The 144,179-nt window shown below is 46.9% G+C and overlaps 1 protein-coding gene and 1 pseudogene across 3 annotated transcripts; one reads left to right on the plus strand and one right to left on the minus strand.

Moving 5' to 3' along the window:
• Positions 1–6,488: 6,488 nt before the first annotated feature.
• Positions 6,489–78,235, minus strand: LOC126518106 (uncharacterized). Of its 3 annotated transcripts, XM_055064721.2 has the most exons (4): positions 78,030–78,235; positions 15,301–15,386; positions 12,347–12,572; positions 6,489–6,617 (listed from the first exon to the last, which is right to left on the minus strand). In XM_055064721.2, exons 1-4 carry the CDS (start codon positions 78,120–78,122, stop codon positions 6,600–6,602), a joined length of 423 nt encoding a protein of 140 aa, XP_054920696.1. In that variant the 5' UTR covers positions 78,123–78,235; the 3' UTR covers positions 6,489–6,599. The 3 variants fall into 3 exon arrangements, 1 of the variants encoding a protein (XP_054920696.1); XR_008609792.2 differs by lacking the exons at positions 6,489–6,617; positions 12,347–12,572; positions 15,301–15,386 and adding exons at positions 66,886–67,079; positions 69,566–69,644; XR_008609791.2 differs by lacking the exons at positions 6,489–6,617; positions 12,347–12,572; positions 15,301–15,386 and adding exons at positions 66,886–67,079; positions 69,566–69,652.
• On the plus strand, positions 34,083–54,566 carry LOC140214394 (uncharacterized; annotated as a pseudogene).
• Positions 78,236–144,179: the final 65,944 nt, after the last annotated feature.

The following is a 144,179-nucleotide window of genomic DNA, read 5'->3' on the forward strand; positions in this document are numbered from 1 at the left end:
GTATGTGAACTGCTTCACGCGCCGCAGTTTCGTTGCATTATAATTTCTTTGCCTACTGCCTTCCAAAAGGTGTTTTAGGCTTGCCTGACGCTCACGGTCTCTCAGCTTCGTGTGTGTTCGTTGTTATCACTTCCGCGACAACGATGAGTTGAGTGCAATGGCGGTGCTTGAAATCGCGGGAAAACAGTTACGTACGACGCCGAAGCTGACAGACGATTCACGATGTCAGCCCAGGTATCTGGAATTGTTTTCGCGTTGCGTGTCCATGACGTTTGTGTTTCAATGCGCGAAATGCGCCTTTTATAGTCACGTGAGCATGCTGACAGCGTACAACGTACGCTGTGGTGTTTTAAACGTGCCGCCTTGCAATGCCAGAAGCAACCACTGCTCGAGGAAAGGAGTCTGCGCTGGTCGCACATGAATGCCATATTTGGATTTTCTTGTGATGCTGTGTTGCCAGTGAGGCAGACCGGAGTGCAACGTTTTTCATGCATGTGTGTACTAGCTTCCTCGCCCACAATAAATGCTAGAGTATACTGTTAAAAAAATTCTACTTAGCCAGCTGCACCTGATGGTTGCCGCGAATTTCTATTTTAACCCCTTTGTTATTGCTTCAACGTGCTGCTCTAAGCATGTGCGAACACTGACTCAGAAGCATACCTGCTGGATGCGATTGTGCGAATTTGTTTGACAGAGCAGCGATATAACTTTGTTTTATGATCGAGAGGCAATCAATGTGTGCCGAACAAGCAATGTGGTCAAAAAACAAATGTATGTCTCCGCACTTTTTCATGTAACATGGTTTGTTACGTGTCATGTTCAGGCGAAATGAAAATTTTTGTTTTATGCAAGGACTATATGTGCATTAATAAATGTTTTTTTTTTATGCAGCGACTAAATATGCATTCGTAGCTATACCGTGGGGCTATGTGGACTTATCCCATCGGAACATCATAGATTGCGATGGAACAATGTTCCCCGTTAGCGTGTCCTTAGCGCTTTTTCAATCGGTTTTCTTGTACACGGACAGAAAGTACGGAATACAGGATCCCCGTGGTTCTGCTTTCCTTGATATTAAGTAGTGTTGTCTTTGGCAGCCTGTAACTTTCCACGAACATCTCATGCTTCTCGGAAGCCTATGTACGCACTTGATCATTCAATCAAATCAAAATCAAAACCGCTTTATTTCAGGGTATTTCCTGCGGAGACAGAGACTAAAGGCTGAAATAGCCTGACTGGGCCCCTGCCCCCGTTCAGTTCATACAGCATTTACGCGTACAATAACATATACAGTAACGTGCACATTATATTAAAATTACAGTTGCACTCAATGTACAGCCGATGAAGGAAAGAAAGTGACTTCTAATACATCAGATAATAAGTATGAAATGCATACATGTGTACATAGATCACGCAGATAGACATACATATAGAAAAGGTCACACAGGATTCATGTGTTATATAGCTAGTAGACCCTTTATCCTGTTGCAGATATGTAGATAACGACTATATACCAGTACATTGTGCTTACAAAACAGAAAAAAAAAAGAAAATCAGGAATGTCATGGTCATAGTAGAAAGTAATGTAAAACAGTCTACAATACACATCCTGTTCTGACAAGGAACGTTTTGTACATTCTTTTAAGTTTACCACGGCTGTCTGCCCAATTTATTATGTCTTTCTGTTTATTTACAATTTGTATAGCATGATACGTTACCGATTGTTTCCCGTAATTTGTCCTAATCTTCGGAAGCGTCCTCCTATGCTGCCTAAACCCGTACTTATGTTCAACTACCATATCACTGTCCTTGTATATGTTTGTTGTGTGCATGTGTTGCACTAATTTATAGAGATAAATTTGATTGGTCATAAGCATGTTGTGTTTCAGAAATAACTCCCTGGTAGGTAAGTCAAGCATATCTCCTGCATAATTTTCAAATATACGTAGCACGCGCTTTTGTAGTACCGTTAATCTATTATAGTTGCGCTGAGTGGTGGTGCCCCATACTAGCGAACAGCAGGCAATCTTAGAATACACTAGAGTGTAATAAAGAGTTTTTTTTAGCCGAAGAGGTATTAATGTAGAAATCTTTCTAATACATCCTATTGATCGAGCTATATCGACTACCAAATGGTCGACGTGACATGACCATACCAAAGACTCTTGGAACCAAACACCTAGGAATTTTTGCTCAGGTGTTTGCTGAATAATCTCGGTTCTACACATAATATGCATGTCATATTTGTCGCGTTTATTTGGAGGGGAAAAATGATGTATTTAGTTTTAGAGGCATTTAATTGTAGACAATTATCATTTAGCCATTTGGATAGGTTTTGTAGATAATGATTAGTCTTTTCTTGCAGTTCACGTTTTGTCCGTGAAGTAAAAAATACGTTAGTATCGTCCGCAAACATTACTATATCAAGGGTGTTGTCAATCTGAGTTATGTCATTAATGTATAACAAAAACAGGGTAGGACCTAATACTGATCCTTGGGGTACTCCATTTGTTACATTTAACGACGTCGAGGAATAATTATTAACATCTGTAAATTGGAAGCGTTTCTCAAGGTAGCTGGTTATTAATTTCAATGACATGGCACGTATTCCATAACACTGCAGTTTTAGAAGTAGAATATCATGATTCACCGAATCAAATGCTTTCCGCAAACCTAGAAAGAGACCTAAAGTAAAATCCTTATTTTCAATACCTTGAATAATTTTCTCCTTTGCACGGTCATTGCAGGCGGTCATCGTGCTTTGAAGCACAATGACCGCCTCTTCATTACCCTTTTTTATAGAAATACCTGCTGACGGCACCGTGCTCGCCAACTAAGTTGTAAGGCTCACACGCTGGAAGAACTCGAGATGGTTATAGCGCTGGAAACACCTTCATCCAAATTTCTATTCACTTCAAATGCTTCGGATCCGTGTATGCATCCAAAAGGCGTCAACGAAGCACTTCATTCTTATATCTGCTTCAAGCTCACAAGTATGCTACAAAGCGGCCACTGCAGACGTACATTCAATTGAAAAAGTTTAGAAAAACATACGCGGTGCTCAGCTTGAAATTGCGAAATTTAAATGCGATTACTTCAAAAGTGTTCACTTTCTCTGCTTAGGCCAATGATGCTGGCTACTGCATCCTTTTTTATTTGGGAAGCTTCCTTTGTAGCGGTGTCAGTTTTTCAAAAAAAATATTACCCCCTACTGTCTTTTGCTCGATAGCTTCACCTTTGCCTTCCATTGCTCTTTCATCTTCTGAGTGGCAAAATTAATCATGTTTTGCGGTACGCTGTGGGGGCGTGAGGGCAACCTGCGAATGCTGTCAGAGTAAGTAAGAGATGTCAGAGTAAGTAATTTCCTGCAGCCCCAGTGACTCAGCCACAGAGCTTTTACTACGGCCAGCAAATTCTCATTTGTTGTTACTTGAATGCCGTGAACCTCTAGGTTCGGTCGGCTACTATATTGCTAGGCTTGATTCAGCTTTTTCTTCAACCGCGGTACTCCTTCCTAAGATTTTCCGCTTCGATTTCGGTCGCTATTTTCTGAAGAATACTTAATGGCTGGTCTTTCTTGTACAACCACGTTAGAAGCTCATCATATTTATCAGAGTGTTAGCAGAGAACTCTCAATGATATCAATCGTTTCTTTTCTTTACAGCGACGCTGTTAGCCTCTAGTTGGCAGGAATTTGTCGTATCCGTCAACCAAAAAGAAAGTCCATATCTCCTTTGGAATTAGGCATACAACACCCAGCTCAGTATTCGTTTCAATAAAGAAGCGAAAAACAAGCGTGAAATCTGCATAATGGCGCCTCTGAACAATGCGAGGCACGTTCCTTCTCCCCGCGTCTGTTTTCCGATAAAAAATTACGGTTGCATAAACTGCTCCGTTGAAAGGGGCGCATTTTGCCCCAAAGCCGAAGCGTAGATTGCGATAGCAAATTAGTGGACATCTGTACGAAGTAAGCATAGTACTTTTTTCGGCCGTAGAAACTTATAAACATAGGCATACTAACTAAATGAACAAGCATGGTGTTACGCGCGCACAAGCAAACATGAAAACATTTCGCTCGAGTACCGCGCAAAGTCGCTGCCGAAACGCTGGAGTGAGGAAGCGCGGCTGCAGCAGCGAGAGAATCGACCTTCGTGCTGTCTTTCCTATCAACGCGAACACAGCAGCGAAAACACAGCTCACGGGCGGACTCTGTCCACGTCGCAGTTCACCTTTAAGATACAGCGGCCCAGGCGGACGTGTGCCGCCGCCTGGGCCTCCCGGAGTAGAACGCCCCCTCCCCTCCCCCCCGAGCTTTGCGCGCGACGGAACACGGCAGGCTTGTTCCCCGCTTTCCTAGATTAATTGCGTGCCGTCTTCCGTCGCGCGCAAGGCTCCAGGGGGAGGGGAGAGAGGGGGCGTTCTACTCCGGGCTGCCCGGGACACCTGGAATAGAACGCCCCCTCCCTCCCCTCCCCCTGGAGCCTAGCGCGCGACGGAAGACTGCACGCTTCTTCCCCGCTTTCCTAGATTGCGTGCGCGAAATTGAACTGCCATTGCCGGCTCACCCTCTCACGCTTTCACTCGCACATACTGCATACGGCGCGCCGCGAAGATTTTATCGCTCTTTGACCGTGGCACCTCACGTTTACGGCGACAGCAGAAATGCGCCTTGGGTGTCCATTAAATGGTTATCGCAATAAAAAAAGCGGATCTTCTGTACCTACTATAGAAACGAGTAGCTTTTTTTTAAAAATCGTTCGCCCGTTTTCGAGGTCGACGTCAGACAATTGGGTGGACAGTGGGGCTAGTTTCGGTACTGGCTATAAAGCGTCGCCATGACACTGGTAGCCAATGAAAAATTCAATACCTTTTGCATGTGTGGCTTAATCTTTTCAACCTACATAACAATAAAGTGAAGCGATGCAACTATGTGTCAAAATAAAATATGTTTTTGGCTGTATTCTTTTTCGGCGATACGACTACGTCAAGGACTTCCTAACCGACAGAACGGCAACGGTAGGGCCGGTGGAGTTGAGAAGCGACACCTTCTCCACACCGTGTAAAGGCACACCCCAAGGCTCCGTGATATCGCGCGTGCTATTTAATGTGGCGATGGTCGGCCTGGCATCCAACATCCAACACGCTATGTACGCGGACGACGTCACGGTTTGGGTTACGCAAGGTGTACTGGGAGAAAAACAAGAGAAGCTACAAGAGGCTGCGCGCCGAGTCGAAAAGTACACCAGGGAGAGGGGACTGGTATGCTCGACAGAAAAGTCCGAACTACGGAGGTAGGTAGACAACCCACCCAAGCAACACTGGAAGTAACGCTTGACAGTCAAAACATCCCGGAAAAGAACATGATCAGAATCCTGGGCATGTGGCTACAGGACAGCAGAAAATGCAGCCACACCATCCGCCTGCTGAGCAAAGCTACGGAGCAGGTGGGCCGGATGATCAACAGGGTCTTCCAAAAAAGATACGGCATGAAAGAGGAATACAGACTCAAACTCGTTGGCAGCCTGGTCGTCAGCCGAGTCATCTACTCGCTACCGTACCACGTGATGACCAAAGGAGAGAGGAAACAGGTGGACACGATAGTCGGGAAAGCCTACAAGACGGCTCTCCATCTTCCAAAAAACACGTCAAACAAAAAACTGCTCCCCCCCTCCCCCCACCTGGGCATCAGCAACACTTTCAGCGAACTGGTGGAAGCCCTGCTCGAAACGCAAAAAGCGAGACTCAAAAGCACCCCTGCAGCGAGAGCGCTCCTGACTAGGCTGGGACGGGACACGAGCGGACACGTAGATAGATACGCAGACGTGCCCGACTGCCTAAGAAAAACAATAAGCGTTAGGCCAGCACCTAACAACATGGACCCCAATCTCCACGAGAGCAGAAGGCAGGCGCGAGCCGAAGACGTGGAAAAGACACTAGCGCGACTAGACAACACCATATACACGGATGCTGCCACGTACCCGCGAGAAGGGAAGCGCACGGCCACGGCGTTGGTGGTGGACGGCGACGGTAATCTGATCACATGTGCGATGGCAAAGGCAGCCGGCACAGCGGAGGCAGAAGAAATTGCCGTGGCGCTGGCGGCAGTAGAAGGATATAGGACAGGCAGGCCTCTAAACATATTAACAGACTCGAAGGAAGCGTGAAGAAATTACACGAGGGGCAGGATTAGCAAAGCCGCCCTCAGAATTCTTGGCGCAGCCAACTTCGCCGAGAGGAGCGTCACGCACAAGTTGTGTGCATATAACAACGCCGTCTACATTCAAGTGAAATGGGGCCACGTTAACTACCCGCAGAGTTCAGCTTACCTGAAGGTGAATGCCTGTGATTTTCCTCTCCCTTGCCACCACCGCTGGACAGAACTAACAAAACACAAATCGCATACAGAAATGTGTATACACCGCTGAGTGAAGGCAATGCCTTTCTTTTACTGGGAGCTTCTCCCGCTACGATGTAGGAACGCAAGTCAATAACGGCGATAATACTTTATTGAAACAGGAGTATTCGTTTATTTGAGGAAACAGATTTTGCTAATTACGGGAGCCCTGGAAACGAGTGAATGCAGAGAGTAAACTCGTCTTCTACGTGTATGGTACGTCCTGCGACAAGAAAGAAGGAAAAGGATCATAAGTTACCGGCGAGAACATACGAAACTGTTTAGACTTGCACAAAGTACTAGCTTGCACTGCCTGAGTAAAAACTTGACTCGTACTAACCATATCGCAAGGTAGCTTAACCGGGAGTTAGTAAGGCTAGTGCATGGATTTCCATAAACTTTGTCCTTTCGGATTCAGACTGCTTTGTGACTTTGCAAATGCACGATTTAAACAAAAATATTGGGTTATATGCAGACGATTGGCTATAGAGTTGCGCGCGTACGCCTACATATATTGCCCTCGTGCAATCAAACAAATTATTGTAATAAAGCGCGGTTAGTTACCCAGCAATGACTTGACCCAGCAAACGCTTGTACTTGTTCGACTTGTAGATAACCATTCCTTCAGGGATGGATCCCAAAGCAAGCAGGGCTGCAATTTTGTAGCGATGCATTCGTTCGATTCTATGCCATTCTTGTAACCAACGCGGGCAGAGCATCATTCTCATCACTCACGAAGCGCAAAAATGAATAGCGTCGGAAAGGGCGCCGCTACAAAATCTTAGCCCTAGGTTGATTTCTTTGACCACCTGAATTGTTGGGTGCAGGGACATAGAAGGCATGCTGAGCCAACCGGGAATTCGATTCAGGCTCCATGCGGTTACGTTGCTAAGTTCAGAGAATATGGATTCTTTGCTCTTTGGGTAAACTTAGTTTTTATTTTGACGTCACTTTTATTTTTTCGTTTCGTGATTTATCGATTGACATTAACAATCTCCTACTACCCGGTTCTCGACTTCACCACATGGGAAGCACCCCTTTCGGAAAGACGAATCTCGCTAGAGTTATCACCATTTATTTATGTTTCCTTCTTTTCACTTGATCAATGTCCCAGAATAGGTACGTCCCATTGAGAAAGGAGATACCACAGATGTTCAAAAATAAAACAATCTTTTTTTTCGTGAGGGGCGTTGTAGCTGTTTTCGTCGTCACTGATGTCGTTGTTGACAAAATCATGGGGTCCGGAGACAACAGACCATCGCAGGCCCAGATGTCCAAATCATCAAAGAAAAACTACAGCCACTAAAATATGTCGGAAGTTGTTTAAATCTGGGCGAGTTAGCGGCGGTCCCGTCTAGAAACAGCGCGAGAAGCGTGCAGTTGCAGAAGAAAGATACGGCAGTGCTATCAACCGAATTTATACAATTATTTTTCTTGTTGGTATATTGAACTACCGGTTCCTGGCCGACCCCCAGAGTGGGTATGTGTCACTAACATCTGGGCTCTACATGTACATCTATATGGATGATACAAGACTAAATACATATGTTTCAGCGGCTTGAACCTCGGGGCCTTCCAGGAATTCCCGTAGCCCCGGCCATTGTTACATATACGTGCGCAATCTCCAGAATTACGACCTTTGCCAAAAATTAGAGGCCACACCGCACTTTCACCGCGTGTGTCGTTTGGCGAGGCTGTGTGATGCGGGGCTCTTTAATGTCGATGCCTCAGAATGGCAGGTGCGATAATTCTTTGCATTTGCCTGGGCACCGGCACTTTTGCCATAGCACGAAAACTCCGTCGAGCAACATCTAGTCGTAATAGCCGTCGTAGGTAATGCAATTGGAGCGCTTTTGACAAAGACTACGATGGACCTTCCTTCCTTCCTATACTTCACTACGGAGACCCGTAACTTCATTGCAGCTATATTTATTGTTTTAGTGTGTGTTTATAAAGATCATGCCTGCCCGATTTATGCAACCTACAATATGGGCATGTCATAGATAGTGTAAGCTGTTAGGCGGCCCCTTCCCCAAGTTGCCGCAATATTGCCCAGTCTCCCCCGACATACGTGGAACTGCATGGAGTTCTGCATACACACCACATGTTGACCCTTTGTTCTTTGGGTTTAGGCTTCGGTGCCGCAGCCGTAAGGCGTATAGGCTGTTGACTCTATTGTATCTGGTCAGCCCATAAAGAAACCATGATGCTTGCTATAGCCTTATCAAGGACAGATGCTGCGAGGGGTCTTCGTTTACTTGATCAAACCAAGACTGAAACCTTGTGGAACACCCCCATTTTCCCGCACTGCCATCTCCCCTGGCTAGATCCTACATTGAAGCTGCAGATTCCATCGAACTTCTCCCGCCGTGATTACGCCGGCACCTTACTGTGCCGCCTCTGGTTAGGGGTGGCTTTTACGAAAGCCTACTCATTTCTTATTGCAATGTCCGACACACCGATCTGTGACTCGTGCAACTGTGAGGAGACGAACGAGCATGTGTTGTGTTGTTGTTATCTTTATAACAACGAACACGACGTTCTTCGGAGGATGTTACACCGATCAGATAAGAGACCATTTTGAGAGACGAAGATTCTCGGGCCATAGCTCCACGCGTCGCATGTTTACAAAGCGACGCGGGCGCTGCTACGTTTCCTGATCTGGGTAGAAACTGGGTAGAAAACTGGTTGACCTCCCTACCTTTCTTTCCTTCATTTTCCTCCTCCCCCTCTGTTGGGTAGCTCTGTGAGGCACGTAGGTGCTGTTGCGGAGGGACATGAAATGCAGACGGCAGGCTTTCTTCATTCTATAGCCATGCGACGAAACTAAGGACGTGCTTACGCATTCCCATTTCATACATCTGTCGGAGCGTTTGCATGAACCTGGCACATAGCGGGTCCTATCGAGTTGTCGGACTGAGCTTTGCATCTCGCGTTGATGTACATACAAACCGGTCGAGCTGAGCTAGCGTCTAGTCCAACGGCGACCATTAGGCTGCACGGGTTAGGATGACTCATCCTGACCCTTGACGCTTCCGCGTTCACGTGGGGGTTGTCATGTAGGACTCATCCTGTCCTACATGACATCCATGACATGGATGGATGGGTGGATGGATGGATGGATGGATGGATGGATGGATGGATGGATGGATGGATGGATGGATGGATGGATGGATGGATGGATGGATGGATGGATGGATGGACGGACGGACGGACGGACGGATGCTATGAACGTCCCCTTTGGAACGCGCCGGTAGGTTGTGCCACCAAGCAGTTCTTACCATATTGCCTAATGCCGCACCTATGTAAAAAATAATACAAAATAAAAGAAAAAAAAACACGACAAATTCCCATCATCAATCTTTTTGAACTCCTATTCGGAACTTTATTTTTGTACGCCTCAGTTGTTTGTCGTTTCCCTACATATCGTCCAACAATCTTCATATCGCCTCTTATTACTCCTTACTGCGGACATGTTTACTTTTCCCCTGCCGTCGCTCAACCCAAGGGCTTCAAGGAGGCCACGGGTGCCTAAATCGACCGCTGGGCAGATACCTTCTAATAAGACATGCTCCATCGTTTGCATTTCGTTTTTTCCTCTTCAGTAGTTCGTCATGGCAAGTTTCTTTTCCATTGCCGCCACCCATGAGATTATTTCAGCCTCTCTGACTTTCCGCTTGACGTTCTTTGTTGCTGTTTTCTCAACCTACACACCGCATACTTGCTGGTAAGCTTCCTAGGTCTTTTCCTCCACTGTGAATCAATGTTTTTCCTGAACAATTACCTCAACACTTTCCCAGCCCATTTACTTTCCTCCATATTCCTCAGTCGTTCTTTATGATCAATTTTACTACGAGCTTCCCTCACTGCAAAACTTGTCTAGCCCATATAACCCTGCACAGTTTCACTTGCAGTCTTCCCGTGGGCGCCCATTGTGAGGCGTCTCGCTGACATTTGGTTATCATCGAGTCCTTACTGTACCCCCGACTTCAAGCGAACAACAGCATTTCCAAATGTGAGTACTGAAACCGTTACAACTTTCCAAGTACCCCAGAGCACCTCGTACCTTTTGTATCCCCATAGTGCCCTGCGTTTTATTATGGCCGCATTTCTCTTCCCTTTGACGCTTAATGTTTTTTCCTGTGTTTCCATATATCTATTGCCTTCGTTCATCCATTTAGCAAAGTATATATATTCTTTTACCCGAGGTATTTCTTGGCCCTGAATTGACACAGTCTGTTCACTGTTTTCATTGAATACTATCACGCCATATTTATTACCACCAAAAAAATTGTTAGCTAGACATACAGTCTCGTACGCATAAAACAAACCTGGAAGCTGCTGCTCTACAACTCTACCCGCCTGTTTGAATGACGTCATAAACCCGACATTACTTCCCTCTGGCGCCCTTTCCATCCTTACCATGCACATACATCATAAACAGCAGTGGGAATAAAGGTCACACCTACCACAGTCCTTTATCGATATCCTCGCTCCTAATCTTCTCCCATTCAATAAAAATGGTATATTCTATGTAAATCTCTCTTAACCCTTCGAGAACATACAAAATGTTGCTGTGAACGTTGTGATATGCTCTTCGAATGTCTAATAAAAGCCACATGTAAAGCACTCCTTTCTACTCCGCATATTTCAATACACTGCGAAGGACAAACAATTGATCGTCCAGACGCCTATAGATTTTGTAGCCATTCTGAAGTTCTCCCAATATGCCATTATTCTCCGCCTTTGCAGGCAGCTTTCATTCAATCGCCTGCATCGCTAAAGTGTATATTACCGATTTCAACGTTCTATATGAGTGAATTCTACCTTTAATATCAGTGAATCTTTAACACGAGCGAATTCTCTCTAATGCAGCGCGGCGACGCCGCCATGCAGAAAATTTGAAAACTAGACACCGTTCTAATTACTGCTATTGAATATCCAACCACTTTGGTGGTATGGCGGGCTGCCGGGCATGCTTGGAGCCCTTCAGACCATGCTGCAGCTCGTAATTAACGCAACTGCGCACCTGCGTCTTACATATATATATATCGTGACGTGATGCCTAACGATATAAACTGGCGCCAAGTGTCACGTGACGCCCTCTTCGAAATGAGTGCGCTTTGCAATTTTTTTGCTTAAGTTACCGCGTGAAATGCCCAGGCACTTTTCTTTCTTTCCTTTTGTTCTTCCTACGAGGTGTCGCGCAGACCACAGCAGGTATCAGTGATGGCGCCTTTTTTATAATGCTAACCAGTACAAGCGCAGTAACTTCGGCACGAGGAAGCAAAGAAAGAAAGAATGAAAGAAGAAAAGGAAGACAGAAACGAAGGAAGAAACGAAGAAAAAAAATTGGGCAAGAAGAAAAGGAAGAACGAAGAAAGAAAGAAAGAAGAAAAGGAAGAAAGAAAGAAACAAAGAAAAGAAAGAAAAAGAAAGAAAGAAAGAAAGAAAGAAAGAAAGAAAGAAAGAAAGAAAGAAAGAAAGAAAGAAAGAAAGAAAGAAAGAAAGAAAGAAAGAAAGAAAGAAAGAAAGAAAGAAAGAAAGAAAGAAAGAAAGAAAGAAAGAAAGAAAGAAAGAAAGTACAAATGAAAAAGTTTGCTACAAAAATTACTAGCCGGAACCCGGGGGCCGATGTTTTCAGAAGTTGCATGGAGTACATGTTGCATGCATGCAGCCGCAAAAGGATTTCCGCGAAATTTTCTTTTGACTTCAGATCGGTTTGGGAATCGGAAATTCATCATTAATCAAAGAATATGTATTGTGTCATAAGTACAACAATTTGCTGCTATTATTCGCGCGCGTCGACATACACATTGCCTTAGTTCTCATTAAAAATGATAGCAATAAAACACTGCAAGTCACGCCACAGTAACGCCCGAAGCTTCGAACACTAAGATGGTTGAAATCAATGTTCTCACCACATCGAAACTTACTAGAAAAACAACTTACCACATCGAAATTTATGATGTTGAGTGCTTCTGAGAAGTTTGCGTTAATGTAGTTCGGTTTCTCGGATTCTTGCGCAGCAATTGTCTTGTCGAAATCGCAGCTTACGATGTACTTCGTAAATGAGATGCGAATTGTGTAATGCAGTAGCGTACCTTTGGGAAGCTTTTCATGGCTAAAATGATGGGAAGTTTTTGAACCATTCGCGTGTGTCAATTCGATCCAGTTTCTGCGTTAAAAAAAGGGAAAGACAGAATAAGAAGTAAGCGTTGGATCTGACCCAGCAAAGTGTACTGCCGTCTATTATTTCATATTTCATTGCGTATATTACTTCGGTACGAAATTGAGACCCATAGTTAATACAAAAGTAGCAATGGAAACGTGGACGTGCTTGTGTAAACGCAAGAACAACGAAGCGTTGTCGAAGAGATGAGGTTAAATTCGCCAACAACACGTTCGAAAGTTATTGATCGATAGAAAACGCTTTCTTTCGACGCGAAATTTGTACGAGATGAAAGGGTAGGTCTAATTGTCCTGCCGCCCTCTGGTTTCCTCCGCTACCAGGGCCCGACTGATGATCTGTTGCAGCCGGTCAGGGTCGTATTTGCTCCGGAGGATGGTCTCACTTGCTGGAAAGTGGGGAGAAGGTTCTACCGTAGCCCATGTTTGGTGGTACTTGTCCGTGAACTCTCCGCGTTGAGAGCGTTGCGGTCTGTAATTGAAGGGCGGAACTTTCTTCGACGGGCATACTGGTTTCTGTGCTCCTTGCGCATAGCGGCGACGTTAAGGAGAACGTCCACTGCGGTGTCAAGCACTAGCTTCTCGAGAGAGACAGAACTGTGCGACGACTATCTGTCTCGCGTGTGTATCTCTCTCAACAAGGAAAAAGAAAAGGAACAAAAAGAGACAGAACCACCTTGGGTAACTAGGTTTGTGCCACTGGGAATTTACCACTCTACAATAACGAAAAAAAGGTCCGTTAAATTTATCTGGTGCTTAGCGGAAACGGGCCCGCGTCACAACGGTCCCTCAAGGGCAGCAATATCCGGCGCATTAGCAAGCTGCACCCCGAATGAACTAGGTATGTGGCGCTCTTCAGTCAACCTATCACCAACTTGGGTTACTGAGTATGTGCCACTAATTTTGCGGCAAGTGAGGGAACAGTTCACATTCTTCCCACGTAGCAGCGCGGCACTCCTCTCGTCTCGTACGCAGCTCGCTGACTTCACGGCAGTGCTGGTAGATTTTGCAGCCTGTCCAGAAATGAGGGTGAGTAAAGAGTCCAGTTCCCACTTCACGCGTTTCCAAGGGTTCACGCGCAGCAGCGCGCCATGCATTTCGAGGGCACACGAAGATTTCGCGGCCGCTCTGCTAGATGGCGCTGGGTGTCGTTAGGGAAACGTGAAGGAGGTGTCCCACTGCAGTACACGTCGCATAACTACCTCGTTCGACGGTGGCAATGCGTTTTGTCGAGATATAAACCCAATGCTAACGCATTACCGCCGACAATCATTGTGTTATTACACTACTACCACTACTTTTCCACATAGTCCCCTCACCGATTCAGGCATTTGTCCAATCGCGGCACCAAATTTGTGGTGCCGCTGTAGTAGAATCCGTCCGGCTGACTGTGGAACCACCGTCGAACTGCTGTCTTGGCTTCATCGTTGCACGTGAATCGCTGCCCTGCCAGGAACTTCTTCAGCTGACCGAAAACATAGAAATCACTAGGGGCGAGGTCCTGACTGCATATGGTGGGCGGTCCAGACTCTCCCATTGAAATTACCTGAGCTTGTCGGCGGTTCTAATTGCCACGCATCGTTCCTCGTACGCTGTGGACGTGTGAAGCACAGCCGCCATTTTGAACAACTGACAGCAGCGGCAACGATGCCAGGCAGCGGCGCTACTCCCTTTGCCATTGTTTAACGACTGGTACCAACTCTTGCCGACGTTCCGCGACAGAACATCTTTCTTTGAAGGTTAACGATACAACCCTGCAGGATGAGCAAATTTCTGTATCCTCGAAGAAGGCCGCCCATATCGAAATACGCCGGTAACGCTTACGGGCAGTTGCACCCACGTTCCGCGAACTTGGCCACACAGATTAATTCCATTCCTTAATATGCCAGTCACTACTTTTGCAGCCTGCCACTGCATACGCCTTCAATCCACGCGATTCAATCCAGCATGATGGGAGCGCAGCGCGTTAGCGACAACTCAGCTGCATTTCCGACAGCTGATGACACAGGAGCAACGTGGAAGCGGCGTCGTAGTGGCAGGCTGCCGCTGAGGCGACGTGTGGCGTGGGCGAAAGCGCCATCTCGTTTCTCTAGAGCAAACTGCTCTGCGAAAAGCGTCAATGCGGTCCAATCAAACCACGGCGCTCATTCGCAAATTCGGCGCACGATTTTCTCTAAAACCCCGAAGTTTTTTTTACACGGCCACTGACGCCTAAGACACGCTAATCCTTATTTTTCATCATTTATTATGCTCTTAAATGGCCATTGTGCGGCACGAGGGGGGGGGGGGGGATATGGGAAATGTTCATTCATCAGTACAGCAAGCTTTGAATAACATGATACATTTGAAAACAAGTTCTGACACGGAAAAAAAATAGGGAACAGTACAAAATAAATACACGCGTAGGCAAACAGCACAATAAATGATATAGGTATCAGGTGTTAGTACACTGCGTATTTGCTTAGCAAGTCTTAAGCTTTTTTATCTTTTGACCAGGAAAACGTGACGGCTCCTGAAAAGTGGCGACGGAGACAACCAACTGAAACGTTAGCCTTGCAAAAAAGAAAATTACAATTAAAATAAATCAATAAATTTCAAAGTTAGTAAACTCGCTGCTTTTGAGAGTTGAGAAACAGTGAGTACGATTTTGTTTCACCATGTCTTCTTACTAATATATGACGAGAGAGTTGGACTAGTACAGTTAAGCTATTACTCACTCCTTAGTATTGTTCACCAGAGCGCATGTGTAAACACCTATGGTTCCCACTGGCATCCACAGATTCAATAAACAACACCGTCTTCCCTGTAACAAACCGGTTAGACATGTTTAAAAAATGTCTGTTTGCATCTTTCGTATTGTCATTGTATAAGCTTCTAAGAGTTACATTAGATGTCGTAACTCCTTTTTTTTTTTTTTTATTGAGAAGGTCACTGTTTCTTGTGCAAATTTTGCTTGTAGTGTGTACAAAAGACTCATAAATTATTAGTAAACTTTAACAAATCTATAATAACACAACATCCGTCCAAACGTTCCAAGATTTACGACGTGATAGTAGGCTATAGGCAATCTTTTTTTAAACGGAGAGCGCTTCGCTTAGACGGCTCTATAAACCACGCCACCTTCCAAGATGCGTCCTCCGCTGGGCAGCGAATATATATATAATATATATGTATACATATTTGCTATCTGCTAAAGGTAGACAGCTCTGTACCTTTCTCGTGTGCTCGCTGTGCCTGTTGTTTCGCATGCAGCCGCCAAATATTAGAAGACGACGCACCATCTATAATAGCTCGGGTAGACAATCTCGTCCTGTGACTCAGCTAGCATGGAGACGCCCGCGTACTATGCATCAGGTGCACGTTAAGGAACCCCAGGTGCTCAAGTGAACCCCGAGACCCCCCCATGCCCTCGCTACGGCGTGCTTCGTAATCATATCGTCGTTTTGGCTAGTAAAACTCGTGAACTATTTTTTTTCTGGCACCGCGCAGCGCAACTTATTCTCGCTTTTCGTATCTGCACGCACCAGCGTCTCTTGGAGTGTCCGGTACACTGCTTAGGTACTATTCGGTTCTACTCGCGTTTGATCTGTTTCCTTTTTAACCTGTAACGGTTATACTGTTGTGTTTCTTGAAAAACAAAGCTTCAAGTGGGGCGCAAAGAAAAAGCTCAGATTGGGTCGCGATCGTCCCACAGAAAATGTACACGACGACACCGCGATAAAGACACCCGCCTCTGTGGCCCCGTGCCTATGGCGTTAAGCTTCTGAGCTCGATGACGTTGGTTTGATACGGGCCATGGCGGCCCCATTTTGAGGGGAGTGAAATACGAAAAAAGACGTTCGTGTACCTAGATTTCAGTGGAATTAAAAAGAACCTAAAGTGCCTGCCCCAATGCCACCCCCCCCCCCCCCAAAAAAAAAAAATCTGTAGTCTCCCACGACGGCGCGCCTCAACATCACGTTCTGTTTTTTTGCACGTAAAGCTCCAGAAGTTATTTTTTTAGTTTTGTTTTGTTCCTGTCTTCTTTCTTTTTTACCTCGATTGAAACACGAGTGTTCAAGCTGCGTGCACGCTTCTGGCGCAAGTAGCCAACAAGTCTCGTACCCAACAAGTCTCGTACCCAACAAGTCTCGTACCCAACAGGTCTCGTACCCAACAGGTCTCTTACCCAACAGGTCTCTTACCCAACAGGTCTCGTACCCAGTATGTCTCCTACCCCGCACGTCTCGAACGCAGCTCCTACCGCTGGGTGACGCTGGTGCCACCCGCAGCCGACCGCTCCACTACACTATCGACGAGTGTGATTCACGTCGTACGAGAGAATATGAAAAAAAAAATTCAGTTTACCACAACTTAGTGCTGGTCTCGGGAAGCCTGAATCATGGTACCCAAGCAAGCTATTAAAGCTTGTACGCCGGTGCTTCAGACATCGTCTGTAACTCGTTTCTTCATTTTTTTTATTCTCCCTACCCTATAGAAAACAATCACTGCCAGCAGGGTTGACTTCTGACACGCGTCGGCACACGCGAATCGGTCGTTGTTCGTAATTCCAAGCTGACCTTTGGACGGTAATTTCGACTATATTCTAATAATGAGAGCGATAGAGAGAGAGAGAGAGACGAAGAGGAAAGGTAGGGAGGTTAACCAACGACGTGCCCGGTTGACTACGTTACACTGGAGGAGGATAGCCAATTTCTAGAAACCCTAGCAACAATACCCCGCAAGCGCCGGGGTGTGTAACCCCGTCACGGTTTGAGAACTTCCCGAAGACGGCGACCGTGTGGCTCCAAAGAAAACAGCTGTCACCTCGTAATGTGCTTGACTGGCCAATTGATATTCCCTACTATCTTCAACGTTGGCAGGCATTTCAGCCTTTAGCAAACGCGAAATCGATGCACCATTCCGGCTCCGCATGGGCGCTGTTCTATTCAAATTATCAAAGCTTTCAAGAGCATTACGGATATTTTCGTACAGTTTGCGGGATACTTAACGATACGGTAGTATTTAATAGATCAACAGTTGCATACGCAGGAATTTGACGTCACGCAGAGAATATCATTTGGAAAGGTGCTCCTTACCTCTATGTATAGAGATACGAGGGCACTTAACCAGACGGTATATAAAGAAACAAGTAAAATTTCGTAAGGTCTCCATTCTTATTTGCCAGTGTACCAACGGCGCCAGCGTCTTATGATACCGTGAAATTCCAAATCCGAGTGGGTCATTAAAGCAAGCCAAGCGCGTCAGAGCTGTGGGAACTGCATATACTTGAGCTTGGTTATTCCTTACGAACACAACGGTAAAGTTGCAAAGTAACAGAGCCCAGCAAGCTATCTCTCGCTAGTTGCGCTAAACCATTTCATGATTCATCTGCAGGTATACTTGCCTTCAAATTAATGGCTATATGCCAAGCAAATCAGACATATTAATAATACTTCAGAAACGAGTAGTCCGGTTAAATAAGAAATTTCATCGTGGAAGTCACGCAGCACTTTTATAAGAGTGGTCTTTGAAGATGTATCACTTATTCGATCCTAAAATAATGTCGTACATAAGGGGAAAAAACGGGGAAGGCGGGAGATGGAAATTCAAGATGATAAGCAAAACGAGGACAAGGTAAAAGCAGGAGCTAAAGTTTCGACAAGAGGATTTGTCTTATTCAAGGAGACATGTTTCTGTCGGAAAAGTATATATAGGTAGGGTACTTCTAAAGAGGAGAGGGAGTAAGGCGGGTGCGTGAGGCAACGACCTAAGGTGTATTAGCAGCGAGGGTGTACAACTGAGAATAAAGGGGTTGCTATGCGCACGGCCGGTTACAGGGCCGTGTGTCAGCCAGCGTGTCAACGGTCATGATCTGCTTCGCTGGATACCGTACATACGGTATGAATTTATGAGATAAGAGTAGGCATACTTTCGTACATATGCCCTTCCGGGAGCACGCAATAAAATCTTAGACACGTTCGCTTCAACATTAAAAATGTCACAGCTTCACCAGAAAGGCAAACCATCGCCTGCTATAGCAAGTTGCCAGATAGCAACACGAAATAAAGATAGAAGTTTTAGCGGTAGTATAAACTTGGAAACATTCGCTTACGAACTGAATTATCAAGCATAGTGTCAGCGCGCACACGTAAACGTGAGCACGTCACACTCGATGAGCGCAGACACTCGCTGTCAAAACGCTGGTGTGAGCAAGCGTGGCAGCAGCAGCGAGCGAAGTCCCCTTCGTGCGGTCGGTCGCTTCAGGCCCGGAGCGGCCAGAACACAACGCGCGCAATGAGGCATCTGCAGATCCCTTTCAGCATAGGGCGCGCGCCACCGCACGCGGCCGCGCAATGTAGCCACTTGTTGGAGGAGTCGAAGCCGCGCCGCCCCCCTTGCTTCTGCGCCGCATCCCCGCTTTCCTCAATGTATGACGCTCCAGATTGAGCATTGACCGTTAGTTTCCCTACCGTGCTTACACTTACGTACACATACAGCATATGACACGCGGCGACGGTCTCATCACTCTCGGGCTTTACACGGAACCTCACAGCGACGGCGACGACAAAAATGCCCCTGGAGGGTCCACATAATTGCTATCGCATAAAAGTAAATATTCTTGGCACTTTACGTGTAAAATCCAGAATGTGATTACGACGTGGAAATTTGGGCGAGTTGGATGATTAAGAGGCGCGCTTTCGCGAGGACTCCATGTTAATTTTGACCACGTGGAGTTCGTCAATGTGCACACAATGCACAATGTACGGGCTTTCTTGTTGTCCACCTATAGAAGCTATAGAAGATTTCACCAGAGAGGAGAAACGAAACAGCATAAGTTTCAAACGCCAAAGTGTTATGACGAGCACTAGACTTTCATAGAAATTGTGAAGCAAAGCAAATCGTTTCTCGGTCCGACCAAAAAACAAACCAGAAATGTCGGCATACAGATAAGACGTTATATTTGCGTCCCAGCGTAGCCTACGTGCCATTTTGTTTTTAATTTGTGTTTGCATTAGTGAGTGTGTCATTTGCTATAATATATATATATATATATATATATATATATATATATATATATATATATATACATGCGCGCCCTATCCATCTGAGTAGTGTATGCATCACAAAGCCATTGTCAGGCAGAGATTGTCTAACTTGTAGCCCTGTCATCCAAGGCCAAGCGGCATCTGAAGCAGTGTTGGAAATAAATAAGAAAAAAACTTCCCTGCATCGCAATGTTTCTGCGTAGACGGTGTGCTGAAGTGCTTAATTGTAATGTCATTCTTGAGTGGCATGACAGCCTTTCTCTAATTCAGGCTGTCTTTCGTGATTTCATCTGAGCCGCCTTTTGTTACACCTATATTTCTTTCGGTCGCTTGTACCATTTGGCAATGTTGCGCAAGGTATTGGTTTATGACACAATGCCAACTTACACAATAACTTACCCAGAGATTAGCCGCCCGCGGAACATTCTCACTAGCGATGCTCATCCCCAGAAGCAGTTGCCCATCGGCTTTGATATGGAAATTCCATATGGGGTCTGGGAAATGGGAAAGAAAGTTAGTATTGGCAATAGAGACCCATCTCAAGAGGATCAGCATGCTCGCGGCTAACATGTTTTATGCTAGGCAAGAGCCTGTTATGGAATAGCGTGTTAGCAAAGATATATATATAAATATATATATATATATATATATATATATATATATATATATATATATATATATATATATATAGTTATGTATAATCTTCGCGAAAACCCTACTCAATTACACGCTGTTGCCCAGCATATAACAAGCTTGCCTGGAGCATTCTGATTCTCTTGTCAGTAATACCATCGAGTTACGAATCAGTGTTATGTATGCTCTAGGCGTATTCGCGCTGTGACTTTGGTACTGTCGCCAGAGTGCCGTCACGGTATCGATTGGTGCTTGCGAATAACCATCAAACCGGCTATCCCGTTTAACCGGAGGGCAGTCAATCCAGCATCGAAAACTGGTTATCCGGTTGTCCGAATTCCAAGAAACGGATACTTAGAAAATACGGTTTAAATACCTGGTTAGCCGGCTGTTCCAATATTCGTATACAGCAATTCCCAAAGAAAAATTTAAAAAGAAAGAAAGGTAAGCAGGCTAACAAGAGCAGATATCGGTTTTGCATGAGCGGTAGCAAAATTAATTGCAAATATATAAGAACAAGTAAGAGACGGAGAGGCAAGTTCGCCACAAATACAGAAGAACAAGTTGTCCGGCTATCTGAATATCCGGACACTATTAAGCGAAAAAAAAAACCGATAGAATAACCGATCACTTCGGTTATGCGGTTTTACCAGCTTATGCATAGGCTGGTCTGAACAGATCGGACCTGGTAACCGCAACCTTAAATCCATCTAATCGTTTGTTTGGGCGCTGGCAAAGGGCGACGGTTTTTCCTTCGGTCTCACTGGCCATACCGTGGGCCGCGCACCAGACCATGCGACTGTCCTCACACGCATTCAGTGTACCATTAAACCAGTCTGTCTTTCATTGTTTCGCCTTGGGGTTTTCTTTCTTTTGCCCTTCATTTTGTCAAAAAGAAGAAAAATGCTGAGCACGAACAGGCTTTCCTTAAAAAGGTCGAGCATTCTATATACCGACGATGCGGAAGGTTGAGTTTGGAATTTGGGTGTGAACTTTTGTTCAAATCCCACAGGCATTGGCCTACATAATTGGTCGGTGTTTCGATGCACGCTATATATTTAGGGTTTTGAACGATGCCAGGTGAATTTTTTTGTTGCAACACCTGAATATTTCTACTAAGGTGCCGGATGTCGTTTGCAATAATCGCTATCTGATACACAGTTTAATTTTTCCAGGGTTAACCGGTCAGTGTTCGGCAAGAACTGATTCCATGCCCAATTTTTGCTGCATTTGTATGGAAAATATGGAGGCCCATATAAGGCCATCCAAAATTCAGAGGTTGACGCCACTGATAGGGGGACCTCCACAATCGTTATCGCTCAACGACGCCGTGCGCCGGCGTGCTCGGTATGGAATATCAGTCAAGGAACAGGCTGCAACGCAACCTGTGTCGGAGTCCCAGGTTTTCGCTCTGAAGCTACTTATCAGTTATTTTGAAGTAAGGGTCACCTTAAGTATAAAGCAGTCGAATACAATCCTTTCCCGTGGCTTTTTCAGCCAGTTATCCGTATTTTCTCATGTCGCTTTTTCCTCGCTCCACGCTTGAGGTCTGCTAAGAGTGTGTGCGGCTAAGGCCCCTTAGAGATGGGGATCATGTGTGGCTGCAACGATGGAAGCTAGCGACGTGGTCCAGCAACGCCTCTGGCGTGAGAGCTTTAAATTGACTGTGTGACCGGACCGTCGGTGATCATTCATCACTTATACCACCCATCAATCCGACCCCTAAGATCGGTGACAGCCGAACGATTACAAACGCAAAAAACTCACACTACAAAAATTCTGTGGACCTGCCCTTCAACATTGCAAGAAGGCCGAGCCGCCTGGAATCCACTCACAAAATTTAACAAAAATAAATTATGGGGTTTCACGCGACAAACCCACTTTCTGATTTTGAGGCCCGCCGTAGTGGCGAACTCCGGAAATTTCGACCACCTGGGGTTCTTTAACGTGCACCTAAAATCTGAGTGCAAGGGTGTTTTTCGCATTTCGCTCCCATTGAAATGCGGCCGCCATGGCCGGGATTTTATCCCGCGACCTCGTGCTCAGCAGCCCAACACCATAGCTACTGAGCTACCTCGGCGGGTAGTCCACTCACAGCTTAACGACAGCGGTCTGGGGTGCTTAACGTAAAGCTTTTCCCGACTTTTCTATTCCATTTCTGCAATCAGTCCTCCACGACTGGAAAAAAATTTTTGTGGCCACACCCATTTTGCCTGTCTATCATACGACGCCATGAAACCGTGATAGCTCCCCATGGAATATGATGTGCACTCATTATATCTAATTAGACTGAAGGAGCAAAAATAATTATTTCTGATTCGGCGACTTTTCTCCATTGGCTCTCTGCTGTTGGGGATGCGGGTATGAGCCATGGTATGAGCTCACGTGTCTCACATGTGCTCCTCAATTTCTCGGCAAAAGGCCCGGTAATTCACCCCAGCTCATGCAAGTTCTGACACAACGGAATCTGTGAAGTTACAAGGACCGTGTGGATACCAAGATTTGATGTGGGAAACCATTTTAATCCGATTTCATCATCATCATCATCAGCCTGGTTATGCCCACTGCAGGGCAAAGGCCTCTCCTATACTTGTCCAACTACCCCGCTCATGTACTAATTGTGGCCACGTTGTCGCTGCAAACTTCTTAATCTCATCCGCCCACCTAAGTTTCTGCCGCCCTCTGCTACGCTTTCCTTCCCTTGGAATCCATTCCGTAACTCTTAATGACCATCGGTTATCTTCCCTCCTGATTACATGTCCTGCCCATGCCCATTTCTTTTTCTTGATTTCAACTAAGATATCATTACCTCTTGTTTGTTCCCTCACCCAATCTGCTCTTTTCTTATCCCTTAACGTTATACCAACCATTCTTCTTTCCATAGCTCGTTGCGTCGTCCTCAATTTAAGTAGAACTCTTTTCGTAAGCCTCCAGGTTTCTGCCCCGTACGTGAGTACTGGTAAGACACTGCTGTTATAAACTTTTCTCTTGAGGGATAATGGCAACTGCTGTTCATGATCTGAGAACGCCTGCCAAACGCACCCCAGCCCATTCTTATTCTTCTGATTATTTCAGTCTCAGGCTCCGGATCCGCAGTCACTACCTGTCCTAAGTATATGTATTCCCTTACCACTTCTAGTGCCTCACTACCTATTGTAAACTGCTGTTCCCTTCCGAGACTGTTAAACATTATTTTAGTTTTCTGCAGATTAACTTTTAGACCTACCCTTCGGCTTTGCCTCTCCAGGTCAGTGAGCAAGCATTGCAGTTGGTCCCCTGAGTTACTAAGCAAGGCAATATCATCAGCGAATCGCAAATTACTAAGGTATTCTCCATTAACTCTTATCCCCAATTCTTCCCAATCCAGGTCTCTGAATACCTCCTGTAAACACGCTGTGAATAGCATCGGAGAGATCGTATTTCCCTGCCTGACGCCTTTGTTTATTGGGATTTTGTTGCTTTCATTATGGAGGACTACGGTGGCTGTGGAGCCGCTATAGATATCTTTCAGTATTTTTACATACGGCTCATCTACACCCTGATTCCGCAATGCCTCCATGACTGCTGAGGTTTCGACTGAATCAAACGCTTTCTCGTAATCAATGAAAGCTATATATAAAGGCTGGTTATATTCCGCACATTTTTCTATCACCTGATTGATAGTGTGAATATGGTCTATTGTTGAGTAGCCTTTACGGAATCCTGCCTGGTCCTTTGGTTGACGGAAGTCTAAGGTGTTCCTGATTCTATTTGCAATTACCTTAGTAAATACTTTATAGGCAACGGACAGTAAACTGATCGGTCTATAATTTTTCAAGTCTTTGGCGTCCCCTTTCTTATGGATTAGGATTATGTCCGATTTAGGAGGATTTTTTCTACGAGCACAGTGTCGCTGCCAGCTAAGCCTAAAGAAAGCAGGGCCTAGCGGCCGTGCTTAGGCGTGCTCCGGCGGGGCCATCGACCTTGCCGGGGACATAGAGGCGAAGTGCGTCAAGAAAATGGCGTCCGCTGTGGGTTTGTAAGTGGAGGGTGAAGAGGCAATGCCGGAGGACGCTTCCGAGAAGTTTGGCTGGCGCGTCGCCGGGGAGAAGAAGACCCAGGAGCAAGAGAGCAAGCTAAGCCTAACGCCCGTTGACGGGGGGCCGGCGACCGCCGGGCATCGTCACCCGCAGCGGAAAAATTTCAAGAGCAAGCTACTCAAGGCAGCGACTATGCCGATGTTGCCGAGGCAAGATATCAAGATCGTATGCGTCCGAGCTGAAGTGCGAAGTTTGGGGAACTATCTAGATTCAATATCGGCAGAGCCATCGTCGCAGCGGCGGACGTGAGGGGCGATGAGGTGACGCAAGATGTTGTTTGCCCGACCAAACAGCAAATCATAGTCGTTAACACTACGCCTAAGCGAGAGAACGCAGACCGCTACTCGGCAGTCAGAAGCCTCACTATCAACGGCACGGCCCACGAAGTCAGCGCCTACGAGACCGCCCCACACGGGACCGTTAAGGGCGTAATCAGGGGTGTCCCGATGACGGACACTATTCAAGAAATCAACGACTACATCGTTCAAGAGTATAATCCCACTGCTATGCAAGCCAACCGCATCGGCAAGACGAGGACGACGAGGACGGCACCAGGTCCCGAACTACATCAGATATGGCAGCCTGGTGGTCGAGTGTTCGCTGTATCGCAAGTAGATCGATATGTGCTACCGGTGTGATTGCCTCGGTCACCGGATGGACGTTTGTCCTAACCCCGAAGACAAGATGTGCCATGGTTGCGGCATGAAGAGTCCCGAAAAAAGCCACGTTAGCAGTAAGCCCCAGTGCAGCCTCTGCGGGGGCAACCATCTCACCGCGGACAAGGAGTGTACAGCGAGATTCGAGACGCCATACGTCATTCGTAAACGGCGCTGGGAACGTCACCAACGAGAACAGTAGCAGCAGAAGGGGCAGCAGCGGAGGGGGCTAGCGTGGCAGCAGACAGCGTGGCAGCCGCCGGGTGGGCGTCGCAGCCGCTCCCAGACAAGGCGAGGGAGAAGCACGAGCGATACCAGGTCACCATCGGCAGCTGAGGCTCGCAGGCGCGAATCTCGTTCGAGGTCCAAGTCGAAGACCCCGCGGTGCAACGGCGCCGAGAAACAGGTGGGCTGGGCAGCGGAGTCTCCCGTCGCTCTTGACAATAGGAATTTCCCTCCCCTCCGTTCCTCCCGCCCTTCCAAAGAGAACGAGTGTAGACACTGCTTAGAACACAAGGAGATGATAGAGAGGCAGAACAATCAAATCAATAGCCAAAACAATCAGAGAAAAGCAATGATGGAGCGTATCGAGACGCTCAGTAGAACAAAGAACACTGATAATGATGTCAGTGTAGTTAAAGGGAAAGTACCCAAGAGAGAGACCACCAGCTCTGCTCTGGTGGCGACGAAGCTGATCCCGCCACCGGCGCTGATCACGTCACTGGCGTTCACGCAGTCAATAACGCAAGCTCCACACACAGAAACGGCAGTTGTTGCCATGGAGGAAGTGAAGGCCGAGGCCGCAGTTCCTCCGACAATGGAGTCGGTCATGAACATGCTTACGCAAATCTCCAGCCAAGTTTCTCAAATGTCTGCGCAAGTGAACAGTCTAAAAGTAAGAATGGATAATGTGGATGCCAAATGCACCCAACTCTCCGTTAGAGCCACGACGTTGGAGACGAAAAATAAGCATCTCACCGTTGCCAAGATGAAGGCATCGCGACGTTATCTACGAGTCAGGCCGCGAAACGTTTGTTCCGTGCGTAAATCTACCGCTCAAGAAGTAGGAAATGACAAAGACTAAAGGAAAGCAGAAAGACTGCGACGTTATTTCAATGGAACTGTAGGGGTATTAGAAACAAGATAGGGGAGTTAAAACTATACGTTGATAAATTGGACCAGAAACCGGATATCATAGCGTTACAAGTGACCAACGGCCGGGCCAAGCTCGCGGGATACATTACCTATGCGGGCTCTATCGAAAGGGATAATGCGATCTTGGTCCGCAGCAACATGACGGCTACACAGCACGTGACCGCTCATCGAGGCTGCGAACATACGCCCATCGAAATTCACAGCAGAAGAGTGGGGGGTGACAAGAACATTGTCGTCTTGAATGCTTATTGCCGACCGTCCCGCAGGGTCATTGACTTTGAAGGCACCATATTGGACTGCATTAAAGAAACAGGAACAAGACCGATTTTAGTGCTAGGAGAAAACAACGCCGCCCACACGATGTGGGGTGTCAAATTTTCGTCCAAAAGAGGAAACCAATTGGTAAAAGCTATAGAGGATCACGACATGCAGGTGTTTAACGAACCGGGCGTACCGACCAGGACAGGCACTAGCACGGTCAGAGACACCACTCCTGATCTGACGCTAGTTCCGGGGAACCATGACATAACTTGACGTAACACGGGGGAAAATTTTGGCTCGGATCACGATATGATTTGTTTAACCCTTTGGGAGACCGACATCAAGGCGAAACTGGGTGAAGCCAACATTACAGACTGGGACCGGTTACGTAGAAGCGCAGACAGTGAAGGCGAGGACGAGGACCAAGACACCAAAATGTATGAGGCGTGGGCCAAAAGGCAAGGCGAATTTCTAATGAAATTACCGCAGCAGATTACTACGACCACGCAAATTCCCTTCGTAGACAGCAGGCTTAGCCTCGTGTGGGCGGCCATGCACGGTCTTCCTCGAGGGTGGAAGAGGCAAAGGCATAACAAGAAGCTTCGCAGACGTATACAGGCGCTCAACAAGTAGGTGATCGAGTATGCGGACGAACTATGCAGGGAAAATTGAATGAAGATGTGTGGCGACCTGCAAGGCACACTGTCTACGGGAGAAGACTTGGAAGCTGTTGCGGTACCTCATAGATCCGTTAAAAAGCAAGAGCGCATGCGCTCGAGACCTCATACGAACGATCAACAGTTACGATGAGGACGGAGAGAAGCTCATTCGTGAACTCACAAGTAAATACCTCAACACCGAGAAGAGCGGTAACCCAACTCACGAATATGAAGGGGATAGCAACGTCGAGACGGAGGAAGCCTTCACCGAACTGGAGCTGGTTGCGGCCATCGATGAAAATAATCAAAGCAGCGCACCGGGAATTGACATCGTTACATACAAGATGCTAAAAATATGAGCGACAAAAGCAGAGCTGAACTCCTAACCCTCGCCAACGCGTCCTGGGAGAAGGGTTCGTTAACAATAGAATGGAAAGAAGCGGAGGTGCATTTCATTCCCAAGCCGGGGAAACCACCCCACGTCGACAATGTGCGCCCCATCTCCCTCACGTCGTGTGTGCGAAGGTGTTCGAGCGTATGGTTTTCAAGATACTGCAGAGACATTTGAACGTCACTGATCAGATGTCACCGACCATGTAAGGATTCCGGAGGCACCTGAGCACGCAAGACGTCTTGGTGCAACTAAACGAGCTGGTCATCAAGCAAGCGGAGACTCCTACGCTATGAGCTATTCTGGCGCTCTACCTGAAGGGGGCTTTCGATAACGTCACACACGAAAGTATTCTCCGCTACCTGCGGCAAAAGGGGTGCGGAAAGCGAAAGTTGAAATATGAGCAGCATTTCGTAAGCAATAGAACGGCAACGATCAAAATTGGAGAGGAGAAGTCGAAACCTATAGCCCTGGGAGATAGAAGCACCACGCAAGAATCGGTTCTTTCGCAGCTTCTCCTCAACCTGGCGCTCTCCCTCCCCGGCTTTGCTTCATTCCATAGAGGGCATAGATCACGCTCTCTATGCAGATGATATCACAGTGTGGACGTCGAGGGCAGGGTCGGAGAGTTGGATGGAGGAGACCCTTAAGAGAGTAGCAAAGACCGTGCACGAGTTCGCTAAATCGTGCTTCCTCAGTTGCTCGCCACAGACGTCAGAATTACTCGTCATCAAACCAAGCAGGAAGAAAGGAGACCAAGAGAACGTCCGCATCACCATCGATAGGACCACCATAACGCCCACCACGCAAGCACGTATCCTCGGTGTCATCTTCCAGAACAATGGCAAGGCGGGGGCCTCGATCGACAAAATCGATGTTTCAACGGACCAAATTTCGAACATGATCAGAAGAGCCACAAAACACAAACGGGATTGAAGGAGGACGATGTACTGACGCTCGTCCAGGCCTTCGTGACGTCGCGCACCGTTTACGCGGCGCCGTACCTCAAGTTACTTAAGAAAGACAGCGACCAGTTGAACGTCATTATACGCAAGGCAACCAAGATGGCGTTGGGCATGCCAAAGCATTCTTCGACCAGCAAGCTTCTCGGCATGGCCAAGCAAAGCGTCGTTGAAGAGTTATAGAAGCTCATCTGTCTAATCAAAGAGTTGGACACAGTCAACGTCGGCGGGATGTCGCGTTCTTGCCAAATTGGGCTGGCAAGTGGCAGAGTGGCAGGAAACGGGGCCGTTACCCAGGTTATGGGCGCATAAAATCGACATTAAGCCACTTCCCCGAAACATGAGGTCGGGTCTTAATGACGGCCGCAGGGCGCCTCGTATAGCGGCCTTCACGGACACTTTAGGCCAAATAGTAGAAGAGGAAGAGGGGGTCACTCTCTTCACAGACGCTTCGTTACCCAAGTTTTCATCGAAAGCCAAGCTGGCAGTTACGACGCGGGATGTGCTCGTAACCAGTGCCTCCATCAAGACATTTTTTCCGGAGGTGGCAGAAGAGGCCACGATAGCGCTAGCACTCGCGCAGCCCAAGGTGGGAAGAATTGCAACTGACTCGCAAAAGGCGTATAACAGCTACAGAAAGGGGTGGGTGTCTCTTGCGGCACTAGATATTCTCAAGAGTAAACGTGGCGTATCTGAAAGGAAAGTTGAGTTGATATGGACACCAGCTCACTCTGGGCTGGAGGGCAACGAACTTGCCCACGAGTTCGCCTGAGATATGGAACACCGGGTAGGGTAAGGTGAGCCATTGTCCATAATTAGTTATAGGGATATTACGAATCATTACAAGACGGAGAGGCGCCGTTACCCCGATCCTCCCAAATCGCTTAGCAGAAACAGCAAGCGATCTACAGGCAGATACTCGCAGGAACCTTCCCGCACCCTTACCTTCAAAACATGTACCCTGAAAGGTACGAGAAGGAATGTAATTTCTTCAAAACTCAGTTAGGCACGCTCCGACACGTCATTGGAGTATGCGATTTCATCAAGGCGATCCCCCCCCCCCCTCTTACCTGCCCCACTACCCTACCCCATCCCTCATCCACCCTTACCGAGCGTGGGAGACCTTGCTAATCAGCTCCGCCCTAGAAGACCTGCTCGTCCTGATCTCCAGGGGCCAGGCGGCTAGGGAAGCATATGGGTCCCGTGAACAGGAAACCACTTCCATCGACGGCGTCTAAGATGTCGAGCTCGGCACAATAAAGTTGGTTCTCTCTCTCTCTCTCCCTCTGCTGTCGGTCAGAAGTTCGCGGGCTGCGCCCACTTCGCCTGACTGTCACGCCAAATCGAAAAAAAACTGTGAAATCTCACAGTATTTAAATGACGTTGGCGCATTAAAGATGCGATAATATGCTGAACAAGGCTGAATTTTTTCCTGAATGGCGGGGGACTGCCCCGTTCTGAAAGGAATGGAAGACGACTGCGAGCCAATCTCTCAGGCACTGGCTACGCATAGCTGCTGAAGAGCATGGATTTATTTGTGTATTATAAAACTTTATTCCTGTATGCATTCTTGTATTCCGCTACGGTAGTGCTGCAGGCTCTTGGGGGCGTCTTTCGGCCCCGATCAAATACGCATGTTTCCTTCGTTTCAAAGACAGCCAGCTGATTGAAAGGTTTCCCGCGCGCGTCAAGCGCCTCCTTCTCGCTCTCTTTTGTCGTGGCAGCTCCGCGCCTTGGGGTCGCTGTGTTAGACTGCGTCATCTCAGGGATCGGCCCACATTCCTCAGTACTTCGCTCGGAGTGCTTTACTAACACCATCTTGATAGCGTGCGACGTTGTACCGCTTCGCAACCAGCCCTGATTTATGGTGCTTCAACATTTCTTCGCCAGAGTACAGATGTCATCCTCGTTTTAACGTAGACCACATGACCTAGACGGACGCGCGTAACAATGGTGAAAAAGTTCGTCGCAGATCACGTTAAAATCAGCGTTTCTTTCGATAACCCCCGCTTACTGCGTATGCAAAACCTAACGAGCGGTATCTCGTTTCATTGGCGTCAAACAACCGCGGTAGAAGTCATGCCATCGCGGCCGTACGATCATCTTCACCGTCGTCGTCTTTCTTCTGAGGTTACACACGCCTAAACTTGATGCAATAATCAGGAAAACCACGAAGCAGGCCTTGGGTATTCCTATAAATTCATCCACGACAAAATTACTTAAAATGGGAGTCCGCAACACAATAGCCGAACTCGTAGAAGCCCACCTATCCAATCAAAGGGTACGCCTTAGCCAGACCAAGGCAGGGAGAAGCGTCCTCCACAAGATTGGATGCTAAGAGTCGCACTACACCCGCCACGACTAATTACTCGAAAAGTTGAGTGAGAAGCTGGAATGCAAACCACTACCACGCAACATGAACCCCACAAGGCATACCGGACGACGCGATGCCCGGGCAAGAGCCATCTCAAGGGCTCTGGAGGAAGACAACACTGTTCTATACACAGACGCCTCTCTATCCAAACGCTCCACGAGGGCAACAGTCGTGGTCACCTGCTGGTCATCAGTCTACGCGTCGTGGTCATCAAAGCTGGTCACCTGCGCATCAATCTACACTCCGTCTTCAGAGGAAGCAGAAGAAGCGGCGATCGCTCTCGTACTCCTGCAACCTAACGTCACCAAGATCGTCACAGACTCAAGCTGCATACAAGAACTGCAGATCTAGCTTGGTGTCCCTTGCGGCACTAAAATCCTTGAAGCTACGCCTCCTAAACAAGCAATCGAATTAGTTTGGCTCCCGGCTCAGTCTTCAATTGAGGGCAATGAATATGCTCATCAACAGGCCCGAGCGCTAAACTCCCGGGCCAACGAGGAGGAGGCAAGGGGATGGCAACCCATCACAAATTACATATAGTCAAATATTACAGGGACGGCAGGAAGACATTCCCGCACCCCCACCACTCCTTGACCGGAGCCGAACAAATTATATACAAGCAAATCCAGGCAGGATCCTTTCCCCATGGGGAAAGGATCCGGCCTGGATTTGCCTGTATATTGCCTGTATATCTTGTTCTGGAGGCAGGGGTGCACCCCTGCCTCCAGAACAAAATATACCCAGAGATATACAAGAGCACAGGTCCTCACTGCAATGCATTAGGCACCCTTTGGCACGTCATAGGACAGTGCAATTTTTCCATAGACCACCCCCCCACCTATACGCATAACTAACCGCCTGCTATCCCCACCCTTTACGAGCGATGGGAGATCATGCTGTCCAGGCCCGCCCTGGAAGAGCAGCTCTGACTGATCCACAGGGGCCAGGCGGCCTGGAAGCTTATGGAGCCCGCGAAGAGGCAGCCACCCCATCAGACGATTAACGCGTTCCATTTCATAATGAACCAGTAAAGTTGTCTCTTTCTCTCTCTCTCTATGCAAAACGTGAAAGGATCCTCCTTAGCCGGCTACTGCGATATGTTTCTGCGATATGCTACTGCGATATGCTGCGTAACATCAATTCTTGGAGTGCGTGAGATTTGCGAGCTTTTTGTTTTGATCCGTTTTGGTGCAGGTACCCTAGAACATCGTCAGAACGATTACTTACCTATGGCGTTTGTTACGTCGAGCTTGTAGAAACCCTCTTCATTCACGAATACCTGAAAAAGACGAATGATAACGAAAAGTACAATATTTCCGAAAATAAAGTGTCAGAGCCTTTGAAGCACTTTCAATGCATATCTTCCGCTTGAAACAGGTATGAATGAGGTCCCCTAACATTTCATCTCTTCAAGAGCTATCGCAGAAAGCGGCATGGTTCAGTGTGACCGAAAAGCGCTATTGGATCTTTGCCAGCTCCCGGCGCACAAGCCTTACGATGATTCATGCATGGCATTTGCCTTCCTGTGTAAATATGACAGAGCTGGGGACAAATTGCAACCACCTGGGACTTTTATGTCGTGTACAAAAAGCTCGTTATGGGAACGTTTATTTTTCTTTTTTTTTCTTTTATTCTTTTTTTAATTCATGGCCAGCCGAATGCGGTCATCTCGACCGGAAGTTGAACGCACGAGCTTCTTTCAGGGAAATAAATTATTTGATTTGATTTCATTTTATTCTACTAAGAAGCAGCACGTTATAGAGAGAAGCTATTGCGTCTGGGTAAAGATATTGCTATGGGACAGCCGCCACAGTGTAGCTGCACTGTGTAGGAAGAAGACGACGTGTGCCCGCTTAATATAGCATCGTCATTCTGGCCTTCCGTCACCTTCCCTGTAAATAAATTGCATATAGCATTGGGCTTCAGCTACACGTAACATTAATTTGGTGGAGGTGGACGTTCCCCGTACCCGTCATGGAGCTTCGCAGCGGTCGCAACGGCGACATTGCAAGTTCGGCTCCTGCTGGCGGCACTTCATCTACGCAACCGTCCCCCACTGCAGCCCCGACCTATGTCACCGTTTCCCCCCCTCGGAATCCTGGTGTTTTCAACGGAGCCGCTTATATGAACGTGTCAGCACCAGTCACAGGTGGGATCCGACTATTATGCTTGCGAACGTTCTTTTCTACCTCGACGGAGCTCCGCTTGCATGGTTCCAGGCTCACGAAAAGCAGATCTCGAGCTGCGAACTCTTCAAAGAGAAGCTCCGCGACCTTTCTGGCAATCCGTTCGGTCGCCAAGTCAATGCCAAGAAAGCCCTTGCCACACGTGTACAGACGTCGACCGAGTTCTAGGTGTCGTACATTCTCGACGTCTTGGCCCTTTGTGCCAAGGCTGACCCGACCATGTCTGATGACGATAAGGTTAATCACGTCCTCAAAGGCATTGCTGACGACGCCTTCGATTTACTGGTGTTTACGAACGTCTCCAGCTTCGATAGATACGATTCTCGAGGAGTGCCGCCGTCTCGAGCGTGCTAAAAGCCGCCGGGTATCCCAGCACATCGCGCGACTTCCCAACACAGCTGCTACGTCATCCTGTCACGAGCTCTTCCACCAGCCGTCGCGATGTGACAACTTGACCCGCATCATTCGTCGTGAGGTCGAAGCGGCACAACCGGCGGCCCCTTCATTCCCGTCACCTGATCATTCTCCGGTGACAATCTCCTTGATCCAGGCCGTCGTCCGTCAAGAGTTGGCCAACGTCGGCCTGCAATCCATTCGTTCCATACGCTCGGAACCTCTTTCTGCTCGCACATCCCCACCACGTTCTTCTTACTCCTCTTATGGACAGCGCAACCCCTCCAAATGGCGAACCGTGGACGACAAGCCAACATTTTTTAACTGCCGATGCATTGGACATGTCGCTCGCCACTGCCGCAGCTGCTGGACTTCACCGACGCGCTATTCTCCTGGGGCCGAATCTTATAACGGTTCGGAATACGAACCGTTCGCTTCGCCGCTTACGTCACTAGATGTGCCACTCCCAAGCCGGCGCTGGAAGAAGGGGAGGACGCGACCAATAGATGAGAGGGTGCCACCTCTGAAGTGCACGTCATTATATGACGAGGTAATCGAGGAATTGCAGAATGTTTCTGCCCCGCAAGGGCACCTTGAGACTCAAGGTGATGGTGCTTGGCGCCACCACGGACCCTTAGCCCCCATACCGAAGCTGTAATCCACACCGTGGCGAGAGGTTGTAAGGTGAAGGGTAGAAACCATTAACGGTGGCGGTCGGGGCCATGGTCAAGCCCAGGCCGACGGGCTCCCCGTCTGTTTACCAGGTGGGGGGCTCCGGGACCTTCTTGTGTCTATAAGGGTGAAACACAGGTGACACAATAGGAACCCTTAATCCATACATGCCGCATGGATTCTCAATTTCCCCCTCTAAAAAAAAATGATCGGAACCGGAAACGGTACCGCACCGAAGGAATCAAAGTTCCAACTCAGAAATGTGCAGAAAGTTTTCCACAGTTCCTGGTAGTTCACGCTGTTGAGCAAAAGGTTCCAGTGGCCACTCTATCAGTGTTTGTACTACAAAAGTGGCTAGTAGCTAACATAGGCGAAGAATATGAAGCAAAAAAACTGTCCTCAGGAGATCTGCTTGTAGAAGTCAAATCCAAAAAGCAGAGTGATACGTTAATCGCACAAAAGAAGCTTGCTGACCTTAACATTACTGTAACACCTCACAGAAGCCTGAACAGCGTTCAGGGAGTAATTTCTGAGCGGCTGCTAATGACAGAAAACGAAAATGAGCTCCTCGAGAATTTGCGAGACCAAGGAGTAACGTCCCTGCGCCGCATAAATATAAAGCGCAATGGCGAAGAAAAAACAACACCTCACATCGTGCTAACATTCGGCAGCACTCGCTTGCCCGAGTCTGTCCGGGTTGCATTCATCAGGTGCCCAGTGCGCCCATACATCCCTAACCCTAGGAGATGTTTCAAATGCGAAAGGTGTGGCCATGGCAGCAACACATGTAGAGGCAAGGAGACCTGTGCGAAATGCGCCGAAACCGAACACAATACTGACAACTGCCAAGCAAGTGAAACAAAGTGTGCAAATTGCAACGGTCCACATGCAGCGTACTCACGAACCTGTGAAGTATTCATAAAAGAAAAACAAATAATCAATCTGAAAGTACGAGAAAACATATCTTACCCTGAGGCAAGGAAAAAGTTCAGTCAAGAGACATCCACGTCATATGTTGACGCCGTGCGCCGGGGGGCCGAGCGGCGTCTGGTGACAGTGGGCACACAGTACACCATTGTTGATGTGTGCCTGCCCCGTCTTCCACCCGAACGGCACTCCGGTGTCGGCACCATTGACATCCCGGAGGTTCACCTGACGGCGGCCTCTGGCACAACCAAAGTTAGTGGGAGTGGCGACACACCACTCCAACTTCAGGCCACTGCCCAGGCAGGGCCATCCACAACTCTGACAGGTGCAGCCAAGGCTGCCATACTATCACAGAGAAAAGGCTCGCTGGCCCCTGAGCCGGTAGGCCGCAGGGCTTCCCCCCATAGGGAGAAGCCACAAACCCGTACCCCCGCGGGTTCCCCGCGGAAACCCATCACCTCGCTGGAGGCGATGGATATAAGCAGTAGCCCGCCTCCGCAGCAGCGGCGGCGCAACTCCCTTGATCACAAAAAGGGAAGAAAAACTCCAATAACGGGCCCCACAAAACCGGCAGCATAGGTTTTTGAAATACTTTCGTCAAATTTATTAGGTATGGCGTTCCTAATTCACTGGAACTGTCGAGGCATATTAAAAAACTACGGAGACATAAAAGATATCCTTGCTGTATATTCCCCGGTTGTTTTGTGTCTCCAGGAGACAAACTTGGGATCAAAACATAAAAATATTTTAAGTAAATACAAAGTCTTTCGTCACGACCGAGAGCAAGCAAATAGGCTCTCTGGAGGTACTGCCATAGTTGTTCAAAGTAGTGTGGCTACTCGTGAAGTCAAGCTTGAGACTGCACTTGAAGCCGTTGCAGTATCTGTAGTACACTTTAAAACAATTACAGTATGCTCCATATATATCCAACCAAACCTGATAGTAACGCTCCATGACTTAGAAGAGCTTTTAAAACAATTACCAGAGCCATATCTGTTAGTCGGCGATTTTAATGCTCACTCCAATTTGTGGGGAAGCGAACAAACGGACACTAGAGGCCGTATTTTAGAAGATTTTATTCTCTGCAATAATATATGCCTGCTCAACAGGGGCAAACACACATACTGCTCTCCAAGCTCCGGAAAATGGAGCTGCATAGATTTGTCTCTTACATCGCCTTCTGTTTTTAATGCTTTTAAATGGGATGTCTTGGACAACCCGTATGGTAGCGATCATTTACCTGTTTTTATCAACCTAACATCATCTCCGCAAATCATTCCTACAAAACCACGACGCTGGATGCTCCATTTGGCCGACTGGGCGCTGTTTCGAGAAAGTGCCAGCTTAGAAAAAATAGATCCACATCATTTAGGTATAGATGAACTTAACGAAATTGTCACAAACTGCATTATTTCTGCCGCGCTCCTGGCCATACCTCAATCTTCTGGAGTGGTGAAACAAAACCACAAAACCTGGTATACAAAAGAATGTAGGTTAGCAAAAAAGAAACAGAACAAAGCATGGGGAAACTTTCGAAGGTACCCCACGCAGAAAAATCTCATAGACTTTAAAAAGGCAAGAGCACAAGCCCGATATATCCGCCGTAGAACCAAAAAGACTTCGTGGCAAAATTACGTGACTTCCATAAATAGCTCAACCACATCAAAAGAAATGTGGGAGAAGGTACGTAAGCTAGATGGTAAATACTCCCCTTTCACAATTCCCCTTCTAACAGCCCTTGGTGCACAGACAAATATCGAAGAACAGGCAGACATTTTAGGTGAATATTTTTCGGCAGTTACCAGCTCATAAAACTACACAGAATCATTTCTTACGTACAAAAACAGAGCCGAGAAACAAAGACTCCCTACAAGTGGATATACAAATGAACCATATAATAAATTATTCACAGTTCAAGAAATCAACACAGTCTTATCCGCTGGTAAACAGACTGCACCCGGCCCTGACGGAATACACTATCAAATGCTGTCCCACCTCTCTGAACCTGCCGTAGAGGCACTCTTAAGTTTTTTTAATAAGGTTTGGGTATCGGGTAAACTACCCGAAGCCTGGAAGAAGGCCATCATCGTTCCATTTTTAAAGTCCGAAAAACCACCAACCTCTCCCAGTAGTTACAGGCCCATAGCGCTCACCAGCTGCCTCGCAAAATCCTTTGAAAGTATCGTGAATATGAGACTAACCTTTGTGCTAGAAGCCCGTGAGCTACTCGATGTCCATCAGTGCGGTTTCAAAAAGGCATGCTCCACAACAGACCACCTGGTTCGTCTTGAAAATACTATTCGTGAAGCCTTTATACACAAACAACACTGTCTTGCTGTATTTTTCGATCTAGAGAAAGCTTATGACACAACCTGGAGGTACGGAATTCTTCACGATTTGGCTGAACTTGGTATTCGGGGCAGGATGCTGAACTGCCTAAAAGACTTCCTGTCAAACCGTTCATTCCATGTACGCCTCGGTTCAACCCTGTCGAGAATTTTCATTCAAGAAAATGGAGTGCCCCAAGGGAGGGTTTTAAGCACGACCCTCTTTGTTGTTAAAATGAATTCAATCGGTAAAATAATTCCAAGGTCAATTATGTATTCAATCTATGTCGACGATCTTCAGATAGCTTGCACGTCCTCAAACATAGCAACATGCGAAAGACAAGTGCAGTTAACAATAAATAAACTTTCAAAGTGGGCTGACCAAAATGGTTTCCGGTTCTCCCCACAGAAAACAGTGGCCATCCTTTTCTCACTAAAACGTGGCCTACAGACAGATCCTCTACTACACCTGAACGAAGCAGAATTGCCGGTAAAAAATGAACACAAATTTCTGGGCATAACTTTTGACAGAAAACTGACCTTCTTGCCACACATAAAGAACCTGAAGAAGAAAACCTCCCAATCATTAAACATATTAAAGGTGCTTTCACATAAACGCTGGGGGGCTGATAGGACCTGCCTTTTACACATCTACCGCAGTATAGTTCGCTCTTGCCTCGATTATGGTTGCATAGTATACAACTCAGCTCGACAGTCCTACCTGAAACAATTAGATCCAGTTCATAACTCAGGTCTGCGCCTTGCAAGTGGGGCATACAGGACATCACCCATAAATAGCCTATATGTCGAATGTAACGAACCAGCCCTCGCAGATAGAAGAGCCATGCTCACATGCACATATGTCCTAAAAACCCGTTCACTACCAAAACATCTCTGCTACTCCATAGTTACGAAGTGCCCGTCTAAGCAGCTTTTTAACAACAAACCGAATGCGACGAGACCCCTTATTCTCAGATTTGAAGAAATTTGCCAGAAATTAGGTATTCTAGACACACTGCCTGATGTTGCCCAGAGACCCGAACCACTACCACCTAGGCACACCTTTCCCAGTGTAGGTGACTACACACTGACACATTTTCATAAAAAGCAAACTCCACGTGAACATATAATACAAGAATTTTTGGCGCTAGACGAAAAGTACAAAGGACACACAGCATTTTATACTGACGGTTCTAAAACATCACTTTACGTCGGAAGTGCTGTAGTGCAAGATAAATGGGAAAAGGTAGTCAGGTTGCCTCAGTGCACGTCAATTTTCTCAGCCGAATGTCATGCCATTTCGGTGGCTGTATCAAAAATAGTCGAGATGAACATTCAAAACAGCATTATATACACGGACTCGCTGAGTGCAATAACAGCACTGAAAGCCAGAAACGTAAGGGAACCTTTAACAGGAAATATAATTCATAACATAATAACCGCTCAAACACAAGGACACGAAATTAAGCTCTGTTGGATACCAAGCCATCACGGAATTAGAGGCAACGAGAGAGCTGACGCGTGCGCCGCTCAAGCCTGCTATAAGGAGGTCAGTACTGTAAGTATACCCTATACAGATTGCATGAAGTTAGTGAAAAACAAGCTGAAAGAAAAAAGGCAGTGTACATGGAATAGCGAAGAAAATAACAAACTACATTTAGTAAAACCTATTCTAGGAGAATGGCGATCATGCAGGCATCAGGAATGTTTTATAGAAGTAATTTTATGCCGCCTGCGCATCGGACACACACACCTAACACATAACTTTCTACTGACAAAACAAGAGAAACCCTTATGTGAGAAATGTGGAGATGAACTCACTGTAAATCACATTTTATTCTCGTGCACACAACTCGAACGGCTAAGGAAAAGATATTTTACTGTATTTTACAATGAATGCATTCCCTTTCATCCCAGTCTGCTTTTAGGAGATAACCCACTTGTAGAAACTTTATCTGTTTTTAGTTTTTTGAAAGACGCAGCGATCCTAAACGAAATATAATATATCCCAGAACTACTAATTCTAAAAATTATTACCTAGTTTTTTCACGCATCTTATGATGCACCTCACCCATTTTCTCAGTCCTGAGAAGAAGGCTGAGGTCTTCATTTGGTCTGTTGGGCTCCTCAGAGTCCTTGTCCGGACAAGGACTTTCGCTGAGGATACCCAATTTTAGAAATAAATTATACCATGTGTTTGGCGCATGATAGCCTCAGTTGCTTATGCGCCATAAAACCCAATACAATACAATACAATGTAGAATGTTTCTGCTTGCTAAATAAATGTAAAATATAAATTAAATATTATACGCCATGTTCTGAAGTATAAACGTGTGGTGCCGGGCGTTTACGCAATGCAGAAGTAATTTATTATGTCATTCTTTTTTATTCTCAGCCGACAGGCGGTATCGCAAGCGTAAATAAGTTGGCAGAGCGCAGCGCTATGTCGTCTGCTACCAGGAGCTCGCACGATGCACGCAACAGGAACGCACTGCCGGCACTTCTCAAGTAGCGAGCGCGACAAAACCGTGAACTGGTTCTTAGGGACACCTTTACTAGCCGACTATATCAATTTTCCATCTTTTTTCGCCCTTCGTCATCGGCTCGGACATGACAAGCTCGCCGCCGCGCTGCCGCTGTCCCTGCGATAAGCCCCACGGCACGTCGCGTGATAAAAGCAATAGAACTTGAAATCGAACATTACGATACACGGGCCCTGCATTGCCTGCGCGAAGTCAAATCGAAGAGTGTGGTGCTGACGGTGCGCGCTGTGCCCTAAAATTAAGTAACAAAGTGCGGCACTCCCGAACCAGAGAAAAAAAAAGGCAGCCAAATAAGAGATCTCCACAATATCTTCCCGTCCTGACTGTATAGTTTTATCAGCCGAACGAAGGAAGTGCTGAACCAGCCTAGGTTGAACCCTTCTGACTGCTGAACGGCGATCTGCGAGCTATTCACGCTGGCGATAGCACTGAGAATTCGATCTCACCATGCAAATATCTCCTTGGCATTGACTTTGAAGCTGAGGTCACGGGAAAGCTGACCCAGCCCTTCAACCGGCCAACACAGTAATTGCGAGAGCAACTTTGTGGACAGTGTCGGCAGCAGAGATTTAGGTCATTCCGGTGAATGCTTCACGTCCGTCCTACCTCTGGGAGCTGCAGGCCGTTGGCGATGAACCGCAGCGCGCAATATTCTTTCCTCTGCGTGGAATGGCCACTCGTACGCTTGCACCTGAGTCCCCTCCATTTGATAGCGTAGCCTGCAAAAGGTTTACTTAGAAAGCCAGCAAGGGCGGTGCAACTCATTATCCGTCACTTCTTCGAACGCGTATCGCGCTTCCCGCCGTGGTCGACACCGAAAGAGGAACGCCAAGCAGACGACGAAGGCAAGTAATAGCCTCCGAAGCAACCAACGCACGCGCGCGCAACGCCCGCGTGTCTCCGGGGTCGCGCGACCGGCGCGCGACCGGCGCGCGCGGCCAGGGTCACAAGCCAAAGCCAAGCCACAGCAACGGAACCCAAAGCGGACTACCCCTTCGCCGGTTCCTACGGCCGGTTCGCTTTGAAGATGATTGACAGATGCGTGACGTATTCAAAAATTGTGATACCGCCCCGCTGCCTCTGACGACCTGTGACGTAATCAAAATTTTGGCCAATCAGGGGAGGCCAAAGGAACGGTTCCCCAACCGAACCGTTAGAAGATTCGGCCCCTGATTACCACTCTCGCCCCTGTGGCCCGTCCTTTTCCTTCGCCTCTTCTATGCCCGCTCCATCATCTGACCCTGCGACACCTTTGACACGACCCTGCTACTCCCACTCGCCTTCTCCCTCCCGTCGTCATTCTTGTTCGCCCCCGTCACGCCGTGCTCCTTTTCCGACCTACTCGCCGCACCTCCGACCGGAAAACTAGACAGTGCAGCTTCTGGAGGTGAAGCTGCAATGACAACATTGGCACAAAATACTCGCTTCACCTTACCCACGAACAAGAATCTTTTGGACATTCTCGTAGACAACATCCCTGTGTGCGCATTGATTGACACCGGGGCGCATGTGTCCATTATGAGTGCTGCTCTTCGCCGTCGCCTCAAGAAAGTTCTGATGCCCGCCCCGAACCGAGTTGCACAAGTCGCTGACGGAGGGACTGTCGCTATTGTTGGCATGTGCTCTGCCCGACTCACCATTTGCTGAGAGACACACCGTCGTTTTCTTCACCGTCATTGAGCATTGCCCTCACGAACTCATTCCCGGTCTGGATTTCCTTGCCAATCATTCTGCCCTCATTGACTGTTCGGCCGGCTCACTTCGCCTTGACTTGCCTCTTCTTGCCGACCCTGTGGACGCGCCTCCAAACCGTTTGAGCTGCATGGATTTTATTCACCTACCGCCTCACTCTGTGACACAGGTCGACTTGTTGTCCTGACCAGCTGTACCTGACAGTAATTACGTGGTCGCACCAATTCCGGCAGTTATACTTACACATGGTGTTACCGTGCCGCACACTGTGGTGACAATTACTGGCAACCGCACCTGCCTTCCCCTTGTCAATTTCGGCTAACCGCGCAAGTTCTGCCTCAGGGGATTTCATTTGCTATAATTAGTGCTTTGCAGGATGATGAGATCGAGCCATTCACAGTGGAAGATCGTGACAGGTCAGCCAATACCGCGACGTCATCGCACGGTACTGACGCCGACATTGAGAAGATGGTTTCCTCTGACCTTACACCTGCTTAAGCTGAAGCTCTTTGCCGCATTCTTGAAGGCTATCGCGATATTTTTGACTTTCACAATCGACCCTTAGGTCAAACGTCCGTCGTGACCCATCGCATAAACACTGGCGATGCGAACCCTATTCACCGACGTCCATATCGTGTTTCTGCGTCCAAACTAGCTGTTACCCAACAGGAAGTGAAAAAAATGCTTGCAAAGGACATTATCGAGCCTTCCTGTAATTCCTGGGCTTCTCCCGTCGTACTTGTCAAAAAGAAGGATGGAATGTGGCGTTGTTGTGTAGATTAGCCACCTGAACGAAATCACAAAAAGGACCTGTACCCTTTGCCACGTATTGATGACGCTCTAGACTGTTTGTACGGTGCCACCTATTTTTCTTCTATCGACTTACTGTCCGGCTACTGGCAGATATCCGTCGACGACATGGACCGAGAGAAGACTGCATTTGTTACCCCTGACGGTCTTTATCAGTTCAAGGTGATGCCTTTCGGTCTCGGTAACGCACCCGCCACCTTCGAACTAATGATGGACTCTTTGCTTCAGGGGTTCAAGTGGTCCACCTGTTTGTGCTATCTGGATGACGTCATCGTTCATTCGCCCACATTTGACACGCATCTAGACCGGGTTTCAGCGATTCTTGACCTGTTCCGCCGCGCCGGTCTCCAGCTGAACTCGACAAAATGTCACTTCACTCGCCTCCAAATCATCGTCCTTGGACACCTCGTGGACGCCAGAGACGTGCGACCTGATCCGGACAAAATTCGCGCCGTTACGAACTTTCCTGTCCCGAAGTCTACCAAGGACGTTCGTAGTTTCGTAGGGCGGCGCTCTTATTTTCGACGCTTTTTGAAGGATTTCGCGACCATCGCACGTCCCCTTACCTACTTCTTGAAGAAAGACGCCCCATTTTCTTGGAGACCTGACCACGTCACACCCTTTTCGCAGCTCACTACTCTCCTTACCACGCCTCCAATTTTGGCCCACTTTGACCCGTCTGCCTCAACGGAAGTTCGAACTGATGCCAGTGGTCATGGCATAGGAGCATTGTTCGCACAACGCCAGCGTGGACATGATCGTGTTATAGCCTATGCTAGCCGACTTCTATCACCCGCCGAGCGCAATCACACAATCACAGAGCGCGAGTGCCTCGCTCTTGTGTGGGCTGTTGCGAAGATTCGTCCATACTTGTACGGACGTCCCTTCTGTGTCATCACTGATCACCACGCGCACTGCTGGCTATCCTCGCTTAAGGACCCCACGGGACGAATCGCTCGCTGGGCATTACGCCTGCAAGAATATACCTTCTCCGTGGTATATAAAACGGGACGCTTGCACCAGGATGCCGATTATTTGTCCCGCAACCCCGTCGACGAACCGGCTGATACGGATGCTATCGCTTGCGTTTTCTCTGTGTCCCAGTTGCTTAAAATCGGCAACCAGCAACGCCGCGATCCTTCATTACGAGCCCTCATCGGCCGTCTGAACTCAACGCCTGGTGACGCCTCTCTCCGGATGTTTCTCCTTAAAGAGGGACATTATACCACCACAATTTCAATCCACAGGGCCTTGACCTTCTGCTCGTCATTCCATAGCACCTGCGTTCGACTGTCCTCCACCAACTTCACGACGCTCCCTTGGCTGGACACTTGGGCGTCTCGCGCACATACGACTGTGTACGCCGTCGATTCTTTTGGCCAACCCGCCGTGGTTGCTCAGTGGCTATGGTGTTGGGCTGCTGAGCACGAGGTCGCGGGATCGAATCCCGGCCACGGCGGCCGCATTTCGATGGAGGCTAAATGCGAAAACACCCGTGTACTTAGATTTCGGTGCACGTTAAAGAACCCCAGGTGGTCGAAATTTCCGGGGTCCTCCACTACGGCGTGCCTCATAATCAGAAAGTGGGTTTGGCACGTAAAACCCCATAATGTAATTTTTTTGGCCGGGTCTAGCCCATTTAGTGCGGCGCTGCGTTGCCGCTTGTGAGCCCTGTCAGCGCCGGAGGAGCCCTCCGCACCTCCAGCTGCATGTCTCCAGCCGATCGACATCCCACCCGAATGCTTTTTCCGTGTTGGTCTAGACCTTCTTGGACCATTTTCTCTCTCGGGCTCCGGAAATAAATGGGTCACCGTCGCTACTGATCATGCTACGCGGTACGCTATCATCAGAGCCCTCCCGACAAGTTGCGCTACTGACGTTGCTGATTTTCTCTTCTATTACATCATTTTAGTGCACGGTGCTCCGCGCCAATTACTCACTGACCACGGCCGCAGCTTTCTGTCGGCAGTCGTCGAGGACATCCTCCGCTCCTGCTCGACAAAGCACAAATTCAGCACGTCCTACCACCCACAGACCAACGGCCTCACGGAGAGCCTCAACCGGACCATCACCGACATGCTTTCGAAGTACGTTGCGACCGACCACCACGACTTGGATCTTCACTTACAATATGTGGCGTTCGCGTATAATTCATCGCGTCATGCCACCTCCAGCTATCCACCATTCTATCTCCTATATGGCCGAGAACCCGCGTTGCCCTCAGACACTTTGTTGCCCTCGGCCAAGCGTTCAGCCACTGAATACGCCCGCGACGCGATCGCACACGCCGACCACGCGCGCCAGCTCGCCCGCGCCCGTCTCGAGGCCTCATAGGAGCATCAGAGACGCCTCTATGACTACCACCATTGCGACGTGCACTTTACTCCGGGTTCTCTGGTGCTTCTCTAGTCACCCATTCGACGTGTGGGCCTTTCCGAAAAGCTGCTGTCGCGCTACACTGGCCCATACCATGTGGTGCGACAAGTGACCGACCTCTCAGCGTCATCGTCGGCTGCAAGTGACATCGTTAACGTGGCGAGACTAAAGCCATCCCACGCACCTTTCATTCCGGATGTGTAGATTAAGCACCGGGATGGTGCTTCTACTGCCGGGGGTGATGCTACGGAACAGCCGCCACACTGTGGCTGCACTGAGGAGGAAGAAGACGACGTGGTGCCCGCTTGATATAGCATCGCCAATTTGGCCTTCCGCTAGCTTCCCTGTAAATAAATTGCATATAGCATTGGGCTTTAGCTACACATAACAATACTACAACTATATATAATACGAGCGTCACATCGCAAATTACTGCGAAGATTTCAGGGTGACTGGACGGCCTGAAAATAATTACTGATTACTCTTCTGCCCTTCACGCCTTATTGAGGTCCTCTAGGTGGTCTTTCTGTTCTCGTCGGTGAACTACCAATGCGAGGCACGGTGTTTACCTTTCGTGGAATTAGGAATACTGTTCTGCTGTAACGAACGATATGCGTTTCATCCATGTACGGTAATTACAGACTGCGTAAGAAGTTCTTTATAAAATCGTTCCAGGGTGTCATGCTGCCATTGCCCGCAATGTTTCCAGCAGTCCTACATAATTCTACAAGACACCAAGTTCTAATTCTGTGAAAACATTGGGGCATGTTAGGTGTAATGCGTGGCTAAGCTATCACGCTCCTTAATTAATTTAAAAGGTTGCAAATAATTACGGAACCCTCGTGTCTTCCTATATTCGTGCGTAATACCAGGTTTGCTTCTTGTTTCTGCGTTTTGCTCTGTGAACTAAGCATTACCTTGTTTATATTCGCCGAACATAATGGGAACGTCATGGATGTGTAGCCAAAGTTTAAAATGTGGAATCTATATGCGGCCTTTGCTCACGTATTCATGTGCTTCGGAGAGGTATGAGTGTTTTTTTTTTGTATATCCAGCGCAAAATTTATCCAGCTTCCATGGGGTAACTGCAAATGCCACCAAACGTACAATTGATCGAATGTTCCAGGAAAACTATCATATTTGGGCGTGAGATTCAATGCGGGTGGAGTAAATACAGCTTTTGCGAAAACATTCCTTTGGTAAGTGCTCTAAAGCGTTATATGGCCATATTGCAAAATGCTTTTCAGTGCGCCGAGGGTACAATAAGCTCTACGAAGTATATACTTAGATAAAATAAAAACAATGTTATTTGGTTCACGTACGGAAAGGCCAGAGCGTGAAAGTAAACTGCAGCTTTTGTAGTAAATCACAAATATAAAGCGATCCTACGCGTTGTATTAAAATTTCCCAAGAGGCGCTTAATTTAGCCCACTCACCTCGAATCAAGACAAATGCCAGTAACAACGAATATAAAGAACGTGTGGGAACTCTATCAGAAAATTACGTGCGAAGTTAAATGCACATGTATCAAATAGTGTCATTGCAAACAAAAATCTTTAATGAAGTGCTTGAACGTGTTATACGGCCACATTATAGTATATACTTTTTTGCCTCACGCCAAGTCCATATTTGGCAAAACTGAAATCACAAACTGTGGGTTATGTGTGCACAAATTTGAGTTTGCGCATGGTAATGGTGGCCTCAGTAATAAATTTCGCACTCAAGCACTCCGAAGCATTCTAGAAATTTAAAAGCGGTGCATAATTTAGTCCGCTGCCGTGGCATCAATACATATGCCAGCCAGATCAGACTTAAGAAACAATGTTTAATTCGTATGGATATACACAGCCTTTGTAAGACATTCCCTTTGCAAGTGATTGAAAGTGTTAATTACCATATTACGCTTTGGTTTTTCATGTCTTGTGGTTAATTCTCCTTTATATTACGCTCTTATTCCGTAGAAATAAGAGGCTATTCGTAGGCTACGTGCGGCCACAGTTCAATGACTTCGGCACTGAAGTGCTCAAGAGCCTTGTGACTGTGCTTTACGAGTGGTGCCACATTTAGCATGCAGCCTTCTCATAAATACTAGTGCATGCAAATACCAAGCTTAGCAAAAGTAAGAAAACCATTGCGATCAATCCGTATGCGAAGGTAAATGGGCGCGAATCAAATATAGCCTTTGCAAAATCTTTTCTTAAGCAAAAGTAAGCAAGCAAATGTTGCCTAGAAATAAGTACATTACACCAAACTTATAATTGGTGGCAAAGGGGGCATTTTAACTTTAGTGTTTGCAAAGCGGTTTGCATTTATAGAATAATAAGCACTGCAAATTATTATTGAACCCTTGTTTCCTTCTTTTCTTTCCTTCAGTCTTTTCACGCATTATACGTGGTTTGTGGTAACTTTTCCCGGTGTCCTCAGTGAACTAGACCAGGGTCCTCAATTATATCAGCATAAAGTAAAAGTCAGGTTATGGGGGATATATAGGCAAAATTCAAAGAGGAAAGGGGATAAGCGCGCTGACTGCGACCTTTGCTATAATTAAGTATGACAAATCCCCTATGCGTAATGAGTGTTTTACGAGAGGTGCAGAATTCCGCCCGGTTCAATGAGTCTATCAGCTCAACGGAGCTCAAATTTGGCGACGATGGGAGGAAGGTGGGGAAGATGACATAGGAGGGAGACATTACTGACCAACGTTTCTGCGAGGTAAAGTATACGTGGATGAATTGCAACCTTTGTAAAAGAAGAAAATAAAAGAAAAAAAAAACTCCTTGACGAGTTCTCCAAAGTCATAGCTGCGTGTAAGGTTATAATCTTATGTGAGCAATACATTAAAGTGCGATGTTTATAGGGAATTCCAATGGCAGACATGGAGCACTTCCGGCGAAATATTTTCTGCTCTCTTTGGAGCAAGACTGTTTGGATGGCAGATCTGGAGCAACACACGAGTGTTCCGATGGCATGTTAAGAGCACTTGCGGAAGCAAGATCACTCCGTGGAGCAAGCAAAAGAGCACTTCTGAAATCGCCGTAGTGGACCGGAACTCTTGGCCAAAGTATTTCCTGGTTCTTCCCAACGTGCCTCTGGGCCTTTGTTTACGTCATTATCGACGGTTGCAATGGACGCCGCTTTATCACGCCGCGCGCGTTTGGTCTGGCTGCTTAAGAGCGCGACAGCTCTCGACGTGAAAGTTCAAGTTCGACCAGTGCAATGATGAATTGGACTGCGACGCTGATGCCACCGCTTACCAGCAAGCCTTCGAAATCCTGTTTTGCCGTCCCACTGTGCGACCAAAAGTAGTCGGTTAGGTTTAGGACGTCGTTCCTTGTGACTCGCTGTGCAGCTGCGTGTTATATTTGAGGATGCGGTGGTTGGAGGAGAGCGGACTGTTAACTACTAGCATAGCATCCGAGGAGGCTATGCTGCAAGGTACTCGCCGTGATACAAACACGAGAACGAAACATTGCTCCGCCCAATTGGTGGGACTGGCCGCCCTCATCATTGGTGCTATCAGAAGGCTAACTGCTGGCGTCGGTTTTGTTATATCTACCTCCAGAAGGGCCGTGGAATCGAAGGTTGTTGCAATGCAGGTTACTAGGTTACAACTACTACAAACATAACGTAACTACAGTGGCTGGAGCGTCACCATGGAGACAAGCGACCGGGAAGAATAAAACTGGCCCTGGAGTATGCCGTCCAACCCCGCGCGCTTCTTCTGCAGAGCCTCGTCACCGCCGTGCCAGCAGTGCTTTCTGCTGGGGTGAAACTCGCTTCCCTGCGTACAGACGTTCGAGTTTGACAGTGCCCTCTAGCTTCCTAGAATATCAGCATTCGACACTGTGAACGACGGTGTCGTCATCATATGTGTCCCATTCGCCTCGTCTCTCGTCCACCTCTGGCAATATCATTCGCCCTCTCCCTATGCATTTAATTAGGCTTTTAGTAAGTAGTATCTTCAAATATACATGTCGCCTTCCAGAGCGTCTCCTTTACATACGCTGACAGCCGTGTATGCCAAGAGACAACGCGGAAATGAGCAATCTTGTAAAAGCTTTTTCTCTATATTACTTATTATATTCTGTATGCTTTCAACGCGATAGCGTTGAGGGCCTCGCATCGCAGAAAATCCGGTGTCGGTGGTGTTGTCCGTCAGGGAGAAAACTTCCCGAACCAAGCACGCCTAACTACGCAGGCGCTTCGCGTAGCGCGAGGGCATCACTGAAGTAAATGAATTTCTTGTAGTAAAATGCGTCAGAAAAATCGCAAAGCACGGATTACAACCTATAAACATGATAGTGCCGGATTGTCATTTGAATGTACGAGGAAACAATTTTTGTTAGGTGGATACTCGAGCACAAACACCGTTTCCAGCGTTTCAACCATTCACGGAGGGGCGCGCCCCCATGATTCCTTTTACCAGCATCCAGATTGCCCTCCTCTCCACGCGTCCGCAGCGCCGGCACAGGGAGGCGAAGCAGGAAAAAAACAAAAACCTGAAAGCTCGCTTTCGTACATAGCTTTCGCCACCAGCGTTTCCTGGTAAACATTAAGGTTACATGAGCTCCAGAAAAGAAATGGGCATGGGCAGGACATGTAATGAGGAGGGAAGATAACCGATGGTCATTAAGGGTTACGGACTGGATTCCAAGGGAAGGGAAGCGTAGCAGGGGGTGGCAGAAAGTTAGGTGGGTGGATGAGATTAATAAGTTTGCAGGGACGACACGGCCACAATTAGTACATGACCGGGGTAGTTGGATAAGTATAGGAGAGGCCTTTGCCCTGCAGTGGGCGTAACCAGTCTGATGATGGTGATGATGATGATTATGATGATGAACAAGATCACGAAGAAGGATAGACGACGCATTGGATCGGTTCTGCAACGCTAAATTCTTCTCGTCGATGGACCTCAAGTCTGGCTACTGGAAAATAGAAGTCGACGAGAGAGATCGCGAAAAGACCGCCTTGATCACGCCAGACGGCCTCTACGACTTCAAGGTCATGCCATTCGGACTATGCTCGACGCCTGCAACGTTACAGCGCGTCATGGACACTGTGTTAGCAGGATTGAAGGGGCAGACGTGTCTTGTTTATTTTGATGACGTCGTTGTCTTCGCCGAAAATTATGACGATCACCTTGGTCGGCTTGCGACAGTATTAGAGGCGATCAAGTCATCAGGGCTCACTCTGAAGCCGGAAAAGTGCCGCTTCGCTTACGATGAGCTTCTATTCCTAGGCCACGTCATCAGCAAACCTGGAGTGCGCTCCGATCCGCGAAAGACAGCTGCCATCGCAAAGTTCCCGCAGCCAATCGACAAGAAGGCAGTGCACAGATTCCTTTGCATGCGTGCCTACTATAGGCGCTTATTCAAGGACTTTTCGCGCATCGCGGAGCCGCTAACACATCTAACCAAACGTGATGTCGAGTCCAAATCGGAAACACCGCAGGCCGACGCATTTCAAGAACTCAAACGATGCATGCAGTCGCCGCCAGTACTTGCACACTTCAACGAGGACGCCGATACCGAAATCCACACTGACGCCAGTAGCCTAAGCCTCGGTGCCGTCCTAGTCCAGAGGAAAGACGGACTTGAACGGGGGATATTTTATGCTAGCTGGTCGCTGTCAAAAGCGGAAGGCAATTATTCTACGACTGAAAAGGAATGTCTCGCCATTATTTGGAATACAGCAAAATTCCTCCCTTACCTCTATGGCAGGCCATTCAAAGTCGTCAGCGACCATCACGCGTTGTGTTGGCTAGCTAACTTAAAGGACCCTTCAGGACGGCTGGCGCGGTGGAGCCTCAGACTGCAAGAATATGACGTCCCCGTAATATAAAAGTCCGGAAAAAAACACTCTGACGTCGACTCCTTATCACGCGCCCCCATTGATCCCCCACCGCAAGACGAGGAGGACGACGACGCCTTTTTTGGAAGGCGTCGTCGCGCTTATGGCCTTCGTCGCACTTATGGCCGTCGCGTCGTCGCGGTTATGACCTTCCTTGGAAGGTCATAAGCGCGGAAGATTCACTAAACAGCAGCGAGCAGAACCGGTGCTAAAAGGCCTCGTCGAGTATTTGGAAGGGAACACCGACGTTGTCTCTAGGGCATTTAAGGGCGGGTTGTCTTCGCTCACGCTACAAAACAACCTGCTCGTGAAGAACTTCTCACCAGCCCGCGGCAGCTACCTTGTTGTACCGTCAGCACTGCGTCCAGAAGTACTGCACGCCCTACACGACGATCCAACCGCTGGGCACCTTGGATTCTCCCGGACGCTGTCGAGGATACAGGAAAGGTATTACTGGCCGCGTCTGACCGCCGAAGTCGCCCATTACGTAAAGACATGCCGAGAGTGTCAGCGACGCAAGACACCATCGACAAGGCCATCAGGATTACTACAGCCGATCGAACCTCCTCGCCGACCATTCCAGCAGATTGGGATGGATTTGTTGGGGCCGTAACATGCGGGAATAAGTGGGTCGCCATGGCGACGGACTATCTCACCCTGTTCGCTGAAACTAAAGCTCTACCAAAAGGCAGCGCAGCCGAAGTGGCGAAAGTTTTCGTCGAGAACATCCTGCTGCGACATGGTGCCCCAGAAGTCCTCATCACCGACAGAGGAACGGCTTTTACAGCAGAGCTCACCCAAGCCATTCTGCAATACAGCCAGCAGGGTGCGCACAGGTCCTTAAAAACCTTGAAAACTTTTCAAGTTGAATATTTCGTTTTCGAGGCCCTTGAAAATCCTGGACTTTTTGCTGCTCCTTGAAAACCCTTGAATTCCTAGCGTAGTACATGCAGATGGCTATTAATAAAATAAACACAGTTAAAATATTTGTGTTTGCAGTATCGTGTTTCAATATATGTGTTTCAGGCGTAAAAAATCAGTTTGTGCTAATATAGCCAATGTTGCGCGACGGCTAGCCACATTGTAGCCACTCGGCTCTGAAGCCAACTTGAGCCGATTCAATCCAATCTTATTTTGGCGCTTCGTTAAGGTGGTTGACGGCAGTGCATTGTGCGGTCACTTCTGCACCCGACTTGTTGCGGCAGAAACATCTGAATACAAAGCAAATGCCTGGGAAAAGCAAATTTCAAGGCGCGTGGCTTCACAATGAAGCTTACAAAGACTGGATTGCACCAGATACGACGAGTGAGCACCGTGCAAGATGCAGACCTTGCAGAAAGACCTTCAATATCACCAACATGGGCTAGTCAGCGTTAAAGAGCCATGTGAAGAGTGCTAAACATGCTGGTGTCATGAAGATTGCAGCCAACAGCTCGGTGCGAAGGTACTTGGTTCCAAGTACGGGGCAACAGTCAGCCGTCCCACCTCCTACGCGATCGGGAAAGCTAGACGATGCTTGCAAGGCGCACGAGCTGGCGACGAACGCGGAGATTCTGTGGACTTTGAAGGTTGTCACACCGCATTTCTCCTATCGGTCGTCGTCAGAAGCCGGCCAGCTATTCCAGCGTATGTTCCTGGACAGTGGCGTGGCCAAAGCATTTTCTTGCGGAGAGGAAAAATGAGCCTATGTGACGTGCCATGGTCTGAGGCCCTTCTATTTATCTGTTCCGCAACGGGATATAAGAGATTGCGATTACTACGTGGTACTCTTCGACCAGTCAACGAACAACTATCTCCAGCGGAAACAATCGGATGTTCACATCCGGTTTTGGAATTCGTCTCACAAGGTGGCAACGAGGTACTATACCTCGGTGTTTATGGGGCACTCGACATCCGAGGACATCCAAGGAACGCTGCTGACTGCGCTCAAGCCTTTCCCCCTTGAGAAAATTCTTCAGATTTCAATGGATGGTCCCAATGTTAACCTGAAGTTACTCAAGAATTTTCAAGAGCACCTGCATCAAGCATACCAAGTTCAATGTCTGCACATGGGGACTCGTGGCCTCCACACCATGCACAACGCCTGCAGGGCAGGTGTTACAGCAAGTAAGTGGGGACTTGACTGTCTGCTCTCGAGTCTGAGCGCGCTTTTCCATGGTTCTCCTGCAAGGAGGGAGGACTGTCAGCAGTTACCGGTCAGGCGACTTTTCCCCTGAACTTTGTTGGCCACCGGTGGTTGGAGAATGTGTCTGTGATAGAGAGAGCCTTGCTGTTGTGGTGTGACATTAAGAAGTTATTGCAGCTGCAAGGAAGAAGGAAGTAAGTCCCCCAAAGTGTGGATCATTTCACAACTTGTGTGAGTTTGCGTGTGATCGCTTACTGCTAGCAAAGCTTCAATTTGCACAGGATGTGGCCATGACCCTCAAGCCATTCCTCACTGAGTACCAAACGGATCAGCCCATGGTGTTCTTTCTTGCAAGGGACTTGGAAACTGTGGTCAGGAAGCTACGGACAAAGTTTCTGAAGTGCTCGGTCTTCAGGAAAAGGAGCCACTGGTCTGCTGGTGGTGGACATTGAAAGCACCCACAACCAAACTCCACTTGAAAAGGTGGATGTAGGCCATGCCGCTGAACAGACTTGAACCGACGCTGAACAAACTAAAGCAAGCCAGAAGGACGTGTTCCAGTTCCCCATGGAATGCAAATGCTTCTTTATCAGTGTGACAAAGAAGGTGCTTGAGGGAAGTACACTGAGATTCCCAATCGTTAGGAGTTTGTCCTCTCTGGACCCACGACAAATGTGTACTAAACCATATGAGTGCCTGGCCGGCTTCAGAAGAGTGTTGGATTTTCTCATTACAGCGGGCAGAATGTCTGAGCACCAAAGAGACACTGTACGGGGGAGTATGCCGAGTTCCTGCAGGAAGAGATGCATAACCTGTGAATGTTCGAGAAGGTAAACAGGTTCGAAGAGTTCTTGACTAAGCTGATGAAATTTAATGAACTGTGGAAGGTTGTCAAGCTTTTGCTCGTGCTCTGCCATGGACAGGCCACTGTGGAGCGAGGGTTTAGCGTGAACCGCCAGATTACTGTAGAAAATCTGAAGGACGAGTCGTACATTTCGCAACGTATTGTATGCGACGCTGTGGACAAGGCAGGGGGCGTCCTTAACGTCCGTATTACAAAAGAGCTGAGGACTGCTGTATCAGCTGCCCGGCAGCAGTATGCTGCATATCTGAAAGCAGAAAAAGAGAAGCAATGTGATGATGTAAGGGAATCAAAAAGGCGCTGCGTCGACGAAGAGATCGACGCAATGAAAAAAAAACAAAAAGAAACTCGAGACAACAATAGCTGACCTCCAGGATTCAGCGGATACGTATGCCGAAAAGGCATAAGCAGCTAATGATCTGAAGTATGTAGTCGGATCAAGTAGTCTGAGGAAGGCTGCACGAAGCAAGACTGAGGAACTCTGTAGCTTCAACCAGAAGATTCAGGAAAAGTGGCAGGAGCTCCCCTGAAGTTGCCATTAGTACTTTTGCAGAATGGATTGCTGTTCAACATTGGTGCAATGCACTGAAGGGTGTTTTTCAAGACGGAACATATTGTCACGCGCTAAGGCAAGAGTAAGCAGCAGTATCAGCAGCCAGACACGAAAATGTCAGACACAAAAAGGACGGTTCTCTAGCTGGCGCGAGATCTTTGACTTCGTCGTCTTCAATCGCCGTTCTTGCTGGGCCCGCAATGCTGGCTCAAAACACCAGGTGGCATTATTCCCCCTCCCAATGGAGCATCGGCTCGATGCTCAAACACAAAACGTACACGGGAACTACACAAATTAGGTAAGACAAAAAAAAGGAAACGCGAGAACACATACGGAAATGCACACGGAAAAATGTGTTCTGTGGTCGGGAACAAAAGAAACGCTTCGCAGTTCTTTGGAGGACAACGCGACAACAGGAAAAAAATGGTTGTTTCACTAGTACACTTCACCGTGTAAAATACGGCTTGAGGCGGACGACATGTACAGTCGTGGTAAACGGCGCTGGGCGATGGCCGGTCTCCGTCTGGAATCACTTCATACTTCACGTCACTTACACACCTTAGTACTGTGTATGGTCCGAAGTACTTGCTCAGGAGCTTCTCGCTGAGACCTCGCCGTCTAATGGGTGCCCAAACCCAAACTTGGTCACCAGGCTCATAGGTGACTTGTCGATGGTGGAGATTGTACTTTATTGCATCTGTACACTGCTGCTGTCTTATGTGCACACGGGCCAGTTGACGCGCTTCCTCGGCGCGCTGAATGTACTCCTCAACGTCAGGAGCTAACTGGTCGAGCTTGTCGGTATCTTCATATGGAATCATGGCGTCTAGCATAGTTTGGACATCTCGACCATAAACGAGGCGGAATGGCGTGAAGCGTGTAGTTTCCTGCGTGGCAGTGTTGTACGCAAACGTTACGTACGGTAGAATTTAGTCCCACGTTTTGTGCTGCACATCCACGTACATAGCGATCATGTCTGCCAGTGTGTGGAGCCTTTCCAGGCTCCTGCATTCACCTTGTTCACGTTTTGCTCAGTGTTTTGTTCAGTCTTTCTGTCAAGCCGTTAGTCTGAGGGTGGTATGCAGTGGCCTTTCGATGACTCGTGTAACTCAGCTTGAAGATGTCGTCCAGAAAGTTTGCCGTAAATGCCGTCCCTCGGTCAGTGATGATGAATGACGGTGCGCCATGCCGAAGCACAATGGGATGCATAAAAAACTGGGCAACTTCAGATGCTGTCCCGCGTGGTAGTGCCTTCGTCTCAGCGTAACGCGTCAAGCAGTCAGTTTCGACAATGATCCACTTATTTCCGGAGGAAGACAAGGGAAATGGTCCAAGAAGGTCCATTCCAACTTGATCAAACGGCGTATGCGGAGGGTCGATGGGTTGTAGAAGGCCGGCAGGCTTGAAGAGTGGTGACTTGCGGCGCAGGCATTCACGGCATCCTTTCACGTAGCCTTTGACGCAAGCAGACGCAATCGACGTGACCCCCGTCAGCTTCGAAGAAGTCCGTAGGTGAGGCAGTGTTCACTTGGCGTTCGCATGATGGTGTCCGCTGGCGAAGAGTCTGCTCCATGGTGATGGCCTCGGAAAGAAATTCTGACAGTCTTTGGAGGACTGCGCACGGGACCGCCGAACAGCTGCTCTTTCACTCCGCGCATCCGGTACCGCACCTTCTTTTCTTCCGACATGCTGGGGTCGGCGCGTCGAAAGAGACGCGTCATGTCCTCGACATACATTGCGACACCTTCGTTCGGCATTTGTATACGGGACTGGAGATCACGCTCAGATCGCTCTCGGCGATCAGGGCTCGCATACGTCTCAAGAATCCGGCGTTTGAATTCTGCCCATGAAGTTAGGGCATCTGCACGGTTCTCATGCCAAACGCGTGCGCCATCTTTAAGGCTGAAATATACGTTTTTCAGTTTGTCTTCGTCATCCCACTTGTTGAACGCAACACATTCCTAGTGCACCAGCCAATGCTCAACGTCCTCATGTATGGCGCCGTGGAAGGGATTCGGCGTTCGCGGATTGAGTAGCGTACAATGAATCGGCGTTGTGCCTTCCATACCATTTGGGCTGGTCGGAGCTGCCATTTTCTCTGGGAGGAGTCCAAACTCAGGGGCTTGTCCACGGATCCTTCTGCTGGCGTGGTGTACAGGCGTAACTACCGGTACGGGGCTGGAGCTCCTGCTGCCCGGAGGGGTTTGGTGCATAGATTAGATTACCCAGCACCTACACCAGTTCGTCACGCGCTAAGGCAAGAGTCAGCAGCAGTATCAGCAACCAGACACGAAAACGTCAGACACAAAAAGGATGGTTCTCCAGCTGGCGCGAGATCTTGGACTTCGTCGTCTTCAATCGCCGTTCTTGCTGGGCACGCAACGCTGGCTCAAAACACCAGGTGGCAATATATTATGTTGGTTTAGTGCACTACAATCTGTTCCTTGAAATGTCTTTCTTCGACTTTGTTCAGTAATATTATGTTGGTTTAGCGCAATACAAGCTGTTCCTTGAAATGTTTTTTTTTTCGACTTCGTTGAGTAACATTATGTTGGTTTAGTACAGTACAAGTTGTTCCTTGAAATGTTTTTTCCGACTTTATTCGGTAATGTTATGTTGCTTTAGTGCAATACAAGCTGTTCCTTGAAATGTTTTTTTCTACTTTGTTCAGTAAAATTTGTACCTGATATTGAAAACTGCTGCATGTAGCATTGTGTTGAGCCCTCGAAAATACTCCAACTGGGCCTTGAAATTCCTTGAATATCTTTGAATTTTCCCCTTTTGAGTCTGTACAAACCCTGAGCCAGACAAGCCACAGGAGGACAACTGCCTACCATCCGCAAACGAATGGCCTCAGGGAGCGCCTGAACAAGACCCTCGCCCACATGCTAGCAATGTACGTCGACGTCGGGCACAAGACGTGGGACGGGGTCATGCCGTATCTAACCTTCGCTTACAACACGGCGGTGCGAGAAACAACACAGGTCACGCCGTTCAAGTTGGTTTACGGCAGGAACCCGACCACAACGCTCGACGCCATGCTGCCGTACATCACTGACGAGGAGAATATTGACGTTGCTACCTATCTCCAGCACGCCGAAGAAGCCCGGCAGCTCGCCCGCCTACGGATCAAGAACCAGCAGCCTACTGACAGCCGACACTACAACCTCCAACGATGCTTCGTCCAGTACCAGCCCGGCGACCGTATTTGGGTATGGACCCCGATACGCCGACGAGGACTGAGTGAGAAACTATTGCTACGCCATTTCAGACCCTACAAGGTCATCCGACGTATTGGCGAACTGAACATGATGAAAGGCCATAATCTTATAGGTCCGAAATGCATCGTCAGTGTGTGATAAGCACGGAATGTTTGCAATGTATCGAACTATCTCTTGTGTAACATGTGGATTTTCATACTATTTGTCATAGCAGTTAACTATAATAGACTGCAGTAGTTGATAGGTGACTGGAAAAGTCTGTGATATATTTGAATTTTGACAGATATCGGAAAAATTGTGCGATAACGTGCCAGTGCCGGGCCCACCCGCGGTGGAGGTGAAGCAGGCATTAAGCACTCCCATTACGTGGGCCGACCCCGAAGATTGTACAGGGCCGGCCCGACCCTCGGTGGAGGTGAAGCAGGCGTTAAGCACTTCCCATACGTGGGTCGATCCCGAAGATAGTGCAATGCGGGCCCGACCGGCGGCTGAGGTATAGCAGACTTTAAGCACTCCCAATACGTCGGCCGATCCTGAAGATAGTACAATGCCGGCCCGGACCCACGGGTGAGGTGAAGAAGGCGTTAAGCACTCCCCACACTTGGGCCGATCCGAAGATACTGCAATACCGGCCCAACCCGCGGCAGGTGTGAAGCAGGCGTTAAGCGCTCCCCATACTTGGGCCGATTCCGAAGATAGTGCAGTACCGGCCGGACCCGCGGCGGAGGTGCAGTTCGCCATTAAGGGGACCACATAGACAGCTTCGCTGGTCATCCTTCTTCACAGAGTGGATGGTCACTGAGATTTTTTAGTAAATGAATCTTCCACTGCTGTTTGGTGCTTGTCTCTAGGTCCCAGTACTGTAGTGCGCGCTACACGATGTATCACGGAGACGCCGCCGCTGGCGAGTGCAGACGCAGACGAGGCGACGCGCAAGGGATGGTGGGTAAGCTCTTTATCCGGTTGCATGGTGCACGTGAGCGTCTTCTTGCCCTGGCGACAGGGCTTGTGGTACAATTGCGGTTTGGGGCGTCTCTCTGCACCTTAGAGGCGTGCTCGCTCACGGAATCAGTGGCCCACTGCAATTCTGTTGTTGGTAGTCCATATTACAGTAACTGAAATTGTTATTGCAAGAGCTCCACATAAACATCTCTGCTGCAAATTGGGTTGTGATTCCGGAAGGTCGCACAAATCTGCAGTTAGTTTTTCTTTTTCAATAATTTATTAACCCGTAAATAAACCCCTCTGCAACGTTTGCCTACATAAACCCTTATTATTTCCCACATTTGCCCAAGAATGCTAACACTGCGACTGATATTTTTCGGGAAAATACGTGATAACCAGCACATAACGTTTCTGAGCGCTTGTAGTGGTATTAACGGCTTGGCCCTAAAATACTTGCATTCGCACAGAAGAAACACGTTGTAACTAAACGTTTAATTATTCTTTTTTTTTGTTCCGAGGCACTTTTCGCTCACTAAAAACAACTACAAAACGGAAACTCGCTCATTGTTAAAGCGGCATCTGGTTTCATGGTAATGGTAGCAAGAGAATTCTCACCTCTAATATGTCCTCCGTTATAACTCGGACGGCAAGCGAGTATACGGCGTCGTCCGGCAATGAAATGTGAGCTCCCTTTTGTTCTCTTGGTGTGAAACGGGTTTTTCCCGCGTACCATATGCTTTTGTCGCGAAATTCGGCCGCAATTCGCCATTCATATTGACCTGAACTCCACTGGGCCGTTAATTTTGCATAGCCTCTGAGGAAGAAAGAAAGAAAGCCAAAGATATAGGGACTATAAGAGATGCACAACTCAAGAATAAATTTCTTTATTTCGTTATTTCGCTGTAATAGGAACAGATAGAGTATTCGCTGAAACCTCTATTTGCGTACTAGAAGACAAACTTGGGCGAGTCGGTCGTGATTCATGTTTCGGAAATTAACCGCGCAAAGCAGACAAGGTCGTGTTCTTCTTCACCTTCGCCCTTGTGCGTTTTGAGCTGTTAATTTCCGAAACAAGATTCTATCTGCGTTGTTTCACTCTAAGAAGTCAATTACCAGAAGAGCCCAGCGAAACCCAACTCATGGTGAATGTCCACCCATTTTCATTGAAGCAGTGTGGCGACATACCGTAGTGCCACCTCCAAAACGCTGCTGGGGGCTCCTGTCTCGCGCTTCTCACTAGGCACGTTGTGCAACCTAGCGGCGCGGCCAAGAAGTACGAGATTGGCGCGTGCGCAAATATGTATTCACTCTGAATTGTCTCACTATATATGACGCGGGTTCTATTTCGCCTATGCATGCCTCTAACGATTTCCCGGCAGCCTGGCACACGCACACACGCACACACGCACACGGGCGCGCGCGCGCGCGCACACACACACACACACACACACACACACACACACACACACACACACACACACACACACACACACACGCACACGCACACGCACACGCACACGCACACGCACACGCACACGCACACACACACACACACACATACATACATACATACATACATACATACATACATACATACGCACACGCGCACACACACACACACATACATACATACATACATACATACGCACACGCGCGCACACACACACACATACATACATACATACATACATACATACGCACACGCGCGCACACACACACGAACTTCGGTCACTGGGCGTGGTCAACTGAGTATGTGCCGCTCTTCAGTGAAACTCTTTGGAGTTAACTCGGGGCACTCGGTATGTGCCGCTGGGTATGTGCTCCCCTTCTATAAACATAATAAACGCCAACTTGGGTGGCTCGTTATGTGCCACTCTTCAGTGAACTGCTTCGAGGCTACCTTGGGGCACTCGGTTTCTGTTAGTGGGCATTTGTCGCGTTCGAGTGAACTTCGCTGACGCTACCTTGGGACAGTCGCTATGTGCAACTCGGTATGTACTACTGGGTCGGGCCGCTCTTCAGCGAACCACTTTGAGGCTGCCTTGGGCACCTCGTTATATGCTACTGGGTATGTGCGCCGCTTCAGTGAACCTATTTCACGCCAATTTGGGTCCTCTGGGTATATTCTGCTATTAGATTAACCTCTTTGACGCTAACTTAGGGCACTGGTTGTGTCGGCCGCTCGGTGTGTGCTGTTCTTCATGACACCCACATGGTGTCGCGGCTAAGGTGGCGTTCAGGGCATGGAATTCACAAAGCCCATCGACTACTGCTTCGGATTGCAGAAAATGAAGGAAAAAGGGTTCATTTAGCTTAGTTACATGGCTCCAGTTACGGAAGCCTACTTAATGCTGGAGCAAGTTAAACGTTCAAGTTCACATCAGCACCCTCTCTCCCATTCACGAAAAGTCTCCGCTTTTAATACCGCCGTCTTCCCTAGGTGAGTCGACTAGGGAATCTGAAGACTGTCCAGCAGTAAATCACAATCGTTCACTCTGTTGCAATACCGCGCACATGCTCTCAACAACCCCCAACTCTGAAGAGACAGGTCTGGAATCGGTGGCGAGAAAGCAACCGGCAACACCCAGTTCGTCGTCGTTGCCCGCCTTCTTTTCATACTTTTCTCAGGTTTCTAAGTTATGGTGGGGTGAGCGCCTTTCGTGGTACCCTTCAACAGTCGGTGTCTACGCTGCGTTGACGCCTGGATAGGAGGGATGGTGGTTTGACTCGTCGGAAACGTCTAATTAACTCCTCCTCTCAGTTCGTCGTCGTGGTTCCCTCCTTTTTCTCCTTTGCTCAGGATTGTAGGCAATGGTGGGGCGAGCGCGCTTCGTGGAACCCTTCAAAAGTCGGTGTCAACGCTGCGTTGACGCCTGATAGCAGAAGTGGTAGTTTTATACGTGGAAAATGTCAATTAACGCCTTTGTGGTGTTGAGACGAAACAATGGGTCACTAAATCTGTGCCACTGTGCATGTCCCGCTCTTCTGTGATTCTCGGGGAACCTTTATGATTCCAAATTTCTTCACTCAGCATGGGCTACTTTGTTACTCGGTGTATGCTTATGGTTATGTGCCTCTTTTCAGTGACAGCAAAAATCTTTTAAAATTTCTCCGGCGCTGTGCGGAATTGAACCCGAATCTTAAATATGGATGCAATCATTATGAATATGCAGTAAAGTGGTGTCGTGGAGCAGAAGTACAACACCGGTCTTCCAATCTGAAGGTCTGTTTCGAATCCTTGTCCAGTCCACTAGACTTTTCAAACTACACTTTTTAAACAAGGCGCGTCGCTTGATGTTGAAAAAAAAATACTGAGGAGCCAGTGGTGCTATAATGGTACAAGTGCAACGAAATTAGGACGGCTCACTAAGCTTAAACGAGATGCTCCTTCACTCGAACAAGAATTGGCCTCTCTGCTGTAGCATTCCGCCACTACCTCCCTTATCACTCTTTGGATAAGGCACGTCCCTCGGTCCCCAGCAGCAGCGGAGCACCTGACGAAGGCGGTGGTCAGACCTGCCACAAAGCAGAAGTTGCAATGATCTGGATCCGGGCAGTCCGCCTCTGGGAACTGAACCTGGCAACGTTTAACACGCGAAACCTCTCAAGTTAGGCTAGCTGAGCATGCCCAACTCGACATACACATATATATCATATATCCATCCAAGACATACATATATCCTTGGCATGGCCTGGGATATTCTTCGCCTTGGTGAAATTACAAGAACTGATGAAGTTAATTCAGTGCAAACTACACTCCACGTCCTCTGCTACTGAGGTCTTCTAGATAAGAGAGAATACAGGGTAGGATTTCTAATTCTCAATGACATATCGTGCCACTTTGTTAAATTCTACAGCCCTAATGACAGGGTAGCTGTCATTATACTAAAGCTAAATAGGGGATTTGGAATCATGGTGGCACTAGCAGACGCTCCAACCTCCATTCATGATCATGAAGAAATAGAACAGTTTTATGAAGATGTTGAATTACTCTTGCAAAAGGTGCCAACTCAGTATCCATGGTCATGGGCGACTACGATGTAAAAGTGTGTGTGGAGGGGGGGCGGGGAGAAGGAGGCTTGAGGACAAGCAACTAATTGGCATTACAGCATCGCTTTTAGGAACACTAGAAGAGTGGTGTTGGTATAAATCACGGAAAGGAATATACTGACTCCCAATAATAACTACCTTCTTCACGAAGCACAGAAACAGGAAGGGGACCTGGAAAAGCCCTAACGCAGAAACAAGCAATAAATTAGAATTCATACTCTCGGCCGATACTAGAATAGTGCAGGGCCATAGATAAGGGAGGTGTAACATTGCTCTCAATTAGAAGAAAGAAAGAGCAGAATTAGTCAAGAATACGCAAACCAACTTAGACGCCGTACGAGTAAAATCAGACTTATTCAGGCTGGTCCTCACAAGCAAATATGCGGCTTCAGAACAGGAAGATGAAGGTAACATGGAGGTAATGGAGGTAACCCTAACTAGGCTGATTTCAGCAAGTGAAATTCAAGTTGGAGGTAGGGCTCTGAGGCAACCAAATAGCAAGCTCTGCTAAGTACCAAAGGACCTTATAAAACAACTATGAACACTGAAAGTGTCTAACTTTACAAGAGGATAAATAGAATCCGCGGCACTGTCGAAGCTGATAAACTAGAAGAAAGTGAGTGATATTCGAGATTATAACGTGGGAAACATTCAGGAAGCAATACAAGATGTCCCAGCATGAATTCTTGCGAGGAAAACTTGACATAAAACAAGGTCAGAGGTATGCAGTGAAATATAAGCAGGGTAATATCATCACCAATATCGGCGATATAGTAAAAACAGCAGAGGAATTCGATACTGACGTGTAGAGTACCCAGAGCCGCCACGCAACCTTAATTTGAAGCAGGGATCAATTATTATTATTATTAGATCATTATTAAAGATGAAAATAGAAGGACTTCCCACTACGTGTACCGGGGAAAAGCGGCAACACGGAATACCAGTCCATCTAATCAAAGATGAAGGAGATAATATACTTGAAAGGCTAGCGGCCTCTTACGTTTAAGGGGCCGCTCGCTTTTCACTTCAAGTCGCGTGGCATTGAGTATACTCAGTGCCTGGAATTGTGCCAATTGCTGGAAGAATGCCAACGTACTAATCCATACGAAGACATACATCAAATAATTCAATTATAGGCTCACTAGCTTGCTTTCAGTATTTTATGCAAATTTACCAAGATAATTCCCAATCGAATCATGGCAACATTTGACTTAATCAACCAAGAGAGCAGGCTGGATTCCGGAAGAAATAATTTACAATCGATCATGACCATGTCATCAAACAGGTAATTGAAAAATCTGCAGAGTGCAGTAGACCTCGATATAAGGCTTTCATAATTTATTAAAAACATTTGATTCATTGCATATACCAGCAGTCATAGGCATCGAGTTATCAAGGAGTAAAGGAAGCATACATCAATATCTAAAGAAATATCTACAAAGACTTACAACTACGTTAATTCTGCACACAGTGAAAGAATAAACAGGTCTTTCAACGACGCCGTCTGTCTGTGGAGCGAGCTGACTACGACTCTACTCGGGCTTTCCCCTTTTTCCGGAAACACCGAGGCTGTTTATTGCTAGGTTCCGGCGGACCTCGTCTCCGTGGGCATGAATGAACAATTGTTCATACGTGGACCCATGCCTAAGACACATATGCAGTGGCGGATATCCAGCGGAACATACATCAATGGGCAACAGATCCAGTGACCCAAGTTGACGTCACACACGTTCACTGAAAAGCAGCACATGCGGAGTGGTACATAGCCGACCTGGCGGGAAAACGGTTACACACAAACACAGACAGACAGATGTGTTTGTCACACCTATTGACAGACATATTGGCTGGCGCGGACAATCTGTTTCGTGCGGCACGTTGCACACGCGCCGGCTCTGGCTAATCTGGAGATCGCGAGAGGCGTCGGTGACGCGTGGGCTCGTTTCACGCCAGCTGCCGCAGATAGGCCTCCCAGTTACGCTGGAGCCATCTCGGGGCCATCGTCGCCGCACATTTTCATCATACCCTCCTCCTCCGCTTTTCTCCTCACTTCTTTTGTCCCCGGCAGCGCTTTGGGTTCGCTCTTTCGTCCTTCGTTGTGCTCGTTCGCTCTGTTACGCCGACGCTCGCGGCTGGAACGGGCGCCCAAGAGCTGCGCTCTAAAACTGCGCTGATCTTGGAAGCTGTGTAACGGAAGCTGGTGACTCGGCGGGCCTATTCCTGACGTCAGCGCAACATGTGTGTCCAAGTAACAATATTAATGTTGTTTGGACCGCAAGCGGATCCTGAAAGCAGTGCATTCTTGTTCTCTTAACAATTGCAGCCGCTCGAGTGTAGTCTGTGGACCAAGGATGCACGTGCGCATCCATTCGCCAAAGATCGGAGGCCGAGGTCATTTTAGTACTGACGTCGAACGAAATTGCGCTGAGTTAACGTGGACACTGAAAGGCTGACAAATACGGCATTCCTTCATGATTCCGCGTGTCTTTTTTCACCGAGCGACTTGCCTGGGACATCACTGGGAATTTCGGGGGCGGTATACCCTATGGCGGCTTGTGTCCGGCTTATGGCGGCTTGTCCCTCTCATCGGTGGTGCAATGAGTATGGTGTACTTGCTTCCCCTTTCCACGACCACCTCAAATCGTGAGTGTAGAGCATGTAGGTTAAACGTGTGCGAGGCAAGACACAAGGGCAAGTGTCAATTCGGCCCATTTATATTAAAGCTTCATTTGGCAGCCTGCGCTTGCGCTTTTCACTTGTCTTGTCCCCGTGTAACCTTCCAGTTGTACATTTACAATTATCAATCAGCAACTTGTCCAATTAGCCATCCTACTAAGCATCTCAAAGCCATCGTTTTGCTCAATAAAGTCGTTTTCTATCTCTCCAAGGCCGTGCCGTCGCTTTGTGTTAACCTTCTCCTCCTCGACGTCTACATGACCAACGGACCGGCCTAATATGACGTAAACTGTTTCCCTGGCAAGTGATCACGGCAAGACGGAGGGTCTTTAAGAGACCTCTGCGTGTGGTTTGTGATCTCCGAGAAACATTTAGCGTGTGCGTTCCTCATGTACAAAAGCTCTGCGAGCGATGTAGCTACATGCTACGATGTTATGTAGAGTACTCAACATAGCGAGTTAGCTCACTACATCCACACTCAGAAAAAAAAAAGAAACGGTCGCAGCAACCATGCACGGGCTGCATGCCGTTAGCCTCATTCGCCTACGATGTCGCACTTTTCCTCAAATCTGGCTTCAGGTTACGTGAAACACTTGGTACAGAAAAGAATCATTCCAAGTAAATATTACGCAGAAACCATCCATAATGACTGTCGGAGTAAGCGAACAGCTTTCAGAATCCCATGAATTATTTCCGAAAGTTATTTTCGCAGCGTTTCCTCTCGTTCCTCGGCGGTCATTGTTGCCTCCCATTGAAACGGAGCATGCGTCACCTTTCCAATTTCTGTTCCTATTCTGCCAGTGATCACAGCAGCACGCGCGGCCACTGCATCGCTGACGCACCGAGTTAAAGCTCTCGTGTGACCTCGGCGCCTCTTTGACCAATCAGCGAGCTACAAAGACACCGCCACTATTCCTACTATCCCGTTGACCCAAATTCTCCCCCCTGGCTCCACCTCCGTGACAGCCCTCTTCTCTACACCTCGTTACTCTCTCGTTGTTCTATCAGATCAGACAATCCGCCCGCCGGCATTGGGGAAACGGTGTAAAAATCAGAGAAATCTATTCGCTTTTGTTTAAAGGTCCGTCGGTTCACCACGAGCTTCCGCTGGTGCGAAACATTAACGGGCGCTTACGATTGGTCCTTGTTGTAGAGGAAAAGGCGGATTGTGAAGCCCACGAACATCTTGTCTGGCCCAGTCACCACCTGCTCGTCTTTGTATTGCGTGTCGTGCTGGACAAAATAGGAACCATACATCAGAACACAAGTATATCACAATAAAAGAAGCAATGCCTTGTAATAATAGGCAGTTTTAGTACTGCGTACGTTGCGTACATAACGGCATTGCGTGCGTAAGATCGCTACGTCTTGCAAATTGCGCATGTGCCGAACGCAACACGCCCTTAAGAAAATATGAGGTGAGTTTCACATAAAAGTCTGATGACTTTTGACATCACAGCCATTAGACTTTCTGATGAGTTTCTTTGGAATTTTCTTGTGTATTTCTGTCATTCTAAAACACATTCGCCACCGTCTTTCTGTTGTATTCTTGATGAGTGTTTTTCTTGTGAGCATGAAATGTCTTCCTAATGTGCGCTCCAAAGCAGTTTTCTTGTGACTTTCTCATGTCTTCCTAAAGAATCTCTAATGAGCTTATACATTAGACTGCTGGTGCTCATAGCACTCCTATAACAAAATTGGCCACCACGTGTGGTAACATTTGCTCATGTGTCCCAATGGCATTCAGACCATAAAGATGTTACCTGTGAGTGACTGTCTTTGGTGCTTGATATATGTAGTCTGTATGCATGTATGTATGTTCAGCGAAGATGCAGCACTTTTGACAACGTGTACATGGGCCCGTTCATATGCTGCACGTTAGACATTACTCAACGAAACAAATTTAACAAAAACATTTATTGGGCATATCAAAGCTTCGTTAAATGCAGGAGGAGGTTAAATAAAAGGAAAACACAGTATCAGTCCGGTTACGGGTGTGATATTTTCCTTTCATTTAATCTCGCTACTTATCATTGAGGAGAGGCTGTTCTTGAGGTGGAGGATCGTCGTCTTGAAGTGAGTGCACGTGTACCCTGCACGGTACAAAGGACAGAAAACTTACAAAACTTGGCAATCAACCACAGAAATTCACGCTGTATCACTTGCTGCAGAACAATCTGGAGATGTAATAGCTAGTTCTGCGAAAAATTTATCTGGTGTCGGTTTACACAAAGTGCAACGTGGATCAGCTTCGGCGTGTGTACATGTTGTCAACTACTTCAGCTGTATCGGTTTCCACTTGACAAAGGACAGCAGTGTCTGTGGATTGCTGACGTGAATTAGAAAATCTCACAAATTACTTGGCATGGAAATGAGCATAGGAGTGTTTATGTACGGGCAACGCAATGCATCCCCGAGACATCCAAGTGCCAGTCGTTATAGAGTATTTGCATCAGCGACCGGCACAGTTCTCATACATTCCAAGCCTACTATGTCATGCCTGTGTTGGCCTCCGGTATGATGGCATATATCCCAATCAAGAAATACACCACACCATGTCTGGGGGTTTTTTGTCATTTACACCCGAGCGCTGCTTTCAGAGGGAGGGCACAAGTTGAAAGACAAATGTGTTGAAGCATGATAAAGAAGCTTGCATAAAAAGAATTTAATAAATTAACATGCTGATTGCTGTCCCAGGTCATTAGAGAGTATTCCTCTTTGTCATGCAATCATAATGAGCGTTGACTGACACACGTCCCATTTTTTGATGTGGTATTCCTCACTGATTTTTCTTGTATCAATCGGTTGCCATAGGTGAACAAAACAGATGAATAGTGCACAGCTTGACGTGTCAATGGATGGTCAAATGGGACGAGCACATTGCTGCTTTGAGTGAATTATGGTGCTCTCCTAGGCGCATGCTAAGGCACCCGCTAGCCTGCATGCCGGATGTACATTGGACTAAACACACACGTGATCAAAAGAATAGGCTACACTACCCCTGACAGATACGAGACAAATTTTGGGTATCTTTAACTAAGCAAGCCTCCAACGCCTGGGTGCTTTTGTCAATTCACTTCTGGACTGCAATGCACATATATTTCCAGCAAAATAAATTACGCAGCATATGCACAACAGTTCACAACTGAATTGAGAAAGGCAAGGAGGCAAGCGAGCCTTGCTTGGTCAAAGGTAGCACCAAATTTGTCCAGTACGTGTCAGAGACGCTGTACTGTATTCATGTCACATGTGGTCAAATGAACATAGGGCGGACTGGCTGGTGCCTAAATATGTACCTATGAGATCACCATATTTCACACAAAAGACCAGTATGCTCGTCCGACTTGGCCAGACATATCCGCAATGGAGCTTCAGGCCGGACTAGGATTGTTTATCTGTTTTGAGCCACGGCTGAAAGTTGGCAAGAGAAATCAGTCAGGCACACTGCATAAATAACAATGAGTGTGAGCCAGCCCCCATTATCAATGCATAAAGAAAGGCGTCCTTTGTAGATTACACGGAATATAAATTTGTCTGTGCCTATTTACTTACTTCTTTTTATGCGAACACCGTTTGTCATGATTTTATGCCTTTTTATTACAACTTCTGCCATCCCTCTCAAATTAACTGGTGCACAGCACAAGCGCACATCCAGTGCTATTTTTGTTAATCCTTCCATCAACTTAAACAGTCAGCTGTTAGCCAAGGTCATGTTGTATGGTCTCCCTTCCCTCGCTGCGTAAATTTTGTCCTGAAAAGTTAAATGAACTGACCGGCAAATTTAAATGGACACTACAAGTTTCGCCGAGTGGAAACGGCTGGTTCTCAGAAATGCACAAAAACAGTGATGCGTATCTGTTAGCAGCCTGTAGTGTGTGCCGACTAGCTGCGACATTGCTGCAGTAGACACACAACTGCTGCAATGCCTACCAGCATGAATAGGGGCAGCTTGCAAAGAAAAGAATATGAAGAAAGTGAGAGAAAATACAGCAAGCTTACCAGAAAACCTCACAACTTAAGTAACTGCAGCACAATGAATACTGGCCTTCCTATGTCATTTCAAGAAATTCGAGTTCATGAAATGTGTATTTGCCAGTGGCAGTTATTCTGAGAACAAGACAGACAATATTGTAAATATTAATGTTAAACAATGGTATGCACACTGCGTGCTTAGACCTGTGACATATATGGCACACTACACTTCGAATTCTTACATGGACAAAAACAGCACATGTGTGCAGCATAAGCAGAAAGGAAATTATGAAAATATATGCTACAGCATAGCAAACAGTTCCATACAAATAAAGCCAAAATAAGAAAGAAACACACTGTGTAATAGGCAAAAATAAAATGGACATGCAGCCAAGCGATTGATGCGAGAAAAATACATGCGAGGTGCAGTTTATCAGAACAAGATAATGTGTGCATAATGCCTACAAACACAAATAAGCAGCAAGTGGAATAAAGTTGCATAAATATTTAGCCTATTTAGCAAGAAGCATTAAGTAATATGTCGATACGCTTATCCACTAATGATACCGAGATCCTACTTTCGTGAACACGTACACTTAAAGCATACCTGACATGCCCATCCAGACTACACGCTGTGCTGCTGCAGCCATTGCCACGGGTTATGTGGACACTGTTGTGGGTCACGGCTTCACCACTACAAAGAGAATTCTGTGTCAACTTATAGCTGTGGCACAATAAGACTATCACATCCTGAACACATGCAAGGAGCATGCAAAAACAGTCACGAAAACAATGCCTGTACTGGTGCAGGGTGGCAACCGAGCACAAAGTCGAACTCACTGATGAATGTCACGATAACATGGACCCCTTCAACAAAGCAAAATTTCACACGCAGCAGCAGCAGCAGCGCATTACATCAATGTTTGTTTACATAACTATTCTAGAGTTTCTTTCATGTTTTTAAATAACTATCCCTTGTAATGTTTAGTTACGTCAAAGTTATGGCAACACCACTTCAAAACAAATCGGTACCAGTAGTACGCTGCGATTGTTTACATTTTTCTCTCCTAATACTGCTCGTAAACCGAACACCTTGTAAGTAGATATTATTTACAACGTCGAATCATTTATAAGCGAGGAAACGTCACTGCAGTAACAATCGGTCAAGAGGCAGATGAGTCGTTATGATGAGACTTCAGAAAAGCGGGAGCTCACGCACAAGCGCGCATAATGAACACGATTATTTCCGAACGTAATCTTTTTCATCAGAAGAAAACGCTTATCAAGATTTTAAATTCCGCATTATTACAATAAAGTCGCACGCACAACACGTGTGGTTAGCATGCACGGTTACTCACCTTTTGAATGGCACGACGCGGTCGAAAAGCGCCCTCCATGTTGCCGGTGCATAGTGGACGAGCAGTGGCACGCTAACAATATGCATTATTTCTTTGCGACGTCCATCCAACTTTCCACGACAACCAGAGACAAAGGGAACGCACTCCATGGCACGAACATTGTTGGTCCACATTTGGCTGGCGCGCCACGAATACGGCGAGTTTGCAGCGAGACACAAGCTGTCTGTCGCACTTATGCGCACGTGAACTAAGTCACATTTCGTTACAGCAAACACAAAAACACACGATCAAACAAGCACACCGCTGCAGCTCGCACGCCCGACCGACTCCTAAACGGAGCGACAGGATGATTGGATGGATGCTTTACTAGATTCTTGCCGCGTGAGCCGAGAAGCTGGTTCCTGCCGCTAGCTGCGGTGGCCGCTGCAACCTAAATCACGTAGCCCTGCCTCCGAGATTTTAGCGGCGTCTGTTGCATAGAGTTTCTCACTACATTACTTAGAGGGAAATCTGGCGCTGCTGCGCTGTAGTATGCATGGGAATGCCGGTATGTTGTGACTTCGAATTGGCATCGTTCTCGGAGAGACCGGACAATTTGAAGACGAGCTTGGCAAGCACCTTTCCGTCTGTCACAATGATTCATTTTCTACTAAAACAGCACGTAAAAAGCTGTTTTGGCTTTATTATTACGCAAAAACATGTTTTGCTTAACTATGAGAACTTGTTATTGCATGTACTATTATATGTTACGTAGGAAGTATCAGCGGGCCGCTAAAGTTGGAGAACGGACGACAAGGTTTGCGCTCGCTTTGGAACAGTTCGTCGTCTGTTCTTGCTTTTCTTCGCTTGGTCATGCATTGTAGGTGAGTAAAGATGCAATATGCATGAATGGAAACATTCTATGAAGATTTTACTTTAGGAACGCATTATTTGTGTAGCCATATCCACGTTTTAGACGAAGCCTCTAACAACACCAGTGAACACGAGCCTCCCAGAGACATATACGATCATTCCCATGACGGCACGGTGCCCCCTTAAGAAACTCCCATAGACGGTGGCGCCAGATTTCCCTCTAGGTGTTATGGTGAGAAACTCTATGGTCTGTTGCGATGGCGGAGGCAGAACCCGCGGTCTTTCGTCAAGCCATTGGTCGAGCGCGCGCCGGCCTAGTTATGGGGTTGCACTCCTGTCCAGTGGCGTAGCTAGGTCGTCTGGCACCCGGGGCCTATAGGTCTTCTGTCACCCCCCGCACCCCCCCCCCCCCCAGGTGCAGTTGAGGAAGGTGAGGATATCGACAACTTCCAGGTGTCTTCAGACGTATATACCACCCCCCCTCCCCATTGGCCCTTTGCACCCGGGGCCCAGGGCCCTCCGCAACCCCCCCCCCCCCCCCCCTTTGCTACGCCACTGCTCCTGTCGCTCATGCCTGCTGTGTTGATCGTTCTACCGACGAAGATTCCTCGAAAAACCCACATGTCTCGGCAGCGTGCATTTGTCGCATGTAGTATGTGCCAGAAATGTGCGCTGGTGTACGACGTGCTTCCAATCAAGTACTACAGTGCGTTCCAGCATATAGACGCTGCCGCTTACGCGCAGTTTTCCTTGTCATGATCATGTCAATTTGCACAATTGTCTGTCTGCCACTTCAAGACAAGTAACACAGCCGAGAGACCAAACTGCGCTGAACAAGGCATACGCTATTGGTTTGCACTGTTTACCAAATGTGATAACGGAGTAACACCAACTCACAGTGCTCTTTAAAAAGAAAATAAAATGACGTCGCTGTTTTGTGCCTAGCCCTGATAAATCGGAATCGTTTCCAGAGTACTCGGCGCTCACGCTGTGTTATATCATTTTCTTCACTTTTGTCTCTTTCACTGCCCCCAACGATGAATCTGAACGACTCCCACCAAAGGCCAAGGATCCGAGTGTCTTAATTAAATATATGCTAATTAACTGTACCTTAACATAGTCTTCATTAATACCAATGGTCAAGGGTTCGATTCCCACCAATAGTCATGGGTTCGAGATATTAACTATATCTTAATTAATTGTACATTAATTAGCATCGCCTTCATTAACGCCAATGTTCGTGGGCACGACAACCGCACAAAATCATAGGTTCGAGTGCTTTCATTAACTGTAGAATAATTAAGTATACCCTAATTAACATAATCTTTAACAACAAAGGCCGTCGGTTCGAGTGCCTTAACTGACTCTATCTTAATTAACAGTGCCTTAATTAACAACGCCTTCATTAACAGCAATGTCGTGGGTTCGATTCCCATCCAAGGTAATGGGTTCGAGTGACTGAATTACTAGATCTTAATTAACTGTGCATTAATTAGCTCCGCCTTCATTAACAAAGTTCGCGAGTTCGAGTGCCTCAAATAGCTGTACCTTAATTGTGCCCTAATTAACATTGCCTTCATTTTTTATTTATTTATTTATTTATTTATTTATTTATTTACATCATACTGTAGGCCGTGTGGCCCAAGCAGGAGGGGCAGGGTAACAAATAAAAAATAAGCGTACAAAAGGCACAATTGCAAAAATATGAAATTCAAGACATGAAACGATATAACACGAAACAGCAATGTTAGTTAGGAAATACTAATAATATGAGTTTGAATTCATTCAGGGGACACCAATGGTCGTGAATTCGAGTGCCTTAATTGACTATATCTTAATTAACATTACCTAATTAACATCGCCTTCATTAACAACAAAGGTCGTGGGTTCGATTCCGAGCCAAGGTAATGGGTTCGTGGGACTTAATTACTAGATGGTAATTAACCTGTCTTAATTGATATCGTGTTCATTAACAAAGGTCGTAGGTTCAAGTGCCTCATATAGCTGTATCTTTACTGCGCCTTAATTAACATCGCCTTCATTAACACCAATGGTCGTGGGTACGAGTATCTTAATTAACTACATAGTAATTAACTGCGCCTTAATTAAAACGTTATTTAACAAGCTTAGAATACTTTGTTTGGCGCAAAACGACAGACACAAGAAAGACGACAGGACAAATTTCGGTTCAAATTTTTAGATATGTTGACGATTTTCTTGTTGTGATAAAACAGACTAACAACGAATGCTCCGTGACGGTAGCTGATATTTTAACTCTGTTCAATGACAATGGCAAAGGTTTAACTTTCACACATGAGCTATCTAGGGACGGTAAACTCCAGTTTTTAGACTTGCAGCTATCCTTACAAACAGGCCACGCCTGTTGGATGTACTCGCCACGTGCACGTAAGGAACTTTTACCTTACGCGTCTGCGCACTCAAAGACTGTGAAACGCGCCATTGCTTTGATGTGTTTAGAATCTTCCTTAAAGAAATCTTGTCATCACTCTGCGAACATGAGTTTCATTGCACAGTTAAATAGGCTGCAGGCTGCTGGTTACCCAAGTGTGGTGGTGACGTCAGTCTCGGAGGCATTGCTTCAAAAACTGAAAGGGAAGCGGCACAAAAGTAACTGCATCACACAAAAGAAGAGGCCTGAAGTTGTGCCGTATTGCCACAGAGTGGCTCACAATCTAAAGAATGTCGCCACTAGATACCAAAATCCGGTAGTGTTTTCCGCTCCTCACAAACTGTCAATGTTGTGCAGCCGTATTTCTAAAACAAGTAAAAAACCTGTTTGTGAAAAGAACCACGTGAAGTTTGTAGATTGCAGCGTCGGTGTGGTTTATAAGATTCCCTTGTCATGTGGCAAAGCGTATGTAGGGCAGTCAGGCCGCTGTGTTAACGAGCGCCTTAGAGAACATGAGCGATCCATACCAACAGGCAGAGGTTTCCATTTGGCTCAGCATTGTAAAACATGCAAGTGCAAACCCATGTTTCGGGATACCACGATTTTGAAGAAGAGCCGTGACACAACCGCCCGAGAGTTATCGGAAGCATTTTTCATTCAGTCATTGGGGTCACAGTGCATTAGTGTGCCTTCCTTAACCTTGTACAGCGCTGAATTTGGTTTTTTGGATTCTGTCGCATGAGTGCGCTCTTGGGATCGGATGTTGGTGGCTCCACCACATGGTGCTCACTGCGCATGTTCCTCTGGTTTGAGCGGTCTATAAAGGAGTGACGCAATAAAATGATGTCAGTTGAGAGTAGCGCTTTGTCCTGTCGTCTTTTTTGTGTCTGTCGTTTCGCGCTAAACAAAGTATTCATGGATTCCCACCAACTAGCCCGCCAACGCAATGTGCTGAACAGGCTTCGACTTCCACTAAGGGTCGTGGGTACGAGTGCATTAATTAACTATATCATAAATAACTGTCTTAATTACCTGTGCCTTAACACCAAAGGTCGTGTGTTCGTAGCCTTAATTACCGCCAAAGGTAGTGGGTTCGACTCCCATGAAAGGTTGAGAGTTTGTAACCTCTTTCTACATCGAGTGCTACCCGCCGTGGTTGCTCAGCGGCTATGGTGTTAGGCTGCTGAGCACGAGGTCGCTGGATTGAATCCCGGCTACGGCGGCCGCATTTCGATGGAAACGGAATGCGAGAACACCCGTGTACTTAGATTTAGGTGCGCGTTAAAGAACCCCAGGTGGTAGAAATTTCCGGAGTCCTCCGCTATGGCGTGCCTCGTAATCAGAAAATGGTTTTGGCACATGAAACCCCATAATTTAATTTTTTTTATTATACTATGGACAACCACAACAACAAAAAAGAAGCTTCTCTGTCCACCGTAAGTTTTCTTCAACTGTGCCTTGCGTAGACGAAAACAAACATATTTTGAACGTAATTGTGAAGGTTGCCTGCGTTTAGCGGGTTTGTAGCGGAATTTGGGGGCTCGATTAGCTGATTTTTCTTTTTGTTAGTCGGCAACACTGGTGCTCGTGCTCACAGGACCACATCGCCATCCGAGTGTGCGAAACAGAGTGTTGCGAAGAGGACTCTTTACCTTATTGAAACAAGCGCGAAATGACAAAAAAAAAAAACATTCTCTCCTTACAAGGCTGCATAACCGATGTAATCGAATGGCAAAGGAAGGTTAAACTTGTTTCATATATATCAAGGCGGCAACATACCGGCTAAAACAAGATAGTAACTGGTCAAGACGCGTTGCTGGCTGGTGGGCTCATTATAGTGGCAAATGGCGCCAGAGAACAAGAAAAGAGACGGACACGATCACAAGTCTCAATAACAAAGGTTCATTTCTTGGACGCGCAGAATTTCTAATGGTTGTACAAGAATTAACCGAACACACCTTCCGTTCCCACTTTGCAACCAGCAATTAATTTTGACCACCTGTGGTTCCTTCACGTGCACCCAATGTATGATTTAAAGGCGTTTCGAATTTCGCCCGCATGTAGCAGTGCGGCCGCCATGGCCAGGATTTGATTCCGCACATTCGGGCCAAGCATTGCAGTGCCAAGACCACTATACGCCACCAGGACGGGTTAACGGGAAGTGAAATAGCGGGAATGGCGGCTACCGGTATTTTAAGCTAGGAGACAAGAGCTCAGTAGATCCACTGAATGCGCTTCACGCTGCAACGTGCCACGGTTGATATTTCTCGCTCTCAATTACCTCCTTCAAAAGAGAGGGGGGGGGAAGAGTTAACGTAATCCTTTAGTCAAATAACTTCCACTAAAATGTTCAATTAAACTATGTATTTCATATGGAAACATCTAGCTCACTGGAAAACAAGGGGAGTCTCAGAGTGCTGAAGTCTCTTCCTGTAGTAGTTGTTCAAATTCCATAACATGCATTACTATTCCATACAGTAAAGAAGTTGCCTACATCTCAAATAATAGAAAGTCGGAAAATACGCATCTAAATAACAGTACTAAACCTATCATCATCATCATCATCATCATCATCATCAGCCCATTTTATGTCCGCTGCGGAACGAAGCCCTCTCCCTGCGATCTCCAATAGTCCTGTCCTGCGCCAACTGATACGAATTTGCGCCTACGAATTTCATAATTTCATCACCGCACCTAGTTTTCTAGCGCCCTCGACTGCGCTTCCTTTCTCTAGGCACCCGCTCTGTAACTATAATGGTCCACCGATTATTTAATCTATGCACTACATGACATCATCATCCTCATCATCATCATCATCAGCCTTGTTACGCCCACGGCAGGGCAAAGGCCTCTCCCATACTTTTCCAGCTACCCCGATCATGTACTAATTGTGGCCATGTTGCCCCTGCAAACTTCTTAATCTCATCCGCCCACCCAACTTCCTCCCACCCCCACGCTACTCTTCCCTTCTCTTGGAATCCAGTCCCTAACCCTTAATGACTATCGGTTATTTTCCCTCCACATAACATGTAGAGCCCATGCCCATATCTTTTTCTTGATTACAGCTAAGATGTCAATAACTCGCGTTTGCTCCCTCACCCAATATTCTCTTTTCGTATCCCTTAACGTTACACCCATCATTATTCTTTCCATAGCTCGTTACGTCGTCCTCAATTTAAGTAGAACCCTTTTCGTAAGCCTCCAGGTTTCTGCCCCGTTGTTCAGTACGGGAAAGACACAGCTATTATACACTTTTCTCTTGAGGGATAATGGCAGCCTGGTGTTCATGATCTGAGAATGCCTGCCAAACACGCCCCAGTCCATTCTTATTCTTCTGATTATTTCCGTCTCATAATCCGGATCCGCGGTCACTACCTGCCCTGAGTAGATGTATTCCCTTACCACTTCCAGGGCTTTGCTACCTATTGTAAATCGCTGTTCTCTTCCCAGAGGGTTAAACATTACTTAATTTTTCTGCAGATTAATTTTTAGACCCACCCTTTTGCTTTCCCTCTCCAGGTCAGTGAGCATGCATTGCAAAGACGACGTCCACTTCGTTCGACTTAGAAAGAATCGTCATACAGTGTGATACTGTTCGCGTCCATTACACGGGCAAAGAAGGCAACTTCTCGCGTCCTGTTGCATTTGTATGGAAACATGCTTTTCGTATGCAAGTGCCGAGCACATGCTTCTGAGCTTCACAGATACCTCGCAGTGCTACGCAAGCGCCTTTGGGCGCATCAAATTAACTAGCTTACCACTTAGCACTTAGAAGATCGACCACATTTAATGCACCTTCATTGTTCTTGCAGTGAAATATCGACTTGAAGAGCAGATGAACGATCACATCACTGAGCTTCCGCTTATATTATTATATGATGCTTAGCAGACGCTCTCGCCTTTGATTGGCGCCGGCTACTCCTTTTCACATAGAGATATTAAAAATACACCACTTAAACGCCTTTAAAGGAAACGTCACCTCCAAAACCACAGTAACATAAGTAAACGCGCATATACTGTGTCTAGCGTAACAGACCTACTTAACCGGCTCCTTCGGCCCTATAGCTATTATAGCGCCTAAATGCATTCCAGTCTGTTGGGTGTTTACTCTGGCGCTATAATGGATCGAGGGTTCAAGTATCAAATAAACTTTTACGTGGCCGCTTCCCAGTGTGCGCTATAGGATCGTATACCTTAGGTTCATCTGCAATGAATCCTGCTTTCCATTTTCCATATTCCTTAACGTACAGCACATCGCCATTATCGTTCGCCTCCTCAATTTTCCTTTATGCCTGTTTGTAGAGTAGTGAGAGAGAGAGAGAAAGGTAAACGCGACGGGAAAGGAAGTGATGTTAACTGGAGGAGATTCCGGTTTGCTACCCTGCACGGGGGGAAGGGTAAGAGAAAATGAAAGACGGAAAAAGGGAAAAGTAAGCATCTGTACTGCTTACGTGATAGAAATAGTGGTGTCCCTCCTTTTGCATGATGTCGACCATATATTGCAAGTACTCCTGCGGAAGGTCGTGGAGCTTGGATATAGCCATGGCTACTTCGGTTTAGTATAGAGCAGTGCGCGAGTTGAAAAACTACCAAGGAGCGTTCGGGGCTGAGTAAGCTCCGCTGGCTATTCGTGGACGGTTTTGGAAGCAGCGCTCGCGCTCCCTTGGCAGCAGCACACAATGGGGTAATTTTCTAGTTTAGATGAATGAGCATAGCTTGTCGAGCCCCATAGGTTCGTTTAGTGCATTGCGCAAGTGTAACTTTGCGGCAGCCTCGTCAATTGACGCTAACGCATGGTAGTTGACGCTGCCGTAACTTTTCTAGCTGCGAATAGCTCGATCTTTTTGCCGTACTTCGAGCGCTAAATTTACTGATCATTCATAGCCATAACGATGTCACTTCTAGCCTTTGCGCATTAGAAACCGTGATACTAGTACGGCACTAATGATCACTATGACTGGACAATAAAGTCTCGATTTTCAATTATGGTGCAAGGTGTAGAACTTCCAAAATCATCTGTCTTTCTTTCTTTCTTTTTTACTTTTTTTCGATGATTTCTTCATTTATCGAGAAAGAATGACCGACTTTCACTGCACGAAAATCGAAAACATTTTGCAAATAAACGCACATTATAGACTCTGTGCGAAACAAAGGTCTCGTAAAGCGGATAATTAAACGTTGTATTACTGTTTCGCTTGCGCATTGCGTTTTAGCAAAGCGATCACGTGCCTTCCCGGCCATCAGCAAGACACGGAAACTTATCACGCGCCCCACACGATCTACACTGTAAACAAAAATGTGCGTGCTTAGAAATTTTCGTGGATTTTTCGCCCGCGAAATGTCCATTCCTGAATGTTTACTGCAATATATGTGGCAGTATAGCAAAATTTCAAAATTTTACTGCGGTCTCTACCTGCCGTAGCATAAAAGCCAGGTGACAAGATCTTGCTACGTATTAAAATATTCTGTTTTCCTTTGTGTAAACCTAGAACAGGCGGTTTCAAAAAGCGCCCCTCACCGCACGACCTTAGAGATGGCACGCCGCCTGCCAGGTTAGCATATTAGCTAAGGCCCGCCGAACTCAATTGGTCACGTGGCCGCTTCCCCAGAAGCTGTTCGCTGTGGCGGCGACTAGCGTCACTGCTCACGGCTTTCACGTACGTGAACTGCTTCACGCGCCACAGTTTCGCTGGATTGTAATTTCTTTGCCTACTGCCTTCCAAAAGGTGTTTTAGGCTTGCCGTACGCTCACTGTCTCTCAGGTTCGTGCGTGTTCGCTGTTATCACTTCGGCGACAATGATGAGTTCAGTGCAATGGCGGTGCTTGAAATCGCGGGAAAACAGTTACGTACGACGCCGAAGCTGACAGACGACTTACGATGTCAGCCCAGGTTTCTGGAAGTGCTTTCGCGCTGCGTGACCACGACGTTTGTGTTTGAATGCGTGAAATGCGCCTTTTATATTCACGTGAGCATGCCGACAGCGTACAACGTACGCTGTGATGTTTTAAACGAGCCGCTTTGTGATGCCAGAAGCAACCACTGCTCGAGGAACGGCGTCCGCGCTGGTCGCACATGAATGCCATATTCGGATTTGCTTGTGATGCTGCGTTGCCGGTGAGGCTGACCAGAGTGCAACTTTTTTATGTATGTTTATACTAGCATGCTCGCCCACGATAAATGGTAGAGCATACTCTAAAGAACTCTTACTGAGCGAGCTGAATCTGATGGTTTAACGCGGTTGTTATTGCTTCAACGTGCTGCTCTAAGCATGTGCGCACACTGACTTAGCATATCTGCTGGCTGCGATTGTGAGAATTTGTTCGATAGAATAGTGATATAACTTTGTTTTACGATCGAGAGGCAATCCCTGTCTGCCGAGCAAGCAGTGCGGTCAAAAAACAAATGTACGTCTCCGCACTTTTTCATGCACCATGGTTTGTTACGTGTCATATTCAGGCGTAATGAAGGTTTTTATTTTATACAACGACTAAATATGCATTCGTAGCTATACCGTGGGGCTATGTGGACTTCTTCCGTCGCAACCTCATCGGTTGTGATGGAACAATGCTCAACATTAGCGTATCTTTAGCGCTTTCTCAACCGGTTTTCTTGCACACGTAAGTTGTACACGCAAAAAAAGTGATACTTCACCTTGGTACTGCTTTCCTTGATAGTAAGTATTGTAGTCTTTGACAGCCTGTAACTTTCCTCGAACATCTCATGTTTCTCGGAAGCTCATGTACGCACTTGATCATTGTGCTCTGAAGCACAATGACCGCCTCTTCATTACCCTTTTTTATAGAGATACTTGATGACGGCACCATGCTCGCCAACTAACTTGTAAGGCTCCCATGCTGGTAGAACTCGAGATGGTTATAGCGCTAGAAACGAATTCATCCAAATTTCTATTCACTTGAAATACCTCGGATCCGTGTATACCTCCAAAAGGCATCAACGAAGCACTTCATTCTTACATCTGCCTCAAGCTCACAAATATGCTACAAAGCGGCCACTGCAGGCGTACATTCAATTGAGAAAGTTTAGAAAAACTTATACACGGGGCTCAGCCTGAAATTGCGAAATTTAAACGCGATTACTTGAAAAGTGCTCACTTTATCTGCTTAGGCCAACGATGCTCGCTACTGCATCCTTTTTTTATTTGGGAAGCTTCCTATGTAGCGGCGTCAAGTTTTCAAAAAATATTACCCCCTACTGTCTTTTGCTCGATAGCTTCGCCTTTGCCTTCCATTGCTCTTTCATCTTCTGAGTGGCAAAATTAATCATGATGGGTGGTACGCGATTGGGGTGTGAGGGCAACCTGCGAATCCTGTTAATGTCAGAGTAAGTCATTTCCTGCAGCCGCAGTGTCTCAGCCAGAGAGCTTTTACTACGGCCAACAAATTTTCATTTGTTATTACTAGAATGCCGTGAACCTCTAGGTTCTGTCGCCTAGTGTCTTGCTGGGCTTGATTCTGCTTTTTCTTCAACCGTGGTATTCCTTCTCTTGGATTTTCCGCTTCGATTTCGGTCACCATTTTGTGAAGAATACTTAATGGCTCGTGTTTCTTGAACAAGCGCGTTACAAGCTCATAATATTTATCTATCTGCGCAGAACTCTCAATGATATCAATCATTTTTCTTTTTTTACAGCGACGCTGTTAGCTTCTAGTTGGTAGGAATGTTTCGCCCCTGTCAACAAAAAAAAAAAAGTCCCTATCTTTTTTATAATGTACACACACACAGTTCAGTATCCATTTCAATAAAAAAGGACAAAACAAGCGTGAAAACTGCATAATGGCGCCAGTGAACAATGCGAGGCACGTTCCTTCTCCCCGCGTGTGTTTCCCGATAAGAAACTGTTGCATAAGCTGCTCCGCTGAAAGGGGCGCGTTTTGCCTGAAAGCCGAAGCGTAGATTGCGATAACAAATTAGTAGACATCTGTACGAAGTAAGCATAGTATCTTTTTTTCGGCCTTAGAAACTGTGGACACGCCGACTGCACGACCACATCAACGTGCTCCGGAAGATATTTCTCCATGTCCTTCCTTTTGCGATAATGGAGTGTCACCTGGCACTGCAAGAGTTGGTAGAACTCTGGCCTCACATGATAGATCAAATTCTCCAGTGCTTTCCTCGTGATAATCTTTCGGCAGCTCTTTCACTTCGCTGACTTGTGATGCCTTTGTGTGTTATCTCTCAGTCGGTTGATGACGCCTGCGATCTCTGGTGAGCATATTTCCCGCTTTTGACCTCGCTGCGGCAGTGTACAACCTGTAAAAACCGACGCATAATCAGAGCATCTTTTCAGGCTAGTTGTCAAATTTTCGCCGAAGTTGCAGGTTATGTCGAGGAACGCTACACACAGGCACACAGGACAAGCGCAGCACCCTCTTTGTGCTTGAGCGTCATGTTCCACTATAAAGCGAATTCCACTGACAACACATGCGTGCCATATAACATCGCTTCACGCTTTTAGAAACACGACCTGCTCTTATCTAATTTCTAGTGCACTTGACAAAAAGAAAGCAGAATTGGTTTCGTAAAATAGTACTTTTAATCCGCGCAGGTTTGTTCTGATTACACTTAGCCGCAGAATTTCAAGTAGAAATACGGCCCCTGAAATGTAATACTAATTGTTTAAAATTTAAACTCATTGCAAATCCTAGAGAATCAGGCTGTTAGGATAATTACATTTAACCCATATAACAACAACGCCTCATATCTTTTACGAGCTAATCACATTCTTACAGTCACACAACTCGTTAAATATAATCTAGGTACCTTTTTGTTCCGTGAAATCAATTACACACGATGCGATAGCTTGTTACCACAATCTTCTCTATTAAATACTAATGTTACGAGGTTTGCAATAAATAGGAACCTCATTTTACCTAAAATACCTACTAATTATGGCAAACAGAGCGTCCATTTTTCATCTATCGCATTCCGAACCACACTGCCATTATACATAAAATACTTAAAATTCACGAATTCAAGAAACAACTAAAAGATTACATTCTATCGAATACTGATGCCTAGTCCATACTCACAACCATTCTTTCAGGGTGCCTTCATTTCATTTTCATTGCCATACTGTTAGGTTTCTGTTTGTGCCTCACATATACATTCGAGTTAACAAATTATACTGTGTTCGTCACGTCATCTACGCAGTTTCCACGAGATTGTGTTATAGTGCTTTTTTCATGACATTTATGCATATGTAATTCTTCAATGATGCTACTCATACTAAAACCTGTAATTTTTGTATGTTAACAATTTGTTGAACCTGCTGTACTTTTGTTTTATTACGTTTACTTTGTAAATGAGGTCCCATTGCAGTCTTTGACTTCGAGACCTCCTTCTGAATGTTACCAACTTGTAACCTTTCTAATGATCTCAATAAAAACCGATTCTGATTCTGAATGTTCCATGCTTTAGTGCTGCCGTATATTCGTGCAACATATTAAGCATTGCTGGTTTCCCAATAGCTGGCTGAATATACTGGGCGTCAGTTTTTTTATCTATGAGACTTTCGGTTAGTCTTGGTAAGTATTAGGTAATTGAGCGTTTTATTTACATTGGCTTGATTTTTCTCCAATATTCCCATAAGAGCAAAACTAACTTCCAACAGCCTAAAGCTACTGGGCAGCTGAGCATTGGAATTTTCGCTCCGGAACATTTCCTGCTACAAAGCGGCAAACAACGCTTAAGGGGAAGGCGGCAGCGCGCGTCAACAACTCGGTTAGCCATGTCGTATGCTGTAGCGCCAAGCGAGGCGCGACTTTTTATAAACGATAATTCGCTCATTATCAGCGAAAACTGTTCGGCTTTATAGTTTAGCCTATAATCGGGAACATTGCACACTGCAAACGAGCACGCCATAACGAGAAGCTGACAAAGCTGCGGTTTCGTGGCGCACGCGGAGCAAATTTCGCTGCTTTACGTCACAAGGCGCCCGGCGGCGGCTTCCCAATTGCTAGTAAGCCCAGCGGGGCGTGGCACTTTCGGAGGCACCGGGCGTTTGTGCGCATGCGCGAGAAAGAGCGGGCGCGGAAGAGAAAATGTGGGGGCTTTTGCTCCTTGAATCTAAACTGCCTAGGCACTACGGAGAAGTTTCTTAGCGCGTGTTGTATGCGTTTCTGCCTAGGTGTGCCGGCATTGCGGAGTGGGGTCGAGTTTGTTTACGCTCGGACGCTGGCTGCAGGCGCGGTGAAATAGGCGAAGCAGCAGGCACTGACGCCCCATTTGGAGACCGCTGGGCTGGACAGACTGTCTCGCACCTGCAGTTCTCGTGCTAAGTCAGTCGTGCCGTATCATAGCTTTCTCGCGCTTTACGGCGATGTACCTTGAAAATAATATCTCAGATGTTTCCGGGGGAGCAGTACGGACAGTAGTACAGGCCGCGCCGCATATATTGAAAATCTAGAAGGCGGTGGAATGCAACTGGCTGAAAGACCGCCGGTTACGCTCGACGCCCCTGCAACCACTATGAGAATACGTCGCGCTACTCTGACGCCTAACCTCACCATACCCTAACCAAGCGTAACTAACTCCGAGTGAAAAAGTAGAGCGCTCACTCCGCGTTCTTTTGAACTATGGCTGCCTGTTTTCTTAGAAGCAAAACGGTGTGTTCTTTGCTCAGTGTGCCTGAGTGATACATCGCAATGTTCGGGGCCAGCCTCCTATAGTTGAAGCAGAAGATTACGCTACGTTTTGTTCTCTATTGACGCAAGAGTGGAACGTTCGTTCCAGTCTCTCTCTCTCTCAGAAGGACAGAGTGAAAAGCACATTTCGCTCTCTCCTTGGTAACGGAGTGAACAATGCATTTCACTCTACTCGACATCTTGCGAGAAGAAAACAACGCTTTGAAGAGTAAATCGGCCACTTCACTCTAAGAACAGTTGCACCATTTGGGGTGTACATTTGCCACGCAACAATAATCGCCATCTGTATTGTCCGCATTTCCTTTCTTTAACGCGGCGAGCCCGGCACTTTCCAGTAACGAACGGCATGCGCGTTATCAGCATGACATAGCATTCCCGACAGGAAAGTAACGAGCGCAGCGTTTTTAAGAAAGAAAATGCGGGAAAGACAGATGATGATTTTTGTTGTGCGGCAAATATACACTGCAAAGCGTGTAAACTTTTCTTATAGCGTAGTTTTTAGAGTGCAAAGCCCGTTTTCTGCGAGACCTTATTGCAGTGATCCCTGTCCTATCGCTCAACTTCAGAAACACGTGATAAGTATTCTGCCTGTAATTGCCTATTTCAAAGCTCATTCCTAATGTTCTCTACATGTGCTATAGATGTGTGAATAATCATATTGTAAGATACACTAACCTTTACACCCGCCTTCACGCTTTCTTCTTCCCAGTTTGCGTCTGTACCTCACATTTCCTTGCCAACCACATCTGTTTTTTCTGTGCATTGCATCCTTTGCATTACTTTGTATATGTACTAGTACAAAGCTTTCTTCGCAGTTCCTGGACACTATAACAAACATTGATTGGTTCTATTGTTGTTGTTCGGCGCAACACGGAATGGCTAGATTTATTACTTTATTTTTATTGATTCTCACGCATTGTTCATGTTCTCTTTCTGTTGAGAACTCCTCCTGCCTCTTGTTGATTGTAAAGTGATCCTATTCATAATTGTCGTTTTCTGTATTACGTTTTTTTTTCCGTGTTTGTATTTTATTATAACTTTGATTTCCGTGCGCAAGCACTCAGGCTTTAGGATTGTTCCTGGCCACGTCAATGATACGATTGATTATTATTATAAAATATATAGACACACGAACCAGAGAGAAAGAATGACATTAGCAGTCTAGCAACTGTCACCGGAACAAGCACATTGCCTGCCTACTGTTCAGGAAGGCAGGAACAAACACGTAGAACTGTAGATAGGAACACGGGAAGAAAGGAAAAAGAAAATGCAAGGTGACAGTTATCAAATTCTAAGGTAAAACAATAAAAAAAATAGTGGCGCAATAGGAAGATAAGAACATCACTACAGGTCACACTACTAAAAGAGGCTTTGGCCATACCTGGCCCTTGCGCCATTGAACAGCACATTTTCATTCATACTAAAAGAGAGTTAAATATATATTAAGTGATTTCCCAGGTTCTGTCACCTAACAAACAGAAAAAAGAAGGTAGAAACGTTCAGTCCAGGTTAGTTTCTTAAGCAGAGCGCGATGAGCTAAGTCGCGTCGACTGGGATATAGACATTCCTCGAGTCGAGAAACGCAAGCCAAGTAGATGATCATCCCTCAGAGCGCCGGCCAATGGAAGCGGAATATTCCATTATCAGATACTGAATGATCTCGCAGGACCGCAAGACGCACACTGTCGAGATGTCCTTGTTGGTGTAAACGTTCACACACAAGAACACAGCCAACTCTTTGTTTAATTAGCCGTGCTTGAGCGCGACAAAGGAAACCTCGACCGCGATCACCGGACGGAAGCGTTCCGTTTGCGACTTGGCTGGTTTTGGTGCTGCTTGAAGACGTGGTGACATATCAGCAAATGAGCGTCTTGAAGCGTGCATAAAATAACGGGGCCATCGCAGCCGTAGAAAGAACAAGTCGAAGCCAGCCGATCAGCCTGTTCCTTTCGGGCAACCCCTACGTGCGAATGTACCAACTAGCCCACGAGCGATACCTGCGAGATGTAATTTTGACGGCAAAGTCAGTAATGTTGCCCAAAACTGGACCATATCAGCTCCAATCTTATATATAGTCTGCAATGGGCCGCGCGGGAGCCCGCAATGACAGAAATCTTGAATACGGTTAAAATCTCTTGCACGAATTTCAGTGCGGCATTAATGATGGCTAGATCCGCAGTGGTTGGTGGCCCTGGATGCGGTATGTCAAATATACAACGTCCTATTTTAGTCGAAAAGAAGAAAGCGGGAGAAGATGCCTCTACCGTCCCTGTGCACAGGTGTATCTGTGAATACTTCCCGATAAACTGGAAATAGTATGGAAAAACTTTGGCCGAGGACATGTAAACTAGAAAAAAACTATGGCTCAGCCAATTGAAGTTATGCCGAGACAGGTAGTTTCGCCTTTTTTTTTGTGTGTGTGTGTGTGTATGTGCATTCCCGCGGATAAGAGAAAATTCCAGATCACTTTAAATTTATGGACACACCAGACACGACGGGAGCTGGTACAAGCGAACGTGTGGTCAGCCGGCAAAACGAAACGGCTCATCTCGACAACGGACGTGTAGCGGGCTTCGGCGAAGGACACGCTCCTCAACTATCCGCGAAATCAGCTAGAAATCGCCACCGCCATCCACGGCCTTTAAACTTGCAGGCAGCTCCATACTTTAGCGCAACAGCCTATATATAGGCGTCCGAAAAAGCACCCTCGGCATCCGGTGACGAACACGCCCCGAAAATTGGTTGCCGGACAGCAGGTGCCCTCACTGGAAAAGGTCTGAACACGGAAAGATGCGAATGAGCTCGTGAAAGCTATTTCTTTTAAAAATATTCTTGGTGATTCTTTAAATATACGGTTGGTAACAAGAAATGAAACACTTCTCTCGCACGCGATGCTGTTCTCCAACAAAGATTTAGTAGGTAAGAGAAAACGTCTTTGTTTGTGTTTTGTTTTTTAACCATCCATCAAGCTGTTCTCCATTTCGTCATGCGCTCATCATATTCGTCCGTTAAAGATAAGTCATCTAGCGATGTACCCGCTGACAACGCCAGATGCGGAATACGCTTAGATAGGTTAGACATAATGTTACAACCGCCTGATCTGCGGACCATCTTGGAACCGTCTGACAAGAGACGCGTCTAATCTGCGGATCAGAAGAGTCGGCTACATATACCTGGGTCGACAGACCTCCGAGCGTAATCGCTGGCGCTCGCGTAAGTTCTAGAATGTCTTGCGCTAGTATTCGCTTCGCGCACGCAATCTGATTACAGAAGGCGCGGCGACGACGTAGGCAACAGATAGAACCAGCGATAACATTCGGCAAACTTGTGACACGAAAGGGCGCGTCTCGCGCTCAGGGAGCTCCATGACATCGACCATTTTTTTTTATTTAAATGGCAGTTATCTGGACCCTCCTGGCGCATTTCTGTCGTCGCCGTCGCCGTGATGTTCAACATAAAGTCCAAGGGCGCTAACACCGTGGTCGCGCGCCCTACGCTGTATGTGCCAGTGAAAGCGTGCGAGGGGATCCGATGATCCCGGCTCAACCTCGCCCATGTGAAAAGGGAGGAAAGTGGGGAGGAAACGCGCCGTCTTCCGTCGCGCACGGGGCACTCATCGTTGCGAGGCACTGAAGGGATGGGAGGAAGGGAGGGAGGGGGCGTGGCATTCAGATCGCTGTGGGTTGGGGGCGGAGTCTATGTGCGATGACGGCTCGTAGCTTTGTGCGGGCTCTCCTCTGCGCTCATTATGAGTTTAAGCGATGGACAGCACGAAGGTCACTGCACCGGCTGCTGCTGAAGCGCTTCCTCACTTCACTGTTTTGACAGTGAGTGTCCGTGGTCATTGTGTGTGATGTGCTCATGTTTGCTGGATGCTCTGACACCATGCTTGTTAATTTAGTAAGCAAGCTAATATTTACAAGTTGCTGCGGCCGATAGAAGTAATATCCTTACTTCGTTTGGCTTATCTGCTAATTTGCTGCCGTAGTCGATGTTTCGCCTTTCGGGCGAAACAGCCACTTTTTCTAGCCGCTGAAAGAAGGTCATCGCAAAAGATGAATAAGTACGCGTGGTAATATTGAACGCGCTGAAATTAGGCCGCTTGACTCTGAAGGTGTTCGATCAATGTCTAATGATCCGCGTGATGCAGGTTTCCTTCGATATTTTAGAGTTAGCTGTATATTTGTGTTTTTAATTTTAATAACCCACTTTTGCGACGTACGGTGTGCTGCTATCTACTGCGTATTCTCCAAGTGCGGACACCTCAATGTTATCGCTACCTAATCCAAGAACTAAACATTGATCAAACTTGTGTGAATAACCCAATAATTATATTGTACAGTATTTGGAATCCGATCTTTAATAAGCCGCTTCAGTGCGAATCGAAACTGACAGAAGGGTGATTAATGACATTATGCCAAGGCCTCTACGGGAGTCTAGAAATTTGACCTTAAGTACATGTGGGTTCATAAGAAAGGGTATCAGAGCTTGAAGGCATTTCAGCGGGGCGAAGAAACTATGCCTGGGAATACCGCTGCATCAAGTGGAATGTTCCAGAGGTTTTACTTTGTTCAAAGAATCGGCAAAGCCTCGTCGTGACCGCCCGCCTCCAAGTGACCAAGACGTTGGTCAAAAGTTATTGCTTACGTAAAATCACCAAAAGAGTTAGGCACAAAAATATGGCTAGGAACATGCTCCGAAGCAGAAGAAAAAGCCTGGGCGGTCATCCAAGTCGTCGTTGAGCGGCAGCTGTGCGAGGAAAATCATTTATCTAGCGAAAAAAGCTAGGTTTATCCAGCATTGTAGCTTGTTTTGGCCGACTTCAATGCAGCAGGAAAGGGGGACAACGAGGGAACGATGAGGAGGCAGAAGTACGCATATTTAAATTCACCTCATTGCGGTATCACTGAAGCAGTGTGTCCTGTTCAGCAACTTGCAAAAAGGCTAGGGCTTCATTGTCTTCTAGGGTTCATTCTTTATTATTCTCTCATTTTCCTACGCTTTTTTCCCATTTCTCAGCCAAAGGGCAGCCAACTGGAGATATCCTTTCATTCAACTCCTTGTCCTTGCTTATATATCTTTTCTGTTATTTCGTGGCTGACTGTGCGGTTCGTAGCTTCATTACACTCCTTTTATCAGGTACGCATCCTAAGCAGACAGTAAATACTTTTCAAGATCAGTAAGGTTTCATTAGAAATTCGGTACTGAACATTGCATTTTAATTCATCTGCAGATTTCCTTTTCATGGCCTTCTTCTCTGTGAATGCGAGCCTAGACTCCCTCACTATTTCAAAAGACTGGCTATAGGAATAATTAAGTCTTGTCTTCTCGCAGATAAATGTCCGTCCGTTTTTTTTTTTTCTTGATTTTTTTTTGTACCAATACGCTAGTCTTCCCTGTGAGGTCGCTTGTTTATGTCCCCAGACATTGCTTGCACGTCACATCCAACATTTGTGCACCAATTTATCACAGGCCTGCTCTTCGAGCCAACAAGAGGAGAGACAGGTTATTAAAGACAGATGCCGCTAGAAAACTTCGAATGCTCGCACAGGATATCACCTTCTCCATGGGGAACACTTCGAGTTTTCAAAGCAGCCGGTTGCGTCACCTGGACTCTTCTCTCCGTCATCGAATCTTAGCGGGACTGTGCCGACGCGAGGCTATACTGATTTGTCGAATATGGCTGGGAGTGGCTTTTACACTGTCTTTTCTATTCCGAATTGGATGGTCCGACAACGCCTCGTATGATGAATGTGGTAGAAAGGGGACTCTCCAACTCGTTCTTTGTGACTGTCGTCGCTAAAGTTTACCGAGACGACTGTTCGAAAATGTTATACCGCGCTATCATAAAAGATCTTTCCATAACAGTTCGGGCACATTTAGGGGCATTGTACTTACCCGAGTTTCTTAGACTCCTCAGAAGCAAAACGAGACCTACTCAACGTGAAAGTGTATTTGGAGAACTGGGATAAATTCACTATCGCTGACGCCAATGTAGTTATTATGCACGTCAGTCCACAGCGACAAATTGGAAGTTCATTGCACTCGCGACTATAAAGGCTTCATTCAGCACATCGAATCGTAAGCTGCGAATTTGTTTTTCAAGGAACCTGGAAAGTGGGTACGTATGTATAAACCTTTCATCGACATATTGGTGCTGACACCCGTCCGAGGCATTCGTCTGAGCTTTGATGCATGCAGAAAGACGTCCCTGCCTTTGATTCAAAGCAGGTGACGTGGATTCCAAGCGACTTCGTAGCGCCACACGACCACTCTGCGGCTTTCGGCGCCAATTGATTACACGAACAAAGTGTTGTGCATAGCTCTAGGCCTGTTGCTCTATACCGTTGGACGCACCTGGAGTAACCTGGTGGCGAGTAACAAAGTTGGCTGTGTAGTGCAAGCCCTTTTTCGGCGTGCCGTGTAAGGCTATCGTCGGGAAGAGGAACCCGTCTCACATGCTTTGTCTGCTTGTTCAAGTTTCCGTTTGATTTTTCTTTGAGTGTTCAGTGATATGAAAACTATACACGGATTTGTTTATAGTAGCATGGGGCCTAGTTTGTCGAAAGGCCGCGTTGTTCTCAACCGAACCAAATGGAAACCGAAAACAAACAACGCCTTTTAGTCTCGAAAACTGCGATCGGGACTGTTAGTTGAAAACGCCGGTAATGCGATTGCTGCGCCAATTGCAACATACCGCGCCATGATGTGAAAGCCACTACGTGCGCTAGATTTGGGCACACATTGCATAATTTACGCCGAGTCTGCACCACGGTAACGCTTTTTGCCCTCCTTCCAAGAAAAAGAAGGCGGCAAGCGCTCGAAATCCGCCATTCAGTCTCCGTCGACTCTAGAGTCATTCTGACTGGTCGGCAGAGCAGACAGGCGAGGGTTCTGGAGTTAACACAGTTATAAAGGCCCCTAACTACGCACCGAACATAGGGCAATGTTGCATTAGGCTGATGGTGATAACTAGCAAACCGAACAGAGACTTCACCGCCACGCGAAAAGATAGGGCACCGTGATTAGCAACTAAATTGTAGTTGTCGCCGGTTGACGAACGCAGCTTAGCAGATCGTAAGTCGAGTTAACATTTACGCCGCAGTTTGAAGATACCGTTGGCCCTCCCTGCTGTCTCGTTCGTCTGCAAAGACGTGTGCCTCGACGTGTCGTCTCGCAAATGGCGACAACGACAAGCGTACATTGACACATCGACACGCGTACCCTGCTGCGAAGAGCGTCACCATTCACATCGCGGAGAAAGAACTGTCGTGGAAGATTTGTTCATGTAGCAAGGCTGGCTTCGCGTCACCCGCCGTGGTTGCTCAGTGGCTATGGTGTTGGGCTGCTGAGCACGAGGTCGCGGGATCGAATCCCGGCCACGGCGGCCGCATCTCGATGGGGGCGAAATGCGAAAACACCCGTGTACTTAGATTTAGGTGCACGTTAAAGAACCCCAGGTGGTCAAAATTTCCGGAGTCCTCCACTACGGCGTGCCTCATAATCAGAAAGTGGTTTTGGCACGTAAAACCCCATAATTTAATTTTTTTTGGCTTCGCGTGAAAACATGCACTCTTGTGCGAAAGCTCCCCGCACTGACACGCAGGCGCGAGAATCATCATTATAACGCAAGGAATTTGATTACAATATCCTTCCACAACGACAGCCTTTGAGAGCGACTCGCATGCCATAGGCTGAAGGTATGTGTACGGTATTCAGCATGTGTATTTTTTTTTTTTTACTTTGTGCAGACACCTATATGTCTCTTACACAAAGGTCGCGCGAGAATTGCCCTTTTATTTAACCCGTGCAACAGATAAGTGCTCGTGATCATGTAGCGTTAACTCGCACACAAGTGCACATAACCAGAGAAAGCTACGAGAATACAGCGGCGGCGGCATGTGACGCTTAGCGAGCACATGCATTGGCAACGTAGCCGACTACTGCGATAGTAAGTGAATTTGACGCTAGCACGCGGTAGAAAGTAAAGTGCCTTTGTATGTTTCTTTATTTCGAAAGTTTGCCCAACGGCATAAAATATTAAATATACAAATGTAGGCTGGTTTCGGCGATACACATCAATAGCGCAGTATGGTTGGTCCCATTTAGCCAAGAATCGAGGTCTTGTGGGATGAGGCCGACTGTTTGCAGGTGGCGCCGTCGTATCTGGTTTAAGCCAGAGCATGTCCACAGCAGGTGTTTGATTGTAGCCGCGGACGCTTGAGCTGGGCAATATGGGCAGGTATCCCCAAATAGTCCCCGGAGGTGTTGTTGCCAGGCATAGGTGAGCGATGGGGTGAGTGCCGCCACAACCCGGAGTCTCCGCAACACCACCTTCTCCTGGCGTGTAAAGCCGCGTGGGAGGTTTGAACCACACGGCGGAATTAAACCTCCTGCGTTGTGGCGGTGAATCTCCTCGCGGTGGAGGAAATCGTCCTTGTGGTCACTTCAGAAAGTTGCATCCAAAGTTGGTGGGTGCTCAGTGTGGGTAGCGATATCAGCTTGTATGCGAGTAGAAATAGTGCCCTGTGGGAATCCTCTGTATCCGCAGCGGACCGGGCATCTATGCAGTCATGCGATGTATTTTGTCTGCGAAATGATCGGTATTGCAAACCTTTCGATTCTCCTTTATGGCCGAGGTGGAGCCAGCGCATATTATGATTGATGTTGGCACGCGGAAGCAGCTGTCACCAAGTTTATTGCGTCTCGTAGAGCCAGAAGTTCAACACTGACCGATGGGACTCGAGTTGTCAGACGGTACGCATAACTGGCACTTATTTATTTATTTATTTATTTATTTATTTATTTATTTATTTATTTATTTATTTATTTATTTATTTACAACACCCTCAGGGTCAGTGGAGTCATTGAAGAGGAGAGTGGGTTAAGAAACAATATAAAAGTGATATATTTGAAGTGTTTACAGGGTTGAGAATAGACCCACAAAAAACTGAATGCAGTAAGTATTCACACAGCAAACGCGGTAGTTCTGTCATTATATAATATTAGTTAAAGCGCTACGAAAAAGTGCGTTATCGTTGATGGAAAGAATATTGGCGGGAAGGTGGTTCCATTCAGTCGGTGTTCGAGGCGTGAAAGACTACAATAAAGCCTAGGCGTTAGACCTATCGATGCCAACTTCATAATGGTGATCATTGCGATGTGACAAGAAATGAGGACGAAGAAAGAATTCGTTACTCATGGCAGGATGATGATAGGCCTTGTGAAACAGGATTAAATGTAATAATTTGCTGTGTGATGATAAGGATGGAAGCTGAAGGTCGGACTTCATGGTTGGAATTCTTTCGGATCGGCTATAATTAGAATTAATAAAGCAAACGGAGTTATTCTCTAAGAGTTCTAGGGCGTTAATTGGTTTTTCGTGGCATGGATTTCATACATATGACGCATACCCTAATTTAAGACGAATTAATGTCTCGTACAGCAATAACATTAAAGAGGATGGAGCGCTGGTAAAGTTACGGCGCAGATAACCATGCATGCGGTTGGCGCCATTAATTACGTATTGTATGCGGGTTGCCCAAGTGAGGTTCGATGAAATAAGCCCAGGCACTTATGTGAAATTACTGATTCTAAAGGAACGTTAAAATAGTATACAAGCGGAGCATTTGTAGTCCTGGCAACACGCATGGATTTACACTTACTAATGTTATGTTTCATTATTCCTAGTTCACACCAGTTTGCAATCGCAGTAATGTCGGTCTGAAGAGAGTTAATATCATGAGAACATTTAATTTCACCGAAAATAACACAGTCATCGGCAAAGAGGTGAATGTTAGAAGATGTTCGAGAGGGGAGGGCATTAATGTAAATAAAGAGTAATGGTCTAAGTACAGATCCCTCAGGTACACCAGAGTGCACCTCAGGAAGCGAAGAGTTAAGACCGTTAACTGAGACGAATTGCGAACGATTGGTATGGAAGCATTCAATCGATTCCAAAACGTTAGGCTCGACGTTAAGATAACTAAGCTTACGAAGTAGCAGTTTATGCCAAACCTTGTCGAAAGCTTTGGCGAAATCTAAATATATGCAATCAACGAATGATGACCCTGCAGTCGAGGATGCGGGGAAGTTCTCAACAACCATCGGTGTGAAGATGACCTTGTCCTGCTCAGCGACACTGGACAGGAAGTGCAGCAAATGATTGTGGACCTTGGCCGAGAAAGCGTAAGACTAGGGTTAAATGTTAACATGCGAAAGACAAAAATAAAGTTGAGTAGCCTAATTATATCTAATTATATGATAGTTTATGCAATTCATCCTCATCGAAAACCACCATCGAAAAGCGCCAGGAATGGCGTAACACTAAGCCACAGCGTGAGTAGCTGAAGCTTCCTTTGTGCATCGACTTTTGATCAGAAATAGCATTTTCTTCGATGATTTAATCAGTTTTAAGATTTGTATGGGAACATAGAAAGGATGAGTAGTTCTTGTTGGGGTTTGCAACACACGCTGTGCTGTTTTATTTTTCTTGGTCTATGCGCGGCGCACTATAGTTGTTTGATCCTTAAACATGCTTATATTGTTTCGACGTGATATCTTGTAACTCATCCGACTGGCAAAGTAGTAGCATATTCGGAACAAATTGCCAACCGAACCTGTTAAAAGAATGATGCAAGGAGAATGGCGTGACGAGTTTGTCTGAGAAACTTCGTTCTGAAAGCAAACAAACATTCTTTTTTTTTTTTGTAGGATTAACACATCCTTGTACGTTTTCAGGCCAATTCATCATGCAGTCATTAAGCAATGAAAAAGGTTTGTTATTACATTAGTCACATAATTGTGTTTTATATTTTTCCCTTCTCACAGTGTGCCCTTGGCCCCACAATGAACCCAGCAATCACAGTGGTACTTCTTTCAGCGACGGTAAGCTGTTCGGTTATAATGTGCATGTCAGGAATATCATTTCTGATGATACGATAAAAAGTCAAACAAGCCTATTTTTTTTTTTTTCATGATAATCAAATGAGCAGTTCACGCAGTCTCACATCATCGGTATCTTCACTTGTTTGTATTTACCACAAGATTGTAACCCTCATTCACTCTATAGTTCAAAAGGGAAACACTTAGCAACAGCGTGTCAATGACTGCGGCAAGCACCTCCACTGCAATGTGCCCTTTAAAGACTTAATAGCATGAATTATACAACCGAACCAATGTTTACGTAATCAATGATCATATAGGTGCTCACTTGATTGTCACTGTGCAATGCCGTTCCGGTGACATGTTGAAATTTGTAGTTATTCGTTTCGTCAGATGCATGAGTGAAGCACAATTTTTCTAAAGCTGTACACCTCAACAGTTGAACACACTGGAGGTATTATGGCGGTCGTAGATTTTATCTGTTGAGACTTCGACTGGAACGAAACCATACGGTTTGTGTGCGTGTTTCATGTACGCGGGAGCGTCAAGTCGATGTTCCGGGCTTCCAACATAGCTGTTCCTCAAATCTAGGAAGTCGTGGAACGCACAAACGCGCTTTTTTCCTTGCCGCTTCATAGAATAGCATATTTGCTCATTTGCACATAATTTCGAGGTTAAATTTCAATCGGAAGATTCATTTCATGTTGTTTGATGCCGTCATAAAGTGGCCTAGGAAACAGTTTGGGGGGATCTAAGAAAGTAAAATTACAACATAGCTGTCTTCTCGTTTTGAGCGGGGGGGGGGGGAGGGGGGGAAGAGGAAGGCAATGCAATGCGACGATGGAGTAACACAGAAGTGCATTTATTCGTTTCAATCTAACTAAATAAAATGAAAAGAAAGAAAGCATCCTCATTTCGCCCTTCGCAAGGTGAACGAGATCTCAAATAAGGAGTTGTGGTAAATATAGCTAGTGAAGAGCAAAGCATTGCAACCGGAGACGAAATCCGTAAGCACCAACGCCTTGTCGAAAGTTGAGAAAAACGAAAAAGAAGAATGAATTCAGTGTAGTATTAGATATTGTATAATACCAATTGTCAATCACGTGAATCTAACAGACAATGAAGCATAGAAGTGCAGTTGATCGCTCCATGATTTTCTTATTGAAATGTGCAAGCGATAAGAAAAATGGAAATCAAAGAGAAAAAGAAGGCATCTTACAGCAGGTGGCAGCCCTACGGGTTTAGCTAGCACGGCACTCACACTAACAAGTTTGCCCCTTCACCCTTTGCTCTAATGAACAGAAATGATTGTCCAAATTCATTTTGGCACTCCTTCTATCGTTGGTGTTTGTTTGAGGTGCCTTTTTTACAACCGAGGAATTAAATGCTTCCATGCATCGCCATATTCGCTCAGTCTAATGGCAGATATTATTCCTTACCATTTCAGATTATGCCAAGAGAAGGTAAAGTAGCTTCCTTCTCACTTTTAACTCTCTTGCAGTTGTTCATAGGGCTTAAATAATATTCTTCCAGATATGCAGTACTCTGTAGTTCACTAAACCCTGCTCACTCGGACTCACCAAGATTCTGCTCAGATGGGCTCATTCGCACTGAAACTCCGAAGTATTATACTCAGCCGTGCTCATTTCGACCCAGTCTGTGTGTGAGTCGACTAATAAGTGAATTTGCCGACCTAAGTACCTTGGTGTAACTTTTTAAAAATATATTGCTTACCGCACAGGAATTACCGAGAGTGATATCTGTAACGACTGCGGTATAAGAAAGCCGTCGCGCCATTCTTTGCCTTTGTACGCGCTACGACCAGAGTCACAATATTTTTCTACTGGGGACAAAATTTCTCCATCCCGTTATAGGAGAGCTTCGTAGGCTGGCAATCGTGATCGCATAGCAGCGTCACAGGTCGTAAGGTGGCCTTTGGGAAACTACAATATTGTTGTTCAATATTTCGGCGATATTTTTGTTCAAAACAGCTTACCTTGGTACGAATGGTATGAAAAGCGTGGAATCCTACTTATTTAACATATCGCAAAACCGCTATCGAGTGTAGTCGTCATGAGAGTTGTGGAGTCCCAACTCCGGAGTTGGATCGATTCTGGAACCATTCCGCAGTCTTAAAAACTCAGAATGAAGTGGGAGAGAAATGATGACACCAATCGGACAGATGGAATGAGAGTGTGCGATTCCGGAATACAGTTGGAGTAGAGTGCTCACATAGCCCTGGAACGCCAAACGTTGATCTTTAGCGAGAGCATCAAACCGGTAAATTGGCCATTTGGACTGAACCAGACTTGGCTAATATAATGCATTTTTCCCTACTGGTTCTTCCAGTATCTACTGATGGGATATAGTTATCTACGTATAACTGGAAACACTGTATTCCGCACATTCCACGCTTCTGAAGGCACGGATACATTTCTACGTTACTAAAATGAAGCGCATTTAAAGACAGCTGATATATGTATTTATGATTCGTTTTACGAAGAACTCACTCGACCTACACCACAAGGTAGTAACCAAAAGTTACGCTGCGAACTTTTGTACCTTACACAAGTCTATGGTGATTTGGAACGCGCGCGATGTTTTTTGCACACCGTCGAATATCCAGAAAGCGCGACAACCGGAAGTCAGAAAGCCGGTCCTGGAAAAAAATGGTGTCCCATACATGCCGGTAGAAAGGAAAAAAAAAGCTGCCCTGCAAAACGTAGCAGTACGTTTCGCTTTTATGTTACTCCTAGAAATTACAGAATAATCTAGCAGTACGCGGGGAATACACAGTGGTGTATGATGATTTCCTGCTTTGGTTTACACGAACTAGTTTCTGAACAATTAAAAATTTTTCGAAACGGTAAATTTTATTTAAAACGCCATTCTTGTTTGTGTCGCAGCGTGCGCCGTGGTGAAGAACCGCCTAACGCATGCGCAGCTAAAGTGAAGCTAACTTCAGTGTTCACAGGTTGGTAGCTGTAGTCTAAGTACAGGTTTGAAAAATTGGTGCAACCACGATGTCAGAAATAAGTGTCGTGTTTGGCTTGAAGAAGACTCGCTTAAACATGACGAGTCGTAATTACACCTAAAAAGGTGTCAATTCTTACAGACCCTTTTTGAAATTATGGTTCTGAAGAAGCTTATAGAGTGAGCCTTTCCTCCTTGTCCTCACGTTTTTCGATGTAGCAAGAGAAGGGCTTCGGAAGAGGGTACCACAGTTCCGGCTAGCACAACAAATCGATATGTTTTGGAGATATATTGATCGCATGAACTGAATACATTCCGCATTAACATCACATATTCATGACTTCAAACCTGCTCAGGTAACTTATGTGTGTTGACGCTAATCGAGAAGCCAGGTCATAAAATTTATGTGCTAATCTTTTATTTTTGTCTAGTCCTATTGCACTTGTAATGGTCTTGAGTGCACATCTATGTATGTGTTTGTGAAGTAAGGTTCTTTATGCATGAGTACACTACATTGACGAGGCATCAGTCCTGCCATTCGAGTGTTCGCGGAATGCTTCTTCTGAGGGCTGATGACCTTTTCAGAGCACAAAGGCAGATACATTTTTCCAGAAACCGAAATTCGGAAAACGGTTGCTTTAATATAATTGCGCAACTCCAACGCACATCTTGGAACCCACGTGAAGCGAAGCTTTCGTAAATCGGCTGATCAAATGCTATAAGTTTGGCCAAGTTATTCCTGCGTCTTCGGCAAAAAGAAAACGCGCGTGTATGCATGCGCTCTCGCATACCCGTGCTACCAAACATGACTCACGCGGCGATCATCTTGAAAGAGCTCGTTGGCAATGGCACAATAGAAGTGTGCGAGCGATCGTGGCCCAACGGCTAGAGCATTCAGCTACTGTGCTGTAGGACGGGTGCTCGTTCCCATCACTGGGAAATAATTTAATTTTTTAAGGATGAGCTATTCGACAATGCACCCAGCCGTGGTCGAGAAAGCACTGAAGGGCTCGAAAAAAAGAAAGTCGCCTCAAAACAGTAGCTATTAGGGAGATTACAGACACCAAAGCCATGCAGAAATACCGGGCTACAAACACGCTCCTTGTGCGTTTCGTTTAATACTGTCAGCCATTCCAGGAGTGGGAATGACCCAACTCTCACCATTTTGAAGTGTTAAAAGGTGCGGAATTAGGGGAGATTTCCCGTCCCCGTAATGCAGTGGAAATAGAGTGGAGGGCCTTACACCACAACTATGGTTGTCATCAGCATTTGTACCAATGCAGCCGATGGAGAGTATAGTGCTCATGATCAAAAAAATGCTTCGCACAGCCAACCGATGGCGACTACTGTGGTCAAATTGCGCCTAGTTGCAATTTTTGTTACTAGATGGTCACGCTTGTCCATGTTGTGCCTTTGGGTCTCGTCGGGACAAGAGAAGACAGCACAAGGGCTCAGACTAACAGTTTTTATTTGAAGCGACCCATGTACTAAAATACGATATGCAAATAACTAAAATACGTTTGCTGCGACGGCAAATGGTGAACGCATCGAGCAACCCGAGCGCACAGTCGTGTCACTCGATCGGGCGATCAAAATGTTCAGATAATTGAGCTCCTTCTCGATTGTATCGAAAAGGCGCTATCTCCTACGCGACACTGGCCTTTTATGAAGGTTGAAATAGCCGAGTTTTTGACAAGAAATATGTCTTCTGCAGTTCAGACTCATCTGCAGTTCATCTGCACTTCGATGAGTAATCGTATGGACAGATGACCCATTTCTTGTCGTCCAAGCGTTCATCCCCTCAAGCGCGGTAATACTTTGTCTTCCGTTTTATTTTTATTCTTTTTCTGTCTCACACCTATCGCATTCCTTTGTCCTTCCCCCCGTATAGCGTAGCCAACGGAAGATAATTTCTGATTAACCTCCGTTCCTTTCCTTTTCTTCCCTCTCTCTCTCTCTCTTTCTCACATCTTCGATTTTCGCTGTACGCCTTTGTTTTAGTGTGAAGCAGCAATCTGTCAAACATAACTGAGTTCACACCCAGTGCGCCCTTTCAGTCGTTTCCTGAGAAGGCTAAGAAAGATACGAATTAAGGTTTAAAACACCAAAGCACTGAAGATTACATTTTCAAAACTTCGAGGTCACGACATTAGTGTCACAGCAATCATTCCGTAATTACCACGGGCACGCTTGTAAGCTTTTTATTCCGTGAGAGACACAACTGCCGCGAACAAGATACGAATCAAAAGGTAGACACAAAGACGACTACACGGGCGGCACGTTCAACTTGTTTGTTTAGGGTAGATACGCACGAATAAATCAGTTGGAAGTACCGCCCATGTACTGTGCATTTCTGTGCATGATTTATTTGAGTCAGTTGTGTGTTTCCGTGCACACCATCTACGCCAAAGGGCAGTTCTCTTGAAAGGCATTTCCTGTGCGACTGCATTCTTTAGAGTGAATCCTCGCGAATCCAATTTTTAAAGATGGGCGTATTTCTTGTTCCTCTGCTTTGGGTGCCGTGCTCTTCACAATTCTCCAGCCTTGCGATCACAGGCCGTATTTTATTCAGAAGTCGGTTTAGTAACGTACAGAGTGTGCTGACAAAACTGTTCAATAGAGCGGGGCTGCATGTTATGTATAGAAGGGTCTACATATACCGCGGGAAGAAACGTCATCCGCCAGATATGCCTATTACGTTTACAATATTAATACAAGATCAGGAACATTCTCTTTTCGGGAACGGGGTGGAAAGTAGAGAACATTACGCAGGTCCAATACACACTTTCGAATCTGTGTGAGGCAAATCTTTATTGTAACTATTAATAAAAGGTTTACGACTAGCCGAGATGCATACAATTTACTATCATGCTATAGAACGTCTAATCTCAGGGAACATCTATATTTATCCACTAAAAAGTCATATATTATTATGCAATTTTTTTTAGTTTCTGCACTGCATCTTTCACAAGCATGCCAAAATGAATACTACAAATCCGGAGGATGCACAGTGTGAGACGTATGTATAGCGATGTCACAAGGACGAAGGCGGTTCATAATGTTTATCGACAGAAGGATGCTGATAGCAGCTATAAGCACAGAAGATTGCGACGCCTATCAAACAACACTTAGGGATTCAGTACCTCTTGTGTCACAATAGGACATACACCTACTGGAGGATTCGACAAGAACTGTCCCAATGTCACATACAAAATGGCTTAATCAAAGAAAGTAAAGTAAACAAAAGAATGCGTCAAATATGAATCGCCGTGATTCAGTGTGCTTTATCAGTATTTGAGCAGTGTGCTTTAGAGGTATTTGTGAGCAGGTTTTATGCAGGAGTCTTCATAGATGGACCCGCTCATTCTGGAGGATTGGACTGTTGAGTGGCTAAACCAAAAATAATAAATAAAAGATGCTGTAAATATAATTCATTATTCAAATAAGAAATCAGTATAGTTTATGGTTATTCTTGCCACTCGATATTATATATTCAGGGTATATGCCGGAAGTAGTTTTTTTTTTTTTTATTCCGAGCAGAGGTACGCATACTTGATCAGTATAGAAGGGTTATTTCAGCTCATTTGCGGGTACTTTCATCCAGTGCACATATAATTTTAGTATCTATATCCACAAATATATCCACTGAGATAGTGACCGACACAACAGCACCCAGCGGCCGGGCAACGAAAAAAGATGCATCATGGAACGGAGGATTTCCAGTGTGCAAACTTGAGGCCTGTTTCGAGATAAGTAGTTGTCCGGTGACGGCCGGCACAGCTGACGTGGGCAAGCTTGGCTATTTTGCTCCACGCGATACCTGCATGTCCCACAACATATCGCTATACTTAGGGTTACCGAGCTCTACGTCTCTATTCAACTGAGTAAGGCTCTGCCGCCAAGGAATTCACAGTAGACGCTATTCACAGTTCGCAGTGTTCAACATTTGATGCCTTCTATTCTTCTGCGATGTCAGCGGCTAGTTGAGTTCTAATAGGCGGAGGAGAGCTTTAAAGTTGTCAAGCAGTTTGAGCTCGAAATCAAGCGGTTTGTTCGCTCCCAATAAAATTAAGTTCGTCATGAAAGGAACATATGCTAGACGTTGTTTCTTTCCGATATATTGCTGGGAAATAAGTCGGCTTTGTTTCATCAGAAGAAATTATAGATGCATTGGAGATGCGGCGCGTTATAACAGCCATGAAAGAGCCACGTGACACAAAACACTGGGGTGGGCCGCGCGTTCGAGACAGGAAGTGAACGCGTCAGGTGGTTCAGCGATGACATGAACCTTGTAGCGTGTCGATAGCTCTGATGGTAACTGCTGTCTGGCAGTGAAGCCAAGATCGATCCAAATAGGAAGCTTCGGGCGAAAAGCGCTTACGAACCAAATGTTACCGTCGCCAGCAAGGGTGGTTATGGGAGCAATGATTGAAGCGCGACTATGTGAGCTGTGAACAAACATCAGGAGATGAAAAAGCATTTTTAATGAGAACGAAGCACCGTTTGATTTATTCGACGAAATAAAATTCCTAATCGATTCTACATACGCGTAGCGAGGGAAAAAGGACACCTCTATTTCGCTTGATTATTATCCATTAATAGTTCTTTTTAAGCGCTTACTGTGAAGGAGGACGTTGGCGATGCTGTCACTCGCACTGCAATACAGCTCTTGAAGTGTGCAGAAACGTGCACGCGCAAAGCTCACCCCTGTTGCAGTGCGCGCCCTTCACACGTTGCGGTTTATTTTTTCTTTTCAACGTTTGTGGGAATTTCGTGGTGCAGGTGGTTCCATCTTTTCTCAAACTGTTCAGTCAAAAGCAGTAATACGACCGCCAGATAATTGTTTCTGTAGCTGTTTTCATGCGGCCGCGCTGCCCGATGGGCGTGGCGTCCGACGATGCGACCAGCACTCTACACCCAAAGCTTTCGTCGTCCTCCACAGAAAGTATAGTCTGTGCAGGGGTGCGATTTCGACACCCGTATGACTGACCTTTCTCTGCATCGCTTTGCGCGCTGAAAGCAGCTCGAAACGCCCAGCGAGTCGAATGGCGGGGCATTTAAAAACACGACTGTAGTGGCAGGGCACCAAAACAAATTTCGTGCCTTTGAGAACAAAATGACGTCACTTATGCTTTTAACAAATGCGGCGTCCCATCGTTTCTTTTCCGCCGAAAGTGCTCCCTCGTCACACAGATGGCATTAAGCCCGCCGATGAACCGCCCTGTTTTGAACGCGTGCGCTTTTGTGGAAGCTTCGCTACCAGGTATATTTACCTTGCTGAACCTCCCGCAAGGTTACATTTTAGTATAAAGAAGCGGCGTGAAAATTATTTTGCTCGCAGTGGCCTTTTTTTTTATGGACGATGACACACTAATGCTGGAAGTATGATTGTGCATCGTCTCTTCTGGACGATTATCACAAGAAGAACTAGTCGATGATCTTATGCGAAGCCAGGTCGGACACAGATGACGACCACTACGTTGTGACGATGTGTGAATGCGGCGATATAATTCAAATTTCCCCAGCTAATGAATAATGCTGTGGTCTACAACGTATACCTTAAGCGACTGATCATTTCTTCTGCGATATTTTTTTTAATATTCCTCATTTTCGAGTATACGTTTGTAAGACTGCACCACTAACGTATTCGTTGAAGTTTGTTCACCATTTCCCGTTACAACGTCATTGCAACGGCTGCGTGGAGCTTGAAAAGGTGGAACCATTCCTTCAGAGACCCATTCTACGTTGCTTTTGTGTACTTGTGAATGTCCAACGCTGCCAACGATGCTGTCTTGATGCTAGTCTGTGTAGGTAGCGGAGGTCCGCGCTGGGTGCTCAAGGCGCAGCGATGAGGATTCCCTAGATGATGCGACGCTAATGAGACGCGCGCCTGCCAGGTGTTCATCCGGTCCATTCATATGAGGTGAACAGGAATTTCCTGGCATAAGCAAGCATGGGTCCCCGAGCTCTGCCTTTATTTTTTATTTTATTGTACCCTCAAGAGCGAAGTATTACAGCGGGGAGTAGGCAAAAAACATACACAAGTAAATAACAAAGCAGCAAGAAATGGTTAGTTATAACAGCAAAATTTATTAGTTAATTGTATCCGGGAGTGATGATGTCTGACAAGGCCTAACGAAACTCTAAGTTGTCCTTGATTGGGACAACTGCGCCGCTTCTTCCTCCGCTTTCAGGCACCGTCCGTCCGTTCAACATTACTTCTATGTAGCTTTTCTGTTTTTTAACAGTTGTCAGTCTCCTGCAGTAAATTATAACTGATATGTGAGAAAGTATAGCATCGTACAAGATTATTGTTGGTATGTGTAAGGTAACCCTATAAATACACAATGATATCATTCTCATGTGCTCAGCATGTATATTCCATATAAGATTTTAATTTACGAGTACATCTACTGTTTTATAAGAGTTTACCGAGTATTTATGTGCTACGAAGTCTGATCGCGTCATAACTCCGCAAAATGTTATTTTTAAGCTCTAAACCAATTGCCTTGTATTTGCTTGTTAGTATTCAATGCGTTGTACTGCAAACGCACATGAAGTCGCGTGAGCGTGTAGCTAGGCTTACGAGTAATTCGGAGTTATTTCGAGCTGAAAATTTAAGTGTCATATCTCAGCATTTTGACATGCGTACTTGCTCATATTTTCCCGTTGACCCCGTCTTTCACCTACTAACTAATGTTAAATGTTGTCGCTCAGTGCAAGACGCGCCTGCATGTATCAGAGCAGTCTCGATTGTTCTCGGCGATTCTATCTGTCGTCTGTGTTGTAGCCGAATGACGCATAACCAGATAGCGTGCGCGACGTGAATAGTGTTGTGCATTCTGCAAGGCAAGCGAGCATGAGCGATTACGCTGCAAACTTAGATGCGTCATGCATGAATAGCCGACTCGCTTGACCAGCAGGTCAAACTTCGAAGATCGATGCATATGCCTCACTGTAGTTCTACATGAGGGTAACTTATTTTTTGAGCACAGCCTCGCCCCATAAATAGTTAGTTTTGTGGCTCGTCGTTGTTCTATGCTCGGATTTTTCCCCGTCCCTGAAGAGTGACAACATATAACACATTCGTTTTTGTCTAAATATACGGCCGTATTATTTAACTAGATGTTACGAAGAAAAGAAGCAGAGGATGCTAGCTTGAGGGACTCTAGATATGTCTGTTATGTGACGAATACCCATTATATCCACGTATAAAACTTTTTTCCCGGAAAGCCATAAGCTTCCTTTATCTTGCACTATTATAACACGTGGTCTAACGCCTTTACAACAGAGTCATCTATGGTTACTGTCACGCCGCAAGATAATGACACCGACGTATACTGCTTTCTCTGCGTCTGAACTTCGTCATGTCGCTGTCATCGTAGTAGATCTTCTGCGTTCGAAAAGTCAGCGGCCATATGCAATTATGAAAGTAAAAAGATGCGGGTATTATTCCGGTGGTTTCAGTATGGTGCAATTCGAAACAATGTGGCGATATCATGTGTAAGATTGTGAAGGATTGTGTCACAATGAACTGCAGTTCATTAAAATATAGACTGCTTATGTCCGTGCTCGTAACCTTCTTCAGGTATATGTCGAAAACTGAATCTAACAGAAGAAGTGGGAAAATATGTTGGAGGTTACCTCGGCGAAGACGTTGTGGCATTCAGCTTGACGGATGAGATTCAAGGCAAAAGATCCAACTACACGTAAGGAATTTCGTGACGAACCAGTAATTTTTCATACCCAAGTTGTTGCATGCAACTGCTGTGCAGCAAAAGGACTACATTATAAATAATGATGTGCATCGTGTGTTGCAAGTATTTTTTTCGCTGCTCTTACTCTTCTGAATTCTTTAAATACAGACAGCACCCATCTCACGATGCTTGTCCACGCTAATGCCTTTAGCACTGAATAACTCGGGCGATACAACGTCTGCCACCGTCGAAACGAGTTATGTATGAGGCGTGTGCTACAGCGGGACTCCTCGGTACACTCGGTACCATCTAGCGGTGCCGCCACGAAGCTTCTGCATGACGCGTCGTTTCTGCGAACGCTGAGAAACGCGTCATGCTGCAGCCGGGATCCTCTCTCGCAGTTCTTCAGGACACGCTGCTCCATCTTAAGGCATGGCCTCCGAGACAAGAGGCGTGGCACGGCGTTGCGCGCGAACGCCTAAAACTGCTTCAATACTTGCCGCAGACCCAGTGGCACATATACAGTGACACACCTTGGCCAGACGCTCACTTAAGAGCTGCACATACGCGCAGGATTGATGGCGCAGCTTGCTAAAGGGTTGGCCTGATAGACGTTCGTTCAAAAGCGACACGTACCTGGTGCATTTGTGGCGCATCCTGCTAAAGCGTCGGTTTGCTTTCATTGAGGAACCCTAGTGACGGAGGTCCGATTTCGCTCAACATCGGCGAAATTTAAGGCATCTTTGTTCATCATTCTGGAGAGACACAGCTCGCGGCAGATACCCAGGGACCAAGCTTGCATCATAGATACTCGTTGAAGAGCAGTACAGACCGAGCCGTCAAAGAGTTTCAGAGGATAGCGTCATATGCCCAGTTCAGCATCTACAGTGACCATGTCGGCGTGAAAGAGGTTCCTTTAAGAGTGGCACAGATGTACACATTGTCACATATTCATCCACCCAAATTGGTCCAATGCTTGGTTTCAAACCCTGTTTCCTCAGCACAGCATGCCGATACACTACCCATGTGATCATGAGTGAGTGAGTGAGTGAGTGAGTGAATAAACTTTATTGTAGGTCCGGCGAGGACGCGAACTCGTCGCGCACCCGGCTAGTCCCACGTCGGGACCGGCAGGTCTAGCCCACCGGCCCGGTCGCGGGCACGCCGGACGGCCAGGATTTGCTTTTTTAGAGCGGGGCTACGCAAAAGCGAGTCCCACTCCTCCTTGATGAACTTGGGGTATGTCGACCCGCACTCCCAGAGCATGTGAGGTAGAGTGGAGGTCTGGCCGCAGGACGGGCAGGCGTCGTCGCGATACACGTCGGGGTAAGCCTCGTGGAGAGCGGACAGACACGGATATGTGCTGGTCTGTAGGAGCCTAAGTGAAACGGCTTGCGCCCTATTCAACTTGGGGTGAGGGGGTGGAAAGACCCTTCTGGACATGTAGAAATATTTAATAATCTCATTTTGAGTAGCGGGAGCGTCCCTGTGACCGTAGAGAGGAGGGGAGTCAGTGCTCCTTATAGAGGAAGCGCGGTCGGTGAGGTCACGCGCAGCCTCGTGGGCAGACTCATTGAGGTTCGGGGGAGCACCCTCGACCGATCCTACGTGAGCGGGAAACCAGTGAATTGAATGGTTTGTGAGAGCATGTGGACTCGAGCCGCTAAGAAGACGAACAGCTTCCTTGGCGATGCAACCCTTTTGAAAAGCCCTAACTGCCGTTTTGGAATCACTATAAATTTCGGACCCACGACCGTCTAGCAGGGCGAGGGCGATGGCGACTTGCTCGGCGACTCCGGGGTCTGAAGTGCGAATTGAGGCGCTATTGGAAATGTTGCCGCCCGAGTCGACCACAACGACGGCAAAGGTCTTCCCGTCACTGTACTCCGCAGCGTCGACGAAGCTTGCGCTAATGTCGTGTCGCTTGATCTGTTTGAGGATGGCGGCTGCTCTGGCCTTGCGTCTGCCCTCGTTGTGGACGGGATGGACGTTTCGGGGCACAGGGGCGACTTCGAACTTGTCTCGAATGCACCTAGGGATCGGGGTACTGACCATCGGGAATCCCACAGGGTGGTAACCCAGCTCTTCGAGGATGCGTTTACCTGCTGCTGTGGTGCCCAGGCGAGTGAGTTGCGCGCGTTCTTGGGCTTCGGCAATCTCCTCGGCGGTGTTATGTACCCCCAGCTTCAAGAGATCCTCGGTATGGGTCCTGATGGGTAGCCCGAGAGCCCTCTTGACTATTTTGCGGATAAGAACATTGAGCTTGTCTCGCTCCGCTCTGAGCCAGTTGTGCATAGAAATCGTGTACGTGAGGTGGCAGAGTACGAAGGCATTGATCAGCCTGAGAAGATTGCTTTCCTTCATGCCTCGATGCCGGTTTGCGATTCTGCGAACGAGGCGGAAAGCGTTGTCCGTCTTCGCGATAATCTTGCGGAGAGCAGTTCCGTTTCCGCCGTTGTATTCGACAAACATGCCCAGGACCCGAATAACGTCGACCCTGGGTATCACCCCCCCGTCACAAGTGCGAAGTCTGATGCTGCTTTCAGAGACTGGCTTCCAATCTTTGGGTCTGCCTCCCTTCTCTTTTCTGTAAAGTAGCAGCTCCGACTTGGCGGGGGAGCATCGAAGTCCGGTGGGGCGGAGATACTCCTCGATCACGTCAATCGCCTCCTGCATGGCTTCTTCGACTCTGCCCTCGCAGCCGCGGGAGCACCATATGGTGATGTCATCGGCGTAAATGGTGTGCTTGACGTTCTCGACGCGCGCCAACCTCTCGGAAAGACCAATCATACAGATGTTAAACAATGTTGGGGAGATGACGGCGCCCTGAGGAGTGCCCCGCCCTCCGAGGGGCACATCTTCGGAGCGGAAGTCTCCAATGCGAAGCTTGGCCTTCCTGTCAGTCAGAAAAGAGCTGACGTAGTTGTGGAATCTGGAACCCAGACCCAGGTCTGAAATGGTCTTGACGATGAAGGTGTGGAGCACGTTGTCGAAAGCCTTCTCGAGGTCCAGACCCAGCAGAGCCTTGACGTCTCTGGAACGGCCATCCACAATCTGATGCTTGATTAGTTTCATGGCATCCTGCGTTGAGAGTCCGGCGCGGAAGCCGATCATGTTGTACGTGTAAACCTCGTTGTCTTCGAGGTACCCGTTAAGCCTGTTGAGGACGACGCGCTCCATGACCTTGCCGACGCAGGAGGTTAGAGAAATCGGCCTGAGGTTCTCGATGTTCGGGGCCTTGCCGGGCTTGGGAATGAGCACCGTGCAGGCCATCTTCCATTCTGCAGGAACAACGCCGCTATTCCAGGACTCGTTGATTTTGTCGGTCAGGAAGACGATCGACGTGTCCTCGAGGTTTCTCAACATTCTGTTGGTGACTCCGTCTGGACCCGGCGCAGACTTGCGGTTGAGCGCGAAGATGGCCTGTCTAACCTCGGCAATGGAGAAGTCTTCGTCGAGCTCGGGGCGTGGAGGGCCTCGGTAGTCTGGGAGTTGGGTCACTGGATCTCCGTCGCGACGGACGGGCAAGTACCTCTGTACCAGTTTTGCGACGAGCTCATCGACCGTGTGAGACCTGGTGGCCTCGTGAAGGGCCCTAGCCAACGTATGCCTCTGATTTGACTTTGAGCCGCTTTCGCCGAGAAGGTGCTTCAGCATACCCCAGGATTTGCCGTTGCGCATCTGGCCGTCGATGGATTCGCAGAGCTCGTCCCACTGCTGCTGGCATAGCGCCTTGCAGTGGTCATCGATGACCTTGTTGAGCTCCGAGATCTTTTTTCGGAGTCTGCGATTGAGCCTTTGACCCTTCCATCGGCGGAGCAGGGCGTTCTTGGCCTCGATCAGGTGGGCAAGTCTGCTGTCCATCCGCTCGACGTCGAGATCGGTTTCCACTTTCTTGGTAGCCGCGGAAGCGTCGTTCCGGACGCCTTCACACCATTCTTCGAGGGTGGCGGGTGCCCTGGCTCTGCTTGGTTCTTCGCGAATCTTGCGAAAGTGGTCCCAATCGATGAACGTGAATTCCTTGATCCTACTCCGAGACACCTTGAAGTTGGTCTCGAGAATGTAGTGGTCGCTGCCGAACTCCATGGCGGTGTTCTCCCAGCCCACGTCCTCAACGTTCCTGACGAACGCCCATGTGATCATGGGCTACCAAGTGACCCAGGCAGGCGGGAAGACAAGTTATATACAAACAAACATACGTAGTGTGGAAGGCCGCGCGACGCCGTAGCCGCCGTGCCACACTTTATTTAGGCCGGCCAGCCATGGTACCGTGAGATCTCTGGAGCACCAGCTACCGCAGCCACTCAGATCAAGCACTCCAACATGTTTCATTCTCCCGCTACCTGCACGTGAGCCGCCTTTTTCGCCAGCTACGGAGGTGATAGTCGTGACGCTATAGCTCCCCTTCACCCCTACTAGTGCGAAGCGCCACTGAAATATGTTACGGGCACTGTTACAGGCACAGTCATGGACACATTTACGCGCATTGTGATCGCGACGGAAGCTATCCCCGAGGTTTGTGATGTTGGACCCCAGAAGAGTCGTTCTGCGTACATCTGGGTCGTGTTGCTACCGAGCAGGAAGGGCACCAAGAACATCCACGCGGAGAAAAGTAGAGCAGAGGTCAGCGCTGCCCAGAGGATACAGAGCTGGATGCATAAATTCGGATCTTGCGGCGTCTGCTCTTCCTCGCGATCTCGTAGCCGGAAGTGCTCGTCGGGTATTGAGATCGCGTCTTGATTGGGACTCTACGGGTGGTTCGCGGGTGCTGGAGGTCTGATCACCAGCACAATCTCCCGCATATGTAGCGGCGGAGGAGAAAGGGTAGTCGGAGACTCCATGGCAGCTGTTCCGGGCTTGCTCGACGCCCCGACGGCAACAGCGACTTGGGAATGTCTGGCAAATTGTCGAGACGCGTGTGGGCCGTACGGGAGAGGTCTTCGCCGGGCGGTGGTTCTTGCATAGCGGTTGCGACAGATAGCATCTGTGGAGCTTCATAATCGTTGCCACTGTGGATCTATGCATGGTTATCAGGTGATCAAAAAAGTCCCGACAGTCGCTCTCGCAAAGCGTCAACATTTTTGCGGCTGCTTCCTTCAGCAAGTCTTTTTGCGTTGGCGTCAAAAAACGGGAAACCCAGCACGCGGCAACTTTCGTCATGTGCAGGTTGTTGTGAAGTACGTTGTGCACACAACCTGCGCTCGGCGTTAACCTGTTCTACTAATTCTTCAACAGTTATCTGCCGGTCAGAGAGTACTAGACCCTCCATATGCGGCAGCAATCTGTGATTTACCACCAAGCGACGGGCGGCCACTTCATCCTGTCCATCCTGGAAAAGAAAGAAGAACGTGGAACAATTAAAGTTAAGGCAAACATATCATTCGAGGAGGAACGAACGCGAGTGTCCTCCCTGTCGAAAAATAGCTTTGCCGAAGTGGCGTGTCCAGGAGCAGTGTCACGACTGCTGCCGGCGGCTGTCTGACCCTCTGGCAGTGAGGAGGTGGCAACGCCAGCCACCCCCTCGGCGACTGCAGTTAACTCTGCACCGTCATGCAAGCGAGGCTGGTGGCCTCCATGGTTTTGCCTCTCGAGACGAGGTCTTCCCCGCGAACAAGCCGTTCGCACGAGGTGGTGTGCAGTACTCCTCAAGAGGCTATGAACGTGACTCTCAGCCAGACGGCGCAGCCAGCGCCCAAGGAGCTTCCGAAATCTCTCGACTGTTCAAAAAAAAAAAAAAAAAAAGCGCATCAGAGGCCCTGAAAAGGGCTCAGTAGGCTAACTTTCGTTTCTTTAACACACAGAACGAAATTCTTTTTTAATATGGGCGCTCAAATACACCAGTCTAATGTCAGAGGGCTTCTTCAGAATCTTCGTGCAGTCAAAAGACTCATTCGCAAGTTTGGTCCCAGGCTGCTGTATTTTCAAGAAACACACCCCAAACATTTAGAGACTAGTTTTCTTCTACGATACGATATTATTCGTAAAGACCGCGATGATACAGCCGCTTCATCGAATGGTGTGGCTATAATAGTCGATAGTGCTGGCTGCCAGGAATTAGAACTCTGCACGCCCCTAGCAGGAGCTGCTGACCAAGCGGTACTTGATAGGCTAGTCACTATCAGCTGTATCTACATTCCTCCCAATTATCAACTTCATAAAACTGAATTTCAATACTGCATTGAACTTCCTGAGTCATACATAGATGTCGCAAACATAGATGCTCGTAACATTTTGTCGGAAGACTCCTGTTATGGTGGAAGAGGGTGCTTAATAAAAAATTTCTTCTTTTCCTCAGGTGCATGCTGCTCAACAAAAAGGAGCCAACTTACTATAGCATTGCGCACAAGACGTGCTTCTCAGTTGATTTAAGCATAATGTCTAGTATGCTCTCATACCCTACCTCGAAGGGAGCGTTATTAAGTACTCCTACGGAAATGACCCCTTTCCCATAGTTTTAACATTTACAAAACAAAACGAATGCTCCCCACATGTCCCTCAATGGAAGGTTGACTCAGCGAACAGGGTAATCTTCAGGAAAATAACATATTTAGGTCGAGATGACATTGCTGGTTTTAATATAGACGATGCTATTGCTTATGTAACATGATTCATCATGGACACTGCCACAAAGCTGACCCAACAGGCTAACGACCCCAATAAACATCGCATGTTGTGGTGGAACTACGAATGTGGAAAATCTAAAAGAAAACAGAGATGGGGGATTGCTTCGCACACTACGCGAAGCAATCGAAGAGAAATTGCGAAGAGAGATAGTTGGGAGAAGTACCTTTATAAGTTCTTACACGGATGAGAAAAAGATGTGGAACAGAGTAAATAAATTAAAATGCCGTCAGCTTCACTCCCTGGCCTTGGTAAATACACAACGTGATAGCCTACAAAATCAGGCAGACTTTGTAAGTGAACACTTTGAATATATCGCTGGTGCATCGCACTACACCGAACCTTTCCTGAAGTCCAAATGACGCGCGAAGTGGCAGTTCTTTGTGCGCAAATGTGTGCAAAACGAGGCATAGAATCGGCAGTTATATATCCCTCAAATTAAGGCATTTCTCAACTGTTGCAACAACCTGGTGCCATGTGGCGACCGTGTCACTTAAATGATTAGACAGTTACACCTTGAAACACTAAGGACACTCAAGCCTTTTCAATGACATGTGGGCAGCTGGATGTATTCAATGCTATTGGAAGAAAAGTATTACGATCGCCGTACTTAATCTAGGCAAGTACACATCATTAGCAAGTACTTAGAAGTCAATAGCTGTGACTGACTGTCCTTATGAACTATTCGAAAAAATGGTAAACCGGCGCTTGATCTGTGTACCAGAAAGCAAAAAAAGAATTCTAGGCCTCCTTCAGTGTGGTATTGGGGAAGCTATATCGACAATAAACCATCTTGTTAGCATATAGGCTTACATTAGAGGTCTTTTTATACTTTATCAGTTCTGGCTCTCAGTACTTCTATACCTGGAGAAAGCTTACAATACGACATGGCACTTAGTAATTCTCCGAGGTCTTTTATCGGCGGGTGCCCGTCAGAATATATTGAACACAATTGGAAGTTATCTCTCTAATCGCGCATTCCGCGTATGAATAGGTAACGATTCGTTTAGAACTTTCACTCAAGGTGTGCCAGAAGGGGGCGTGTTTAGGTGTACACTCTTTACTGCAAAAATAAATTGCAGTCTAGTGACGTCAGTAGGACGAGCTATCCGATTGGCTGCCGAAGGCGCGTCATCGATAATTTTTTCAACCTAATGGTGAACAAATGTTGTTCGTAATAGTTGGAATGTTAGTTCGTTTGTTTCTATAAAAGGAAAATAACAGGAAGAGAATGCACAAGAACAATTTCTTAGTACACTTAAGCACTTCCGGCACACAGCTCGTGTCGTCTGCTTGTGTTACAACGTGCTCCGTCTTGACGAGAGTTCTGCGGTCAATGTCTGTCTTTTCGTGAGCACCATGAATTGCCTTTGTTGCATTGTGGGCTGCAAACGTAGCGACTGGCAATATGTCAAGCTGCGACATCTTGTCCCTCTGCAAGGCAGCAGACGAGCGGAGTTGGTGCAGCGCATGAGACTATCGGTATCTGATCGGCGCCAGGATTTGCGCGTTTGCGGCCGCCGCTTTACACCGGAGGACTACTTCCACAATAGCATTTCGCGAGTCCGGTATTCTGGGAAACGCAAGTGAGGAGACAGGGCCTGCCGCTTGACCGTGCCGTTTCACGGGATCAGCAGAAGCGCAAACGTGAATGATCTGCATGGTGCAGTCACCTGGTGGCGCAGAGTTCAACCAAACACAGCAGCAGTAACGAAGGGTATGCTTCTTTGCTACTTGTCTAAATTTTTCGCAGGAGCGTAGTCGTTATTATGCTGTCCTTGTAAATGTTTAAAATGTTTTACACTTGGTTACAGCAATATTAGCTCTTTTTTTGACTGGTTAAGCTCTTAGCCAACAGGTGGCTGGACTGCCGTGCAGACCGATCAGGCCGCTCACGTACGTATACGCTAAGGTTGCTTCATCAGCTTGAGTTTATGCCTCCACCCATCCGTCGAAGCGCCAAGCTCGCCTGTGTTTACCAGAATACTAGACACGTTCCTGTGCCTTATTTTTCTAATAATCAGCCCACAACGAGGTAGCCCTCTCACTACGTGTAAGGAAGCTCAGTTAAGAAATAATTGGCTCACTTCTAACCATCACCTAATGTCTGCAGCAAAGGTGCTATCGCCGTAGCAGTGACAGCTGGTCGAATGTAACACATCGTTTATCAAGGTCACAAAGCACGCCCGAGAGACACACCTCCGAATGCACTTCCTTGAACTTCAGGTGAAGTACTCATGGTCGAAGCTTTACGCTGACTCATCAACGTCACAGGATGGCCTGAGCTTTTCGAGGCTCGGACCATTCTTTTTCTGAATTCAATGTGCTGCACCCATAGGCAGTGCTTTTGAAGATTATAGGGCTTTGCGTGCAAAAATTATGATCTGATTATGAAACACGCCGCAATGGTGGACTTCTAAAATTTGGACCACCTGGGGTTCTTTAAAATGCACCTAAATCTAAGTACACGGGCATTATCGCATTTCGCCCCCGTCGAAAACGCTGCCACCGTGGCTGAGATTCGATCCCGCGACCTCGTGCTTAGCAGCCCAATGCCATAGCCACTAAGCAACCATGGCGGTTATATGCAGTGCTGTCGGCTCTGAAACATATCACACAGGTATACAAAATGCCATTTTATTCAACGCCTCACAAAGTGATGTCAAATTCTTGATGTTATTTTGTAAAACTGAAATAAATGCACTAGATTCTCATTAAAAATTTCTGTGTACAGCATACAAGTCTAGCCGGCATGTCGCAACATGATGAGTTCCTGGGCGTGGACGCATCGAGGGCAATTTGCTTACAGACGAAACCACCACATCAGTAGCAGCAGAAAGCAGTAACTCTGTAGCTGTCGCTGCCACAGAGTTCAAGCCTTTCTTGCGAAAATACCTTATGAGCTACTGGCAGCGATCACAAGACACTGAAACTTCTAATAAGCTTAATATTGTTAATCCACGGTTAGGAAATTAGCCACTCAAAACAAAAACACGATGAACTGAGCTCATGTGTCGACTAAGAATTGGGCAGATATATGCACGCATTCGTGCCTCTTGAGTGGCGATGACCCACCTATCTGTGGTATAAGTGTGGCGAGAGGTTGATTGTGCAACACGTTCTGGAATGTCCTACAATAGAAGTTCAAAGCAAAAAAAAAAAATGAACACCTTTCGTTTACCATACCTTCAGCAAATTGAACCCCACTCAGCAATGTTCCTTGGAGATGAACTGATTTTCGATAGCAAATCAGTTGTAGCTTTCGAAATGTTTGTTTACTTCATATCATACATGTAAGTGAACCGTAGCAAAGCCTCATATCGGAGGCTACTGCTACGAACGTACCATTCAGATCACGCGCTCCCCTGCCCGTGCGTACAAGGGCCTGGGTGAGGCATTAGTGCTGCCTGAATATCCCGACATTTTAATCTTACAGTAACTTCGCAACATATAATTTATGTTCATAGTACATCTCACATGTACTAGATTCAACACATATACAGTATATTTCGCGCATTTTACAGCGAATATTTTGGCCTCTGTACAGCCGAATTATACTTATACCATTTGTCATTGACCATACCATCAAATACCTGGTACCATTTCCTGAGGCTCGTTGGCCATTAGTGTCCCTTGCGCCATAGAAGCTCATATATAATTATCATCATTACTCAAGGATGAAGGAGTGTCAAAGATTCGAAAGACATGGAGGGGAAGATTCGGTGGCCTCTACGCCCACTTTTTGCGTTTGTGCCTTTCTTGTGCTGTATCGCCTTTAATGAATTCGCATTTTGCGATGCATTGTGGCGCCATCGTGCGGTGACCACGAGAAACAATTTGGCAGGCGCCGCTGCGCGCCGCGACAGCCGCCCTACGCGAGACTCGGGACCAAACAAGCAGCGTGTGAGACAAGACCGAAGGAACGTGTACGCGCCGTCATGTTTTGTCATCGTCAGCTATCCATGGAGCCCGCTGGTGAATGCTTTGTATCCCGAGGTTTCTTCAGCATGACGAACTGCTGGAAGAAGAGCTTCAGCAACGCTTTACAAGCTCCTCCTTGGCCTGAAACTGCTGCACTTGTGGGGTAATAAGTAATGAAACAGTATGAGTACGCACAAAAACGCATGACTCGAATAGAGCTTGAGGTGTAGTTCTTAGGGCGGATATCACGTTTCACTACTTCATGTATTGCTTTATGGTGAGCTACAGTGCTAGGCGTGCATACATACACAGGCAGTAGAGAGGCCAACAGAATTCCAAGCTGCATACGTTATTTACCCACGTAAAGGGTGTGTACATCTACAAAAATGCTAAAAATGGTCATAATGACCAAAATTGGTGATACCTGCGGTTTGTGGGACGCCTGTTTTCTTATTAGAATGGGCCGCTGTACGAACATATCAGTCGACCACGTCCTTTTTTGTTTTTTTTTGGAACTGGGGCATGTACACAAACAGCGTTGGTATTGTAACGTAGTATTGACTGCAAAGAACACAGTAGCAATGCAGTGAATGCCGAAATTAACTTTTATTGGCCGATCCTATGCCCACAAGAACAGGCTACACTTAAAGCGCAACGATAGCGGCGAACAAAGTCGGCGATCGTCGAAATCTGATGAACGGGTTAAGCGCGTTAGCGGCGTCAGCTTTTATACATGAGCCATCGAACGTTCGAAAGTAATCGCTGGTGCCCGCGTGTCTTCCAGAAAGTTCTACACCATTCGCGTCGCGCATACATGCAATAAGATTACGCAAGGTTCGGCGACAACAGACAGCGGATAGAACGATCGATAACATTCGAGAAACTTCCGATACATGCGGGCGCGTCCCGCGCTGAGCGATAACATTTGTTTGACGGTGAAAAGCGGTCACCCGAAAAAGATAAACAAGTACACGTGTCAGTATGAAGTCCATATGTCTGGGCAATGGCGAAGGCGCCCCTGAACTGTGTCAGTTACACAATAAGACGCGCCACTCGACTCCAGAAGATACCGCACAGGAAAACGAGCGTTAGTACATACCGTACTACATGCCAATTCGCTAAACGAACATAAAGGCTTTCTGCAAGTAAATTTGACTTAGTGCCGACAAGAATGACGAAACGACAGCTAGCAGCGATTGCGAACTAGAACTATCACCTACATCCACAGTGCGCCCTGTTTCGCACGTCAGCCCGGCAGTGCAGGCGAGCTTGGCTACGACAGATAATTACGCCGACATCACGAACATTTGCTGAGCGTTTATAAAGCTGTAAGTGTGCACGGTGTGAAGTTGCGAAATGACGGCGTTCTAGCGACGGTTGCATAGAGGCGATAGAAAAGAAAAAAAACTTCGTGTTTCATTCAACCAGATCGCGCGAGCTCAGAGATTGTTCGTTTCGCTAGCTCAAACATACGTTTGCGTTTTGTCGAGATAGCTCATATGAGTCAGTAATGACAAAAACAGAGAGGTAAACTGCATATGCCAGTACATACCTGTCACAAAATGCAGCCCTAATCCAGGCTTCACGGCGCTGTCGATCGCGTTTTGCCGACGGAAATTGTAAAATCCGCATTGCCTTGCTGGGATGGTCAAGGGAAGTACAGCCGTAAACGAGACACGACTTTGGCATCCTGCCAAATTTCGATGGCAATAATGTTCGAAAGGCGTTCCGTGCACGCGGCAGCGAGAATGGCAAGCTTTACGAGTGAAATAACTTTAATAGACCTCAGACTCTGCCCAGGCGGCGCTGCGGAGAAACCCGTCACCAGCGCCCCCATCGCAGACTTGGCGCGAACTGAGTAGTGCAAAAAGAACTGTCCGCAAACGAAAGTGCATAGGCCGCAACCATCGCTTTCGGTTGTGTTGAGGCACGGTTTCCTAAAAATCAAGGAATCCACGCTTCGGAAAGGGAGGAAGCTCAGCAGGACGAAGTGCGTGTACAATATGAAAGAAGCCTCAGGTGTTATTTCGGCGTGCTGCAACTCGCAAGTACAAAGAGCATCAGGTTTGTTTATAGGCATATCAGCATAAAAATCTAAGCATTTAAAATTGGTTCATATTGAAAATGTCCCGAACACAAGACTTATGTATCTCCTATATCTTTATGCGTTTTATCGTAATTTTTTCCTCGCAATTATTTACAGAGAGTAAATCCTTCCTTAGCCTTTTTCAGGGCAGCAAACCGAAAACGTTTTCCAAGGCAGCAAATAGCGTGTGAACATAACGAAAGTAAACTTCCTACAGTGCCTACGCGCCGCATATTTCTTTCTCGCAGGAGCTACATGCCTCGCTCAGTAGCTTTGAACGTTTCGCAGACGCTTGGAGCAACAATCGCGCACAAATAAATGTAAACAAACGCGACATTTCTTTCTTTACATGCGTGCGTTACTTCGCAATTACTCAACCAGTGCTCCTACAGCAACTTTATTGCTCACATTCGAAAAACGCAGTCTAGCAGGCTCAGCACACTGCAAAACGTGCTTGTTGTATCGGCGCAGGACATAAAACATACCGAAACTAGAAATCAGCTCAAAAGGATTCAAAAGGATTTCGAATTCACAAACGAACCAAGATGTTTGGTTAAACTGACCCGCCAAATCTCTCCGTTCCACTTGTTGAGTCAACCGGAGCCGGACGCCTGTTGAGAAGTGGAAATATCGATGGCACATACGCAGGATGGTTCGCAACGTTGTTTTTTCTGTTACCAACAAAGTGGCGGCGGCAGATTCTTGAGTTTTCGCTTGGTTACCACGGTCCTCCGTCAGGGCTACGCAACACAATTGCACCAGAACAACATTGTCGCACTTTCTCCTGAGAGCCGCTGTGTTGTGGGGAATGCAAGGAATTCGATTACCCATCAGGTTGAACGGCCTGTATTCAGCGCTCATCGCCATCCCCTATATATATACGATCGCGATGTAAATCGGTAAAACTGAACGTTGTTATTCAGTCCTTCACGTTCATGGCAATTTACAGCACAACAATAGCGTCGATTGGGGCGTTTCTTGGTAGCGCGCGGAGCTATCGAGGTTGCCGTCGTTTCCCCCATCAGTAAGACGAGCGAGCCAAGTGAGCCAGCAAGCGCTTTATGGCAGTTCGGCGGCGCGTCCGACTAGCGGAGAAATTCATAGCTCTCTGTCTGGGTGTTAAATGGGCAAAACACTCGCAATATAGACCAAAATCTAGTCAAGTCGTTGTTTCGCAGTGCTAGCTGCATAAGCAACTTAGCATGGGGGTGTAGCTTCGCACTACTCAATTACTGCCTCTTCGCACTGGCAGCTGGCGCTACGCGTCTTGCAAAACTCCAGAGTCTGACGTCTATGGAGGCCCGGCAAGGACGCGAACTCGTCGCGCACCCGGCTAGTCCCACGTCGGGACTGGCAGGTCTAGCCCACCGGACCGGGCACGGGCATGTCGGAGAGCCAGGATTCGCTTGTCCTGAGTGAGGCTACGCAGATGCGAGTTCCACTCCTACTTGCTGAACTTGGGGTAACTCGACCTGCGCTCCTGGAGCATGTGTGCTAGAGTGGATGTCTGCCCGCTGGACGGGCAGGCGTCGTCGCGATATATGTCGAGGTAAACCGTGTAGAATGGCAAGACACGGATATATGCCTGTCCGTAAGAGTCTAAGAGAAACGGCGCCCTATTCCACTGTCAAGTGCAGCGCCTGCCACGGCCGTACTCCACACACTCGGAGGAGAGAGTCGAGTCCAGCCGTGCGCCTGCCAAATTGCTTCGGACCTCAGCCACTAGAGCGCTGCGCATGCGCAGTTCGGCATCGCAAAAGGCGGATTGTCACACAGTGAATTGCCTTTTATGCAGCTCTATTATGATATGTTAGTTGCTATTCAAACACATAGTAATGACAGTAATTTAGTGATTTTTACATTGCTTTTCCAGGCCATCGGTTAAGGCGACCTTAAAGGAAGTTACGTACGAGGATGATTGCCAACAGCCATTGGGTTTAGAATATCCGAACTGCAAATATTATTATTGTTGGTACATATACCGTAGCATTGTCGCTCCATTTGTACTTCCTGTCAACGTAACGGTCCAGTATAAGGGTCAAAGGAATGAAACACTTTCATTTAATCTAAGCAATGCAGAGTACGTATATTGGAATCCGGAAAAACTGGAGACGCCGCTTGCTTACGGTAACAATTTTTACGAAAAGGTATGTATCCTTCGATAATACATATGACATGTGATACCTTACCTATCTTCTAGAAATTGTGTACTAATTATTTACCAAGCATTGTACCATCACACATCACACAGTAATGCTGGTCTCGTGCGTGAGTGCGTGCGTGCATGCATGCGCATGCACACACGCGTGCACAGATGCGCGCGTGCGCAGATGAGGCGCAGATGCACGCGGGCGTGTGTGTGAGCACGCCTCTCATATGCTGCAGTTGCTTTTCATGGCTACCTGTGGTTTAATCCAATTTCCTAAGTGTTACCTTAGTAGCACTCTAACGATTGAACTTTCACGCGGAGGTATAACCTTACCCTGTGCTCCGCGAAACGCCGTCATGTGTATCACAAGTGCACTTGTGAGGGGCATTCACTGTGACTAGCTTGGCTCATCGTTCTCAAAGATAGCGCTGTATACGAAGCTGTATTTCGAAGCTCCGCGGTCGTTTCAAAGATGCAACAGGAGTACCAAGCGTGATACAAATTGTCGCAAGCCTAGAGCCGCACGCAGCCGGGCCAGTGTGCAGCTGAGACAATGAAAAATACTTTTGGTTGTTCGGCGTCTCCTACGCAGTTCCAACATGCGCGCGAAGCCACGACCGTTGCCATGTTAGTGTAGGCCCGGGGACCAACAATCACACCACAACTTATAAAATGCTCATTCGTTGCTCAACTTGCAACGTGATCATCCGTGTCTTCCAGGTATACCGCTTCTGCTTGCGTTTTCTCCTCTGTCCTAGCATAGTCGGTGAACCGCGACCTTATTTCCCGCGCATACTCCATCGTGGGTGTGTGGCATGTTTGAGACTTATCATCATTGTCGTGTGCTTCTCCTTTCTGCCACCCGAGCATGAGAACGAAGAATTGCATGCATACACACCGCTATCTCGTGAATAACATTTTCTGTGCCTGGTTCCTAGAATTTAAATTTACGTCTCAATCGCTTATATGGATATATATCTACGTTCTCTTTCTAAAAAGATATTCAGTTGAGACTCATCGCTCGTCTTTTGTTTCTCGTCTTCGTCTTTTCGCACTGCAACAAATACATCTTATATGCGATGCCACATAACGTAGTCCTTGTCCGCTACAATGTTTCTGGTTGTGGCCTCCGAAATGCATGCATTGAGGCCAGTACTGTCGAAGTCTGTGTGGAGCAAAAAGCTTTGTATTACATGCTCACCCTTGTTGTTGTCATGACACATTCTATTTTTGGATACTCTAAAAAAATCATTATAAATATTCGTTGATCCCTCTTTCACAGCCATCGGTCGTAACACGAAATTGAAACGTATCTTTAGTGAAGTAGTTGTAGCGTTGTTGGACGTTAAAAAATAAGGTTATAAATTTCCACAGTGTCTATTGCTATTGGATAAGAGCATTTTGGAGTGGCTAGAAAGTGTCTTTGGCAGCCCTGTGACTGGTGAAGCATCCAGCTTCACGGATGCGGGAAGCATGATTCGTGGTGTGCGCCCGGTGCGCGCCAATGTGCTGTGCTTCCTGCTTGGGTGTCTCTCCCTGGTCCAATGCCGTCAGCTTCATGATATTCCTCCGTCGGCGTCACTGCCTTTCTGCGGCGCTTAAAGCCGCAGCATTGTTATTTGGCTCCATTGCAAAAGAAGTGCTCAGTAGGCGGCGTGTAAACATTGCTACTGCGTGTTAAAGCTGCACTCCCGAGGTAACTAGGCGTCATAGGCTAATTCGACGCGCAGAGAAATCCATGTGGCGAAACTGCGTCGCTACCGCAGACCGTCAGAGCTTAAAGCTCCATGCATAGTAAAACAGCGCCTTCTCACGGGGACGCTAGGAAACTAGCTTGCTCTTTTCGTGACGTAATTTATTTCACGTACGTACACGCGAGAAATTTTTGGTGGAGCGCAGCATAATACACTTTTGTATTAGTCATCTTGCGTAGGCGCTGGAAGACTATCGTGTTTTTATAGTTATGTCATTTTCTTGTCGTACGTGCACGCTAGAATTCTCGATGAAGCTAGGCATAAAACATCTTCGGGTTGAAAGAAGTGCTTCTTACATTTTACGGTATGTTGCTTGTCCCCCAGTTCGAAAAGACAATCACTAATACACCATAAGATTAGCTTATGTTATTAGAACTTCAGTTATTCTAAAGAAGCCGTATGATCAACAGACAGCCCAAGCAACTTTGCTCGAAGAGGTCAGCCTTTTAAGAAGAGGCTGTTCAAGTTCGTACACTATAAAAAAGATTGCATCCTTTGGTTTCTATTTTATTCCCATACAGTTATTGTCATCTGTCTTCCCGCATTTCCTTTCTTTAAGAGTTCGAGCCCAGTGCTTTCTAGTCACGAACGTCTTGTGCGTTATCAGCTGGACACAGCATTTATCGACAGGAAAGTAGTGGACGCCAAGTTTTAAAGGCCGGAAATGCAATCAAGGCAGACCAAGATTATTGTGTGGGGACAAGATAAGCCCCAAAGGGTGTAAACTTTTGTTAGAATGTAGCGTGGTCGAAATCTTCGATCCCGTTCTTGAGTGGTTTTCACATACACGTTCTTAAACAAATTTGCACCCTTTGGGTCGTATCTTGCCACACAACGATAACGGTAATCGATTATGGTGCCTTGTCTGCATTTCCTTTCTTTAACGTTGCGAGCTTGGTACTTCCTAGTCACGAACGGCATGCGCGTTATCAGTATGACAGAGCATTCTCGACAGGAAAGTAGCGAGCGCATCGTTATCAAGAAAGGAAATGCAGCAAGACAGGCGACTATTGTTCTGTGGCATATATAGACCTCAAAGGATGTACATTTGTTTAGGAGTGCAGACGCTTGTCCTTGCCCGATTTTCGAGCTTTCATTACACGGTGTAGCAGTTGTGCATTTGTTTTTTCGGGTGCGTGTCTAAATGTAGTGTGAATAATCGTCACTCAGCATTGTTGATATTTCCACGCAATAAGCCAAAGTCGCTCCATGGCTCAGCGGTCAGTGTGCTCGACTCCTAAATGCACCTTGCTTCACTGGCTTGAGCTCAAATCTCAGTCAAGGATGCTGTGAAATTTTTTCTTTATTTACGCTGTGGTAATGGCGGAGCTAACATGACGAGGTGATCTAACCACGAAAAAAAATGTCGTTCTGTTTCGTCGATGACGACAGTGATCGTCGTCAGTGTAAAGGAATAGATGGACTGGACAGACAGATGGAAGGGAAGGACAAGGCAAATCCAATTTCGAGATTAAATTGCCGTTGTCGTCAAGGCAGAGGACACAGACCCGTGTTTTTTTTTTCTTCACTCTGTATCTGCTTGAAACACTGCCACAAATCTTTTCAACTGGTATATGATACCGCGAAAAACTAAACACACAGAGAAAGGACAACCACAGGACGAGCGCTCATCCTCCGGTATTCTTTTATCGGTGTTTCGTCTTTCACACTTTCGCACACTAATGGAACCATACCAAATAGCCCTGCAGCTTTCCCCTTTTCTGCGTTTTCAGCTGTTTTTGATGCGTACATTAGTGCCATACTTCCCAGTCATTATCACCGTGTAATCTAGACAGGACTATTTCCAATACTGACACCTAGTGAAAGGGCCTTTGAGAAATGTGTCCAGAAATGTGTCCAGTGTGTCAGAAATGTGTCTTAGGAAATCTTTCTTATGATATTCAATGCATTCATAGAAGCAGAAATAAAAATGTAAGATTGAGGGTATTAGCTGTGACGATTAAGAGGAAGTTTAACCACAGCGTGCGGTATGCCATTTCTGTACAGCAACACTGTATATTACTTACAAGAACTCATCGAACACCTTAGCTGCAAAATTCTAAAAGTAGCTCTGAGAAATAATACGCAAAAATGCAAGGCAATGTTAAGTAGCCTGGTCATAAAACAAGAGTTCATTTCGGGTGGTCCGGCACTTAGATTTGTTTAACTGTGCATTTATCGAGACCATTTGACCAGAGAAATCATCACAGGATAACAGTCGCAGCCATAAGCGTTGGTTGCAGTGTAAATGACAGATACTCCAAAGTTGTAACAGGCACCTTACGGGTATTTTTGAAAATGAAAGAATGAAAGCAGTTCACTTTACCGGAACGAAGCTGTGGATTTGAAACTTGGGGGATAACCAAGAAGAATGAAAAAAGAAAGACAAGGACAGCGCAACAGATGATGGAACAAATATGCTAGTGGTCGCATTAGGAGACAGGAAGACGGGAGTGCGAAGTATACAGTGCCACCGGCTGTAGCGAAGGTTCTAGTTGAGAAATTGAGGCTGCCCTATTGCAAAACCCAGTGCCACTGGGACCCAGTGCCGCGCGCTGGATGCTGGGGCGCTGGGCAGGCGCGGTGTACTGGGAGGCGCTGGCTACTCGTGCGAAAAACAGCTCTAGCGCGATAAATATGCGGTGCCTGGACGTCGTATATATATTTTTTTAATACAGAAAGCAACAAAGAGCGTTTAGTCACAAGCCCGGCACTTTACCGCTGCGCCACGCCAGCAGACATATTTAAACGGCTAATTTGCCACGTGAAAATCGAGAAGCAGTTTTAGTTTTAGCCGTTTCTTGTTCTTCACGCGATGGATATGCAACGTTTCCTTAGTTCAGTGATGCCTTTCAGTCAGCACGTCTGTCTAGTCATATATCTTCGCCAGAGAAGCGCAGGCTAGTGCTGGGAGCCTTCGGTGATAGCACATATACCTGTGTTTATGACGCCTCACATCGGTGGTCATCGCTTCTTGTGCTGGCATTGTAGACATGAAAGATTTTTTTTATTTAAGAACATCGATGCGAAAGCTGAAATATAGAGTGATTTATCCTTGTTAGACTTCTTGATTCCTGAGCCTAGACCTGCCGATAGCGTGAAGAGGGACTCGGCGGATACGCTAGGCCTAAGCTTCGGTGGGGATCGATCTCGGCGCGGGTAGCTGGCAAAAGCTAACATCTGTGTATTTGAGCCTCAGAACATTTTTAAGTACATTAGGGAAAGTGGAAGCGCACGAATCACCTCAGCTTTGTTATCGGTTCGATAATATCAGTCAGCGATAGGCTTCGAATTCGGGGTCCGTTCGCGCGCGTCTGAATGACTTCTGCATTTCATGTCCACTCCACAACACTGCGACAACGGCGATAACTCCCAGTGATATGTTACGTGCGAACTACTAAAGAACGCGTAGTCTTCGGCGTTTGCGTGGTTTCGTTCAAGAATTTAGCTATCCGCCCAGTCAAAAGGGGAAAAAAAAAGTGATCTTCAGTGTCAAATGTGCATGAATAAACAAGGCAGCTCACGCGCACCTTTGTTCTAAGGTGCGACACGAAATAGGGTGTTATGAGCCAAAGATATAGCGCTATTTAGGACAAGAGACTAGTATCAAGCCATGAAATTGTATAAAGCATATAATATTCAGCAGCGCTCGTCCTTGCGTATACTGGCAAAGGTTAAGTCCAGGCAGCTGCTGTATGTCAATCCCCGCAAAAGATGGGACTACCAGCATTTAGACAGCAGAGTTCATGGTCCGACGCGAAGGATTGTACAGGTCTTCCTCGACAATCCATCTTCAATCCAATGGGCCCAGCGTGCACGACGACCTAGCTAGGTCACTGAATGTAGGCACTTACCAGCGTGAGTGAAGCGTTCTTGCATTTTATAGTCAAACATACGTACTGATTGTCATCAGGTGTCGCTGGGTGTAAAATATAAGTGAAATTGCATCTGACGTAGACGATGACTTTGCTGCGGTCGGTGCAGGTGGCAGACATGAAAGCTTCATATCCTGATAGGCGGATGGCGCTCTCAATGTTTGGCTCACTAAATGACAATGATTGGAAATTTGTGCTTGAAAACAAACGGACGAAAGTCCGAAATGCGGGATTTAAGGCCTCTGACATTCCACTGGAAGATGACCGCTTCCTTAACTTCTTTAAGGAACAAGTGCTGAGGAGCAGCCATGGCGCTTCTCAAGACCGGACACTACCGGATTCAGAGCATTATGTATTTGAAGTGCACCTCGAGCTGCCGGACGGTGTATGGCAGTCAGTAGTACTCGTAGCGTGTTCATAAGAGCCCGTATCATGGTGACGACTTGTTTGTCGTCGTCCTGGCTGCTGCCAGAAGGTGAAGCATAATTCGGCGAGCGTGCTACATCTTGCTGCTCCGCTGGTTGGTCTAGCCGTGGCAACGGCTGCCACTCCTAGCATGAGGGAATCATATCGGAGACTTTCTGCCTAGCAACCTCGTGGCTAGTATTGCTAGTGATTTGTGGAAGTTTGCGGACTGTCAGTGGACGCGGTGCAACCTTAGCAATTGCAGTGGGTTTCCTAGATCTCCGGCGATGTGAACGCCGACTTCGCACCTTAGCGGCAGCCTCCCTGTGCGAGGAACCATCCCTGACAATTAGCCTCAAGACTTTAAGCTCATTTTTCACGCGTGGGCAATTCTTTCAATATGCATCGTGAGAGTTTTGACAATTAGCGCACTTTTGGTTTTCTGCACGGCATGCGTTGGAGCTGTGCGACCCAGAGCATCGGTAGCACACGGCACCATTTGTGCAAACCGCACTAACGTTCCCTATCTTTTCGCACTTCCGGCACTTAAGCGGCCTTGGCACTAAAGGCCGTACTAGGTGTCGGAAGTGCCCGACCTTGACATGTGACGGTAGGCTGTCTCCTTGAAAGGTTAGCTTCACACAGTGCGAATTCACCAGGCGACGGGCTAGCAATATGGCAATTCCCTCTGTCACTGGCTTGATTAGTATATGCAGGTCAGCATCGCTTATGGAATTGTCTGCGTCATACACCACACCAGCCGTAGAGTCATGATTGCCTTGTTTATAGCAGCGTACGTTCACGCTATCCAGCCCCTTAACGTTACTCAGAACGTCTAGTGCGCTGCGGTTTTCGACATATATAGCGAGAATGGTCTTTCGGGCGTTGATCCTTACATCTTTGATCGGACCCGGAACTAGGGCCTCGAGCGACACAGCCGTAGCTTGGTGGTTGAATTAGAATTAAATTAAATTGTGGGGTGTTACGTGCCAAAACTACTTTTTGATTATGAACCACGCCGTAGTGGGGGACTCCGGAAATTTGGACCACCTGGGGTTCTTTAACGTGCACCTAAATCTAAGTACACGGGTGTTTTCGCATTTCGCCCCCATCGAAATGCGGCCGCCGTGGCCGGGATTCGATCCCGCGACCTCGTGCTCAGCAGCCCAACACCATAACCACTGAGCAACCACGGCGGGTCTTGGTGGTTGAGCCGGTTTAGATTGTCGCTAGCAGTCACAGGCACGAATAAAAATGTGTGGTCCTATGACTTTCGCCTCGGGACCACAGTTGTCTTACTCGTGGAAGGAGATGTCCTGATGATTCTTCTCTTTGTTTTGTGCTTTGCTACGGGCACGAAGTCAGTGTCATCCGAGATTTCATCACTGATCGTTGAATAGATCACAGTGTCCTCGTTGTCGGTGTCACTCGGGTGACTAGACCGCTTTCTCGGAGCGGCCGCTGTTGACGTGGAAGGACCCGGCACCCCTCCAGGTGACTCCACGTCCATCACCGCAGTTAAGGGAGCGGCGTCTCCCACAAAGTAGCTTGAAATTCGCAGAGATATAAAAGCAGCGTTTCACACAACACACACTTCGTCGTCTTCGTTCCTAAGGTAAATATTGGTTAGGGCCTGCTTAATACAGCTCACATCCTGATTTCATGCCTTGAGCTACAGCAAAACAGACGAGAGAATTTCAGCCATCTATGCACACGCCATTCGTACATACCCAGCTTTATAGGCACATTACTTATATAGTACGAATGATATTTCTAGGTTTCTTTTACTGTACGTAGTGTACGTGGAAAATAAAAACTTCATCGTTTAGGAGTGGTCATCTCATTTTCATCTTTCCATTGCCCTAATACCGCCCTTTGTAACTCCTTCTTAGTTGTTCCTTTAGCCTTTAGTGCGTCGGCGTCATAGCGTTGTAGTCATGCCGCCTTGCGCAAGCGTTACATTACAATCGAGTGCCATAGCAGCATGGGAGGATACCGGATTATGCCCCATATAACAAAGCAATGTCTCCGAATGACCACTACGGATCTTAAATAAACGTCGCTTCATAAGTATGGTATGCCGCTATATTTCTCGGTTGCTAATCGCATTGCAATTGACCAATCATTGCCCTAGCTTTAAACATGAAATATTTTTAGGTCCCGTTGTCGGCGACCTTCTAGTGACCTTGAGCCGAAGCCAAAGCCATTATCCGGGCAACTTTCGAAAACAAAACGAAATCATCCGGGCCGCATTACATACGCATTACATACGCATTACAAGACCGCATTACATACGCTAGTTATACTTTTCAAACTAGAGACAAAAGATATCGCTTCCGAGTTCTTCCAAATGTTTGTTCACGATATCACTCAAGTTGTAACTTCTAGTACGCCGAGCTTTTATTTGTCATTTCAAATAGGGGGGGGGGGGGGGGGGGGGAGTGCTGACGTTCAATAGGCAGATACAGGGCACTATACACTTGAATGTCATCTTGTGGCGCTGAGACAGAGTTGTCTGTGCTCTTCTCAACGCCAGCGGACCGCGAGTACCGCGGTGCTTCCGGCGCGTCAGCAGCGTCCAAGCCGGTAGCGTCCGGCGCACCATGGGTGGCTGTTTGACCGAGGTAAGACTTGCAATGAGGTTTCATCTGTGACATGAAAGTATTGCGTCCATATGGACCTGTGCACAGTATGGCGTGGTGCGGTGTGGTGTGGTGGGGTGTGCCGATGCGAACATGCTCTACACCCATTTTAAGATTGTGGCTGCTATCATCTGCAACCAATCTTCTTTGCCGGTAGCCATTTCATGCTCGCATGTACTCTTTATTACGGGAGAGCCAGTTTCTTTTTATTTGTAGTTCGTGATGCGTATTGAATTTCTTGAGGTAATTTCATATGTAAATATGGCTTTCTTTCTTTGCAGAAGTGCAATTTTAGCGTGGAAGTTGGTTTCACAGGCATGTTTGCTTATAAAATCCTCCATCCAAAAGGAGACAAGCCGGAAGAGGGTGAAGCGGGCATTGGATTGGTCGCATATATTAGTAAAGAACTGAAAATGCATAATGAAACCGCCTTGACCTACAACGCGGGGGGAATATTTCAGCACACAGTCATATGTCCATCTACAGCAGGAAATACTGAAACAACAAATACAGAAGGATAAAATTCAATAAAAATGTTCGGAGGGTTAGGTTACGAGACATTTGCACAGATCTTAAGGGCGAGAGGAAATGCAGGAATAAAGAAAAAAACACGAACACATTCTGCAGTCTTCGTGTTGGCCATTTCGCCTTTAGTACTGGTAATATGGCTCGTATGCACGAAATTCCGACAAAAAAGCTTGCTTAACAATGAAAAACGGAGCAACAAGTACTTTGTATCTGCTACTTTGTATATGCTGCTGTATTTGCTATTTTGCAGCGAAGCTGTTTACCCGACGGACCTACATGAATTAGCCGTATGCGTGGTCTCGCAGGGGGGTATCTGGGCTTGCTGGCGTCCGTAAAGTGAACAAAGAAAGTATAACGAACGATAGTACGGCGTAGAACAAAGGGCATGAGATTTCTCCGGTGCGCCGCCCCTGCGCAGTGGGGGAGTGTACCCGCGCTGGCCGCCGTTGCTGCCGGCTGCGCCTTCTGTCGTCTGCCCTCGATACAACGGTGCTGCAGTTTTGGTGGGAAAACACGGGGATGTGCGCCGTGGTAGCCGCCGCGGTGTGTAAGAATCGGATTGTGCATTTCAGAAGTAGACCATTGCAACAGTTTCAACTCCAACAAAAATGGAATAACTGGGAAGACCGCGCATTGTGCGCACGGCCGAAAAACAAGTCGTCACCACCATCGTTTCGAAATAAGATTAATAAAAATTATATACAAATGGGGGGTAAAGTGCGTGTAAATGTATTAGTTATAATGGGAAACCTAGACCGCCACCATATGAATGGTTTCACCCGAAATTGTTTTTTACCTGTATGTCGGTTTGAACCCCACACCCCCCAAACTTTAAAGCCAAACTGGCGCTGTGAGTACCTAAGTGGCGAAAATGTATTGATAAACAATAAAAAAATCGCATGACACCTAAGCACATCTTATGAGCTGTGAATGCGAAAGCATATATGTCCATTTGACCGCCGCTGAGTGGTCCTTCGAGTTATGGACTCCTCGCAGGCAAGCCAGAGCGTTGAGACGCTTGGCCAACGCCTCTTAAATAGCATGGGGCCTGTACACTTCCATCCGTGACGACATGCTTCCTTGCCCGACTGCCATAGAATCAAAATGGAATGCTCCCGAGTAAGCCGCCGTGATTTTGACGTCACTGCTTTCGTTACGCCAAGCTTGGCAATGTAAATTTCGGTTCGAGCAGCATGATGTCATAAAGCAGACTGCACGGTCTTGCCATCTAGGAGGCGCTGGTTTTGCCCAGTGGGTAAGGGAGTGGGCTTCTGATCTTGGGGTCGTATGTTCGAAACACTACCTCCAACGTTTTAGAGCGCCGCTCTTAGGTACCCTTTCCTGCGGCGAGGGGCGGCGGTGGCGTAACCGAGGGAACGCGCACAGCGAAAGATAAAAATATGCAGGACGCTAAAGCTCCGCCTGTAAAGGGACACTAAAGGCAAATACCAAGTCGACGTAGACTGCTTAAGTACCCTTCCGGAAACCTCGCGACGCTTATTTGGTGCCAAGAAAAGATATTGTTTACGAGAAAATTGTATCTAAAGAGTCGGAATACCTCTTTGGAAATTGAGATCTCCTTGCATGCGCCATCACCTGCCTTCGCTGCCATCGGTGAGTAAAACCGCGCCCGATAGACGGCGGTACCGAGCGAGGACACAGCGGTGGATACGCCGCTGCCACTCCTTTTTGGTCAAGTAGCGCATGGAAGTTGAATTCTCTGCTGCTTGCAGTTTGTGCGAGTTTCGCGAGCCAGCAAGTCGAGTGCAGCACTATGCGATAACAAAACTACTGAAACGCGAAAGTGTGGGCGGCGTGGTGTCGAGCGAAAACAAAACCTTTCGACCGCCCGCGTCGTTGTCTCTGGCAAATTCAATAAGTTATTTTTCATAAAATGAAATAGAACTGGGCAAGTAGGATATTTTTCATCTTATAATACAATACAGTGATGTTTTTTGCAACGAGTGGTTGAGTTCTAGGGACAGAATTTGACTAAGGAGTGATTTAGTCATCGGACAAGTACTTGAATGTCCCGGGGGAGTCTCTAATCATGTCCAGCATTTACCTCATTTTCTCGATTATTAGAGCTCTGTTCGCAATAATATTGACGCCTTAGAGATTATAGAGCACTCCTCTGTCACTTAAACTTGACTTAATATTTGCCTTTAGTGTCCCTTTAAGAGTGAACCACGATCGCATTGAAAGAGCTCTAACTGCTTCTCACGCGTCCCAGCGTCTGCAGCTTATGTAACTGTTATGTTCACTGAGAAACTTTGGCGGCGAACGCTATGTGTGAAGGCGAGCTCTCGCAGAAACGCGGCCTCTTGCGTGGGCCGTGGATGCGCGGAGGCGAGCGCCATCTGCAGGTCTTGGAAAGAGCCATGCGTGCCGCTTAATGAATTGTAGAAACATTGGGAAAGGGATCTGTCTTTCAGTTTGAATTTCTGCGTAACAAAATGATGTTTGCTTGTGCATGCAAATTGCAGTCCGACGCTGTCATGTCTATAGGTTGCGTGTAAGCCGTACTTTACGATTTTTCTGGCGCATTTTACTTGGAGAAGTTCAATTAGTTCTGTAATGTATCTGCGCTACACGAAGGGTCTGCGTGGTTGGGTATGCGTGGTTCGAAATGGTGTTTCCCGAAAATACGGTGGACCTTGGACATGGGGCGCCGGACACCGGCGCCAGGTTTTCTGCGACACCCTTAACGCTGTCGCGTTTAAAGCGAACGCGGAGCGCAGCGGAGGATGAAAGACGCGGGGAGGAAAGCGGAGAGGAGGGTACAGCGGAACCATGAGGTGGAAAGTGGAGGAGGGTATAGCGAAAGCCTGACAAGAGTAGTGCGGAGACAATGTCTACGAGATACAGACGTTGTCTGTATATATGGAAACAAACTGTGCATGAGAGGAGGCCTGTCAGCGGCGGCTACTGTGAATCGCGCACACGCGTCACCCACGCGCTTCCTTTCGCGATTACCCGATTAGCAAGGCAGTCGCGCCACACTTCGTGCCGTTTGAAAGGTGCCACACGATATAGATTGTCCGCGCCAGCCAATATAACCCGAAATGAAAACACGTATAGAGCTGCGCTCAAATTTCGCACTAGGGAGTATCGTTATCATCGGTGAATTTTTTTTTTCGAGAACGATCTCACAGTTAAAAAACTTTCTAAAAAGCTATAAAATGTTTCGGAGCTCATTCAAGATGAACATGGCAGCAGTATGTCAGAGAATATCTGTTTTAATGAAAAAATATTGTGGAACATGTAGAATTGTAGGGTGGTTTCTATAGGCGGCTCATCTACCCTGTAAAGATTTGCAAACAAGGCTTTGACGACCATTTCTAGACTACGAGGAGCTCCAGGCTGTGTTGGCAGGATTTCGTGTATTCATTTAATTATTTATAAACCTCACAAGCTTCTAGGTAAAGTATTGCTTGAATGGCGATAGGAAATGGTAATCAGATGGAAACTGAGCTGATGTGAACTCGTTACATAAGATTCAGCAGTATGAAATGAAATGCTACACAATAGTCAGTAGGAAAATTCGGGACTACCGCGTATACACCAGTTGGCTGCGAAAAATAAACAGCTGTGGGGTTTCACATATAATTCGCATGATTGCATGTTACACATGAACAAATTTGTTTCAAAGAAAACAGATTCATTTCTGTGCGGATACCACTCAAACTATACATGAACATTAGATAAAGAGACTGCTTACTTCATTTCTAAAATTCACATGATCAACAATATTTGCCGTGCTGTCGGGCAAATCATCTCAATATGCAAAAGCTTGTGTCCCGGCGGATTATTTAAGCACGTTTGTTTAAGCAAACAGGAGTTGAAAACTATGGCCACTGTGCATACCTCTCGACGAGATGGAGGTAAGGAAGACGAGTGGTTGCTGTGAATTATTCTCGGCAGCAAACATTGCATTGCGACACTTCTGGGTCTATTTAATAGCGTAGGGAAGACTCATTCTTGATGTTAGTCACGCTAGATTGTGTGGTTTATTCCCTGATGAATCGTGCGGGATGGTTCTGAATCGCTTCACGGTTATAGATTAGACAAGTCTGGTTAGGTTACCAATTATGGGCGGCCTATTCGAGTTGTGGTCGGACAAATGTTAGACAGGAAAATGTTTGCAAATACCTTTAGGAGCTCCATGGTGATTCCGTTTCAGATAGCTCACAGTTATATTAGATAAAATTACAGTGACATCAGTTGATCACGTGATAGTGGTTGCTAGATGGAGGCACGAAGATGTGCTAAGACGACAGTGCTTAAGAGGGTAGCTAAATGAACAATCATGGCGTTTGCGACTAAAAGTAATTATCTTTCATTTTTCTCTATTAAGCAAAATTTTCTGTGAAAAACGCCAATGCGAGATGCAGTCAAGTTCTTGCTGAAGAGCGATATGGTGAGATTGCGACTCTGTGTAACGGTATACACCAAATAATGTACATACAACCGAATATTTGATGAAATTCCGGCATGCAAGTGGTTTATGAGTGGACGTCACTTCAGTGAAATTGTAAGAGTAGTTTTCGACAAAGGACAACTGAAAAGTTGTTTCTCAGCTGACGCACAGTGACAGATTGTGAAGTAAATATTAAGAACCACAACAACACTGCCTAATTACTTGTGTTATAGATGGCAACTCTCTGACACTGACACAAAGTTGTCATTTATTTATTTATTTTTCCTGCTCCGTTTATTGATAGCTGCCGGCACCGTAGTTATTATTTGAACTTGGAGTAAATTATCAGATATACTATAATTCAATGTAAGAAATTCAATACTCGTTCCAAAGGAAGAGCAGCTTCTCGGCTTAGAGTTTGTGGGGGCTCCTCTATATGTCGTGAAAATTGGGATGTGGTAATCGCGTGGTATAACTAATGTGCCGATTAGTGCAATAGTCGGAACCACAATATGATTGTCTTGCCACAGTGCACTATATTTTTGCCGAAGGCCATCGGTGACAAGAAAAAGGGGAGAGAAGGGGAGAACGGTTCTGCGCGTCTTGAAAGACGCGACTCCGTGAGAGAAGCGGAGAATGAGGAGACGCGCAAAGTCAAATACCTACAGTGCATATAATCAAATATCACGCCGGTATATTTAACTCCCGGTAATGTAGTTGACGTTGCTGGTAAAATATTGGACTAGCGAAGAAAGCGTGTAAGTCGCAGATTTGCCCGGAACTTTAAAGAAGAGCAGGTGGAAACGGATGATTATTGTGTTCTGCTGCTCTGTTCTGATTCTGATTATTGTGTTCTGATCTTTACAGATGACATGTAGACGAGTTCCTTCAAAACGTGCAACTTGCGAACATTCTATCAGGCTGGAAATCGCAGGGATTGATAAAAGATAAACAGTGTTCAGTAGAAACAAGGATTCTGACACTCCTACACTTGAGTCGATTTCAACGTGGCCGCATGTTCCCTTTTACTGAGGGATGTCATTTTCCTCGGCAGAACTCTTTGTTCTCATGCAACATGATACTCTAAATAACTGGCCAGCATGTTGAATCAGAAGTGCTAGTATAATTGGAGCAATGTAGTTTTTGTGTCGAATTTTGCTCACTATCGTATGTAGTCGTAAGACGCTTAAGATCGCGTCATGTCCCTGGTATCGATTTCAATTTCAGTAGATCCCTAGTCAGTTTAGTATAACTAGAAGCAAGGATGCTGACCGAGTTCCTGGTGATGCTCAGTCCGGGAAGGTTATGAGTCACCTCCAATTCTCTGTATTTTGTGTCTCGCGCAGAACGAAAAAATCCAGAGAATCTTACTTCATTCATTGACTGTGGTCTGACAGCGCTCTGTCCTGTTTACTCGCTCGTCCTGTGTTGCACTGTTCCTGTTTTTATTCATCCATAAGTTCGAGATATTGCAACCAATAGGTCTAAGTATTTCAAAGGGACCTCTACAATGTATTCGCTATGCTAAATTTCAAGCTATAGGCAATAGTACTTAGTTATCTTTCATTGGGTCGCTTAGTGTCCAGTTTTTTTTTCTTTCCTTTCTTTTTTCTTATTATATTTATTATATTTTATAATATTTTTCCCAAAAGCACTATTTTCAGCCGTTTCTTTTATCCTTTCTTTCAGAGAGATGATAGCTCACTGACCTCCAGCAGAGCTTATAATCCCTTCCCTCCTCCCCTCCCGTCGTCATCCAAGGCCCTTCCGTGAAAAAAAAACAAAAAAAAACAGACGGCCGGCTGACGCACGGCGCTTCCTCACATTTCTCAAACGACGCTGAATAGCACACCTTTCATTTCAAGTCTACATTCTCGCCGCTAACACAGCCTCGGTCATTGCCTCGCTCACCCGCCTTGGCCCCTCTCACCTTTATAAGAACCCTACCTTTATACACTGTGCCGAGGAAAGTATATGTTACCTTGAAAAACACAAATCCATTTGTGGAAATGTTGGCTCCCGTTTCTACGCTGTTCTCGTTTTGCGAATTGTCTACATGTACGCAGAAAAAGAATAGTGAATAAAGAACAGGATATATATTTAAATGGAGGAAATATTTAAAAAATGGGGCAGGAGGGAACCGAAGAACAATTCAAGCATAAAAAATGCGTGTGCATCACACACTCATTTGGTGAGAGTTAACGTGTGTAAATGGGGCGCCAATTAACAGACAATTACAGCAGGATGGTAGATTACAATCGCTGTCTGGATTTGCCGCCTCTAAATATGCTAGAATAGCTCTGTGTGCTCGATCGCGTTTGAACGCACAACCAATCAGAAATACGATGTCGTCCACAACGGTGGCTTCTTATGGAATGCTGTCCATTGTAGCACATGATAAGCCAAGTGATCGGTACTCTCATTGAAGTGGAGAGTGCTCCGTGCTGAAAGAGGGACAGTCCAATATTACATGACTCAACGTCTCTCTTGTTCCGCAGGAAGGGCAGCATGCACTGAATATCTGCTTAAGTCGGTGTCTCTTGTAGCAGACCCTACACGACGTCATGCTCCATTTAGCGCGAGTTTCCAACTAATCACATTGACTACATCACATAATTAATGTTTCCGCGTTTCAGTATTTTCGGCAGCGTACTATAGTGGTCCCGTCGGCAGCTATGCTGGAAAGGAAAATAACCGATGCATGAAATCTTTGTCAGTACTGTTATGATCGACGTGTCGGGTGTGGCAGACGTTCAGGCGTACATTCTCAAGACAAGATGATTTGCCTCCTCCCAGAACAGGCTGCTACGGTAAGCCTGAACCTCGACCTAAGTGTGAGAAGCGTTAGGGTGGGCGTTCCCATGTCAACGTAATTGCTCTCTTCCCCGAAACGGCGTCACCCCGTTTCCCCTCAGCTGACACAAAAGGATGGGGGAAGAGAAGGCAAACCGAAGGACAAGAGTTCAGCGGCAGAGTCTGAGAATTGCACTAATGCTTCCACAGGCTCCCAGGGAAGACGTCGCCAACCGCATACCGCAAGGGGTAATTAAGACTGTCTCAGGCCCCGTATTATTGATCTGTCAAGCTTGAGAAGCGTTCAAGCGGGCGTCTCCATGTCGACATGATTGCCCTCTTCTCCGAGGCGGCGTCACCCCCTTTTTCCCCGATCTGACATAAAACGATGGGGAAAGAGAACTCAAACCGAAGGACAAGAGCTCAACGGCAAAAGCTGACGAAAGCACTAATACTTCCACAGGCTCCCGAAGATTACGTGGACAGCCACAGGACCACCAGGGGTTATTTAAGGCCGTGCTGGCCACCGCTCGAGACTCAGATGAGAGTCGCATCCATGTACCAATGAAGCGAATGCAATCTTCTCTACCTTTTTTTTTTTTTCATCGTCACTATTCCCGGCTTTGTCGTCGTTTCCTGATCCTTGCGGTGAAGACCCACCTGACGAGATCGAGATCGTATCAGTACTTCGTTTAAGCTGCTCGTTCTCATAGTCCACCGTCCCCCATGTTTACAACATGTTTGTTATTTTACTCGCATAAACCAGCTGCTGCCGAAAATTTCCGGCCCGGTTGTGGAGTTCTCTCTCTCTCTACCGGGACTTTCACTGTCAGACTTTGTGAAGCGTGGCAATCTCGCTGCGTGAAGGAGAGCTGCAAAATTCGCGTCGTTCGGCCAGACTGAGTGCGGACAGAGGGCACGGGGCGGCCGCGCCAGCGGCTTGCATGGTTGATGCAGACCCGGCTTCGTTTGGGGCGAAGCCTGGATATTGTACGTCGAAATTTTCGGACATTTTGGGGGTGCTTGCGGTGATAAGAGGTACTTCGCCATTTAAAAATGTCCTCAGAGAAACACCGAAGTAATCGGACGTGTTGGCGGGGTGCGAGGGGTCGGGCACTCTTGCATTTGTATGGAATGCGTAGCGCCTGCCAAAGCACTTTGGCGTATTGAGAGACGTACTCGTTGCTCGAGTGGTAGTCGAATACGCGTTTTCACGGCCCACCTTTGTGAGTGACGCGACCAGTGATTCGACGCCCGCTTCCTCCTTGGCCCGACTGCAGACATTGGCCAACGTAATGAGATCGCCAAGTTCGTACTGCGAACTGGTCATCATGTTGCGGGAGTCGGCTGCTCGATTGCGCCTGCAGCCGATAATTCACGTTAGGCGCCAGTTGTAAACGATGGGGCTCTCAAGCCGCCATCGGGCGTAAGGCTTACGCTTGACAACCAACTCCTCGTTGCACGCCTTGTACGGCCGGTCTTTGGCAGCACCAGGGGAACCAGAAACACAACACACCGTTCAATAACAAGCACGGCAACGTTTATTGCTGCCAAGCATTTGCTTAGATGCATTCTAGTTACGACCGAGATGTTTAACGGGGTCGTGCGGCGGACGAAGGCAGGGCGCGACAAAGGATAGTAACGGGTCTTTCCTTCGTCGTGGCTCGCAGTCTTCTTCTCTCCGGCGTTCACAGGCCGCGCCAATTTCAACAGCCCTACAGTGTTCTTTGTTTGGTCCAAGGGGCACAGGGGCTCTGCGGCCACGTGATGGTCTGCGTTTCCGACCATTTTTCAAGAATGTAGTGCCACCGCGGGGAAAGTCGTTTGGCTCCCCGCACTCGAAGACAGCACTAAGGCGCCTGATCTCTTCGTTTCTGTGGCGCGCATGCGAGCGTAGGAAACCGTGAGCCTTAATAATTCCCACAAGGTGCAGCGCAATCTTACGGGCATCTGCCCCTACCGGTGAGTGCCCCCCCTCACCCATTTCGGCTGTCCATGCTCCTGATCCTCGTAGTATTTGGCGGTGCTGGACTCTAGCTTAATTTATCTGAGTGGTACTTTGACTGGCATCAAATGTATGTGTGTGGTCGCCTTGCTAAAGCTGTGGGAATCTAACCTGACCAAGGCAACGTTCGCCTGTGTGGCAGCCCACCACTGAATACTTCTCAAAAGGTGTTCATAGTTGACCCGGCAAGTTCAAACTTTTGCTGACTTCACTCGTCTGCTGATTGACCTCCTCAAGAAAGATGCTCCTTTTTTGGGGGCCCCACAGCGAGCTGAAGCCTATGTACACTCATTAAGCTACATACAACTTCTACACTTTCGCTTAATTCTGATCATTCACCGCCCACTGAATTCCGCATGAGCGTCAGTAGACTTGGTATCAGCGCCGTTCTCCCTCCCTCAGCGTCAGCGCGATCGAAACGGCATCACAGAGTATGCCAGCTGACTTTTCCCCGTGCCCGAATGTCATTACTGCGCTCCTGGGCATGAATGCCGCACGCTCCTGTGGAAGCTCACAAAATTGCGACCGTACCTGCTCGGTCAGAGTTCCTGCTCGACAACTGAACTTCAGGTCCTGTGTTACCTCTTCTTTATGAAGAACACCATGGGTTGCTTCATTCTGCGGGCATTGCGATTGCAAGGACGCTTCTTCGTTATGTATAAATCAGCACGCTCTCACCTACACGCTGGCTGAATGTATCACCATCCTATGAACCCACTACACTTCGCAGATGCTGACTCTGAAATCTGCATTCTGTACATTTTCCACCATTTCCGTGTGGGCTACAAACAAAGTTGCATCCTGTTATTCGTTCCCTCCCGGATCATCTGAGATTCGTAACATCTGATCTTTCCCTCCACATGTTTGCACCTCACCATGATAGTTTCTGCAGTAGCAGCATTTTTCGGCTTGTCCCGAGCACTCTTTTGTCATCTCAAAGTGTCTCTGACTCGCCGAATTTCAAAAACTTCTCAACGCCTTCACGGCTGTACACCTGGGCGTCACTCGCTCGTACGGCTCCGTCACACGCCTAGTTTTGCGGTCATCGTTTATCGCTCTGCACGCCTGCGTGCCACAGCTTGCCACCAGTGTCAACGTCCGAAGACATCTTTTTGAGAGACTGCTAGTCGCCTTCAATACACTGATGTTTCCGCCAAGCCATTCTTCGTGTGGTGCTCGACCAGACTGGCTAATTCTCTATTTCCGCCGCAGGAAACCAATTGATTGCAGTGCTAATATATTATTGGATATTGAGCTCACCTCGGATCCGCGCAGTGAACGCGTGTTCAAACATTTTACCATGATGAAACAAATGGCAATACCTCTCGTTGATATGCAAAGCCACATCACTTTAATATCAGTGAATACTTTTGCTAGAACCAATAATATTATGTCCGTCAATTCTTTTTGGTTTCTATAAAGCCACCGCTTCTTTTCCATTACTACTATTGCTGCGACGTGGTCATGTTCTTTCAGCTCTCTTTATTCCAGAGACGCCATTTTTCTAAAAGTTAATCTGTTGAAGAACGGCTAGGGCTTATTTCACATTTAAATGTCTTTTTTCCGACGTAGACAGCTTTATATACGCACGAAGGCGCGTGCTTTCGTCCACGTCGTTCCTTTGACGTCAAACAGTGCCGCGTTGCCATCTTTTGGGGCTTCGCGGGCTACAGACATGCAAATATGGGGTCGACTTAAATAGCACCCTATTCTACGAAGAATATCACTAATAGCGACGGGTGGTTCAGTTCCTTACATGGTGTTTCTTGTGTTTAATTTCCCATCGAGTGTTAACGCCGAAATACAGGCTAGTTGATCATACGAATTTAATGCGTTTTGGCCGCACGAAACAAAGACTGGACAAGGGATTTCAGCAGACTGTTTATTTCGACGCGACACGGCTGGCGTACCAGAGGAACCGGGAGAGGGAGGGGGGGCAGGGTTCGTGAGGCAGATGAGGAAAGTAAGGGCGAAATTAATGTTGGCACCAACAGTCGCAGAATGATCTCTAGATATGCCAAGTTTCGATTGAGGTCACCTAATTTTCGCACGTACAGCATAGGGCGCGCTGCTACGACGTTATCACCTTTGTGCTTTATACGGAGCATCACGGCAACGGCTGAATGGCGCCCAAAGCGTCCGTATAATTCGTATCACAATTCAGTATCGGGCGTAATGTTAAGAGACACGAAGGGAGACTTGTGGCCCGATTTTCTAGTAGTTATTAAGAGGAAAGACTGAGCTGGATAGAACCCTTTTCGTAAACTTAAATTGAGGACGACGCAACGAGCTATAGAAAGAAGAATGATTGGTGTAACGTTAAGGGATAAGAAAAGAGCAGATTGGGTGAGGGAACAAACGCGAGGTAATGACATCTTAGCTGAAATCAAGGAAAAGAAATGGGCATGGGCCGGACATGTAATGAGGAGGGAAGATAACCGATGGTCATTAAGGGTTGCGGACTGGATTCCAAGGGAAGGGAAGCGTATCAGGGGGCGGCAGAAAGTTAGGTGGGCAGATGAGATTAAGAAATTTGCAGGGACAACATGGCCACAATTAGCACACGATCGGGGTAGTTGGAGAAGTATGGGAGAGGCCTTTGGCCTGCAGCGGGCGTAACCAGGCTGATGATGATGATGACTGAGCTGGGTAGCCCATGTATTACGTAGGACAGACCTGTGGACCATTTAGAGTTACAGAATGGGCGCCAAGGGAAGGGATGCGCAATCGAGGATGGCAGAAAATTTGTTGGGGCGATGGAATTAAGAAATTTGATGGTGCACGTTAGCATCAGCTAGTGAAAGACAGGGGTAATGGGAGATCGCTGGGAGAGGCCTTAGTCCTACAGTGGACATAAAAACAGGCATATGATGGTGATATGATGGAGTGATGTACACACTGGCGCGGATTTCGACTCCAGAAAAATCAACTGGATCGACATAGCCCGCAAACTTCATTTCGCCCCCAAGCATTATCTCTGAAGGAGAGATCAACGAAAGTCGATTAAAGAAAGAGGTAAAAAAGAAATACAGTAAAGGTATTTGTGGAGTACGGTAAAATGATACTGAGTGACTTTTGACTGAGTGACCGACAAAGTTCATTAACACCAAGCCTGACCGTATCATCGGAGGGCACCCCGGATTATCACCTGCGGAAACATTTTTTTTTTTCAGATAGAGTTTAAAAAAAACACACAAAGCACTAAGCTCTCTTGCGACAGCGAGCTTGTGAAGAAGGACACCATATTTTCCTTAAATGTTTCAGTGAAACCAATTTAACGGGACGCAGCAGTATGTTTGGAAGAGTAGAGATGAATTTTATGTAGCTGACGTCCAACAGGATGGGTCATAAATGTGAGGATAGGTTCGGGCACCTTTAAACATTGTTTTTTTAAAGATATTTCCTTTACCAGCGAAATTTTAGCATTAAATTTTTCGCAGGTGCCTTAACCTCCTACCACTGCAAGGTATAAGGACTCGAGTGCACCTCTGAAATGTTCAGTGGACAACTAGCTTCTCAAAGACACTGAAGAGTAAGTTCGTATGCGTACCCAAACCAGCGCTTTCGCCATTCATTTTTGTGCCTTCATTGGCTTTCATTTGGTTGTTACAGCTGCTGCTGCATGAAAAAATTCCACACTTTCAAGAATTGCTCAAAAAGAATTTTTGAGAGCTGCTACATATATCGAACTCTGTGACCCTACATTAAGCGCCGCGTTGAACATATTTAATTGCGTTTTGTGAATATTTGTGCTGAAAGACGTACGGCAAAAGGAGGCCGCCCGTGTGCAATCATTGTCGGCTTCGCTATCTTTTGGCTCCGTTTAAAGCTGATGGCTTTTGTCACACCATTATTTTCCGTAGTCATAACGGTCGACGACCTGTCAGATAAGAGAAACCACGTCCTGAAAAACCGCTTGAAACGCAACTGCCTTTCTCCTAGCGCAGGTAATTTTTATTCACAGCGAACATGTGTTGAGTTCGCACATCTCTTGCATTCGACCTCAGCTCCGTACCGCTTTCGAGTCGCTTTGTATGGAGCCGTTCCACGGCGATCGCGTGGGCGCCGCCATGTTTTCTCGCTTGCTGGCCCGTGGATTGGTGGCCTCCTGCGTATGTTTCCTCCTTGTTTACATTGAACCACCGAATTCGCTGAACCACTGTTTCAGCGGATTTTGTAGACGGTGACTAGGTGGACGACAACAAGTTTTGGCCACAGCTTCGGAGGACATGAAAGAGCTTTCTGAGCTCATTACGCCTCGTTCGAACGCTGCGAGAGGCGTGTGCGGTGCTCGTACAAGAAGACGGCTAGAAATGTTTTCCGAGCAGTCCGAAAGTTCCGCTTCAGAATAAAATCAGGATCAGTGTCTTCTTATCTTCGTTCTTTAGTTGCAAATCAATTCTAAGCAGCGGCTTGACATTTTGCTGACTCAGTAGCGTTCCTCGCTGCGGACACTATATGAGTGTTGTGTTCTGCCTAATCACTCGCAAGTGTGATTACTCACGATAGATTAGTTCTTGCCGTACGCAAGGTTTGGAACGTGTGCGTTCTGTACTTCGTAACAGCTCGTAGCAAAGACGTATTATCGCTAGTCCCTCGCTTACTCTGTCGACAGGCACGAAACGATCAGCCTTGAACATTAGTGTGCTGTCGGTGTAGTTTGTTATCATGCTTCTGCGCATTTATTCAAGAGCGCGCCTATTCACTTATTCCTGATACACGGGTCGTTAAAGTGGGCGTAAGTTTGAGTGGGTAGATAACGTGCGAGAAACTCCGTATGCCAAGAAGTGGCGCTACTCACTTTGTGACCCTGCAATGAGTGACACTCACTCTCACCGACGTCCCGGGCTTGAAGTATTTTCTTTGAAGGTTAGCGATACAACGGTGGTGCGTGAGTACACTCACAGTCGTGCCCCAAATGTGGTCATGACTCATGCTCTTTTCATCACATGCTCTGGCTGTGCCCAGCCCTTAACGCCTCTCCACCCATTACGAAAGAACAATGGCAGGAATCTCTCAAGAGCAGCAATCTCCACATTGAACTGCAGGCTGTCCAGAGGGCCCACGACATTGCGGCGGGACTTGATCTCCCGGTCCCATCGTGGGCGGAGCCACCGACTTGATCTTCGGGAGCCTTCGGTTTTGGCTCCCCAAGATCTCAGTCCCTCAGGACTCAAAGTTC

The sequence above is a fragment of the Dermacentor andersoni genome, unplaced genomic scaffold, assembly GCF_023375885.2.
Source record: "Dermacentor andersoni unplaced genomic scaffold, qqDerAnde1_hic_scaffold ctg00000041.1, whole genome shotgun sequence".
Taxonomy (NCBI): Eukaryota; Metazoa; Arthropoda; class Arachnida; order Ixodida; family Ixodidae; genus Dermacentor; species Dermacentor andersoni.

What these genes read in the sequence shown, in the direction of transcription:
- LOC126518106 (XM_055064721.2), bottom strand. Translation starts at nt 78,122, where the DNA reads ATGGCTATATCCAAGCTCCACGACCTTCCGCAGGAGTACTTGCAATAT. An exon ending in GACACCACTATTTCTATCAC is followed by an intron (nt 15,387 to 78,029) that starts GTAAGCAGTACA and finishes GGTTTGTTACAG; the next exon opens with GGAAGACGGTGTTGTTTATT. An exon ending in CTGGTGAACAATACTAAGGA is followed by an intron (nt 12,573 to 15,300) that starts GTGAGTAATAGC and finishes TTTTTAACGCAG; the next exon opens with AAACTGGATCGAATTGACAC.